This window comes from Cupressus sempervirens, chromosome 3 (assembly GCF_028749045.1).
Source record: "Cupressus sempervirens isolate cs-2001-9-10 chromosome 3, ASM2874904v1, whole genome shotgun sequence".
NCBI classification, from domain to species: domain Eukaryota; kingdom Viridiplantae; phylum Streptophyta; class Pinopsida; order Cupressales; family Cupressaceae; genus Cupressus; species Cupressus sempervirens.
The window spans coordinates 853,850,071-853,994,249 of record NC_143120.1 but is presented as its reverse complement, the minus strand read 5'-3'; positions in this window follow the sequence as shown (position 1 = coordinate 853,994,249).

Genomic DNA, 144,179 nt, shown 5'->3' with positions numbered 1-144,179 from the left:
AGTAAGCACCTTGTTAGAGGATTTCAATATAGCCTGTTAGGACTACTCTATTAAGAGATTTAATTGATTCACCTATTAGAATGTCATAGCATTGATCTTGTGGTTAGCACTTTGTTGCTTGATGACATATCACCTCTAAACTTATGTATTCTTGATCCTTCTTGATCATATGTCTCTTTGCTATTCAACATTTCCTTCCTCTGTACTCCCTTAACTAATTCTGTAATGCAATTTCAATTCACAATACCTTAGTCACCATGAATACTCTGTTTGTGCATACAAACTTTTCTCTTTGCTCCTTCCACACATGCGAAGTTTAGGGTTTGTCTTCTTTAAGAAGACCTAGGTGACTTAGGGTTAGGTATGAATCAATGGCTATGATTTATCCATTTTGCCTCTTAAACCTTCCTTTTACCTAATTAGATGCATGTAATGCATAGGGATTTCAACTTGAGATTCATCCTTATCACCAAAATATCATAATTCAATCTATAAGTTGGCTCAGAAATGGTTTACATAGTAGTTTATGCCAATAAAAACAACTATGACAAAATTGTGTTACTCGGCATCTAAAGTCTTTGATTCTTGACATATACTAGTTTCTATACTATGACTTGGCATTTGAATGACTTGACATGCAATACTTACTCGACTCCTGAATCACTCGACATACACTGTCTGCTCGGCATTTGAGTGACTTGGCACATGAGTGACTTGATACTTACTATGGATTGGATATGCTCTATCTTATACATGTTGTGGTTGACATATGCTACTTGTTCAACATGAATTAATTGACTTAAGTGTATAGATACTCACTCATCAAAATGAATCTGAGATCAACATTATGTTCCTGAGGCCATAGTTGGAACTTTGACATTGATCTTCATTTAGTTTCTTGGTATTGAGTACATTGATCATAAGCTAGATACTTCATGATATTGCTATGTTGCATTTGGAGTTGGCATGGATTGATTGGTTACAGGTGCTCATGGATACTTAGAGATAGTGGTGATGCTAATTTTTCTTGGATTAGAGATATATTTATTGGGACGATTGATGGTTTCAGCAAAAAATTTGAAGGACTTGAGAGGAGATTGTTCTTAGTTGAGTCTTGGTTGGAGACTTGTATATCTTGATGAGCATTCTCATTCCCCAGTCTTGGTCTATTTGAGGATTTTCTACTTGAGAAGTACAAGCCATTGTTTCTCTTATGTGCATTATGTTTATGCTTGTCTTTCATGGATAGAGGGTTCATTTGAGAGATGGTTTAGCATTGGTTATCTCCATTTGTATACATTGTTATGCTGGTTGAGCTTGGGAGATGGTTTTATATTGGGCATATTCATTGGATTAAGAATTGCTTATGATTTTGATATTCTTGTGAGAGGCTTACATCTATGATTAGTTATATGCTATGTTTTGGGTGTTGTTGAGGCTTCTTGGTTGGAGTTTCATGGAGAAGATCATACTTGCATAGTTTACATCTAGAGATGTGTGTAGAAGGACATGATATAGGTAATGATTTTCATGGTTTCTCTTTGGTCTTGGTTATCTTTCTAGATGTTCAATTTTTCTTACATTGGATTTGAGATTGGTTAGAGATTGTGATCACTGGATTGTGCTCATGTATGTCATGTGAGAGATGACATGGTTATTCATTTATCTCTTTCCTTGTTGGTTGTTGAGAACTTGGGAGATTGTTGGAGATTTGGTATGAGAGTTATTCTTGCAAGATATTGGTTTGTGATGTGGATGTCCTTGATACTACATGGATTCACTTTTTTGAGATGTTGTGAGTGGATTGGTTATAGATTTGACATTATCTTTTGTAGTGAGAGCTTCTTGGTATATATGTGGTAGGTATTTCTCTTGAGGCTTGTGATTGTAGGTTACAAATTGGATATGTTGATGATGTGAGATTCACTTGGTATACCTTTGGAGGAATGGATAGTTGGATAGGTTTGGCACTTGAGATGAGTGTTATGTCAGCTGTAGATATTTTTAAAAAACTATAGATACATGTGATTGTCTTTGGATCAGGTTTTTGTGCTTGGAATTTTAGTTGGTACAAGATTTTATGATCATCTAATGTGATAGGTTGGGTGGCTTTCTCTTTGGATTACTTCTATGGATGTCTAGTGGTAGTGGCATAATAGAAGGTGGCTTCACTCATGTTTGAGATGTTGGATACTTTGGTTTTGTTGTGGGTACCAAGATGGAGCATTCGATATACTTTGATCCATGATGGTGGATGTGATAGGAGGGATTGTTCCCTTATTCATTTATGTGGCTACAGATTGACCCTATGCAATGTATACACCAGGTGGGAGATTATTGAGATAATGGGTGTTTCACACATTGCATAATATTGTTATATTGTATTATTTTATTTTATTATGTAATATTGCACTTAGGAGCACCTACATGGATATGTAACATGGAAACATTCCCATGAGATATACTTGATGAGTTGTATTCTAACATTGTGATAATATTTGATGGAGTTATTTAATATTGGGGAAAAGAATTAAATATCTTATATTAAATGTGGGGTCAATGGGTTAGGTAGCACATGGTTTATGTAATACCACTTGGTGGTTTTATGGGACTTGCTACTATATAAGTCACCACAAGGGTAGTTGTTTGTGTGAAGAAGAAGGCAAAAAGGGAAAGAGTCGAGCGAGACAAGGCTTGATAGGTTAGCCGAGGGAGAATTTGTGAGGGTTAGAAGCATGGCATGGGATGTGTGGATTCATGCTTGTTCACTTGGATTTCTTGGTTGTGGTTATGGCTTTGAAGGCTTCCATGGTTGTATTGCAATGATATTTTTGCTAAATAATACATGGTGATGGATAATTTTTGAGGCTGGGTTTTTTCCCTCAATGAGGGTTTCCCAGGGTATATCTTGTTTCAAATTTTTGTGGGTATGTTGTCTATTCTCTTGCATTTGGATTTTAAGTACATATTTATTTCAAATCTATTATGGTTTATGCTGAAATGGTTATATTATTTGTTGTAAGTTTCCTTACACCTTGATTTTAGTGGCTATGGCTTTAAAGGCTTCCATGGTTGTATTGCAATGGTATTTTTGCTAAATAATACATGGTGATGGATACTTTTTGAGGCTGGGTTTTTTCCCTCAATGAGGGTTTCCCAGGGTATATCTTGTTTCACATTTTTGTGGGTATGTTGTCTATTCTCTTGCATTTGGATTTTAAGTACATATTTATTTCAAATCTATTATGGGTTATGCTGAAATGGTTATATTCCTTGTTGTAAGTTTCCTTACACCTTGATTTTAGTAGACTTCAAAACATGGTCAGTAACCTTGTTACACCTCACCATGTATCCTTTTTTGCTCAAGACGACATGTCAGTCATTCATCCCCAAAACTCCCCGTTGTACATTGAAGTGTTTATTCACATAAATAGAGTTAAAAGAGCCTTGGTTGATGGTAGATCAGGCCTCAACATTTGCACACTAAATTTGGTAAAAGCTCTAGGGTATATAAAGGATGTTGTTGACCCCAAAAAGAAAATCACCATTAAGGCTTATGATGAGGAGGAGAGATCCTCCAAGGTCATGATTATTCTACCAATCAGGATAGGTCCAGTTGTAAAAGAAATTGTTTGTCAAGTCTTGGACTTAAAAGTAACTTACAATATCCTATTAGGAAGACCATGGATTCATGACATGCAATATATTCCTTCCACTTACCATCAATGTCTCAAATTCCCATACATGGGTCAGGAGGCGACCATACCTAGGGATCAAAATCTTGCCCAATATTGTAACTCCCTTGTACCTCATAACAGGGAGGAAAACGATACCCCAATAGATGATATCAACCGATCCACATCAACAGACACTTCATGTTCTACCAGTTGAGATGATAAGTTGGTTTTTCAAGTCCTTCCCTTCCTTCACCATCATCATCAAAAGACTCCAAACAGTCACATTATGAAGAAATGGATAGGCTAATGAAAGAGTTTGATAGGAAGTACTAACTATAGCGCAAAGGTGTAGGTGAATACTTAGTCTCATTATTTGATCCCATACTTTCTCCAAGATCTCATGACAAAGCATCATCCACCATTAGGCCTTACCATGCACATTTTTTCAAAGCAAGTGGTATACCTTCAAGCTCCATAGAAGAAATCGATGAACAAAATATTGACATTTCCCCTCACCTATATGGAAGATGTTTTGACTTAATGAAAAAGATGTGATATATGGGCAATGGCCCTTTAGGGAAAGGGAAAGACATCATTGAACCCCTAGTAGCACATTTTAGGTATAACATATCCAAAATAGGGGTGGGGTACAATGAACAGATCTTTCCTGATTACCATGCACATTTTGTCAAAGCAAGTGGTATACCTTCAAGCTCCATAGAAGAAATCGATGAACAAAATATTGACATTTCCCCTCACCCATATGGAAGATGTTTTGACTTAATGAAAAAGATGGGATATATAGGTGATGGCCCTTTAGGGAAAGGGAAAGACATCATTAAACCCCTAATAGCACATTTTAGGTATAACATATCCAAAATAGGGGTGGGGTACAATGAACAGATCTTTCCCGAGTCTCATCCCAAATATAATTATTCTTCCTCTTCCACCTTGGTGTGGGTGCCTAAAGAAAGAGATGGTTGTAACTAGAAAGTGGTTGACACTAAAAATATGGACTTATCCTTCCCATATTCACATCACACAAAATAACCACCCATTGAAACCTCTAGTAACAAAGAGGATGATGATTCCACTAAGTGGGAATTCAAATCATTATCCAAAGAGTCCATTCATGACAAATAATGTGATGTTGTTCACATTACCACATCTAATAGTTTCATTTCACAAGGATCAACCTCTTGTCTAGACTTCACCAAGAGCTAACACACGTCAAAGCAACTTAGAGGCTGATATAGAATAGACACATCACATCACATCATATAAGGATGATGAACCTATTGAAGGGTTTTAGTTTTAAACTCTATTTCCTGACTTCTTTCTAGTAGAAGTGGAAGATGATTACTATGAGCCACTTGCCAACTCTACTTTTCCTGACACTTTAGAGAAAGCACATGTTATATACCTAATTGATACAATGTATGAACCTTCAAACAAGATCATGTCTTTAAACCCTATCGAATCCTATCCATATGAAAAAATAGTCCCCTTAGTCCATCTCAAGCTCATTAGCTAGGATACAACCAACCTTCACCATATTCCCAATTTTGACACTAACCACGATATTTTCATCTACCTTAACGTGGTTGAACAATCTCATTCAAAAAGAATAGGAACGCATGCTAATGGGTTCAATATCAATCATCTCAGTTATACCTAAATAGGACAAGCACATCAAAGCATTAATAACCACCACTAGGTAGTAGCTAATCTTGAGAAAAAAATAGAAATGATGCATCCAAAAGTGAAAACCCAACTATGGTACCCATGGATGAGATGATTGATACTTTACTTGAGCACTTAGAGGAAAGATCATCTATCCTAATTGAACCTAAAGAAAAAATGCAACATTGGAACATAATAGGAACCGAGGATCATCCATTTCGCACAGTCTTTAAACACAAAAGAAAGAAGCACATTCATTTGCTTCTTCAGAGAGAGGTAAATAAACTTTGCATGGTTTTACGAAGACATGCGAGGGTTAGACCCAAATCTAATCCTTTGTCACCTCAAAATTTCTCCAGAGGTTAAGCTAATTAGGCAAAAGTTAAGGAAAATGCATCCCCACATAGCCCTACTAGTCAAAAAAGAACTAGAAAAATTTCTTAGCACCAACTTAATCTGACCCTTAGCATATGCATCATGGATATCAAACATTGTGCCTATATCAAAGAAAGATGGTAGCATACACATCTGTATTGAATTTTAGGATGTAAACAAAGCATGTCCTAAAGACAATTTTCCCTTCCTAGCATCAACACAATTGTAGATCTGATAGTGGATCATTCCATGTTCTCACTCATGGATGGATTTTTAGGGTACAAATAGATTAGGATAGTGCTATAGGATCAAGATAAAATAGCTTTTACCTATGCCTATGACACATTTTGCTAGAACATCATGTCTTTTGTCCTTAAGAATGTCAGGCCACCTATCAGCGGGCCATGACCACTATCTTTCATGACATGATGCACATGTTTATGGAAGACTATGTTGATGATATCCTTTCCAAATCTCATACCCAAGAAGATCATCTCCCCATCTTAGACAAGATATTTACCTACCTCAAAAAATTCAAAGTTAGGTTAAACCCTAAAAAATATGCTTTTGGCATAAAATCTAGCAAACTCCTAGGGTACATAGTTTCAGCCAAAGGGATTGAGGTTGATCCCAAAAAGGTGCAAGCTATAATCAACATGCAACCTCCAAAGAACTTGAGTTACCTACATTCTCTTCAAGGAAGACTTCAATTAGTCGGTTGCTTCATTTCTCAGTTAGCAAAAAAGTGTGTGCCTTTTACCCACCTCCTCCACAAGGACATAATTTTCAAATGGGATGATCAGTGTCAGCTGGCCTTTGATTTACTCAAAAAGTACTTAATGAATCCACCTATGTTAGTACCTCTAGTATCTCATAAACCATTGTTGCTATATATTTCCCTAATAGATAAATCAATTGGAGCCCTCTTGGCACAAGAAAATAACTAGGGAAAAGAAATGGCCATTTATTACATCAGTCGCACCCTTGTCAACTACGAGCTTAATTACACCTTTATTAAAAAAGCTTGTTTAGCTATAGTTTTTACTTCCCAAAAGCTATGCCATTATCTTTTGACACATAAGGTTAAGCTCATCTCCAAGATTGATCCCTTCACGCATCTTCTCAACAAGAAAATGTTAACAGGCAGATTGGCCAAGTGGGTAATGATCCTAAGCAAGTGTGATATTGAGTATGTTAACAAGAAAGCAATAAAAGAACAAGCTTTACCAATCAATTAGCAGATGTGTTCATAGAGAGCTCAAACCTATCTTAGCTAATTTTTTGGATATGCACATTCTTCAAACAAAGCTTGTCACTTGGAAGTTATATTTTGATGGTTCTTATACACGCCATGGTTCAGGTGCTAGTATTTTGTTCATTATGCCTCTGGACATTACCATCCCCAAGTCCTACAAGCTACTTTTCCCCTGTAAAAACAACATGATAGATATCAAGCCTTGGTCTTAGGCCTCACTAGCCTTAGAATGGAAATTAACAGTGCTAGAAGTTTATGGAGATTCCTAGCTAATTATCAATCAAGTCACCAACACTTATAAGACCAAGGATGAAAATTTATTGCCTTAAAAACATACGGTTGATGCACTTAAGGCATGTTTTGTCCACATTACTTTTGAACAAATTCCTAGAGATAAGAACAGAGTAGTAGACACCATGATCACCTTGTCCTCCTTGCTTCAGTTACCAGAGCAACACGAGTAGTATGAGTTCTTAGTAGAAGAGGTGATTCAATCTGTGTTTACTCAACCTGATTCCATCATTATTTTCCATTTACACACCCCCAATTCCCTTTGGTATAACTCCATCATTTCCTACCTCCATGATAATACCACTCCCTCTGACCTCTCACAAAACCAAAGATGTAATTTTATTCGATAGACCTCACGCTACACTTTGGTGGCTGATACATTGTATAGGAAGGGTCTTGAATATACTTTGTTTAGATGTTTTGAAAAGAATGAGTCAAGAGTTACTTTGCAAGAATTCCATTCAGGCATTTGTGGGTCACACTTCAGTGGGTTTACGCTAGCAAAGAAAATTCTTAAAATGGGCCATTTTTGGCCAACCACGGAAAATAATTCTATCGACTATGTTAAAACTTGCAAAAAGTGTCAAATCCATGGTAACCTTATTCATGTGCTATCCTAAAAGCTTAACCTTTTGGCCACACCATGGCCTTTTTATCAGTGGGGCTTTGATTTTATTGGATCCATCCACCCACCTTCCTCTGATGGACATAAATAGATTATCACCACAACAAAATATTTCACCAAGTGGGTTGAAGTGGTGCCACTTGTTGACTCTATAGGAAAACATATCTTGTCCTTCATTCTAAACCATATCATTTTTCAGTTTGACATACCTCATGCCATTCTCATAGACAATGCCTTATACTTAAAAATCAGATAATTAACAAATCATGCAAGAAATTTCACATTATACACCACTCCTTGTCAATCTATTATCCCCAAGGCAATGGCCAAGAAGAGGCCACAAACAAGACCATTACCAACATTCTTAAAAGAATTGTCAATGATATTGGTAGAGATTATCATTTAAAACTAAACCCTACCCTCTAGGCCTATAGGATGAGTGTTAGGACACCTATAGGCACCACACCTTTCTCCTTGGTTTATGGTTGTAAAGCCATTCTTTCTTTAGAGGTTGAGATCCCATCCTTGAGAGTTACTGTTTGTGACATCCTATCAGATCAAGACTATAGGGTGGCCCATCTAGAGTAGCTAGAACTATTAGAAGAACATCAACGTGCAATGCATGAGTACCTCAAAGTGTATTATAATAGGCTATCAAGACATTACAACAAAAAGGTCAAACCCAGTGTTTTTCAGATTGGTGACCTAGTCCTTTGAGAAAACCCTAAGAATCAAGCTACTAGGGAAAAGAAAGGAAAATGAGAGGCCAATTGGATTGGTCCTTACATTATCATAGAATCTTTCAAGACTAGTACTTATAGACTTTTAGTTTGTGATGGAGAAGACCTAGCAAAGCCCATCAACAACATCCATCTGAAAAGCTTTTATGTCTAAAGCTTTGAGGAAACACCTCATCACTGAAAATACCAAAAAATAAAATAAAATAAAAAACACCCAAAAAAATTTAAAAAAATTGGTACAAAAGAGGTGAGAAATACCACCTCCAGTTTAAATGGAGTGAGAGATAGCACCCTTGGACTTCCCTAAACAACACAAGTCCTTCAATGCTGAAAAAAAACAAGGCATGACTCAAGCAACTCTCTCCGTGACAAATTTTTCTTGTTCGTAGCTTTCTCATAGTTGAGTTAATTTTACACATACCCAATTGAGAAACACTTGTGGGTTACAGTTCAATGATTTCTAGGCATTAAAAATAATTAAAAACAATAGAGATAGTCAACAAAAAAACACCAATAGGATAGCAGGCAACTCAGAGGAAACATGGAATCCGATTATGTTCTAATATATCACAGACATGAATTGGAGGAAAATTAGTGCACATCTTAGATATTTGTCACAACCAATACTTTCCAATATCCATTTTAGCCTTCATACAATCCATTTGAAGTCCTAAAAATACTTATTTGTCTCCATTATCTCACATATAGCTCTTAGAGCCCACTTTTAGCCTTTTGGCCCACTTTTGGTCTTCTTCACCCTTTATGTGCTCCAACAAGGCTCCGATTATCTCCCCATTCCAAAAATCTCACTCACATTCTCCTTTTTCCAACGACTAGTCAAAAAATTGTCAAAAACATTCAAAAATTGAAAAAAATTATTAAAAACATTCAAAATTGGTCAAAAATTACCAAAAATATTCATAACTGGGTAATAATTGCCAAAAATAGTTGAAAAATCCAAAAAATCAACAACAACCCAAAATTCCAGTCACACATGACCCACCTCAACTTAAATAGGCTATTTAATTATGCATAAATTATTGTTGTATTTTTCAAATCGATGATCCATTGATTTCATGTTGAGCTGATGTCTGTCTATAATTGCTGCTCCTTCGGGATAGGTTTGCATACCTTAATCAATTTTATATGAAATCAATGGTGAGGCCCACTATATTGAAAAATATTTAAATATTTTATGACATATTTTATGGCTTTCTTACCCCTATAAAAACAATTAAAAGTGCCTCCAATGCATTAAGAAGTAGTGTAGTTATGTCTTGAAACATCTCGTAGGCTTTAGAAAATCTGGCACAATGCCAATAGTGAAAGAGTCTCTAGTAGAGTCCATTTTCTTTCCTTTGGCCAAGAACAACAATTCTTGATGAATTATTAGTATTATTTATGTTGTAGAGCCCATGATTAACCAATAACCTTTCAACAAATATATCAATGCTATCCCAAAAGGCCTAAATATTTGTTGGACTCTTTCATCATCACCTAATAGGGGCACATAATTGTTGATATATGATTGAAAAGATCATTTGAGTAGAAAGATTGTTATTGTTGAAGAAGTGTTTTCAATCAATGTTTTGTCACTGATGTCAAACCTGCCCCATGCTAGTAAGACAATTGCTTATATGTTTTAAGCACTATCACTTAGTTGATTGATGAAGAGGATTTGATCAACAAGATGTAAAAAAAGTACCTAGAGGAAAGGTTGAGTTATGATTATGTATTGAAGTGCAAGAATCAGTTAAGACAATGATAACATAATGTATTGATAATCTACTTGTGGTTACAAAATGATTGGCTACAATTATAAAGTTTAGAAGAAAAAGGTTGGACAAAGTTAGTGCAAGCTGAGAAAAAAGTCAGTTGAAGCTAAGTGAAAGCAATTTCTAATGGATGTCGAGCAAGTTAGTAGGTGTTGAGCAACGATGCCGAGAAAGTTAGTAGATGCTGAGTGATTTTCAATAGATGCCGAGCACTAGTAAAATCCAATTGATGTCGAGTGATTTTACAGTAGATGCCGAGTAACATAGTATGTGCCGAGCATCAGTAAATTGATAATGTTGAGCTGTTGCATTATGAAAAAGATCGAAGAATCACCAAATAAAATTTGACAAGTTAGTTTTCTTGGAACTTGTAAATTAGGAGGAAGATAAGATTGATGAGTTGGAGGCATATAATCTTATGTAAACCATTTTGGAGGCAAATTCTACTGGATTTTAGGAGAAGTTTTTAGAGAAGACAAGATATGGGGTAGATACATTGTATCCTACCTAATCCATCAAAAAACCTAATTTTTGAGATGGATAATGAGCGGGAAAAAGAGTTCTAATTCCCTATATGTAAGGATGTATGGTCATGAAGAAAAGTTGGTTGGAGGTCAAAGAATTTTTGGATGCAAAAATCTGACAAGGAGAAGGAAGAGGATTTGCTTCATCAAGTGACCTAAGTGAAGAAGTCTACTATGGAAAACTAAGCAAGAAGGCTAGAGAGGGATGAATGCTTGAAGGGTGAAAAAGCTACCATAACTACAAAGATTGGAAGCCAAGTAGAGATGCGGACTGCATAGTTATCTATAATTTGCAAGTAAGGTTGTAAGTTGTATCAGATCAAAACTCTACTATTACTTCTAACAACTATATCAGATTAGGGTAAATCCTTTGGAGAAAGGTTGACTTAATAGTCATTGGAAAATCCTTTAATAGGGTGGAATTCCAAGTGAATGACCTAAAGTCCTTTAATTAGGCTCACTTTTAACAAGGTGATTGAAATCCCTTAATTTGGTCACATTTAACAGTGTGTGTTGTAACCTTTAGCAGGGTTGGCCTTTAACAGGGCATCACTTTAGAAGAGTGAAAAAGGAGTAGCATGTTACTGGTGGTTTTTCCCAAATTGAGTTTTCATTTTAAATCATTGTGCCAAGTATGCTGATGGATATGTTGTGTCTTATGCGTTACATTTCTGCATGTTAGTTTAATAGTAACATATCAGTTTTGGTTAACACACAATGAATGCATGCATGGTCAAGAAAGTTTGAAGGATTCACTGAATTGTGAAAAGTTTTATTTGGACATCTGAACCTTGAATAACTGATTCACCCCCCCTCTTAGTTATTCTAAAAGAATTCTAACAATTGGTATCAGAGCACAGTTGCTTAAGAGGATTAGTTTTGAGGTACTAAAAGCACAAAGATCAAGATGTCAAAAAGAGAGGTACCCAAGCTCAACAGAGATAACTTTTATGCATGGAAAATTTTGACCAAGCTACACCTTGGAGGACTTGGAGATTATGCACAAACTTGCATTACAATAGAACATGTTGATCTAGCAGGAGCCCTAACTACTGAAGGCTTGAAGAAAAAGAAAGAACATAATCAAGCAATGTTGGAGATTGCCTCTACCCTAAGCTATGCTGAGTTTGATGACATCAAAGAACTTAAAAGTGCAAAGCAGATGTGTGATGCCCTAACCACTATCTATGGAGGAGACAAAAATGTACAAAGAGCCAAGTTAGAGAGCCTAAGAGGTAAGTTTGATGACACGAGAATGGAAGAATGTGAAAACATTGCTCAATATGTTGCTAGAATAAAAGAAGTTGTTAGTGCAATAAAAGGTGCAATTGGTAAAATAGATGATGATACTATGCTAAGTAAAGTTTTGAGAACATTGTTGCCTGTGTATGCCATTAGAGTGTCTGCAATCCAAGAGTTAAGATGTATGCTAGGAAATGATCTAACGCTTGAAGGTTTGGTAGGAAGACTCACTGCTTTTGAGTTATCTAATTTTGACAACTACAGACCATAAAGTATTTAATCAGATTTCAAATCAAAATTGTTAATGAAGGATTCTAAGGAGGTTAAGCCAAAGAAGAAGAAAAGAAAGATAAAGTATGCATCCAATGACATCAGTACATATGAGGAAGACATTGAACAATTGGAAGCATTGCTGGCCAGAAGATTCCACAAAGGAAAAGGTAAATTTAAAGGTAAGTTGCCTATCATTTATTTTAATTGCAATGAAGTTGGCCATATTGCAACAAGATGTACACAGAAGAAAAACTTTAGAGAAGGGAACGAGTACAAAAATAGAAGAGAAGATGACGAAAGAGACTACAAAGATTAAGGCAATAAGTCATGCTACATTGCTGATAAAAATAACTCTAATGAAAATGATGATGAAGTGGTATATGTTGCAATGAAGGATGAATCAGATGAGGATGAGGCTACTACACTTATGACTTGTGTGAAAAAGAGTGACAAATGGATCATTGACAGTGGATGCTCACATAACATGATTAGAGACAAAAGTAAGTTCATTAACTTAACTTGTTATGATGGAAATAGTGTAAGATTTGGTAATGATGCACCATGTTAAATAAAAGGAAAAGGGTCTATTAAGCTTACATACAAGATCTTATGTGACAATGCTTACGATGTTGAAGGATTGAACTATAATATGTTAAGTGTGTCACAATTGAACAATTTGGGATGCAAAGTTGAGTTTGAAAACAAATCAGCCAAGATATATGATATAAATGGAAATTTGACTGGAAAAGGTGATCAAACTAGGAGTAATCTATTCTATTTGGATATAGAAGATGCTACTTGTCTTATTGCAAAATTTTATGATGTATGGCTTTGGCACAAGAGATTATGTCATGTTAACTTTGATAATCTGATTAGTATCATTAATATGAAAAGAGTTAGAAGTTTTCCTAAGTTGAAGAAACTAGAAAATATAAATGTCAGCTAGGAAAGATGACAAAGTCAAGCTTTATAAGCAAAACTTACACCTTTAAGGAAATACTTGAAATTGTTCATACTAATTTGTGTGGACCCATTGAAGTGCAAAGCTACAAAGGAGATAACTATATTATGCTACTTGTTGATGATTACTCTAGGATGATGACTATTATGTTTCTAAAAAATAAATCAAATGCTTTTCAAATCTTTAAATGGTACTTGGCAAGAGTTGAGAAAGAAATATGTAAGAGCTTGAAATGCTTGAGATCAGACAGAGAAGGTGAATTCACTTCACATGAATTTGATATGTTCTGCAGTGAAAGAGGAATCAAGAGACAAACATCAACACCTAGGACCCCTCCACAAAATGGAATTGCTGAAAGAAGAAATAGATCTGTAATGGACTATGCTAGAACACTAATGATGGAGAAAAATGTTGCTTTGAAATACTGGAGAGAAGCTGTAAGCACTACAATATACACTTTGAACCATGTGCAAGTAAAGAAAGGTACTCACTCAACACCTTTTGAACTATGGTATGGTCATCCACCTAATGTGAAATATTTTAAGGTATTTGGAAGCAAATGCTATATTCTTAAAGATGTTAGGAGTGGAAAGTTTGATGCAAAGAGTGAAGAAGGTATATTCCTTGGTTACTCTACAAGAAGTAAAGCTTACAAGTGTTTAATTACAAACACTAACAAAATTGTGGAAAATGCAAATGTGAATTTTGATGAGTCTATAGAAGTATACGAGGCAAAAAATACAAAGGAACCAAAGGACTACAAGACATTTTCATACTACTATGAAGGAATGCCTACTGAATAAGATGTTACAAATCATGTAACAAATCAACAACAAGTTTCAAGAACTACTGAGTAACATCTTGTGAATGACAAGTTGTATTTAGATGTTGAGTTGCAAAATGAGGAGAATGCACAATCTGACTCTGAGATTAGCATACATGAAATAGATGCTGAGATAGTTGACAAAGATGCACATAGTGATACTGAAGCTAAAAGACATAATGTAGCCACAAGAACTGAACCTAGACTATCAAAATATGTCAAAAAACTCCATCTTGCAGATCAAATCATTGGAGACACAGATGCAAGGCTAATGACAAGAAATAGGTTGAGAGAAGAAGCATGTTTGTTAAACATGAAGGAACCTAACATAGTGAAATATGCATTGGAAGATGATGATTGATACAAGGCTATAGAAGAAGAAATTCAGCAGATAGAAAAGAGCAAGACTTGGAGCCTAGTTCCTAGACTAGAGGACAAAAATGTGATTGGCACAAAATGTTTATTTAGGAACAAGCTAGATGAAAATGGTGAAGTAACAAGAAACAAAGCATGACTAGTTTGCAAAGGTTATGAACAAGAAGAAGGAATTGGCTATAGTGAACCATTTTCCCCTGTTGCAAGAATGGAAGGAGTAAGAATTCTACTTGCTTATGCTGCATACAAAGGTTTCAAAGTTTATTAGATGGATGCTAAGTCTGCATTTCTAAATGGAATATTAGAAGAAGAGGTCTACATAGAAAAACCAAAAGTATTTGTGGACAAAAACAATAAAAACATGGTATGTAAACTGCACAAAGCATTGTATGAATTGAAGCAAGCACCAAGAGCATGGTATGACAAACTTTACACTTATCTTGTTAATATTGGATTTGAAAGGATAGATGATAACAACAATTTGTACATGAAGACAGATAAAGAAAAAGGGATATTGTTATTTGAAATCTTTGTTGATGACATAATATTTGGAGGACAAGATTCTCTGTGTAAAGATTTTTCAAATCAAATGAAGCAAGAATTTGAAATGTCAATGTTTGGTGAGATCAAATTCTTTGTGGGATTACAAGTATATCAAATGAAGTATGGCATATATATCACTCAGTCAAAATATGTCAAGGAGATATTGAAGACATTTAGAATTGAAGATTCAAAACCAGGAAGTACACCTACGGTAACAACACTCAAGCTATCAAAAAATGATGAATCAGCTAAGGTCAATCAAACATTATACAGATCCATGACTAGCAAATTGTAGTATGTAGTACACAATCTAGACTTGATATTGCATTAGTTATGGGGATAGTTGCTAGGTCCTCTACTAATCCTGGAGAAAATCACTTGATGGTAGTGAGAAAGATAATGAGATACTTGAAAGAAACAAAAGAGTATGGTTTATACTATAAGAAGAATGAAAAGTTTGAGCTAAAAGCCTACACTGATGCTGATTGGGCTGGAAATATTGATGACAGAAAGAGCACCAGTGGAGGAACATTCTTTTTAGGCAAAAGACTTGTTACATGGACAAGCAAGAAGCAAACTTGTACTTCTCAATCTATTGCTAAAGCAGAGTATGTTACTGCTGCTATCAATTACACAAACATAGTATGGATCAAACAACTACTTAAGGGAATGAAGGAAGAGATCACTGAACTAGTGACACTTTATTGTGATAATACAAGTGCTATAAATATATCAAAGAATCCTGTCATGCACATAAAAACAAAGCATATTGCAATAAAGTATCATTATGTAAGGGAGTTGGTTCAAGACAAAGAGGTGAAGATGGAATATACCAACACAAAGGAGAAAATTTCTGATATCTTCACCAAAGCATTACCTAAGGATGCTTATGAGTCTCTGAGAGCTAAATTAGGGGTGACCCCCTATCAAAGGCTATGTAAAACATAGAGGGAGTACCCTGCATCAAACAAGCTGATATTCATTTCATACACATTGATGCAGTGGATCTTACTTTAGGAAGTTGCCTAAAGTAGTTACAAAATAGAAACTCCAAATCAGTCACAAGCAAGGTGAGAGAGAGAGAAACATGAGGAAGTCTAAAAAAGCCTATGTTTGCATATATCAAGATGCCAAGTGTTGAGTACATGTCTTTGGCATTTTTGTCAAAGAGGGAGAATGTTCAATAAACTGATCAAGCTCATAGATGATCAAGGGAGAAAGTATAGTGCAAAAGAGGAATAATGGAGTAAAGGTACATCATCAGAAGATCAAAATATTGAAAGCAAATAAAGAGGGAGAAAGAAGAAGGAAAAGAGGGAGATATTATGATATTCTACTAATCCATGATAGAAGTGAATCAAATAAGAGGTATTTTGTAACCTGAGAAGGAATTGTTGATAGAGGAAGAAGTGTTATTCACAAGATTTCTTTTTGGTATTACCTTACTATTTTAACCTAGTTAGTTCATCATTTGTTTGATTGGTTGATTAGTTTGGTTTTCCATCAATGCCAAAGGGGGAGATTGTTGATATATGATTGAAAAGATCATTTGAGTAGAAAGATTGTTATTGTTGAAGAAGTATTTTCAATCATTGTTTTGTCATTGATATCGAACCTGCCCCATGCTGGTAAGACAATTGCTTATATGTTTCAAGCATTATCACTTAGTTGATTAATGAAGAGGATTTGATCAACAAGATGTAACAAAAGTACCTAGAGGAAAGGTTGAGTTATGATTATGTATTGAAGTACAAGAATTAGTTAAGACAATAATAACATAATGTATTGATAATCTACTTGTGGTTACAAAATGATTAGCTACACTTAGAAAGTTTTGAAGAAAAATGTTGGACAAAGTTAGTGCAAGCCGAGCAAAAAATTAGTTGAAGTCGAGTGAAAGCAATTTCTAATGGATGCCAAGCAAGTTAGTAGGTCCTGAGCAAGGTAGTAGATGCTCATTGATTTTCAATAGATGTCGAGCACCAGTAAAATCTAGCTGATGCCGAGTGATTTTATAGTAGATGCCAAGTAACATAGTATATGCCGAGCATTAGTAAATTGATAATGCTGAGCAGATGTATTATGAAAAAGATCAAAGAATCACCAAATAAAAGCTGACAAGTTTATTTTCTTTGAACTTGTAAATCAAAAGGAAGATGAGATTGATGAGCTAGAGGCACATAATCTTATGTAAACCATTTTGGAGGCAAATTCAAATGGATTTTAGGAGAATTGTTTAGAAAAGATAAGATATGGGGTAGATACATTGAATCCTACCTAGTCCATTGAAAATCATAATTTTTGAGATGGATGATGAGCGAGAAAAAGAGTTCTAATTCCCTATATGTAGGGATGTCTAGTCATGAAGCAAAGTTGGTTGGGGGTCAGAGAGTTTTTGGATGCAAAAATCTGATAAGGAGAAGGAAGAGAGTTTTCTTCATCAAGTGACCTAAGCGAAGAAGTCTGCTATTGAAAACTAAGGAAGAAGGCTAGAGAAGGATGAATGGTTGAAGGGTGAACAAGCTGGTAGAACTGCAAAGATTGGAAGCCAAGCAAAGATGAGGATTGCATAGTGATCTGTAATCTACAATTAAGGTTGTAAGTTGTATTAGATCAAAACTCCACTGTTACTCTCTAACAATTGTATCAAATTAGGGTAAATCCTTTGGAGAAAGGTTGACTTAATAATCATTGGAAAATCCTTTAACAGGGTGGCATTCTAAGTGAATGACCTAAAGTCCTCTAACCAGGCTCACTTTTAATAGGGCGATTAAAATCCCTTATCTAGGTCACATTTAACAGTGTGTGTTGTAACCTTTAGTAGGGTTGGCCTTTAACAGGACATCACTTTAGAAGAGTGAAAAAGGAGTAGCATGTTACTAGTGGTTTTTCCCAAATTGGGTTTCCACAAATCATTGTGTCAAGTATAATAATGGATATGTTGTGTCTTATGCTTTACATTTCTGCATGTTAGTTTAATAGTAACATATCAGTTTTGGTTAACACACAATGAATGCATGCATGGTTAAGAAAGTTTGAAGGGTTCACCGAGTTGCAACAAATTTTATTTGGACATCTGGACCTTGAATAACTAATTCATCCCCCTGCCCCTGAGTTATTCTAAAACAATTCTAACAAGAATAAGTAAGCATAACTTTAAGAGATTACAGTGATCTCCTTGCCTTTTTCGGTCCTCGAAGCTCCTTTTTGGGCCCCCAAATGCCTTTTTAGGCACCCAAATGCCTTTTCAAGGCCCTATTTTGCCTTTCTGAGCCCCATCAAGTGCCTTTTTAGGCCCTTGAAGCACCTTTTTCGGCCCAAACAACTTTTTCAAGGCCCTATTTTTCCCTTATAGGCCCCTAAAGGGACTTCTTAGGCCCTTAAGCAATTTTTTAGGCCCTAGATGCCTTTTTCAATGACCAAAGTCCTTCTCAGACCCCTAAGCACCTTTTTCAAGGCCCTTTTTTGGCCATCAATGCCTCCCATAGGCCCAAATTCCTTTTCATAGACCTCATGAGCATCCGTCTTAGAACACACCTAGAGAAAAATCCCAACTTTGGTCTTAAGCTTGTTTGTAAAGGCTATCAATATATATAGAATTGTGCCTTACAATTCATGGTTTAGCACTTCCTACTTTTTCCACCTTAAACACCATGGCTCTCCAAATGTTACATAAGTTTTTACTCATCTTTCATTGAGAGCCCCCACTGCTATTCAATTACTCCACATAAGTGAAGGTCAATCTTCCTATGCCTACTTTGTTGCTCCCACTTTCATGGAAATTGCCAAGCTTCCAAATATTTGCAAAAATTCCAAAAATATTCAAATATTTATGAACACATTAAAAAACAACCAAATATTTATCAAAAATTCCAAAAACATCCATATATACTCCTAAAAATTCAAAAACATCCAAATACATTCATAAAATATCAAAAATAGAAACAAAAATGTTTGTCTAACACATTAACATCAACACTAGTCACCCTTTTGCTTGCCACAAAAACAAACACACTTTTATTCTATTACAATGACAATGATAACATTACATTCAAATAACATTTGGCAGATCATTTATTCTGGCCTCCCTTGAGGAGGTTGTAGGATAGGGTGTCTGATTAGGCACATTTCTATAAAACCAGTCCTAGAGGATGAGGCCCCTAGCATCATTCTTCCCTACACCCACACCGCATTCATGGGAATTGGAAATCTCCCTTTGCACAATTGCACATTTAATAGTAGTGTGAATTCCCTATCTACAAGTTGAGTCTCTCATTGTTTCTCCTCGGGGAGTGACTGATGATAAAGCCCCATATAATAGGTGGCTTCTTGGTGCACTTTCATAGTCTATTGCATATCCACAAACATATTCTCTACCAGCTTGTTTATCCCTAGTACAATGATCACTCATTGGGCCACATCCTACTCTTGTTGCATTTGGTCAGTCACCATTCTTTAGTGCTCTACATCTACTTTCACTTTACTCAATCACTGCTATAACTACCTCACCTTTGACTCACTCAATGGTACTTGCTATAACAACTACAATGATAGGGTGTTCAATTTTATGGTTGCCTCCCTAAATGACTTAGAGTGTGCTTGCAATAACATTGGTTCATTTTGCACACTTTCCAAACCAACATGTGCCATACTTAGTGACTCATGTAGTCTTTGCACTTATGATCACTCTAATCATAGGCCCACATCATTCCTCTCTGCTCATGATTGTTGCATATGTAGTTTTACTTCCAATGACTGCACTTGAGCCCATTCTAAATTCACCACTACCTAAAGCTGCTTTGCTTCTATTTATGGTCCATCCTTGTGATCCTTCTTTATTCATTCCAACAAAAATGCAACTTCTTGCTCCGCATTATCCACCCAGAGTCTCTCCATAGCCAACATTTTCTGTAAGTCCCCCACCTTAGTTATTAGTTTCGCTCCACTCTCTACCTTTAGTCATGGTTCCACCATGCCCAATCCACCCACCTCCTCTTTCGCTAGCTTTTTCCTTGGAATGCCAAGGCTAATAAACTGACCCACTACACTCGTAACCTCCCCAATGTTGACATCTTCTTCTGCTCTCTAAGCTTCTCCTATAGTCTTCTCCAATGACTCTACCCCTACCTCTATCACACTCTTTATTACCCCAAGCAGATTGTTCTCTGCCTACATCATCAGTTCCTCATCTAATACCACCTACAACACTTGCTATGTTGCACTCCTTGATAACATCATTAATGCTGACTATGGCATTTATTCCACCCTAACTCCCAAGACCTCATGTTATGCTAGCCCCATTCCCACATAACTTGATTCACTTCACTTATGAACTAATACGTGAAGTTTAAACTGATACATCAATTCCCCAAAGGTCCACCAACTACATTTTTCCCTCCATCCTTGCTTCACCCATCCTCCCTGGTTAGCATCCTCCTCCTATTGTGATTGATTTGGTGAGCTCAACATGCTTTCACTTACACACTTCCTCAGACTTCTCAATAAATCCAACAATTGTGTTCTACCCTTTACCATGCTTCATTTTGTCTGCATACTATCCACCTATTTATGGTCATCACTCACCATGCCTCACACTTCCCTACCCTTTCCACACATCCTCTCTTTGCATCCCACTGCACTAGTACTAGGTGCACTTGCTACTCAACTTTGACATTTAGAGACCTTGATCCATGTTGACACATGTCCCCTGCCAAATCTCGTTACTAAATCATCACTGGCACATCCGATGCTTATTACCAAACTACTACAATAGTTGCATCTAGAAATAATTGGACAAACTTGACACTATTACACACAATTGTCAGCACTACTAGTCTACAAATAATGATTTTTCTACTGTTATAAACTTCTAGTACTTTGATGATGTACTTGACTAGAAGTACCATGATGAAATCATGATATTTTATTTGCCTTTGGCTTTTCACTAATTTTCTCCAGTGACCCTTTGATTTCTTGCATTACTGGTGTCCACTTGTAAGTGCCTCCTCTCATCTGGAAGGCCATGTGTACCTCGATCAATTTTGTAAGATATCTTAGGTGATGCTCTTTATTTGACATGTAACTATTCATGTGCCTATTTTTATTTACTATGACTATCATTTTTGTTCATAATGTTTGTCTTATACATTTCTTTTGTTTGGTTGTACTACCCAACATGATACAGTATTCATATCACCATAGCTAAGCTAGTACTTTAGACTAAAAACACTCTATGAGGACAGTTAATTTGTATCTCTTTACTAATAGTGATAGTTAGTTGCATTTTCATCTTGGGTTCCTTGAAAACAAACTATTGGAAAAACATTTATTTAATCTTAACAAACACCATTCAACAAAATTTTTAAACAATTTGGTAAAGGCTATCAAAACAAGATACTCATGCATGGCTAACCCTCAACTATTATGGACTTTGTCTCATCACAACACTACCACCTTGCATCACACTTCATATTACACCACATCATCTATTACATTGTGTGACCTTTGAATCTTAAACAATTTTGTTTACTATTCATTACACCATTCATCATATTTTATGCATTCACTATCTCACCTATTCTCACTTGGATCTCAATTTTCATTTGTGACTTTCAAATCTCAAATGTTGAGTCCCATCCCTTCATGTCCCTTCATCTCTAGCACAATCATTTGCTTTTGACATTTATCTCCATCAATCATTTCATTTCATCACGTTTCATTACATCACATCACCTCTCATTTCATTTCAGTTATTCATCACATTTTATTTACATTACATTTCATTTCATTCATGCATCTTGTACCTAAAATTTCATTCACACATCTCATTAGCACATTTTGCTCATGAATGTCATTCAACTACTCCATTTACTATTCACATATCATGATATTCTCTATACTACATTAATCATCCAAAAAACATCAACATCTACAACTATCATATCAATCAAATAACAACATCACAAGCATACAAGTGTCCATGATACAACAAGTGCAATGTTAGAATATCTCAATGATCAGATTATCATATATCAAAATAATCAAATCGTCAACATCAAAAGGTCATCAACATCAATATCAAAATGTCCTCAACATCAACATAAAAGGGTCCTCATCATAAATGACATACATGATAATCCAATAAAATGAACACAAAAGCTCCACAAATCAACCATGTGTTGCACCACTTACATCATTTGTTTGTGTCTGATCTGAAGGTCCCTGCTCATTGGGGGCACTCATCCCATTATGAACAATTAAACATCAAAAAATGACATCAATTTTTCATCGTAAGTGATCATCCTACATCAATCAAATCTCAACATCTAGCCATTCAACTAATGGTTCTATCTTGAACCTGTTATTCGTTCTACTCTATATCCGCTGGACACATTAGTTTTCCCTACTCTATATCCTAAGAGGGGCACTATTTTCTACCTATCCAACATCACTTTATTTCTTTTACACATCACTTTGTTGAAACACATTGTTGAACCTATTATTTATTTCACTCTAAATTTGGAGATGGATATTTTCACTTTCCTTACTTTGTATCCTAAGAGGGGGCACTTTTTCTATCTATCCAATATCATCTGATTGAATCTACATATTACTTTGTGACTACCCATTCTTCTCATCAATATTTTTAGAAATATATTTGGAATATCCCTATTTTGCACATCTATTTTTTCGATTTCATTTTTGAGGGAGCAATATACCGAGATATAAAAAATTTTCAAATATAAAAAATGTACTACCGTAGCCAAAATTTTAATACCAAATCAAACTGGGGCATCCAACCAAGTCATCCTAAATAAATAATTTTAAAACATCAAAATTGAATCAAACACTAGAATTAGACATCAAACCACCAACGATCAGATGACAAATTATTAGTAAATAGACATCATATCAACCTTGAGTTAAAAAAAAATCATTAATCAGACACTAAGTTATCAAAATTTGACCTAAAGATATAAAATCAGAAAGTCTTTGCACTAATACACTTCACATATTAGCTCAAAGAGGGGCATTTGTAGACACCCAAAAATTGGCAAAGACATAGACAACACAATTTTGATCAAAGGATGCGAATTAAGGATTAAATCAGAGGGACACAATACACTTTCAAATCAATCATTATATCAAGTCATTAATCAATCAATCAACCAAATATCAAATAAAAAAGGACCTAAATTATTTTAAAAAGAGGAAAAGCAATTCATAAGTCATAAAATAAAATTAAAATGGAAAAAGGAAAAGACAAATAGTTGGAATTAAATGGAACAATAAATAAATCAATAAAATCCATTTATCCTCTCAAAAGTAAAAATCATCCTTTTTACATTTAAAAGAATTGAAAAATCCCCTTTTATCCTCACAAAATTAGTCTGTTAGACTTTTCCTCTTGGTGCCTTATGAGATATTTTTAGTTTCACCTCCATCCTCCAGTCAGAGGTAAAATTCTGATTCTTACCCCAACCCCTTCTAAAATCCTATAAATAGGAGGGAGATTCAAGAGCAAAGGGACCCAAATTTTAGGCATCTACACTATAGACACATTTAGAGTTATCATCTTTTAGCATTTGTTATAATAATTTCATGTCATTTTGATAGCATTTTAGTATTATTTTCATATTATTTAGTATCATTTAGTATATGTCTAATCTACTTCATGCTCATCTCATATCATTCTAGGGTTACCATGATCTTGTATACATCTTTGTAGATTTGCATTCATGGCATACTCCTATTCTAGAGCTGTCACTGAGATGCTAGTTTGAGAGCAATCTTAGCAGTTGTAGTTAGGGAAACATGGGATGTCTGTAGTGTCTTTGTTTGACAATGTTTTCTTGGGTTTAGATTAGTTTGTTGTCATTCTATTTGCACTCTGCTGTAAGGTCTCATGAAGACATGAATTTATTCGTGTACAGGTAATATGATGGTTTTTATATTGATAAAAGAGATAAATTACAATATTGCCATTTTAAAGCTTGGCTAAATACCTTACTATTATATATCTATCCAACCCCAAGGTATATTTTTAATTTACAAAAATTACATAGTAATAACACCCTACCAAAAGCACTGTCCACCCAAACCTACTTAAACACCAAAGGAAAAAACAAAATGGTGTACATTGGCTATTGCCAATGACCTCCACCATCTTCCTATGGCTATTCCATGAACCAATGAGCCTCCTCCTCATGTATAAATGTTGGCATGGAATGATTTTCTAACATAGACCTCGGCCTTGGAATCCCCTACAGTACTCGATGATGCTTGCTGTGGTTTTCTCCCTCCTCTTCAAGCAATGAAACATCCACCCACATGCCCTTTGTCGAAGATTCTCCCCCTCTTTCTAATTTTTCTTCAAGAGCTAATGATGTAGGGGTTGGCATGGAGTGAGCACACTCTTATGCAGTATTTCCTTCATGAAGCCACACTTACTCTCCACCGACACCCAAATCCTCCCTTCCAGAAACTCCACGATCTTCCTCTAGCCTTGCTTTGCCTTTGGGACATGCACTCCTTTTGGACTTGCAGAGGACCATACTACCAGGGGTTAAACAAATGACTCTATGCCACCAATCAATCTCCATGGTTCCTCTCCCATCTCTATGCCCTCTCCCATAACTGCATGTTCCACTATCTCTTCCAACCCCAACAATCACTATGGGTCGACACAAGCTACTATGACCTGACATAATTCCTCCTTCGTTTCACCCACCATTAATGCTAATGCCAAAAATAGAGTTTTTGCATCCAAGTTTGAATGTCACTTCTAGTAAACATCTAGGTAATCTAGCCCATACATTTGCTGAGTGCCTTCCAAGAAATCTAGATCATCAAACATGAATACGTTCTTCAAATGCCAGATTGTAATTTTTCCATCATAAGTTTGTGTCTACTTCTCTGAGCCAAACAAATTTTTTTCCTCCATTTCCATTGCCTTTGTTTTGAAACTCTGTGTTTTGCCTTGTCTTCCTAAATTTAACTTGCTTCGAACCCTCTGGAAACAAGCATACACCAAGGTGCCAAGAAATGATATCACAATCTGACAAACACTGAAGATTATTATCTCTAAATACTGTAATATGTTAAATGCTAATGGGAGATGGAATCATGAGTGCATTCCCCAAGTGATCAGAAAGGATGTAATGATTTTTATTTTTAACTTTGGTCAATTCATAATATTTTCTCTCTTTATTCTAAAACAAGAAGTCTAAGGTCCTCAAATATTTCATTCTACATACCCATTGCTGCATTTGTGCCCATGTTAGCCAACATGTCCACCACCCTATTTGCTTCTCAATAGGTATGGGAAACCTTGAAATCATCAAAGTCCATTAACAATTCTTTGATCCATTGAATGTATTTATCAAGTTGCCAAGCTTCCATCTTCCCTTTCTTGATTCTATTAATGATTATCTCTAATTCCTCTTCTAGATAGACTCTTTGAATGCCCAATTTAGCTCCTAGAATTAGAGTCTCTTTTGCTACACAACATTCTACAACATTATTTGTGCAAGCATTTATTTTTTTAGCTATGAAGGCAAGAGTTTTTCCCTTATAATCTCTCACTACACAACCACACCCTGAGACCCAAGGGTTTCCCCTAGTAGCCCTGTCAAAGTTTATTTTAACCCATCCTTCCTTGAGTGGTGTCCTAATATACCTTTTCCCTTTTTGGAATATGATTAACCCTACCAAGCCCAAGTGTTAAATAAAGTATTAGTATATTATTTTTATGATAATTTAATTTGGATTAGATTTTAATTACTATTTAAATTTTAGGCAATTAAATATAGTTAATTTTTAAATATAATTAAATTAAAAAATTAAATAGTATTTAAATGGGTGCTCTGCATATTTTACTTTTCTTGGTTTAAGGGATGCTTTCTAACTAGAAATTTGGAATCCTCATTCAACTAGGACACTTTCAAAAATGAAAACTTGAACCTACTTGCAAATTGAATTATAAAATTTCAATTGTTTAAATATTGGATAAGAGGTATGCTTTATGTATGGGTTAAACCTAGTTTTGAAAAATTTAGGTATGCATACCAGAGGCTTGGGAGGTTTTGATCTATGATGATTTTATGTATATATTAGTCACAATCTTTTATTCCCAACCATTATGATGCATTCACATATTTCTATGATGAGTTTTGTTCAGTTGTGTGTTTAGGACAAAGGTGAATGGTGTGATTTTCCTGGTGTAACCTTTGAGTTTTAATCAATTATCCTTTGGTGCTTTCCAATTGCTTGTATAGGATTGAGGTGATTATTGTGATTTTCTTGCTGTAACCCTTGAGTTTCGATCAATAACCTTTTGTTGCTTTCCAGTTGCTTGTAAAGGAATAAGATGAATATTGTGATTTTATGAGTTGTTCTTTTTATGAGATTAGGGTATGTTATCTATGTGTATGTTGGTAAGTGGGTTGCAATGGGGGTCAAAGCCCTAAAGAGGCTACCTGGGTAACCCATTGTAGGTTGTATTAATACTTGATAATATTTCATTAAATGTGTTTAAAATGAATTCATATGAGTTAGTGTTTTTCCTCACCCATGCTTTAAGTGCTAGTATAGGTTATGATGGGAGTAGAGAGGATGATTGGTTGCGACCTTGCCTCATTGGTATGCCTTTTCTATATGAAAGGATACTAATGTCACATAGAGACACTAGGGGGTTGGAGTCCAAAGATGCTACTAGGGTAACCTTAGAGTTTTCTTATGCGATGAAACTTGCCCACTTACATAGTAGATTTACTACATGTCTTTGTTATCCCTAAGATTAGATGTTTCTTGTGTCTTGGTACCTTTGAGATAGATTGCTATAAGGATTTCCTTGACCTAGATGGTAGTTATGAATTTTTGGATTGATATCTATATAGAAGATTATCTCCTCAGCATGGTGGGAGTAGGCCATTTAGGTTCCATGAGGTTGGGTGGTAGTTTTTCTTAGACCATTGAGATCTGACAACTAGATGCCATTACTGGATGTACTTGTGCAATTTTTCTTTTCATTTGGATCTTATATTTATGTTTGGTGGTTAGTTTTTGATGTACTGTACTTGATTATCTAGAGATCTTATGAGATGATATGTTTATCCACGATGTGTATTCTTTGAGCTTTTCATACCTTATGACTTGTACAATAGATGATTATGCATTCTGGTTATACCATGAGGCATCTTATGTAATTGTATATTATTTCATTGGGTTCCTACTTATGATTATTCTATGATTGCATTTTTTAATGTATCAAATTTAATCATAATTATACTTATGTATGTGGTTCAACATCATGGAACCCTTAAGAACTGTAATCTATTTATGGTTTGTTTGTATGTATGTGAGTTATTGCTTCCACTATGTTATCTCTTTATGTTTTATTCTTTAAAAAAATGTTTGGAAAACTTAGTGACATATTAGGTTAATTTATTTTGGGTTCCCTAGTAGGGTGTTATAGTTCTCTTGGATCCATGTTGTTTAAGGATGAGAAGTTGTGTATGCCTTCTCTTGGAAGCATCTATTGGATGAGGGAGTTGTGTTTGATAATTGCAAGTGTATTCATGGGTAACTTTCTTTGAATATAGTGAAACTTCATAAGTTAGATAATGCATGTATCCTTTAGTGAAATTTTCTAAGTTCCATCATATAAAAATTTCTTGGCCTAACCCTTGTTTGTTTATTCCTTTCCTCTTGTAATGGAGTATGTCGAACTTCAAGTTGTTTCTCTTCTAATGCTAAAACTATTTGTTCTGTGCCTATGTGCTCAACACTTTGTGTTTCTACTTTTTTAAAGGGATTTAAAGTTATATCCAATCTTTTAGCATGTCTTCAAGAAACTATTTGATCTTTATGATGGGCATAGTATTCTTGATCTACCTTTCTTGTTTGCTCTTTTTGTTCATAAAGTACAATTTCTAGAAGGTGGGTACATTGTCTTGTAGTGCAGCTTATTGGTCCTATAATGGATAAAACTTTGACTATTCAAGGTCTTCTTTTGTGCATGTTTTTTATAGTACTCTCTTTTTCTTATCTATTTAGAGCTAGTTGAAACTCTTTGTAATCTTTTATCTTATCTATGGGTAGCTATCACATCTTTGTTACGTGCATAATATTCTCTATTTATTTTTCTATTTTCATGTATTTTTTGTTTAGAAGGTGGAGTTCTTGGGATAGGTTTTCTTTTTTAATATTCCATTTCTTCGAATCTATAAGTAGGATATATTTTTGGTTAGGTAATTCACGAGAAGAAGGTAGACATGCATTAAAGAAAGAATGTAGTTAAATGTGAGAAAAGGATAAACATGTGTAGAATAAAAAATGTTAATGATAAACATGTTTAGATATAAATTATGATAAAAAAGTAATGATTCTAGGAAAAAATAGTACAAGGCCTCTATTATAGAGAAATTATGCAAATATCGAAACATGCTCTAGGCATCAAATTTCCCATGAATTGTACCTACTTGGGGTAGAAAATCACACTAGCCATACTAATACTAAATTAAAAAATACCTATAGAATTTTCACCATCCAATTGGGTAGGTGGACATAATTTATTGCCAACCTTGATTGCATTTCATTATTTTTAAGATCTCCATCAAATTGCATTTATATGCATTTGTGATATGAAATGACATCCTGATGTAGGAGAACCTTAAGAAAAATGAAAAAAAGGAGGATAAGATATATTATATGAGACATCTAAATTCATTTGAGTCATTTGAATCCATTTTGATCAAGATTGAAAGGTTAGAAAACTCGTTTGTAATAAGTTGTCAAAAATTGTGCAAGGAGGTCTTAAAGTGGTCCAAAAGGTAAGAATATGAAATAATGCCTTATATAGGATAAACTTTATGAAAAGTGTGTATTTAAGTCCATTTTAGGGTGATTCAAGTGTCCGTGCAAAGATTTTTTTGATTTTTGAGTTAAACTTGCAAAAGTTGTAATGCAAAATAGAATAAAATGCATAACTTGTTGTCAAGAAAATGCATCATGATTAAAAGAATGTAAGGAGTTGGTTAAAAAGGTAGTTGAGAAGTTTTAAAATACCAAATATTCTATAAAAAATTATGTATGGTTGAACCAAATCATAATGGATGGAAAGAGTTACATTTGAAACAAATTTCGAGTAATTCTAAGTTGTTTTGATTGGCCTTTCAATTTTTGTGTTGGTTCCAAGTCTTTTATAGCCATTTAATTCCTAGAAACCATGTATAATCTATAAATTTTTATATTAGGATGAATAACCTTTCTTTTGGCTTTGGTTTGAGTTTATTTCATTGAGAAATGAATAAGTTATGACAATTTTGGTAAAAGTTGTTGTTTGCAGTTTTGAGGATTCCCAACTATAGTCAAATTGAAATACTTAATGAGGACACATGTGGATGAATAAGGAACTATCATTGTATTCAATAATTTTTTATGTGAAATATCTTTTATCTTCAATTTTTTTGATTCATTTTCATTTAGATTTGTGCAGGTTATATGTATTGGAGTGAATACTAGTTTTTAAGATTCTCCATTGAAGTGACAAATTTTTTTTTAAGTTTTTCTAATTATCTATGCATTGGGAAAATTTATGGCTTATATATTAATTAAATATAATCATGTATTATTAATTTGAAATTGGTTTTGTGTCATTTTGAATTGTTTTGATAAAGATATTGGATGCCTTAGGCAAGGTTACAAGTTTTGTTACTGGTTTATGATAGTAAAATTGGGTCTCGATACAGAGACCATAACTTGTAATTTATTATTGGATTAGACAAATATTTTTATATGTTTTAATATTCCTAGTTTTTAAAAATTCCTCCAAAGGGGTTTGCAAGAAAATATCGTAAACAAAAGTTATGAATGATATTCTATGGAATAGAAATTAGACTATGTGAATGGTGAAGTATTGATTGACTTGGGTTGAAATATTTAGTTTTACCTCATGAGATGCCTCTAATTATGGAATTTATTTAATGGATGTTGAAGGGATCAACATGTAACCCATTTATTTGTTAGTCTGTAAGATGCTCTGCATCACATCCCTACTCCTTGGGCCAATATTTGGTTGAAAACTCATTTAGATAAGTATCAAACATCAATCAAAACAATCCAAAAACCTTATTTTTAGCCAATCCAAATTGCACTGATTTCACTTTCATGTTAATCGGGAACTTGGAAGTTATAAAATGCATTATCTTTGAGAAACCTTTCCTTTTTCATTATGCCATGGCGACAAAAAAAATGGCATTGATTTTTTTGATGTTGTAATTTATTCACTTGTGATATTTGTCTCGAATGATGATACTTATTAATCGTAAACTATTATGAATGAATATCATTAGAAAAGAAGAAGTTCAAAGGGCTGAAACATAAAGTGTAGAAATAAATAATTAGGTGTTTCTGTGGACATAAATTTCTCTTGCAGCTAACTAATCTCTCAACAAGCATGAATAAAGGTTATAAATTCCACTGCAAATTAAAATTAAGAATCTAAGATGGGGATTGATCAATAGCAGATGGATTCTAAAAAATAAGAGAATATGCGATTTAAGAAGCCTAGAAACTATAAAACCATGAAACTTGTTTAATCTTTGAAAACTATACTTCTATTATCTCCATCCCTCTTTAATGCATCCCAAACATATTTGCAAATCTATATCGATATATTAGCCAGAGTTCCTTTGCTCTTATTTCAAACTAGGTTTAAATAATCACTATTGGACAATGAAAAGACTTTCCAACATCAAGTAAGATAATAATTTCTATGCCAGTTAATAATTAAAAAATATACCAATGACCTTTCATTTCTTACCACTTGATTTGTAATGAACAATCAAATATTAATGATGTATTTTGGCACTATCATAAGCTATGTTCTGGCACTACGAGCCAGAGGGATTCCGACTCTAGCTACCAGCTTCCAAAGGATTTCTTTGACAATAAATTTGGACTTTTTTTTGAGAAATCTTGTGCTATATGGAGGTCGTTAGCATCTATGAGACCACATGTATTTGAGTCATTTTTCCAAATAGTTTATGAACATTCAGTATACATGTCTACAAGGATAGCAATCTTCAGATAAGAAAATTGATTAATAAATTTGTTTCTAGAAAATGTGTTCAAGGGTACATATGTGCAGTCCATGCTCCTCTAATGAAATTTCCTAGAAATTATGATTCACTCTGGTCCATTGTAGAGTTCAATAAAAGTCTACCCAAAACCACATTAACATAATCCAATATGCGGTTCAAAAATATCTCCATGCCTTATTTCTATCATCGACAACAACCATCCAAGTCACTTTGTGTCGTGCTCTGCACTGCAACAACCTTAGTCACTCCAAGCATTTTAGTGTCCATTTACCTAGCTGTATGCAAAACTCTTTTTTTGGGTGTCTGCAAAATCCTGATGGCCATAAATGATAGGAATTGAACAATATAAGACAAATTCGTAACATCAGACAAATTTTCGTCAGTGACTAATGCCCATAGTGAAAAGTCTATCTACTTAAATATATTTATGTGGTGAAACTATATATAGTCATGCAAATATTTCGCTTGTAACTTTTAGTAGTCTCTGCCTTATTTCTAACGAAAGGAACTTATGTTCTCAGTTGCTTATGTGCATTAATTTTTTTTGTACTTAAAAAACCCAAAGCCATAAAATTAGGGATCATTTTATGTAAAAATATTTTCTTTGCATAAATTTTAATTTTTTGATTGATGATTAACAATTTTTCTGGGTCAAACTGTTTGAAAAAATAGAATAAAAATGAAAAATAAACAAGAAGCATCGACAAAAGGATTCTGGAAGGCTCTAGAACAAATTGACTCATTCTTTCTAGAAGACTCCAAACTCTACTATGTTCTTTTGATTTGTATGATATTTTGCAATTTGTGCTCTATTTTGTTGAGCCTCACAGTCATAGCAGCCCAAAACTAGGTATGAAATGGAAAAGAAAGAGCCACAATGAATGGAGAATGACCCTCTTTAGCCATGAAGAAAAAAAAGATACACCTATTTTCATTCTTAACAAGCTAAAAAAAAAACCTAGAGATAGAGACAAAGGGAAGGTTGCCATTTGGAAGGGCATGTGCATTTATAAGACAATAATCTAGATAGTCTTGTGTACACAAAATCCAGTGTGCATAAAAAAAAAGGTCACCAACCCACTATCTTGTTCCAAGATTTTTATTTGTTTCTCAAAAGCATTAGATTTGTAGGCATTGTATTTGTGGTAGCGATGACAAAAAAGGTATCCAAGATTTTATATTTGGCATCAATATTTTTGTTGGATTATTTTTTGCTTTCAATAATTGTACATGTTTTGTTCAAAGTATTTTGCTTCATAGAAGTCCTAAAAGATTGTACAATAATCATCATTCTTGGTAATAAATTTGTTGAAGAGCTTCTACATATCAATAAAATTACTGGTATTAGAAACCCTCATTTTCCTAATTAAACTTTCACATCTAATATAATTTCAAAATAATCATCAAATATATACCAACCATGCAAAAATAAAAATGAAAGTTTGAGAAAGTGAAAGAGAAAATTGGGTATGGTGGAGGGCTTGGACTCCTTACTTCATTTGAATTTGTGTACTATTTCTTTAAAACTCTATTTGTACTCCTTACTTCTATTGCCTCCAAAATCTGTTTCAATGTTTTGTACTCTTGGGGTCCATCCTATAAAATAAGTACTGTACTTGTGCTCATTTTGGAACCATTTTTGGTGTACTTTAGTGTGTTTCATAAGATAGGACCTCATATTGCTTTTAATTTCATACTTAATTCAAATATAAGTCCTCCTCCTCCTTCAATATTATTTTAACTTGAGGTTGGCTCTCACTTCTAGGCATGATTTCCCATTTCCATCTAGTCCCATAATTCATTTACTCACATACAACCTCTTTATTTATTTTTGGATTTCAAGATTTATCTCAACCACATAGTAATTTGAATTTTCTTTGCCCTCTCCTTTTTGTAAAACCTTTCCTCTTGTGAACTAAATGAAACCCCTAACTTTATAATGTGTTCCTTGTTAGAGAACTAGATAGATTAAGTATGTAAGATCTGATGGTTCATTCAAAATACTAGTGATGACCTTCTTTAAGAATATTGTGGGTAGCACATATCGTTTCCCCATGGGAAAGATTACTGTAATTGCATTATGTTTAGGGACACCATTAAGAGGTCTTCTAAGATTTCTTAGGTTTCATTCCCATTCATCGAATGATACATTGTGGGAACCTACTTGAGTTTGATGTATCTTTTTATTTAATATTCCATTTTTAGTTCTCCTATTTGGATTGTCTTAGATATATATGTTTAGACTTTGTATGATAGGGACTTTATACTATTGTTATCTTAATTCCTACACTTATGATGATGATGTTATAATACATTATTTTCTACATTGTAATTTGTTATTTCATGTGATTTCTATGATAATGCATTAGGAGTATTGGGTTCTTTGTTAAATTGTAAATTATGTTATGAAGGATTTTATTTAACTAAAATAGATTCCTCTATACACTTATCTGTATAGGTAATTCATGTTGAAGTTGACTATGAAATTGTAATTTGGTGATGAGGTAGGAATGGTTGTGAGTATATTTAATCCAAATTCTATATGCTAAAATAATACCCTCCTCCTACATTTATGTATGTATTTTGAATAGCTAGCTTAAGTGATTTATCTTTATGTAAATTTTTTGGGAAATGAGAAAACCCTATTATGATGAGAAGTGACCATGATGCAAATTAGGTTTTAGGTGCATAAAAATCTTGTATGTGTACATGTAAGTTCATGTGGGAGTTGCCTTGGAAAATTGTTAATTTATTCCATTATGTGAGTTATGGAATGATAATATCAAGATGGTAATCAAATGCTAAATTTGTCTAAATGATTACCGTCACACATGTTTTTAAATGCATAAGGTTTCTTAGGCATCAGAGAATCATTAGAAAAATTGTAGATGGAAATAATATCAGGTCAAGAAGTATTTTCTCAGTCAAAATTATTTGAAATGTTTAATTTGAATTATTATCTTAGGATATTCGTTGTTGTTGTTAAACAATTATGTTTTCTATTTATGAAATCAAATAACTTGATAGAGACTAACCACAAACGGTGATTGACTATTAAATTTAGGTTGACCTTACTATGCATGCATCTTGAATAGTTGACTTACTTGATGTTATGATCTCTTGAAGAGTATCTCGTGCAAATAATTCAGTGTTTAATTGATTTCATTTTGGTTAGTTGATTTGAAGAGACATTACATTGCAATGAATATGTTTTCATAAGAGAAATTTGAAAATGGAAGTTTACTTAAAGTAATTGTTGATAAGACTTTGTTGCACGTATTGCCAACAAAGTAACAATTATCACCGGACTGGAATGTTCGACCAATGTTACCCAAAAGAGTGGAAAGAAAAAAATCTCTACTCCCAAGCTCCATGTAGGTTGGGTCTTGATCATACAAAAATAGGTAAATTTGGATGAGGAGGTGACTGAACTTATAATAAGGTGGTAATAGACTTCATCGGTCCTCTATGCATCTTGGTTGGACAATAGATCACTTGAACTGGGTTGGGAAAATATCTTAGGATGGAACCAAGGGGTATAAGGAAAGCAAATAACAGAAATAAAAGATCCTACATGGCTACAAATTTATTCTACTTATAGTCTACTTTTGCTTTATTATTATTAGCAATACATGCTTGAATGGTAGGATAATTTATATACATGCTCAATCAATTAATCTAACATAAAAAAGTGTTGTAAATGAAATGGTACCAAGGTAAACAAGATCATATACTTTTATCCAAGACAAGGAAGATAATAACAAAAAAAGAGAAAATATCTCACTGCTTTCAAAGATAAATGAATCCCATAGAAAACACTCCAGGATCCTCAGCTCAAAACATCACTTACAAATACCAGCAAGCACTTGGTGAAACAACATGTATTGCAAAAAAGATAATATTACTTTCATTCATAAAAATGGTGTTACAATGGTATGGAAAATAAAATAATCAAATTTACTGACCATAGAAAAGTCAACATTCTTCTTATTTGTAGGTGAATATCTACAAATTGGGCATAAAACCAACTTTTTTCCCTAACTAGCTCACCTACCATCTTTATTGACAAAATCTACTACTATCTTCATGCTGAAAGAACTATACAAAAGGGAAATTACACATGAAAATCCATGAAAAGGGGGATGAAAATAAGTGAGGAATGGAAGAGGGGATTTCCCAAGGAAAATATGATCCATAAATGTTGATCTTTACATGCTTTTTTTGTGAAATCTCTACAAGTCATCTCATGAGGGTTCCAATAGATTGATAAGAGAACTCCACCTCTTTGACAATCTTAAATGCATCGAGTATACAAGGAAATACATAGTTGACAAAAAAATAATTCTTTATCTACCACCATTAACTATCTATCATGTTATTAATAAGTATTACAACTAGCAACAATGATATATGACTGCATTAAGAAGGAATCCCAACACACCCACCAACACATTGGAAAGACTTGAGTTCCTAGTCTCCAAAGTGCAGAACATTGAATATCAACTACCATGTAATGAAAGATCACCCAACCAAGTAATAGGAAAAAAGGTATCTTGGACTTGGATATGTACTTTGTAGATTTGTGGTGCTTCTGAAAGCAAGTGAAGCACCTTCTAAGTAGGTACTAAATCACACCAAAATGATCCCTTGATACTAAAAATATTTCTTGTAGGAGGGTCCTCATTATGCACCCTCACATGTCATGGTACCAAGAGGGTTGGATGTCAAAGGGGAAGTCTCATTGATCCCAGAAGATAAACATTTTGAACCCCCTGTCACAAAGTGCCGATCATGAAAGAACCCTTCCATTTTCTAACTTGTTGCTTCCAAAAATTCCATTTTTGTGAAGCCTCATCTCTTGTGTTGGAAACTATTCCTTCCATTGTTTGGATATTGGGACCCAACTAGCCTAGAACCCTTGGGAAATCATCTTCCCATCTTTTCTTGGAGGTGTCAATTTTATAAGCCAACAACCATATGTTGTAATTTATAGTGGTCCTTGTCCCACTATGATACCTAAATAATTTTGTTGGTCCTCCAAAGCTAGTACCCATTAGCACATATAGAGATTAGTCATACATTAATATCATGATCCCTTTTCAAAAATACTTTATTTCTTTATAGATTCAAGATTTTAGGATTTTCGGGATCTTATGATCTCATGTCCTTTTGAAGGACAAATATGCCAAATGGGGAAGGAACATAAGACCCAAAAGCCTAAACAAGTAAACTAACCTCTAATAAAAGAATGTTATTTGGAAGCCATACCATAGAAGCATGAAAACTACCTCTCACCAGTGGTAGGGGACGAAATCCCTGAATTTTGAGAACCTGTAATTTCAAATCTTGTGAGTGCAAAATAAATAGTTTCAAACTTAATAATATATTAATTGTTTTCTCTTCTTCAGAAACTAAAAGTACATTGCTCGAACAAACTTCCAATAACATGGCTTGTAACACTTAGTTTTCCTTACATGATTAACAAGACCACTATTCAACATTCACTTATGTGACATGTGGGATCAATAAATGTTGAGAACTTTTAGATGTGATCCATTTAAATTCAAAATACTAGCCAAATTGTTGCTAATGAGGCAAGGCATAAAACTTGAGGAGGGATATTGCATCCTTGCTAGATGATCAAATCCAAAAAACCACCACTAAAAATCAGCCAAAGATACAATGGAACTACCAATGCAACACTAACAAGCCACAACTTACCCTATTGGGATTAAGGCTACACATGTGCATTTGAAAGTAAAAACATATCTCATAGTTTTAATCTTTCAAAGCCATAACCACCAACCAACACCTATAAAATCATGCCTACAACTTTTTGGCCTAGTCAAATAGAGTAACTTGATTGGTGAGATCGTACCTCACACAAAACTAGGACAAAATAGGGTTCCCTAATGGTAAAAACCACACCTCCAATAGGGTAAAAACCCAAGAAAACTAGAAAGAAGTGAAACTGCACCACCAAGCCAAACAATCCAAAAGAAAATAATAGAATCAGACTTAAATTCCTCATGGTAGAATGTACTTTGTACCATGAGTTTTGAATGACCAATTGGTGGCCAAAACCAAGACTACCAAGTCCATTTCATAATAAAAAATGCTAGCCTATTCTACACACAGAGGGTAGAGTTGAAGTAGCTTCGCCCTATGATAAACAACTAAAAGAAAAAAAAAAACACAAACTTGACCAAAGAAAGAGTAGAGTGACCTCCAAATCTACACCAAAAAATGGAAGTGGAAACAAAATGACCCAAAATGAAAGAAAAAAGAAAGGACAAACCATACAAAAACTAAAGGAGATACACACTACAAACAAAAAGAAGAAGCAAAGGGTAAACACCAACCTAGGACACTAGACTACAAAAATGTTGTAGTTTCAGGACCTATTATCATCTGAACAAGAACTAGAACTAGCCTAACCCAAGAAAACACTTACAAAAGTGTAAAATCATCAGTTGTATGTGGGGTGGTGACCCAAATGAAAAATCTTGCTTGTAGAGCACAATTATGATTATTGAACAAAGCGACAATTAATCCATTTAGGTATTTTAAATAACCTATTGATCATGGTAATTAAAAGGGTGAATTAATTTTACTTTTCCTTTATTAATAAACTTTAACAGACATCCAACTTAAGACAACATAAACCTTTTCATGTTGTCAAAGAAAAGTGAGAACAATATCCTACCTGATCCAAAAGTTGCTTTCTCAAAGACTATGGATGCTTGTCGTGAGTCTGGGGATCCTTACTTCCTTCTCCCACACAAGAGGGTCTCATATCTTGGATAGGGATGTGAGGACCCAAACAGTAAAATAAAGAAAAGGGGCTTACCTCAAATGAGGTAAGGAAAAAGGAAAAAGGAAAAAAGAGGGGACACAACTTTTGCTCACAAAAAGTAGGGACAAGTATGCAGGGTATAACAAATGGTGACTCAATTGGGAAAATTCCTTGCATTTGAGGACTCCAGAACTCAACCTTTGAAATCATTATTGCCTTATTATTGTAAAGAAAATCCCTTTAAATATGAACTTTGGACTCAAACATCCTAACTCACCATAACCCATGAACTTTATTGATGGCTAACAATGAAGTGTGTACTTTGAAAGGGGGTATATCAGTTAATTCCCAAAAAGGATAGAGAAACCAAGCTCTCTCAAGACTTCCTTTCTTTTTCTTTTGGTTAGATATTATGCATTGTTTAGGAATCGTGGATCTTCTTCCTCCATCATTCTTTATTATTTTTCCAAGGCATGGGAGGTGATAGTTCTTTCCCTGGATAGAAAATTTAATTTTTTCATGTGGGGGTACTTCTTTCACCATCCCATCCTCATATGATTTCTTATTTTAAAAGGAAAAAGATACCTAGTTCCCGAGATACAACTCAATGTTAAATTTTATCAAATTTGAGCAAGGTCAATCTATTCATTCTATTCTTATCATGATTCTTCTCTTCTCTTTTTCTAGCCAACTTGGTTTGTCATTTAATTAGCTTGAGATAGGAGCAGAATTATCCAAATTTGATGAAGATTGGTCATTTCTTGAGTTCATACTTAGAATTTTCAATTTACAACAATAGGATAAATGGAGATTTGCAAGATGGGTAGAGGAATACTTGAATACCACGAGACAAATTCCATTAAGTTACACAATGTCATACAAAGAATACCCACCTACTTGGAGGAATGAGAAAAAAAACCTCTAAAAAGGAAAAAAGACCCAGAAAATCAAAACCAAAATGAGAAAGGACTTGAGCAAACTATTTACAAGGTTCAACAAAACAAAAAAAATATAGAAACAAAAAGAAAAGAATTTATATGGTGAACTTGAAGGTGCACCAGAGCAATATTTACAAGCATCTGTACATATGGTACAACAAAAGGGGAATGAACATCCTTATCCCATCTACTTACTCAAACTAATGATTGAGAAACTATTAATTGATAGACACCAAAATAGGTTCTCTAATTAGCAAACTGAGATGGTAGGTATTAGCCCCATAGATCTCTGTGATCTGACAAGGCAACCTATGCTCTTGTAGGAAAATTGTAGGTCAAAACTTGAAGGCTAGGACCATTTTCTCATAAGCTTCAAAATAGACTCTTTAGATTTGGTAGATGAGGGTGACATCAAAGGGTGTATCATACGTATGGAGCTAAGTTGACATAGAGTTGGATGCCAATAAATTCACTGCTACCTTGAAAGGGCAACGATTGATTAGAGTCCCAGGTTTTAGAACCAAAAAGGTGGTTGAGTTAGTGAACATGAACCTCCCTATGCTAGTTTTTACACTATACAAGATTGAACGACACCAAGACTTGCTACTAAGCATTGAAAAACTAACTGAAGGTTTCAACCCTCCTTCTAGCACCATCTATCTATTAATGGGACTTTATTTTGTGTATTACCAAAAAATAACAATTATCACCAAACTGGAATGTTCAACCAATATCACCTAAAAGAGAGGCAAACAAAAATTCTCTACTCCCAAGATCCTTGTAGACTGGGTCTTGATCATGTAGGACTATGTAAAGTTGGATTAGGGGGAGATTGAATTTATAATAAGGTGGGCAGAGACTTCATTAGTCCTCTATGCATCTTAGTTTGGGAAATGAATCACTTGAACTAGGTTTTCCAGGAATGAAGCAAGGGGGTACAAGGAAAAAAAATAACAAAAATAAAATAGCTTACATGGTTAGAAATTTAATCTATCTAGTCTACTTTTGTGTTATTATTTTTTGGAAATAGTATATGGGAAAGCTTTTGACTTCAAATCCATTCCATAAACTCACATCTATTTTATCTCATATAACATATCTATCATTAAAATCATAATTCTAAAACATAAATGAAGTACATCACATCCATACAAATTTCAACACATAACATGATGATTTGGTTACCTAGAAACACTACAAGAGGAAGGTAAAACTAGGGTGGGGATGAAACCCACAAATCTTCACTGTTGCAACAATAAAGTTAACCTATTAGGGTTACAATGTTTGAACATAAGATATGATCTACCCTATGAGGGGTCTGCCCTGTTAAAAGATTAAGAGACTATTAGGTCTCACCTAGTTAAAGGATTTTACATTCATAATGAAGTAAGGACTCTGTTAGGAGGTTTACATAGGCTTGTTAGCACCACTCTATTAATTGATTTACCCTACCTCAATTAACAATAACTGATTTAGTACCTGACTGTTGGTATACTCTTGCAAGCTAATCTTGGGTCTCCTCTTTGCTATGTCTCTAATTTGATCTTCTAATCTGATAACTTTGTTTAGTCCTTCACTACTATGATTCCTCTTTATATCTATTCTTCTCTCAAAAAAATTCATTACTCCTTTACATGCGTATACGTTCATACACATAAGGATACTCCTTCTTCTCTTTGTATATTGATTCTAGGGCTAGAATCATCCTTAAATAGATGTTCTATAAAGGTTCTAGATTTCAATCAAAGGCTTAAACTTCATCATCTTTTTCCATTTCTATTCCATTTTCTGATTGGTTGGATTCCACGCCTTGGAATCATTACCTTCTGCGATGACGCATTATCAACATCTTAGTTGGCTCTACAAATGTTAAATGTTATGTAAAATTTGGCCAAAAATAGTTTAAATATGTGTGTTGGAATACTTTTAGAATAACTAAGAGGGCGGGTGGTGAATCAGTTATCCAAGGTCCAGAGGTATAATAAAACTTTTCATAGCTTTAAAATTTTTATCTTCATGCATGCATCCATAAGATTATGCAATTACTTAAAACTTGTAGGTTACTGTCAAATCAACTTGCAAAAATGTAAACATGAAACATAATAGATTTATCAACACGCTTGACACAATAATTTATGTGGAACCCAATTTGGAAAAAACCACAAATAACATGCTAATCTTTTTCATTCTTTTGATGTGATGCCCTGTGAAAGGCTAACCCTATGAAAGGTTACAACACACATTGTTAAATGTGACCCTGTTAAAGGATTTCTATCACCCTATTAGGAGTGAGCCTTGTTAGAGGACTTTAGACCATTCACTTGGAATGTCACCCAGTTAAAGGATTTACAAATGATTGTTAGGTCAACCTCAATCCAAAGGATTTACCCTAGATTGATACAATTATTAGAGAGTAACAGTAAGGTTTGATTTGATAACAACTTACAACTTCATTTACAAATTATAGATCAATGTTTTAGTCCTCCATTCTTCTTAGCCTTCATACATTTCAGCTCTAATGGCTTGTTCACCCTTCAAGAATTCATACCCTTAAGCCTTCTTTCTTAACATGCCAATGTAGACTCTTCTCATAGGTCACTTGATGAAGAAAAACCCTAAACTCCTTGTCTTCCTTAGGTTCTCGCACATGAAACCATTTTCTTCTGACCAACCATTTCTATAAATAGGAAATTAAGATCTTTTTCCGCTCATTTTCCATCATCCAATTTAGGGTTATGACAGATTAGGTAGGATACAATGAATCTACCCCATATTCCATATCTCTTCTAGAGACTTCTCCTTGAATTATCTTTGAATTCACCTAAAAATAGTTTGCCTTGAATTCTGTTCCACAAGATCATCAACCTTATATTCCATCTATTTTACACATTCCAAGAAAACAAACTTGTCGGTTAAGATCCATCAAATTCATGATCTTTCAAATAATGCAACCACTCGACATTATCTAGCTTTTGATGCTTGGTGCATACTACATTTCTCAACATCCTCTATGAAATTACTTGGCATAAACTAAAGTTTAGTAGTACTTGAAATCAACTAAACTTTACTCAGCATCCACTGTTTTGCTCGATATAAACTAGAGTAAACTTTTACTTAGCTCCAGCGAATTCTCTTCTTGGATTGCACTGAATTTTCTTAGCACGTCCTATCCACTTGGTCAAGCTTGACAGACAAACTTTGTATAACTCATTCTTCTAAACTTTCTTAGTGTAACCATGCTTTGTAACCTTAAGTAGATTATCAATGCATTATGTTATCACTGTCTTAACTAATTCTCATACTCCTTTACAAAATCATAACTCAACCTGTCCTCTAGGTGCTATTATTACATCTTTTGATCAAATCGTCTTCATCAATCAAATAAGTGATAGTACTTAAATCATATAAGCAATTTTTTTACCAACAAATAGCAGGTTTGACATTAGTGATAAAACAATGATTGAAGCATATTGATTATACTTGTATGAATCTATTCTCAACAATCTCCCTCTTTAATAGTCTTCTTTAATCTATTTTCAATAATCTCCCTCTTTGGCATTGATGGAAAACTAAATTGATCAACCAAACTGACTAGGTTAAAATAGTAAGACAATACCAAAAAGAAAATAATTCCTTCTATTGAAATCTCTCCCTCTATCAACAACTCCAATCTTCTGAGTAGGTTACATAATTCTTCCTTATAACTCCCTCTGAATTTCTTCTTGTCATATCTCCCTCTTACTATATCTCCCTCTTACTAGGTAGATGTTAGGATTTCTCCTTCTTTTTTCTCTTGATCAATAACTATCTCCTTCAAGAATTACTTCCTTAATCATTCCCTTGATTAGTAACTATCTCCCTCTTTCTTGCATTTTCCTTGATCAGTAACTATCTCCCTCTTTGACAATAATGCCAAAGACTCGTCATCTTAACATGCAGATATGAAGTTCTTCAGTTTCTCCCTCTGTCACCTTACTTGTGACTAATTTGAAGTTTCAACTCTTTGGTTACTTTAGGTAGCTTCTTAAGTAAGATCCTTTGCATTAGTTTGTAGTACTAAAAAGCAACTTGTTTGATGCAAGGCACTCCTTTCGTTACTTAGATAGCCTTTGACAGGGGTATCACCCCTAGTTTACCTCTTAGATACTCATGAGCATCCTAAGGTAATACCTTTGTGAAGATATCAATAATTTGTTCCTTTATGTTTACATATTCCATCTTCACCTCTTTATCTTGAACTAATTCTCTCAAGTAATGATATTTGATTGCAATGTGCTTAATATTTGTGTGTATCACAAGATTCTTTGATATATTGCTAGCACTTGTATTAACACAATAAAATGTTACTAGTTCTGTGACCTCTTCCTTCATTCCTTTGAGTAATTGTTTGATCCATATAATGTTTGTACAATTTATAGAAACAACAACATATTCGACTTCAAAAGTAGATTGTGAACTATAGTTTTATTTCTTGCTAGTCCATATAACCAACCTTTTGCCTAAGAAAAATGCTCCTCCACTAGTGTTCGTTCTGTCATCAATGTTTTCAGCCTAATCAACATCAGTCTTAATTCAAAATTTTCATTTTTCTTATAGTATAGACTATACTTCTCTATTCCTTTCATATATCTCATTATTCTCTTTACAACCATCAAATGGTTCTCCCTAGGATTAGCTGAGAATCTTTCAACTATCCCTATAGATAATGCATTCTCAAGTCTGCTATGTACTACATATTGTAATTTACCAATCATAGACTTCTACAATGTTTGATTCACCTTGGCTGAATTATCATTCTTTGACAACTTGTGTCCTGTCACCATAGGTGTACTTACTAGTTTGGAATCCTCCAATCAAAAAAATTTCAGTATTTTTTTGACATACTTTGATTGAGTGATGTATATACCATATTTCATTTAATATACTTGCAAACCTACAAAGAATTTTATTTCTCCAAACATAGACATTTCAAATTCTTGCTTCATTTCATTTGCAAAAGCTTTACATTAAGCATCTTGTCCTCCAAATATGATATCATCAACAAAAATTTCAAATAACAAAATACCTTTCCCTTTCTCTATCTTTATGTATAGATTGCTATCATCATTAGTCCTTTCAAATCCAATCTTCACGAGATACTTATGAAGTCTCTCATACCATGCTCTTGGTGCTTGTTTCAAATCATATAGAGCTTTGCATAATCTACATACCATGTTCTTATTGTTAACATCAACAAAACCTTCTGGTTGTTCTATATAAACTTCTTCCTCTAATATGCCATTCAGAAATGTAGATTTAACATCCATTTGATAAAATTTGAAACCTTTGTATGCATAAAAAGTAAGTAATGTTCTTACTCCTTCCAATCTAGCAATAGGGAAAAATGTCTCTCCATAGTCAATTCCTTCTTCTTATGCATATCCTTTGCATACTAATCTTGCCTTGTTCCTTGTGACTTCACCATTTTCATCTAGCTTGTTTCCAAATACCCATTTGGTGCCAATCAGATTTTTGTCTTCTGGTCTAGGAACTAGAGTCCATGTTTTATTTTTCTTGATTTGTTCAATCTCTTCTTCCATGAATTTACTCCAATCTACATCTTCCAATGCATCTCTCAATGATTTAGGTTCTTTCATGCTCAAAAAACATGGATCACTTCTAATCTATTTCTTGTCATTGGTCTTGCATCTTTATCTCCAATAATTTGTGTAGCAGGATGATGTCTCTTGACATATTTTGACAGTCTTGGTTCAACTCTAGTTTCTTCAATTTGTCTCTCAGCTTTAGAATCATTATGTACATCTCTATTTGGTAACTCAACATTTCCACTAACCTCAAAATCTAAATGTGCTTCAACTTCATTCTATAACTTGGCATCTGAATGTAACCCAATTTCTGAATGCAACTCGACATTCATAGTGTGTGATTCGAAAGTCACTGAAACTTGCTATCGGTTTGAAGCTTGATTTGTATCATCTTCTTTAGCAGACATACCTTCATAAGAATATAAAAATGATTTATATTCTTCTGGTTCTTTCATAGGTTTAGCCTCATGTACTTCTGTATATTCATCAAAGTTCACATTTGAACTTTCCACAACTTTGTTAGTGTTAGTAGTCAAACACTTATAAGCTTTACTTCTTGTGGAATATCCTAGGAATATACCTTCTTCACTTTTTGCATCTAGTTTACCATTCTTGAAGTCTTTAAGAATGTAACACTTGCTTCCAAATACCTTAAAGTATTTTACATTGTGTGAGTATCCATACCATAGTTCAAAAGGTGTTGAATGAGTACCTTTCTTGACTTGTACACGATTCAAGGTATAGCCAACTATACTTACAACTTCTCTCTTGTATTTCAAAGCAACATTTTTCTCCATCATGAGTGTTCTAGCATAGTCCTTTATAGATCTATTCCTTCTTTCAAAAATTCCATTTTGTGGAGGGGTTCTAGGGGTAGATGTCTATCTTTTGATTCTTTTGTCATTACAAAATATCTCAAACTCATTTGATATGAATTATCTTCCTCTGTCATATCTTAAGCACTTCAAAATTTTACATGTTTCCTTCTCAACTCTTTCTAAGTACTACTCAAACATTTGGAAAGCATCAGATTTCTGTTTCAGAAACATAACTATCATCATTCTAGAATAATCATCAACAAACAATATCATATACTTATCTCATTTGTAGCTTTTCACTTCAATTGGTCCAGACAAGTTAGTGTGAACAATCTCTAATATTTCTTTAGAGGTATGAGTTTTACACTTAAAACTTGACTTTATCATTTTTCCTAACTGACATTGTTTGCACATTATATTAGCAGACTTCTTTAACTTAGGCAAACCTCTGACTTTTCTCATGTTACTGATACTGACCAGGTTATCAAAATTGACATGACATAACCTTTTGTGCTAGAATCACATATCATCAATTTTATAACTGGACAAGTAGCATCCTCTATATCAAGATAGAATAGATTAATCCTAGTTTTACCACCCTTTCCAATTAGTCTTCCATTTGTGTCATATATCTTAGCAACCTTGTTTTCAAATTCAACCTTACATCCCAAATTATTTAGTTGTGGCACACTAAAGAGATTATAGTTAAGTCCTTAAACTTAATAAACATTATCACATGAAATCTTATCTATGAGTTTGATTGATCCTTTTCCTTTTATCAATCATGGTGCATCATTATCGAATCTTACACTATTTCCATCATAACAATTCAAGGTAATGAACTTACTTTTATCTCCAGTCATGTGATGTGAACACCCACTGTTAATGATCCATCTATCATTCTTGTTCACACAAGTCACAAGTGCAGTTGCCTCATCTTCATTAGATTCATCCTTCATTGTAATGTACACCACTTCATCATCATGTTCATCAGATTCATCTTTTGTTTCCTCTTTAGCAATGTAGCATGACTTTTTGCCTTTGTCTTTGTAGTCCTTGTTGTCTTCATCTCTCCTATTTCTATACTTGTCACCACCTCTATAGTTCTTCTTTTCTGGACATCTAGCAGCAATATGATCAACCTCATTGAAATTTAAATAAATGATAGGTAATTTATCTTTGAACTTAGCTTTACCTTTGTGGAATCTTCTTTCTAGTAGTGCTTCAAGCTGTTCTATATCCTCCTCATCTGTATCACTATCATTAGACACATACTTTATATTTTCTTCTTCTTCTCATCATGTTTCTTCAGTGACACCTTAGCTTTGAAAGTAGATTCAATATTCTCAAGTTTGTAATTATCAAAGTTAGATAGCTCAAAAGCAGTGAGTCTATCTACCAGACCTTCAAGTGATAGATTATTTCTTGGTATGCATCTTAGTTCTTGAATTGTAGAAAATCTAATAACATATATAAGAAACATTGTTCTTAAGAATTTGCTTAGCACAATATCATCATTTATTTTACCATTAGCTCTTCTTATTGCATTAAAACTTCTTTTATCCTTGCAACATATTGAGTAATATTTTCAGCTTCTTCCATTCTCATATCATCAAACTTACCTCTAAGACTTTCAGCTTTGGCTCTAAGAACATTGGTGTCTCCTCCATAGATGATAGCTAAGGCATCCCACATTTTCTTTGCACTGTCAAGACCTTTGATATCATCAAATTCAGCATAACTTAGGGCAGAGGAAATCTCTAGCACTGCTTAGTTATGTGCTTTCTTCTTTTTCATATCCTCACTTGTTAGTACTCTAGCAAGATCAACATATTCATAGGTAATGGTAGATTGTGCATAATCTCCAAGTCCTCCAAAGTGTAGCTTCATCAAACTTTTCCATGCAAGAAAGTTATCTTTGTTGAGCTTGGGTACTTCTCTTTTTGACATCTTGATCTTTGTGCTTCTAGTACCTTCAAACTAGTCCTCTTAAGTAGATGGCTCTAATACTGATTTTTGGAATACTTTAGAATAAATGGGGGGGGGGGGGGGGGGGGGTGTGAATAAGTTATCCAAGGTACATAATGTATAAATAAAACTTTTCATAGCTTAGTGAACTCATAATTTTTTTTATCTTTATGCATGCATCTATAAGATTATGCAATCACTTAAAAACTTGTAGGTTACTACTAAATCAAATTAAATCAATGTAAACATGAAACATAATTGATTCATCAACACACTTGACACAATGATTTATGTGAAAATCCAATTTGGAAAAAACCACCAGTAACATGCTACTTTTTTTCACTCTTCTAAAGTGATGCCCTATGAAAGGCCAACCCTATTAAAGGTTACAATACAAATTGTTAAATGTGACTCTATTAAAGGATTTCAATCACCTTGTTAAGAGTGAGCCTTGTTAGAGGACTTTAGACCATTCACTTGGAATGTCACCTAGTTAAAGGATTTACAAATGACTATTAGGTCAACCTTAATCCAAATGATTTACCCTAGACTGATACAATTATTAGAGAGTAATAGTAAGGCATGATCTGATAACAACTTACAACTTCATTTGTAGATTACAGATCACTATTTCAGTCCTCCATTCTACTTGGCCTTCATACATTTCAGCTCTAATACCTTGTTCACCCTTCAAGTATTCATACCCTTAAGCCTTCTTTCTTAACATGCCAATGCAGACTCTTCTCTTACATCACTTGATAAAGAAAAACCCTTGACTCCTTGTCTTCCTTAGGTTCTCACTCATGACACCATTTGCTTCTAATCAACCATTCTTATAAATAGAAAATTAAGATCTTTTGCTGCTCATTTTCCATTGTCCAATCTAGGGTTAGCATGGATTAGGTAGGATACAATGAATCTACCCCATAGTCCATATCTCTTCTAGAGAATTCTCCTTGAATTCTCTTTGAATTTGCCTAAAAATAGTTTACCTTAAATTCTGTGCCACCAACTCTTCAACCTTATCTTCCATCTAGTTCACAGATTCCAAGAAAACAAACTTATCAGCTCAGATCCATCGAATTCACGATCTTTCAAATAATGCAGCCACTCAGTATTATCTAGCTTCCAATACTCAGCACATACTGCATTGCTCAACATCCTCTGTAAAATTACTTAGCAAAAAATAAAGTTTACTGGTGCCTGGCATCAACTAAACTTTACTCAACATCCATTATATTGCTCGACATACACTAGAGTAAACTTTTACTTAGCTCCAACTGATTTTCTACTTAGATTGCACTGACTTTGCTCGACACCTACTATCCACTTGGTCAAGCTTGGCAGACAAACTTTGTATAACTTTTTCTTCTAAACTTTCCTAGCATAACCAATTTTTGTAACCTTAAGTAGATTAACGATGCATCATGTTATCACTGTCTTAACTAATTCCCATACTCCTTTACAAAATCATAACTCAACCTTTCCTCTAGGTGCTATTGTTACATCTTTTGATAAATCCTCTTCATCAATCAAATAAGTGATAGTACTTAAATCATATAAGCAATTGTCTTACCAAAAAATAGTAGGTTTGACATCAATGACAAAACAATGATTGAAGCATATTGATTATATTTGTATGAATCTATTCTCAACAATCTCCCTCTTTAATAGTCTTCTTGAATCTATTTTCAACAATGTGTTTGTGGCATTACAAACTTATATGTCAAAACTGAACTACTTAACATGTAAATGTTCTGATGCTCGGTCATGTATACTTCTTCATGGTGTGACTTGACCTCTATATTCTAGTTTGATTAACTCTTAATAACTTGCTAACATACTCGATCTTAACTATATTGCTTGACTCTAACTATATTACTTGGTGCATACATCTGCTAGGTCACTACTGAGTACCCAACAATCACTATCTTGCTTGATATAAACTTTTTATTCTCGACCTTTACTGGATAACTCGATCGTAGTGATGATCTTGTAACCTTTCCTAGTAAATGACTAAGTGTTTAGACACTAGTTGACAACATAGACTAGAGATAAAAAAATCTTCCCCTTTGACATTAGTGCCAAAAACACTTTGTCATGAATAAAATAATCATTTTTGTAAAAAAAATTGAGTACTCCCCCTGAGACCATAGTGTGATCCTATAAAATCTAACACATGTTCTTTGACCTGCACATATATCTGACCTTGTCTTATTCCTTATACCCCTTTTATTTCATAATCTCCCTTAACTATTTCATATCCCCCTTATTTTTTTTAGTGATGGAACTTGGAGCTTATGGAGCTAATTGATACTTATCTAAGAATTGTTGATGACTTGCCACAATATTAGCATAGCCTTTATTCCATCTTGGTCAAACTTGCTCCAAAACCTGCAATTGAATCTCTAGCTCAGCAACTAGATCAATAAATCCTTCAATATTTGAAAATTGTGCCTCTTTCTTCAAAATATCTTTGGCAACAAAGATCACCTTCTATATAATCTCTATATGTGGCAATAACTATAGTTGGATTAGTGTCAACTTTTTCTTGATCTTTGTTTCTTTAGCCATGAGCTCAGCTAACCTCTTGTGACTGAATGTCAAGTCATTATAACTAGATGAACTTCACACTACTACATTTGGGCCTAAATTGTGATGACTAGCCATCATAATTATGACAGTTAACCATCGCCCAATTGACATCAATCAAAATTGGCTCTTGTTAGACAAGCATCAGACTTTTGCTACTGCAAGTTGTGATAAAAAGGGTTACCATCATAATTATGACAGATAGAGGTGTCATAAATTGGGATGTCATTCTAGTAAATTGTTCATTTTAACCATAAGCATTGTAACAAAAATTTGTTGAAGACACCATTACAATTACAATGTCTACATGACAAAAATACTATGGGTTTGATGGAAAGCCGTCAAAAAATTCCATTGCAACGAGGATAGGCATGTGGCTGGAATATTGTGGGATCAACGACCAACTATTGCAATTGTGATATCATGTTGTATTAAAAAAAATTGGCAGCAAACATTGAACAAGAATCGTAGGTTAATATTGAGCTTTGCTTGGTTTCAAGAATAGTTTAATATTCTAGACTAATTAGGACCAATCACATGAAGGTTGCAGCTCATTCCCCCCCTCCCAACATCCACATTCTTTGTTAGGATATAAAATATTTAAGAAATGATCAATGTTTATGTTGGAAATACTTAGGATATGACAACTTACTAAGAGGGGAGGGGTGAATTAGTAACCTTAATTTTTTAAATTAATTTACGATACATCCATCTATGCTACTGCATGCATTAGTTTTGAAACATAAAACAATCATTACACAGGTGAACACAATGTTTTGGTGACTCAAAAACCTTCCAAATAGAAAGTAAAATTGGGGTGGGGATGATACCCACAAAACTTCAATACTGCAGTATAAAGTTGTCCTGTTAAGGCTTACATTGACCACTTCTTGTGATCTGCCCTATTAGGAGCACAAAGGACTACTAGGTCCACCTTGTTAGAGGATTTGCAAACATACACTGAAGTATGCACTCTGTTAGGAGATTTGTACAAAGACTGTTAAGTCTACCTTGTTAGAGGATTTGAAAATCTGATTCACCTGTTAGGATGAAGCAGTGGATCTTCTTGCAACTGATTGCTAATAAGATCCTTTATGTACTGATCACCTCATGTGATGGATATAACTTTTTCAATCTTTGAATTGACCTTATTGTGTACCTTGAACTGCTGTTGATGATATTTTGCATATACTTCACATTACTTCGCAATTCCTTCTCATTCCATGCATCATACATTCATTCATACATACATCTTTGATATCTTACAATACATCTTATATATATACCTTTCAAACTTACAAAATTACAAGGTTGGCCAAAATACAAGTAAACAAATACATTATAGAGTCAGACCAATAGTAAATAACTCAGGTTCACTGAACTAACTCGGTGACCTTCTGATACTCGACATCCACTGCATTACTCGGCATCATCATGCACTTGGTAGAAGTGAAGGCTTAGTCCATAATAATCACTCGATGTAGTTTTGAACTTAGTAACCACTGGTGACTTGGTAGATGTAGTGTCACTTGGTAGATACTATATACTGAGTTTACCTTGCTTCACTCAGTAAACACTGAATCTTTCATCACTCAGTTTGCACTGAATCTTCATGACACAAACTATCTGCTCGGTAGACACTGTGAAGCACGGTAGATAATAAGAAGCTCGATAGACACTGCTAGACTTCACATTGTCTATATTTGCTCTGTAGCCACTGTCTACTCAGTTTAAACTATTGAACTGCTAAGCTTTACAAGGTAACCACTTGATTCTTAGTAAGCATATAGAATTGAGTAAGTGTTGTCACTAATGAAAAAAAATCATAATGCCAACAATCTCCCCCTTTGGCATTAGTGACAAAAACACTTATGAACCAAAATTGACATTCTGATTTACTCTGCTATATACATATCTTACATATCTCACATATCTCCCCCATACATATGGCATGCATAGCTTTTATCTGTACAATGTCTTTCTTACTCCTTTTGCTTCCTTTTCTTGTACAACTCATACTCAATCTTATCTCCCCCTACCAACAATCTTATCTCCCCCTTTTTAACAATAATGCCAAAGAACATATACAATAAATTTAAATTGAGACACTAAAATGTGAGAGAAATTTGGAGTGTACCTTTAGAATAAGAGAAAATTTCTTATCCCGATTATCTTGCAAAATTTTGCAGGTGGAGAGGGCCACTTGAACTTCTGCAGAAAGTTCAATCATATGATCTACTATTGAAAAATTGCTGTCATGAATCAATGTTTTTGAATAGGCAATGTGTTTCTGCATTGATCCATGACTAGAAGAATCATATTCTGGATGTCAATTAGTATAGACCTTATTTTGGCTTCTTCTCTAAGTAACTCTACTTGCATTTTAGACAAAAATTTCACCTTCATGTGGTGTGATGAGCTTGAACTATGGTGAAGCTGCAACTTTTGAGTGCTAGCCTTCATTTCCACATCTAACTTATTTAATTTTTCTTTGATCTCCTTAGTGTACTTGGTAACATCATAGAGCTTGCCAAAAAGTGATGTTACATTTGTGAAAGCTTGCTCAAGGTTGCTCAAAATTGAAGATAATTCAACTTGCTTTATTGCATTGTGCTGAGCAATGTGCTCAAGCACCTTATTGTCAAATTTCTTTTCTGCCTTTTCAATGAGTTTCTCTTGCCCAGAGGTGTTCTCATTGAACTTATTTACAACCTCTTCTTATTGTAAAAAAATGTGTTGAGATGAATCAACATCAACACCAATGGCTTTAGTAATTATGTTTTTAGCATTTTCAATTATGGTGTATTCTCTGTCTCTTTCTTCTATGAGTTGTTTCTATCTTGCCTTCTATTCTAGAAGCTAACTAATCATTCTTATTTCTTTGGCTAAGGCATTGTCCAAGTCTATCTTAGGAATCAAAAATTCTATATCCAAATCTATGTCTTCATCAATTTGTTTTCCATTAAGCAGAAGTTTTAGAGGAGTTTTCAGTTTTACTTCTGTGCTTACTTCCTTAGATTTAGAATTAGAAATGATAGTTGACATAGATGGACGAGCAGAGAAAACTTGAATAGATGCAACTGGAGGAAAACTGAGAGAAGTACCGACTGTGCCCAAAATTGGTATGCTTCCCAAAAATGATGTACAAACTAGTAGTGTACAGACTGGAATATTCACAATTGGAGTTGTAGACAAAATTGTAGAAAGAACTATAGAACTTACTGTACATTGATAAGAGGATGTTGACACAATTGATGCTACAGTGACTAATTGCTCGGGTGCTTATGAAGAAGGCTGTAGCTTGGTAGATGAAGTAATTATTACTTTCATAGAGGATGCTTGGACCTGTGGGGAAGCAGCAGTAGATGATGTGGTCAATCCTACTGAAGCTGTCTCCAACCTTGATGATGTTGCAATCTTAGGTGGAGAGTGAGGAAGGGAGGCAATGGCTTGTGCTACAATATTCATTGGATCATCTTCTTCATCCTCTTCCTCCTTGTCTTCCTCTTCAGCTTCTTCCCCTTTTTCTTCATCATCAGACCTTAGTGCTTGATCATCACTAGTACTTGGAGCATTGTCATCTCCTTCATCACTAATGGTACCACCATCATCCTCGATCACAACTGGATCATTATTGGGCTTTTGCAGATGATAGATGTTCTTCCACATGTTTGTTGCATCTCTTATAACATGCTCAATATCCTTAATAGAATCAAACATGTGTGAAATCTAATCATCATTTTACCTTCATTGTTCTTCATGGCTGCCTTTATTTCTACCTCAGTAAGACTTGGTAAAAGATTCTTCAAGGATTACTCATATATGTCCTTGGCTGTTTGGGTGACTGACTCCCACCTTGGTTTCAATCTTACCAACAAAACTTTGGAGATTTGAGGGGCAAGCTGGTCTGGGGAGTATTTCCATTTTCCCATCTTATTAAGTACTAGTTCCTCAATCTGCATCTTTTCTGCATCAGTCCTTGTTTCAAATTTTAGAGCTTTAAAATTTGTGATGCTAGCTCCCTCTTCCATCTGTTTCAATCTTTCTTGGAAGGTGAGTTGGGGCTTGCTGAATACTACTACATCCTTATTCTTACCTTTACCTCTTTTTGTGAAAACAACTGTGGAGGCCTTTGGGGGTTTTGTGATGATAACCCTTCCTTTCTTCTTTGTAGGCTCTGCCTCCTTCTCTGATTCTTCCTCTTCCTTTTTTGTTTCTTGCTTCTCTTCTTTTTCCTCACCTTTTCCCTTGGTAATCATTAAAGGCTCGATAGCAGTTTTCAACTTAGCAACCTTCCTTTTACCTTTGTTGATTGCTTCGAGAAGTTTGATCTCCAATTCTATTCTGGCTTTTGCCTCATCATAAGTTCCAAAAATTGGTTTCTTGGGATCTACTGGCTCATTTACCAATGCTTCAATAATATCTCTGGTTTCATCAATGTTTACCTCATAAGGTAGAGGTTTTACCCATGTAACTTAGGGCCTAATTACCTGAATATATACTCTATCGCAGTCAATCATAAAACAAACATCATCTTTGTAATCTTGAACAAGTTTAGGGGGGATTCTGAACCTGTTGTTCATTCTCTCCTTGAAGTCTTCAAAATAGTTATCCATTATACTGTCAAAATTTACACCCATTTCTACTATAAACTCATTAATCTGATATAGAATGGGGACATCCTTCCTCCATACAATGGAACCTTTCGAGGGAAATAATTTTTGTACATAGAAGAATAAACATGTCAACAAAGAACCAAATTTATAGGGGTTATTCTTGGATGATCTGATGCTATCCATGTTCTTGTTTATTTGGCTTAGCATTAGGTCAACCGAGTCATACTCCAAATTCTTCTTCACAACCCTAAATGCCAGGTCTATGGCCTCACACAACACATTGTTCAATTGGCTTGAACTATAGATCTTGTGAGCTATCACATGAATTCCATATCTAAGTTCAACGTCGGTAACTGTGCTAACCTTTAAGCCTCTGCCATCCCATTCGGCTAGGGTTTTCTTCTGTAGTTCATCCTGACCTAGGATTTTTGTAGATTTGGCTTTGCTGAGTATCAGAAGGCCAACAATCTTGTGAATAATCTTCTTAGTGATCAATACAGGTTGTTCCAACCATAGCTAACCATTGTGAACATGGTTGAGAATATATCTAATCCATTTTATTTGGAAGCTTCTTAGCATATGAGATATGTGGGTCAACCCTTTAGTCTCCAGATGTTTATGTTTGGGTTTCAAAGAGCCATCAACACACATTTCTTCTAACACACTATCCATTTCTAGGGTTCCTATTTCTTGAATTGAAAATATGAAATAAGTTTGGATATCGTTGATCAGAAGCACCTTTGGTGGAATTTGTGACTATGTGCCATTAGGGTCAAGTGCCTCTGCCACTGCGGGAACCAACTTGAAGTTTGGTGCTTTCCATTCTACACCCTTGACCAACATTTTTGATCCATGTTTCACCTTGTTGGTGCTTGTTTTTGTGGAAGCCATTGTTGCTAGGTACCATGTTGTCATAGTGCATGATAGACTATCATCCACTAACCTAACTCAGCAAGAGTATCTACTCGGTAGACGAACAAAATTTTCTTTTACTCTTGAGCTTGCTTGGTAAGGTCTTTAACCAATTTACTCAGTAGAGTCTAATGTAGCTCGGTGAAAGATAACTTTTCTATGATCCTGGTGTATCTACAATACTAATTGGATCATTTACATTCCTCACATTTCTTGGAACTACTTATGATTTCCTTGCTGAGTGTAGCTCCAATGCATTCTTAGGAATTTAGTTTGAGGGGGTAGAGTCACCCACTTCTTGAGTGACTACACTTCCATGATTTGAGCTTGTATCTTTAGTGGATTTAGGAATCCATTGCTGCTTCATTTGTTTCCTTATGTTGTCAGCCCTTGCTTTCTTTTCATCTTCAGTTCTACTTATATTCATGCAATTTTTAGCTATATTACCAAGTTCAGTGCATGTATAGCACCTTATAGTAGTGTCCTTCTTCCTTAGGTGATACCTTGTACAGTTCATACCGATGTGTCCATATTCTCCACAGTAGTGACATCTGCACCAGGTATTGTAGTCCCATCCAAATATTACCTTTACAAGTTGTTCAGTTGGATTGAAAGTTTTAGATCTGCATTGAGATGCTTTGTGACCATGCTTTTTGCATTTGTGACAATTACCTTCAAATTTTGGTTTCTGCTTGCATTCATTAGCTTTATGACCATGCTGATTATAGTTATAGCACTTCCCATTGAATTTTCCTTTTCCATTGCTCCAACATTTGTTTGATGTATAACCAATTTTTCCACAATGATTGCATGAGGATTTTAGATTCCTTTTTACACCTTTCTTGGAAGATGCACCTTGTTCTTCATTGTATCCAAGTCCTACTTTATCTTTTTGCTTATGAAGATTCTGCTCATTTTGCTAAATTAGTTGAGACATGTCTTCTTGTGACTTCATCATTCTTTCATTGATTTGTTTTTTAGTATTTAGGTCACTCTTTAATATTTCAACAATTTTCTTTTCACATCTTAGTTCTCTCAATATTCTTTCATTAATTTCCCTTTCACTATTTAGATCACTTCTTATTCTTTCGTTCTATGCTTTGAGAATCTTGATTTCTTCATTTGCTCCAGAGATTTGATCAATGAGGTCTTCATGCTAATTGGATTGATTACTTCTTGCCTCCAAGTCTTCATTTTCCTTGTTTCTTTGTTCCAAAACTTCACATAGCTTAATTGATTGGATTTCTTGTTCTCTTTTAAGTTTTCTTACTTCTTCTTGTAGAGAGCCATTCTTTGCTAGGAGTTCCTTGATTTCCTCATTAGCTTCATCTGAGCTACTTGATGGTAAAAGGTCTTCGATATTTTCTTCAACACAATGATGGTCATTCATTTGTCTTACAAGTTCCTTCCTTCTTTTCAGGGATTGGGAAAGATGCTCCTTTGCTTTTTTGAGTTGAGCCATGGCCATTTCTAGATCTAGCTTTTCATTTTCAATTGCCTTGTCAAGTTTAAGTATCTCCATCTGTCCTTAGATCTTTGCTCAAGCTGCTAAACTTTTATCTTGAGAAACATTAATGCTCTGATACTAATTGTTAGAAATACTCAAGATATGACAAGTTACTGAGAGGGGAGGGGTGAACCAGTAACCTTACAAATTTTTATTAATTTACCATACATCCATCTATGCTACTGCATGCATTAGTTCTGAAACATAAAACAATCATTACACAAGTGAACACAATGTTTTGGTGACCCAGAAGCTTTCCAAATAGAAAGTAAAACTGGGGTGGGTATGATATCCACAAAACTTCAATATTGCAATATAAAGTTGGCCTGTTAAGGCTTACATTGACCAGTTCTGGTGATCTTCCCTATTAGGAGCACAAAGGACTACTAGGTCCACCTTGTTAGAGGATTTGCAAACATACAATGAAGTATGCACTTTTTTAGGAGATTTTTACAAAGACTGTTAAGTCTACCTTGTTAGAGGATTTGAAAATCTGATTCACCTATTAGGATGAAGTAGTGGATCTACTTGCAACTGATTGCTGATAAGATCCTTTATGCACTGATCACCTCATGTGATGGATATAAATTTTTTAGTCTTTGAATTGACCTTTCTATGTACCTTGAACTACTGTTGATGATCTTTTTCATCTACATCACTTTACTTCCCAATTCCTTCTCATTCCATGCATCATACATTCATTCATACATACATCTTTGATATCTTACAATACATCTTATATATATACCTTTCAAACTTAAAAAATTACAAGGTTAGCCAAAATACTTGTAAAAAAATACATTACAGAGTCAGCCCAATAGTAAATAATTCGGGTTCATTGAACTGACTTGGTGACCTTTTGATACTCGACATCATCATGCACTCAGTAGAAGTGAAGGCTTAGTCCATACTAATCACTCGATGTAGTTTTGAACTCGGTAACCACTGGTGACTTGGTAGATGTAGTGTCACTCGGTAAATACTGTATACTAAGTTTACCTTGCTTCACTTGGTAAACATTGAATCTTTCATCGCTCGGTTTGCACTGAATCTTCATGACACAAACTATTTGCTCGGTAGACACTATGAAGCACGGTAGATACTGAGAAGCTCGGTAGACACTGTTGGACTTCACATTGTCTATATTTGCTCAGTAGCCACTGTCTGCTTAGTGTAAACTACTGAACTGCTAAGCTTTACAAGGTAACCACTTGATGCTTAGTAACCATGCAAAATTGAGTAAGTGTTGTCACTAATGAAAAAATAATCATAATGCCAACAATTTAAAGTATAAAAAATGGTTCTAGACCTACAAAAGTGACATCACTTTCCCATCTTTTGGTGCATGCCATTTTTTTGTCACATCCAAAATAAGATTTTGCCACACTGAATTGAGAATGCACGTGCAACTACATTCTTTAGGCATGGACAATAGGCAGAGCTAAAAGAATGCAACACAATTTTTTAATAGGTCTATTAAGTTTTTAAAATTATAGACCATCATCATGAACAATTCTCATGATGGTTTATAACTTAAAATACCTAATTAAAGACCTCTAACAAAAATGAAAACCTGTTGCATTTTTTTTAGCTCCATCTGATGTCATATGCATATGAATTAACATTGCATCTTCAACTATGGCATCCTTCTGCATTCTGAAACTAGGAGATTCACAAAATTAGTTGTCATACAATCATAGGTTATTGTTGGGATTCACTTGGTTTCAAGAATAGTTTAATATTCTCTACTAATCAGGGCCAACCATGTGAAGGTGGAAGCTCATTTGTCCCCCCTCCTAACATCTAAATTCCCTATTAGCATCTAAAATATTTAAGAAAGGATCAATCTTTAAAGTACTTGGAATGTCCTCATCACCTCATGCTGTGTGAGAGAGAGAAAGAGGAATCTACTTACCATAGGCATTGCAATCACATCTGTGGCCATGCTACCTGAGTGAGTTTTTTTTTTTTTTTTTTTTTGTGCCAAGATCTCTCTGTTTATATACATACATACATACATATACACATATACATACATACATACATACATACATACATATACAAAGATCACAAAGGCATGCCAATGAGATGTAGAGATCACAAGGGCACAACAACCTATTGAGTGAGTTTTATTGTTTTTTATGTTGTGCTAAGATCTCTCTATTTAGCAAATACAAATGGGGAATGATTAATTTCATGTTTTATTTTCTATTTTGTTTATAATCCACAATCCACAATCCACAATCCACAAGATCTCTATAATGATGCAAAAATTAACTTTAATACTCGGCTAATCAGCAAGTAGACTAATTTAATTGGGCTATGGGTTGGGCATGTGCTATTCCCATTTATCATATGGTTGCAATGTTAAAAGCAACATTTTTCAAAACTGGCAGTAGGTATTATATCATTGGCCTAATTTTAATGAAGTAACAAAGTGGTTTTTAGGGTGGAAAGAACTATTTCACTTCAAGCTTCTTGCTAATGAGAGGATAAGAAGTCAACTAAATATATCCCTTGAAATGATAAATCAAGCTCTAGAGAGAATGAATGTGGAACAATATGGAGCTAGAGAGAATGTAAGCTATCTTAGGGTGATGGAGCAATGCCAATTTGAGGCACTTCAGCAACAAAAAGAAACAACAAGATATGATCAACAATAAGCCTTATCTTCCATGGTCAGTGGGATTCACCTGAATAATTTCATGGGTGCACCTCAGTTGAGTTTGAAGGAAGTTATTGTAATATATGCACAAGAACCTGACTTCCAATTTTTTCCTACTGTGGGACACACACATGATGGTCTTTAGGTTTACGGCTTTGGAACTCTTAGTATGTATCTAGATTTTATAAATCAACAAGTGCTTGCATGGTCTAGAGATAGATGGGTGATTACATCATTGGAGTAGCTAGTTGAGATGCACTATAATCAAACTGGAGGAAACCATTGATAGACCAAACATATAATGAAGAGGGAACTCAAAAACTTAAACGCTGAAATGAAAGCTATCGAGGATCAAACACCTATTCCAAAGTTACAATACAGTGTGAAGTTGATTTTAGATATAAAAAAGAAAAAAGAAAACATGACATAGATTATTCCCAATTTTTATGTTCACACATCAAATGCTCTCCCATGGCCTGAGCTAAACCCCTCATTATTGCATCCAAAATTAAGTGATAAAATATGATTATGTCCCCAACAAATAATTGAAATGTAATTTTTTGGGATTCCACTTAGCACTGTGTCGATAAATTCAAGAAATTCTACAACCATGCAAATTAGCTTACATTGATCCCAAAGCTTAGGCCTTAACAACAGTCGAAAGGTAAATTATTGTCAAAGAATGTACTAAAAAAATGCAAGAGTACATATTGATAATGAACATAGATATTGGCAACAAAGAAGAAATATATAATCCTCTTATATATAATCGAAATGATGTTAGAGATGAACTCAAGAAATTGAGCAATATAGGAGGTGCTCAGCTAGATATTCTAGCCATCTTGGGTGATTTGGTGAGAGGTTTCTACAAGGGAATGAGCCTTGTGAGTTAACATGTAATGTCTTAAAATAGTTAAGTGATACCTAACTATGTTCAAGGCATCTGCACATTGGAGGCATACTCTACCTACTAGGTTGCCTACATACCCGTATCTACAGGATCAAGATCCTTGAGCTACTCACTCTAACAAATATGTAGTTCCAGTTTCTAATTATTTTGACTTAGTTGTATTCCTATAACCACTAGTATTCCTATAACCACTAGTGAGCTTTTCTCACCTACTACAAATTTTTTCCATCATACACCCACTTAGGCAAATCAGACAATTTCTATAATTATAATACTATAACACCTTGGTGCAACCTTTGTGTTGTGGTCCATAGTTAATGTAAGGTTAACCTATTTATGTCCTAACTCACTCCTTATATAATTCAAGTGAAATAAACACATGAAAAATGAGAGAGAAAAAGAGAAATCTACTTACCAATAGGTGTTGTCATTGCATTTGTGGCCATGCTACCTATTGAGTAAGTTCTATTATTTTTATATTATTCCAAGATCTCTTTGTTTATGTACATACATACATACATACATATACAAAGATCGCAAGGGCACAACAACAAGATGCAAAGATCACAAGGGCTCAACAACAAAATGCAGTGATCACAAGGGCACATACATACATACATATACATACATACATACATACATACACACATACATACATACATACATACATACATACATACAAAGAGATATTTTTAAAGGTTCTAAGTGACTTACCTCAAGATCCTCCACAAAAATAATGTAGACCAGGAAAAATAGGTAGAGTTTGTAAGAAATTTTACAAAAACATATCATAGCATATATTTTTAGAAATAAATAAGCCATAACCTAGTTAAATGGATCTAGTTGTTGATTAGCTGGGTTGATAAATACATATATTTAACTAGGTTATGGCTTCGACAAGGGAATGAGCCTCATGATTATGGTTTTTTTTACACAAAAGTAGAACTTGATTCTTCAACTCCTTACACTCAACTCTTTGCTGAAGTTATTCTTCCAACAGTGAGAATAGCTGCTACAAATCCCTGGGAGCCAAGGAAACTTGAACCTATGCTACATTTTATCGAGACATGGGAGAAGTTACTACAGGCTTCAGTACTTCATAACATTCTAGATGCACAATGATGCCCAAATTAACAGTAGCAGTAGATACTTGGGATGTAGAGATCAAACAAAAAAATCCCAGATGTCCACATGATACATACATACATACATACATACCTACATACATACCTACATACATACATACATACATATATACATACACACACACACACACATACATACATATATATACATGGATATATGTATATAGAGATATCTTTTTTGAGATGCTTATTACATATTAGCTACACAATAGAAAAATTGATCCAGTTGCACACATATTTCAAAATCCAAATAATAAAATAATGAAACTCACTCAACCCATGTTAAGTGACTTAGGTCAAGATCCTGCACAAAAATAATGCTGATTATTCCTTTTATTATACCTAATATGATGACAATTCTACAAGAATTTGTAATCAACCCAACTAATCAACAACTAGACCAAATTAACAACAACAATATGTGTGTGTGTGTGTGTGTGTGTGTGTGTGTGTGTGTGTGTGTCTGTGTGTGTATGTGTGTGTGTATGTATATATGTATATGTATATATATTATATATATGTATATACATACATATATATAATATATATGTATATATAAATATATATATATATATATATATATATATGCATATATACATATATATATATATATATATATATATATATATGCATATATACATATATATATATATATATGCATATATACATATATATGTATATATGCATATATACATATATATATATATGCATATATACATATATATGTATATATACATATATATATGTATATATGCATACATATATATATGTATATATGTATATATACATATATAAATATATATACATATGCATATATGTACACATGTATGTATACATATGTACATGTACATGTATATATACATGTATAGATGTATATGTACACATGTATATATATACATGTACACATGTATACATACATGTGTACATATACATGTATACATGTATACATACATGTGTACATATACATGTATACATGTATACATACATGTGTACATATACATGTATACATGTATATATACATATGAACATATACATGTATACATGTATACATGTATATATACATATGTACATATATACATGTATATATGTACATGTATATATGTATATGTACATGTATATATGTACATATGTATATATACATGTATACATGTGCATGCACATATGTACATGTATACATGTACACATGTACATATACATATACATGTACATGTACATGTAGATATATGTACATGTATACATGTACATATGTACATGTATACATGTACATATGTACATGCACATGTATACATGTGCATGTATACATGTATACATATGTCCATATGTACATGCACATGTATACATGTGCATGTATACATGTATACATATGTCCATATGTACATGTACATGTATACATGTGCATGTACATATGTATATGTATATACATATGTATACATATACACATATATATACATATACATATGTATATGTATATATATGTGTATATGTATATGGATATATGTATATATATATATACATATATCCATATGCATACATACATACATAAATACATACATATAGAGATATATTTTTTGAGGTGCTTATTACATATTAGCTACACAATAGGAAAATTGATCCAGCTGCACACATATTCCAAAATTCAAATAATAAAACAATGAAACTCACTCAACCCATGCTAAGTGACTTAGCTCAAGATCCTGCACAAAAATAATGTTGATTGTTCCTTTAATTATACCTAATATGATGACAGTTCTACAAGAATTTGTAATCAACCCAGCTAATCAACAACTAGACCAAATTAATAGCAATAGTAGATACTTAGGATCCTTGTAGGTAGAGCATGTCAATATAATTCAAAACAAACAAAAATTTAAATCAAGTTATTTTTCTGCAATTTTTTTAAATCTTTAATAAGATAGGCATAAAATACCAAGTCTGCTAGATCTAGAAATTCTAGTTAAATATATTGCCAAACATAGAACAAATAATAATATAGTCCACTAAAATAGGACAAATAATAACATAGTCCACTAAGTTTCCCAACATGTTCCTACATTGTTAATATCATGTCTTAGCTAATTTTCCTAAATCTAATTGAAGTCAAATTGGAATTTCAAAAACTTGCATTTCTTGAGCACATAGAAAACATAGTTATAATTAAGAGGCACAAACAATTAAACATATTTCAAACCCCTTTGAAAAAGAAAGAAATTATTAAATATAGATACTCTTTAAAAAGCTGAACAAATTTGCCCTTAACAAAATTAGATATATTCTCGATTCTATACAATATTTCAGTTCTATTTTCTTGTTAGCAATCATGGCATTAGGAAAAAAACATAGATTTGAAATAATAGTTTGTATTAGCCAAAACCAAATAAAAATAAACTCAATTAGATATATTCTAAGATTTCTATTAAATAAAGAAATAGGTTTTATCACCTACCTAACTAGTTTGGAATTTTATTCTCACCAAAAATCATAAAATTTAAGAACAATTGCGCCAAAAAAAACATAAAAAGATGATAATCATGCACAATCATTTTTAAAGCTTTTTTGGCACAATCATTCTTACAATTTTTTGGCTCAATCTCCAATTGGTCAGTATGTGTTTTGAAAAATTATTCTTGTATCGTGAGCCAAGAAAAAGAGAAATATCAAACTTGAAAAAGATGTACATAAATGTAATTAATTTTTAAAATTCAATTTTATAAACTTACAAAGAGAACTATAGAATTATAAAAAACTATTGTGGTTTGTATTATTTGAAAATTATAGCTACAAATGATAAAGTTATATGCCTTTGATTCAGAGAGCGCAAATAATGGAAATGAGGTATTGCCAAAGGTGCAAGCTCAACTGCACCCCACCCCCCTCCCCCCCCCCCCCCAACATGTGGATGCCATTGCTAAGTAGAGAATAGTTACATACATACATGGTTAAGTGCTACCTAACTATGTCCAAGACATCTGCAAATTGGAGATATACTCCACCTACCAAGTTGCCTACATACCCATATCCATGACATCCAGACCCTTGATCTACTCACCGTAACATATATGTAGTTATGGTTTCTAATTGTTTTGATGTAGCTATATTCCTATAACCACTGGTGAGCTTTACTCACCTAATACAACTCTTCACAACAATATACCCACTCAGGAAAATCAAGCTATTTTTTATAATTAAACTACTATAATACCCTAGTGCAACCTTTGTGTTGTAGTTTACAATTAATGTAAGGTTAACCTATATACATCCTAAATCACTCCTTATATAATTATATTTAAAATATTATGACAATACCCATGGCCATGCCACCTATTGAGTGACTTATTTTTTTCCGTTGTGCCAAAATCTGTCTGTTTATATACATACATACATATACATATACACACACACACACACACACACACATATATATATATATACATATATACATATACACACATATATATGTATATATATGTATATATATATAAATATATACATATACACACATATATATGTATATATATGTATATATATACATATATATGTATATATATGTACACACACATACATATATATATATATATACATATGTATATATATACATATGTATATGTGTATATATATACATATGTATATGTATATATATATATACATATGTATATGTATATGTATAAATATGTATATGTGTATATATATGTATATATATGTACACACACACATACATATACAGAGATCACAAGGGCACAAAAACAAGATGCAAAAATCATAAGGGCATAACAACAAAATGCAGCGATCACAAGGGCACAACAACAAAATCATAGATCTCCATTGATCTCCACAATCCACAAGATCTATCTATATATTCATACATACATATATATATATACATATACATTCATACATATATACATACATACACATATATACACATACATACATACATACATCTACATATGTAATTTTATCACCTTGGAAAACTATATTTGATTCTACTAGTTGGGAACAACTGATTATTCTTTTTATTGTACCTAATCTAATGGTAGTTCTACAAGAATTTTTTATCAACCCAACTAATCAACAACTAGACCACTTTAACTTGGTTATGGCTTGTTTTTTTCTAAAAATATCAACTATGATAAGTTTTTCCATAATTTCTTGCCCATTTTTCCTGGTCTGCATTATTTTTGTGTAGGTTCTTGAGCTAAGTCAGTTAGCATGGGTTAAGCAAGTTTTATTGATGGGCTTTGTTTTATCATTGGATTTGTTTAAGTCCTAATTTTAATGAAATAACAAAGTGGTTTTTAGGGTGGAAAGGACTATATAATGAAGAGAAAACTTGAAAACTTGAATGTTGAAATGCTAAAATGAGATCTATCGAGGATCCAACACCTATGGTAGAGTTACAACACAATGTGAAGTTGATTTTATATATAAAGAAAAAAAAAAGAAAACATGACATAAATCATTTCCCATTTTTTTTGATTATGGAGAGCTATGTGTGAAAGAGGGTGGAGAGCTCCAAACGAGGGTGGAGAGCTCTGAACGTTGCTGGAGATTTCATTGTCCCGTCCTTGTGATTACTGCATTTCATTTTTTTTTCCTTATGATCTTTGAATTTCATTTTCATGACCTTGGTGAAGATCAATAGAGATCTAGGATTTTGTTGTTGTGCTCTTATGATCTCTAAATTTCGTTGTCCTGACCTTGGTGAAGATCAGTGGAGATCTAGGATTTCATTGTCGTGCCCTTGTGATCTCTGTGCCCTTGCTCCATGATTTTGTTGTCGTGTCATGCCATTATGATATCTATGCCCTTTGTATCTCACTACAAAATTTGGGGTCAAATTGCGACGACAACTTGTGAGAGTGGTGTAAATTATGGTGTTTGGGTCCAAATGTAGTAGTGCTTGCTCTGTGATTTTCTTCAAGGGGAGAAGAGGTACCTATGTAAATGTTCTTTTATTTTCCTTTTAAACATATATCTCTTAATATTTCCCCCAATAGGTGATTAGAGAAGCTTCTCTTTATGTATATGTATGTGTATATATACATACGTACAAACATACATATACAAAAATCACAAAGGCACAACAACAAGATGCAGAGATACATACATATACACATACATACATACATACATACATCTGCATATGCAATTTTATCACCTTTGAGAACTGTATTTGATCTTTACTCAATCACCAAGAGATAATATAATTTGTAAGCACAAATTTCTGCACACCTAGTTTGGTATGAATAGTTTTGATTGAATTCATCTAAGGAGAGTGAGTCTACTCGTGATGATAATGATTCCATGTATTTGGCCTTTAGAGGTGAGAGACTAAAAAAAAAAAAGATGTTGTTTATGGATATGGGATGATTCATTTGTGTGAATGGCTGATTGGGAAAGTTTGAGAAAATCAGGGTGTCAATTGCAAGTAGTTTCATTAATTAGATAAGGAAATCAACTTTGAAAGTGAGATGATCAAAATTGGCATGTCCATCCTTATGATAGATGTCTCTATCTCATAATAGAAAATTACCTCAAATGACAAGAAACACATTATTAAATTATGGAAAATCAGAAGAAAATTCACCTATAATATTTTTGAAGGACAAATATATAATAAAAATATGATTTGGTGGAAAAAGCAATGAGCTATGTGGCTCCATATTGTGGCTATTCCACTGTCCAGTAGTGAAAACTCTTCATGTTAAATAATAAGATCTTGAAATTAAAAAAGATAACTATCATAGATCTATATTTTCATTTTAGTGATAACAAATATATAGTCTAATTTTAAGAAAAATAATAGTCTTAAATGTATATGATTAAATAAAATAAACAAGAGTACTAGTTGTAGATGTACAATTCTAGTATTATTGATTATGTTAAAAAATGTTCAATAAAAACCAAGTATGAAGTAACATAAATGGATCATCTTCTTGATCCTATTATGACTTAATGTGAATGCATCCAATAATTACATGGATGATATTATGCATAAGGTCTTTATCCAATCACCAAGAGATTATATAATCTATAAGTACATATTTCTGCATACTTAGTTTAGTATGAATAAATTCAATTGAATGCAAGAACAATTGCTTGTGTAAATCCAAGACATGATTGATTAATTTAATTTAGCACAAGTACTATGTAATTGTGTATGTATGCATGCATGTAAAGTAGTTCACATAGTGAACTAATTTACATATATACATGCACATATGCATACAATCATCACAATCAATTATCCTTGAATCTGACCAAAGCTATTATATATTAACAAGAGATACATGTTTAGAAAGAAAAGAAAAAAAACATTAACATAGGTACCTCTTCTCCCCTTGAAGAAAATCAAAGAGCAAGGGCACAAAGATCACTAAGGGTATGACAACAAAATCTTAGATCTCCACTGATCTCTACCAATGTTCAGAACTCTCCACCTTTGTTTAGAGCTTTCCACCCTCTTTCACATGTATCTCTCCACAATCAATCAAAACAAATGGGGAATGATTAATGTCATTTTTTCTTTTCATTTTTGTTTATAATCCATAATCCACAATCTACAAGATCTCTGTACATACATACATACACACACACACATACATACATATAGACATACATATACATACATATACATACATACATACATACCTACATAAATATATACATACATACATACATACATACATATATACATACATACATACATACATACATACATACATACATACACACACACATACATGAAAATAACAATGCACTTTTTAAGAGTTTACATTTGTTCAAAATAATTAATGTTTTATAAGAAAATGCATCTGAAGAACTTTTAGCTCAAAAACAAGAACTTGTGTTGAAATAGTACAAAAAGTGCTTGACATGAGAGGTCCACAAGTGAGGGTATTGACCAGTCTTGAAAACTTGAATGCTGAAATGAAAGCTATCAATGATCAAACACCTATGCCAAAGTTACAATATGTACATTGTGAAGTTGATTTTAGATAAGGTAGAGGCAGATATTCAAAAGTTTGACAATCAAAATTTAAGGCACAAGATTGAAGGAGAAGGAGCGACTTTAGAAAAAGAATGAGAAGGAGCAGCTTTAGAAAGAGACTGCATGATAGAAACAATAGCTAGACAACATAGAGGATATTATGGGAGCCACCGGATAGAATCTAGGAAAGTGTTGTGGTAGGTACTATGATATTGGAATCACTTGCAAGAGTCTTTGAGAATTTATAATCCAAATATCAAATGCTTATATGAGTGTTTGAAGTATTGACACAATCTCTTTGATCCTAAGTATTAAATGCTTATAAGAGTGTTTCAAGGTTGGGAACCACTTCAACATCCTTTACAAAGTTTAGAGGTAATGTCATTGTGGAAGAGGCTTCTACAAGGGAATGAGCCTCATAATTATGGATAGTTTCTTTCTCAAAATATCTACTATGATATGTTTTTGTAAAATTTCTTGTGAACTCTACCCATTTTTCTTGGTCTACATTATTTTTGTGGAGGATCTTAATGTAAGTCACTTATTATGGGTTGAGTGAGTTCTATTTAATTATTATTTAGATTTTGAAATATGTATGCAGTTGGATCAATTTTTTTGTTGTGTAGCTAATATGTAATAAGCACCTTAAAATAGATCTCTAGATATACATGTTCAAAAGGAGACATAAAGAGACACCTATTTAGAAGGAAAAGAAAGCAACATTTACATACCCTTGAAGAAAATCATAGAGCTAGGGCATGAAAAAAAAATTTTAGAGCAAGGGCACAACACTGAAATCGCAAAGTAAGGGTATGACAATGAAACATAGAGATCACAAGGGCATGAAAACCAAATCGTAGAGCAAGGGTACAACAATGAAATGTCAAGATATATCACAAGAGAAAAATGTTCCAAACACATATGCATAATCACGAGGCTCATTCCCTTGTAGATTCCATAACCTAGTTAAATATACATATATATCAACCCAACTAATCAACAACTAGACCCATTTAACTAGTTATGGCTTGTTTCTTTCTAAAAATATTTGCTATGATATGTTTTTGTCAAATTTTTTGTGAACTTGACCCATTTTTTGTGCTCTGCATTATTTTTGTATAGGATCTTAAGGTAAGTCACTTAGCATGGGTTGAGTGAGTTTTACTATTTTATTATTTGGATTCTGGAATATGCATGCAACTGGATCATATATGTAATAAGCACCTTGAAAAATATCTCTTTAAATATATAAAGAGATACATATTTAATTAGAAGGAAATATAAAGACATACATGTTTACAAGGAAAAGAAAAAACATTTACATTCATACCCTTTCTCTCCCTTGAAGAAAATCACAGAGCTAGGTCACATAGATCACAAGGGCATGGCACGACAATAAAATCACAGAGCAAGGGCACAACAAAAAAATAAAATCACAAAGTAAGATAATGACACAAATATGAAATTGCAGAGCAAGGGCATGACAATAAAATGTAGAGATCATGAGGGCATAACAACCAAATGCACTGATCACAAGGGCACTACGACAATATTCATACCTCTCCACCTCTTTCGCACACAACCTCTCCAAAATTAAAACAAATGAAAAATGATTGTCATTTTTCTTTTTGTTTAATTTTATGCTCGTGAGGGTGTCTCAATTATGATGCAAATGTCAATATTGCAATCTCATCTGGGAAAATTGCAAAAAAGAAACATGAAAATAACCACAAATTACATCGCCGTCACAAATTTCCATCGCAATTTGACCCCAAATGTTGTAGTGTCAACTTGCATTCTTGCCCAATATAATCAAATTTTCTCTAATGTCTATATGTAATAACTCTAATGAGCATGTAGTATCTGCTATAAAGAAATCAATATCATAAAATTTAAAATATAAAGAATTGATAGTTTTCAAAATTATTTTCGACTATGTGACTGATGTAGAAAGTTGGGCTTGTCTTTGTACAAGTTCCTAGGATACTTTCTATAATACCTTATGCTCCATTCTCATTTCACAACACTGTAATAATTTTTTCATTGGTGCCTATGTCTTCTATCTGAAATTTATCAACTAAATAGACTAGTTGATCCAAAATTTTGTGCTCAATATTCACATCTTGATTCAAAATGCATCTACAAAAATATCTTTGATAGTATGCAGTACTTGTCTTCTCTTCTACCCTCTCCTTAGTTGTTCCTACTTTTCCTTATGACTCAACAAGGTCTATAGCTCTTGCATATTCTCTAATGCAAGATTATTCAAATCATACATTGGAAATGTAATTACCTCATCAAGGTTCCCTAACTAATCATCTTCCTCACTTCAATGAGTCTCATCTTGAGATCATGTGGGTGTATCACTGGGTAGTGATAATTGTAATTATTTCCCCTTTTCACTTGATCTCTATCATGGTTGCTGCACTTGTGTAAAAATCACCTATTGTAAAGGTGTCACATTTGTTTCTTCTACATCCTTGGCACTCAAGAATTGAATAAGAGCTTGAGTATCCTCTTGCTCTTTCTGTTTCTCTTCTACTTCTACCAATCTTGTGCATGAATATTTATCAAAATTTTCCTCCCTTTGCAAAATAGGCATACAAGTTAGTGGTGTATATACAATTAAAGCCTTACCAAGTTGCTCAACAATTGTATCCTGTGTATCTAATGTCACATTTACATCATTAGTCTTCTTAGTTTCATGCTTTGGATATTCAACTATCTATAACAAAATTAGGTTAGTACAAAGTGTGCTTGAATGTTTCATTAAACCTTGAATTTCCTCTTCTATTAGTATATTTGGATTAGGTGGAGAGGTGTCATTGTCATCTTCTATTTTGATAGACTCTTTCTATTCACACTCACTAACTAGCTATTGTATTTCCTTGGTCAGCTTGGCCACTTCTTGTTTATATTCATCATCAAATTCTATTGCTTCTCAGCTTTCCCTCATATCCATAGATGGAGTGAGAAATAAAATTGCTGCCTTCCATATCCAAATATTGTGTTGCTCAACTTCATGAGCTTTATTTTTCAAAATCTTATATACCCTATCCCTTGGCATAAAATTCTTTACAAAATATTTTAGAGCTATCGACATGTGTGTCTTCCCTAAATCTGGTGAAGCTTGTACTAGTGTTGTCTCTCTTATTTTCTTTTTTGTGGATAGTTCCCATTGCCACTTAACATCTATTGTATTACACAATCCCACTGTAAATGTAGTTCCCAATTCTAGGGGTGTATGTCTAAACTTGATCATCATATTAATCATGGCAATTTTATTTAAAGAATCATATTGAATATCTTTGAAACCCATTATGCTTTTATATTCTATGAATTTTGCACATACATGATCCATAGTCATTAAAGGGAGTCTCTTTACTATTTGAAGTTTGTTGGTCTTATCAGACTTCGTATTTTCTTCATCTTCCTCCTCATCTTGTCCAATGACTAGTTTCCTCTTTGGCTTTCCTTGAGTTCGAACTGGTTTCCTTTTCTTGGATGGACTTCCTGTTAACTTCTTAGTAGGAGGGTTGTGTTGTTCTCTTCTTGGTGATGATCACCTTTCCCTTTGGCCTCTAAGGTGTCACTATTTCTTGCATGTCTTTCTTAAGGTCAGCCTTAACCTTAGGCTCTATCACAATAATCTTTTTTTGTTCAGTGGCCTTTGGCTTCACAATAGCAAGTTCTTTTCCTTTTCCTTCCTCGACAACTATGGGTTTTCCTAACCCTTCTCCTTGTTCCTTAGTTCTAGCCTCAAAAACCTTTATTTTTCTTTGCTTTACTTCTTTGGGTGTTCCAGATTCAACAATTAGCTCGACAATTACAATTTCATATGTGCCAAATTGCTTGGCACTATTGTTTATACCTTCTTCCAAAAGTGCAGTAATTGCTATAGTTTCCTTATCTACATTTACCTCATAGGGCATTGGCTTTAGCCATGCTACTCTTGGAAATACTTCTTGTGCATACAAAAAATCTATATCAATAATAAAACATATTTCATCATAATATTTGTCTACAACTAACTTAGGAATTCTCATCCTATTCCTCATCTTTATCTTGAATTCTTCAAAATAGTTGTCCATGATTGCTCCAAAATTTTCTCCCAATCTATTGATTAGGTCACTAATTTGTTCCATAGTTGTTCTATTTCTATCCTATGCAATTGTTGCAATAGTGGGAAAGGAGTTTTGTGCATAGAAAAATATACAAACTAATAAGGATCCAAACTTATAAGAGGTGTTCTTTGCTTTCGTCACTGCTGGTAAGTTATCTATAAGTTGGTGAAGTTGCAACTCAGCTAGATCATATGAATGATCCTTTTTCATGATTTTGTAGCCCAAATCTACTACTACAAAAGTACACTATTTAATTTTCTCAATTTCTCGATATCATTCTTCATTCCACTTCTGATGCTCTTTGGTCAACCCAAAGTAGGGTACCCAGTTACCTTGTAAATGATAGCCTTGTTAATCTTGATTGACCTGCCTTCTAACTATCTTCATATCATGAATGCGACTGAGCACAATCTTTATCCATTCGACTTTGAAAACCTTTGGAAATCCTAGGGCACGAGTAATTTGTTTCTCAATAATGATCTTATATTCATTCTTTAGGACTCCATCCAACTCAAATCTTTTCATAAGTTGCCCTAATCTTGAAATCTTTGATTTCTTCAATTTTGTATGAATAACATGAGTTCAAATCTTGAACAGTCAAAACTCTGGGTGGAATTGATAATAAAGCTCCAGTATCATAAATAGTATTTTTGATGTTCATTGAATTTTTGAAATTCGGTGGAGGACTTTGATAATTTCTTATGATTTAAGTGGTGCTATCCTTCATCATTTCACTTCCAAATGCCATTGTAAACTAGGATTTGAAATAAATTATTTTGCAAATATCTTCACTTAATATTTAACTCAACACTAAGAGTACTACTAGTTGGAAATATAAGAGGAGTAATTGAGAGGGGAGAGGTGAATCAATTACCACCAAAAAAATTCCTAGATACCTTAGATGTCAATATAAATCAAACTCTATGAAAACTCAACTCTAGTGAAACTTGACAAATACACAGACAAAATGTTGTAACTCGGTAAACACTGAAATAGCTCGGCAAACGCTTAACATGAAAAAATTAAGATATTATGTATAATTAATATTAATTTAACTTAGTTGTGAACACATAAGAAAAATAACATGAACACACTTGACACCAAGATTTAACATTGAAACCCAATTTAGGAAAAACCACCAATTGCAACTAGTTATTGATTTCACTCTTCTGAAGTGAGCCCTATTAGGAGCCAACCATGTTAAAGGTTACATAAGACACTGTTAGGTGTGACCCTGTTAGAGGATTTAATCACCCTATTAGGAGTGGTCTTGTTAGAGGTCTTTTGACAATTCAATAGAAATGCCACCTTGTTAGAGGGTTTTAAAATAGCTATTAAGCCAACTCTGTTAAGAGATTTAGATCACTACTACAATAGTTAGAGACTAATAATGAGATGACCTGATTTATGATGCAACTAAATTGCTGATTATAGATCTGAATTCTAGCTTGTATACTTGATCCTTCATGATCAAATGTATCTTTACATCTCAACAAGGATATTCTTCTTATCCTTCTAATTCACTTCCTCTTGGCATCATCAAATCTTCAATTATGTTCCACACATTCAATCCTCAACTTGACCTTATAGTTATATCTTACATATTATCAATCCAGCTTGAATAAAAATTATAATAATTAATATTCATCTTCTTAGTCGACTAGAACCAATAGACAATTCAATTGAGCTCAATATGCCAAAATAAGAAAATCCTTTGTTAGCCGACCCTACTCGGTTGATACTAACTCAAAGAAATTTTCTTGTGTTAACCAAGTGAACTTGATTAACAGTACATATTCACAAAGTTCCTTTGGTAACTAAGTGATCTTGATTAACACTATTTCCATCCAACATTTCCTTCATTAACTGAGTGAGCTTAGTTAACACTCAACTTCTGCAAACTTTCCTTTGTCGTCTGAGTGAACTCGATAGGCACTGTCTTCTAAACTTGGAAAACTCTAGAATGCTAAGTAGACACAGAAAATTGTCTTCAATTATCAAGTGAGCTTAGCATACACTTATTGGCAATGATATAACATATGGTGTAACATCAAAGGCAATACACAATTAATCAATTGTTTCCAACACTACTTACATTGCTTCACAAATTTCATTAATAATCTATTGTGATTCTTTTTCTCTAGTCATTAGAATCACTTTGATCACCTTAAAATATTCTTGCAAGTTCTTTGATTTCTTGGTAAATGAAAATGAATGTCCAATTTCAATAAATAACTTCAGAGTTTGCATTTTAGGTCCACAATTAATGTATTCATACTTGGTTGTTGCATGACAACTAGCTCGGTCTCCATTTCAGCTTGGTTAAGGTTACTCACTCGGTCATAACTAATTCATTTGATCAATATGTTATCTTCCTTGCCTAATCTATCTATACTGCAAAGCTTAGTCAATATAGATTGTACCACTAATGCTTGAAACTTTATGATTTTCTATTTTGAATAGTTCTTAATATATCTTAACTTGTGCAGATATGAACTCTTCACACTTCTATGCTAGGAACTAATGTAAAATATAACATTGAATATACATTTCCTAGATATATTATTTCTTTAATGAAATATGGTGTGATCACCTAATCCATTAGATTGGGTGATCATAGTTTCGTTTGCTCTACAACTTCCAACTCTTACTATCTCTACCCAAGTTTTCTTTCCTTTAGGTTTCTCACTTCCATTGGTTAGTGTTGGTGTTGGTGTTCTGGTTTTACAGTTTCTACTGATGTGTCCAACTTTGAGACAACTGAAACATATCATTTCTTAGTTTAGCCATCTCTTCTAGTTCCCTCTAAAATGTTTGTTTGATGCAATTCTCTAAAATGTGTCCATATTCTCCACAATACTGAAAAATGTTGTAGTGCCTTCCTTTTTTGCATTCTCTACCTTGTTATACTTTGATTTTGAGAGATACTTTGACACTCATGTTAGATGACATTCAAGATGACCTGATCATCAGATACTATATTTTGATTACTAGTATCATAGATGCTAGATGTTGTATTGTTCAGTTTGATCATATCTGCATGATGATGTGTATTGATGTGACATGATGCTTAATGATGATATCTGATTATTTGTATTCAAACATATACTTTGTTTATGTTTATATGATGGAATTATTGGATTCTAGATACTTGGATTTGATGCTATGTCTATTTACTTCATTTTTTCTTTGTGATGCTTTATGCGAAAGTGAGTGATGTGAATGGGTTATTTCAGTATAATTAAATAAATGGTTAAATTAGGTGATTTAGTGCATTTATTTATTTGGCTATATTATTATATACAAGTTCAATTGATTATGTAGTTTAGTGTGCAAGATTTTTTTCCTTGGTAGTGGCACATGGAGTTAGTGATTCAACTGTTCATATTTAACCAATGTTGTCCCTGTATGGTTGACGTATTCTATTTAATTGTTTAAATTAAACCCATCAGTGATTTAATAAATCTAGACTCATTTTCATTATGTGATTAGACTTGTGAGCATGTTTGTGCATTTAGAGGTTTACATTTTTCATAACAGTTATTAAGGAATTCTGTGATTAAGGTTTAAGGAAATTTTGGGCTTTATCTTGTTTAATTCAATTCTTGACATCTTTGCTATAGTTCAATTCCAATTACTTGGCATAGCCTATTTTTGTTTGAGTTGATTTAGGGTTTAACTAGGTGACCTGCTTAATTAACCTAATCCTTTATATTCACTCAAAAAGTGAATAAATATCCAAAAAGGAATTGTATTCCTCAGTTCTCACTTTTGGAAATAGAAATTTGAGAGCGAATTTCCAAATCCTCTTTTGTAGGATTGATTTTTAAAATGTTGATTTTCTGGAATAGATTTCTGGAATAGATTGTTGTAGGAGTTACATGTGTGGGATTGTCATGAGATTGGTCTTATTACTTTGGATTGCCATGATTTTCAATAGCTTCTATGGGATTTTTATTTTACTGTTCAGATTCCCATTTTTTCCCTTTTGGCTATCAGGTACGGCTCTCCTATATTTCTATTTCAGCTCTATTTCTTCTTACATTTTTGGTAGTTGTTTGTTAAGAGGTTGAGAACTAGTGTTCCCCTCTATTTCTGATTGCTAGTTCCACCTGGTTGGGTGGGTATGAGCATTTCCCTATATTTTGGGATGGGGATTTGGGGTTTTGTATAGTTATGCTAGCCATTTTGCATACAATGTTCAAACCCATTTTTTTTTGGATTTTTGTGGCTCATTCAGTCAAGAGTAGAATGGGTTTTATTTTCATTGATTTTCATCAATGTTGGGTTTTTCCAATTTTTGCCTTGAGTTGTGTGCCACCCATTTTTCTTGGGTTTTCTTGGCATGCTGTTGGTTGTGGAATTGGATTATCTATAGGATATCAATTTGATCACTTTTGCATTTTTATGTTTACATTGTGATTCATGCCACATCCATACTCCTGACCTTGTATTTAGTTGAGAGTTATTTTACTTGTGTTTTCATCTAACCCTTGTTTGTGTTATGGGTGTGTCCATACACAAACACATGTGCATGCATTTATTAGGTGATTACGAGGCTCGATCTCCCAGTTGTAATCAATGGAGTTATGTTCATTAGGGTTGGGTTGGGAAACTGCATTACCTATAGGAACTCGTCATGCAATGAGCATGGGTATGTAGGGAAAATGTGTAGAAGGGCTCTCTCATTATCCCGATTACCTTCTGACAAGATAGTGTGAAAAAGTTTGTAAATAAGAGATAACTAAATAAATTACTAGGTAATAAATCTAAGATAATTAAAAATGTAAGCACAGGGAGTTGATCCGAGGACATGGTGTGATGACCTCCCTGGGGAGTTGATTCTGTATGATATTTAGCTTGAGGTTGTGTGATGCCAAGAAACTTACTCTCCACCAGAGTCCCTACATAGTTGACACATATAGTGTTTGACTAGGACTTGTTGTACTTGCGTTCTCTCATGATCTTAGCTTCAGTCCTCTTTACTGTCTAACATGAGTATTAGCCATGGATGTTTTATTTATGTGTGTTTATGGTTGGATCATTATCTCCATCAGCATGATGAGAGTGGGTCTATGGCTTCCACATAGTTGGGAGGTGTAGCTACCTATACCACTACTGGGGACCAATGTATAGAGACATTCTATTTCCAATTGAGACTAATGCTTGATGTTTCACTTGGTATTTTGGAGTATGTTCCTTGTGATTTATGCTTTAATTGAAATGCTTGGATATTATGTTTGGATGATGTATTTTTCATTTGATGTGTTCCTTTATTATGATATCATAACATATTGTTAGATGTTGTGATTCAATACTACTTGGAGTATCCATGCTTTGATGGATTAGCATGTTAGATCTTTTGTTCTTATGATGTTACTTACATTGTAGTAGTAACACCCTCATAAGATAACTCAGACTATCTAGTTGGCAATTTTAGATGTTACACTTGAGGATTTCTAGGATGCATGCAGTCTCATGATGCCATTATGGTTGGGAGGAACTAAGTGCAAGTTTTAGAAGTTTTGGATTATGAACCATGTATCTACATTGTGATGTTGTTTTCTACATGTTCTTTCATATGTTGTTATAGATTATATGGATAGATGTTTTCTCCTTCCTATTACATAGTGTCTTGTATCTCTTGCATTTAATTATCAAGCCTTGATTATTGTGGATCTGGTACTCCCTGGTGTGGAGGTTCTAACTCTTCTCCCTTTTGATTGTTCATTGGGTTGTTTCTTTGTATTCCTGGGCAATAGTGTTTTAGTAGTGGGCCATACTGGAAAAGTATCATAAACCTTAAGGAGAAATATCATACGATACAGGAAGGTATCACACGATAGTGTTTTGGGTACCCTCTTGAGATGTGCCCCTTCCTAGGTTCGGACAAGCTAGAGATCTTTGGTTTCTCGCTTGCGAAAACTCTCATAGTTGTTTTTGGAAGTGTTAGCAAGTAGTGACACTTGGAGATTCATTGGTTGCTTGGATTGGTTGGTTAAGTCTTCTATTACAATATTTTGATCAATTTCATGTTGATGTTGTTTAATTCCATGCTTATTTGAAAAAATTATATTGGCTTTTTTTATCCTTGTTCCAAGGTCTCCTGGTGGGGCATTACATCTGGTATTAGAGTAAGGTTGCAACATTGGGATCTTTGTGTTATGCTCCCATTATGATATTATTTAATTATGTACATTGGTATCTTATTTTAGCTTATGCTTGTGACTCTTATGATTGTTACGTATGAATTTGATCCTTATCTTGTTACTTCCTTAGTGATGCCTCTTGCATGTAGACCTGGTGGTCGGGGTAATAATTGATGAAATAAAAATGAGGAAGAACACCATGAGGAGGAACATTAGGATAGGAGGGAAGAACATGGTAATAATGGTCATGGTGGAATTGGGGCATTGATGCCTTTGCTACAAGAGATTATAGCTCAATTGGGACCTCGTGTAGAGGAAAACCAACATGACTATGGCCAAGAGGAGGGATCTCACCATAGAGATTACCATATGTTAGATCATAGAAAGGAAGAGGAACATGAGCATGAACATTCTCATACATCACTTGGCAGCAGAGGGCACCATCAAAGAGGTCAAGACCAAAATGGCGAGGATTCCATCTACATGAACATGATGAAATCCCTTCAACAATCTAAACTTCCATACTATGACGGTAAGGGAAGTGGTCTTAGGGATGAGACTTGGTTACTTGATATGGAACATTTCCTTTCCATGTATTTATATGCAACCAACTTGAGAGCCCATTGTGCTATCATGAAGTTGAGAGACCACGCATATATTTGGTGGAAAATTTAGGGATAGAAGCTCCATATCAGTATAGTAGATCTCACCTAGGAAATATTTGAGGAGAGATTTAGAGGTTCCTATCCCCTTAGTTCAGGGAGGTTTGAGCTAATGAGTTCTATGAGATTAAACAAGGGAACATGTCAGTGGATTAGTACGAGATGAGATTCTTTGAGCTCAAGAAATTCTCATGCTATAACCATGATGAGGCACTCCTTACTCAACATTTGGTCTGAGGTCTTAAGGACTCCATCATTGGAGACATTTAGATGCATCAACCTAGGACACTTGCCTTTGTTGCCAAAAAGGAAAGGATTGTGAAGAGAAATATAGCTAAGGAGTTTAGTGTAAAATTCTTAGAGCCATAATGCATGAACTTCAGGATAGGATGCATAGTTCCCTCAGTTGTAGTCCTCTAAAAAGGGCCAAACCCTATCAATGCCCTCACAGGGCGGTTGTGGTCACTAGAAGTGCTAGAATCATAAACAGTGGTATAAGGGTGGACAAAGCTTAGGTTCCATGTGAGAAAAGGGGTGTAACCAGAGTAGAGGTCAACAATCCCAGTAGAATCACCCATCTCAGAGTAGTCAACTAAAATATGGCAAGGGAAGTGTACCTTATTCTAGTGCTTCTTAGGGTGGACATGGACAAGGCTCTGGTATTTGAGGAGTGTGTTTCTCATGTGGGAAGCTTGGCCATAGATTAGTGGAATGTCTTTCAAATACTTCTTCACAAACTAGCGGAGGCATAGCTAGGTTAGAGTCTATTGTGGGAGATGCAGGTAGAACTCGTTGAGTTTTTGTGACAGTTGATAACCATCAAGTTGAGAACCAAGGTACCATAATTATGGCTACAAATACATTGCATGGTATTTCATCTTTAGTATTATTTGACTCAAGTTCTTTAGATTCTTTTATTTCACCATCTCTTGTTCAGTGATGTGGGCTAGTGATAGAAGTCTAGGTCAATAGGCAGCAAGTTGAGTTAGCCACAAGATCCAAAGTGGTTGTGGACTCCTTGGCTAGTGGTTGTGAATTTGACTTGGGTACCTTCACCACCACAGTGGATCTTCACATCCTACCTCTAGGATTGTATGATATTGTGTTGGGCATGGATTCGTTAGCCACCCATTAGGAAAACATAGATTGCCGACATAAGTTAGTGCTTTGTGTTGATGATATAGGTAGGTAGGTGGAGCTTGTAAGGGTCTAGAGATCAGTCTCACTTCTAATGATCTTAGCTAATCAGCTGAAATAGCGTGTGTAGAAGGGATATTAGATGTTTTTAGTCTCTATTAGTGACCTTGAGGAGGCTAAGAGTTGTACAGTGACACTCGATGATCACCCACTCCTTTGTGAGTATGCAAACATGTTTCCTGATGAGATAATAGGTGTGCTACCATAATGTAACATAAATTTCTACATGGATCTCATACTAAGAGCGAAGCCAATTTCATGTGCTCCTTAATACATGACTACTAAGGAGTTGAGTGAGCTCAAATTTTAGCTAGAGGAATTGTTGGCGAAGGGCCATTTTCATCCCAGTGTATCCCCATGGGGTGCACCAATCATTTTTGTGAAGAAGAAAGATGGATCATTGCATTTATGCATTGACTACCGATAGTTGAATAAGGTGATGGCGTAGAATTGGTATCCTTTTCCGAGGATAGATGACTTGTTTGATCAGATGAAGCAAGTGAGAGAGTTCTTAAAGATTGATCTTAAGTCAAAAAACCATTAGCTTCATATCCATGAGGCTGACATCCATTGGACAAATTTTTATACACGTTATGGGCATTATGAGTTCATGATTGTACCCTATGGATTAACCAATGCACCATCAAGGTTAATGAGTCTAATGAATTGAGTATTTCACACATACCTCGATCAATGTGTCATTGTATTCTTGGATGACATATTGATCTATTCTAAGACTATAAAAGAACATGAGGTCCATTTATACCAAGTTTTGTAGTGCTTATGAGATCATCAATTATATGACAACTTGGGTAAATGTGGATTCTTCCAGTCTAAGGTGAAGTATTTGGGGCCTATCATCATAGGTGATGGTATTACAGTGGATCTAGAGAAAATCTAAGCTATCATGGATTGGTTAGTGCCCATTAATATTTTTGAGGTTCATAGTTTCATAGGTTTAGTGGGTTACTATCATCAATTCATGAAGGATTTCTCACGTGTGACCCATTCCATCACTTCTCTTTAGTGGAAGGGGAAGAAGTATGTTTGGTCAGACCAGTGTGAGGCAACATTTAATGTTGTTAAGGAGTATTTTAATTGTGCACTAATCCTTTTAGTGCCTAATCTTGTAGGTGATTTTATGATTTACATGGATGATTCATTGGAAGGTGTGGGTGAAGTATTGATGCAAGATGGTCATGTGATTACATACGAGTCTAGAAAACTCAAGGATCACTACCCTACTCATGATTTGGAACTTGCAGCCTTGATGCATGTGCTTGTCTACTAGATACATTTCCTTTTGGGATATAGGTTTGAGTTGCATAGCAATCATTGTATCTTGTAGTATATCTTTACTTAGCCAAACTTGAATGTATGACAATATTGTTGGATGGAGTTCCTATGTAAATATTATTTTGATGTTCATTATATCAAAGAGAAAGAAAATGTCATTGTAGATGCCTTAAGTAGGAGGCCATATGAGACATTAGTTTTTTTGTTGGGGCTAAATTTGCAAGGCCATATATTGGAGGGTTTTCCTAGTGACATGTGGTATCAGGAGGTGAGGGCAGAGATTGAGTCTGGATGTATCCTTGTAATGCTGCGCCTAGAGATCCTTGGGACAAGGATGAAACATAGCCAAGGTAAATTTTTTTTGAACAAGTAAAAGTGCACATTAGGAAATCATACATGGATCACATAGATCACAATAGAAGTCTTACCACCATCTTGACAACCAACAAATCTCGAAATACCACTACCTGAATTGACACACATGCAACAAGAAATGGAAACCCAAAATGATAACAACACAAAGAAACAAATATTTTTTAAAGAATGGAAAATTAAGTAAAACCAAAGGGTACTATAATTACCAAAAAACAATCCTTGGAAACTAGTGGAGATGCCCCTTATTTTGCATGTGAGGACCATAGACTAACAAATTCTCGCATGAAGATGTACAACATGCCACAGGAGGAAGTACCTTCCATGCAAGGATGTGCACCAAATGACATGAGAATATACTTGGCCAACTAGCCAAGAAACCCAAAACTGGTGTTGGGTTTCACATGACAAAGTTCCAAAGGCCACATGAGGAAACCCAACATGCCATATGAGATCTTGCATTCTCGTTCGAGAAAGTACAATTTCACACAAGATCCCAAGATAGGAAGCTAGAAAACAAAAAGGTAAAAAGCTAAGGAATAAAGTTCCCCCACGCTAGGGAGTACTAGATCCACATCTCGAGGCAAGGACATTCAAAAAATAACTAAAAGATGGAAAGTTAGAATCTGAATCTAAACATCTAATCAAGTAGTTAAGGGAAATTATAGAAGGAAACATCATAGTATATTGAAACAACATCATAATAAACTAAAATGACATCACAATGAATAGTACAACCAAACTAAGTACGCGATTCCTCCAACCATAATAACATCATAAGATCATCATGGTTCCTAGCCATCCCCTATGCATAACATCCCAAGCTATCTATCAGATCATTGGTATTATCATATAAGGACATCACTACTAAAATGTACTACAACATAAGCATAAGGAAATCTAACATGCTAGAAGTAAAGCATAAGATAATCCTACAAATAAAAATAACATTATATATCATTGTAATAAGGAAATGTGTCAATAACTAACATCATCTAAACATGATATACAAGCATCCCAATAAAAGCATAAATCAAAAGAAAGCATACTCTATAACCCAAAGTACCAAGTGAAAACATTTGACAATGGTCACACTGGGATAGTAGACTGTCTTTGTACACTAGTCTCTAGCAATGGTATAGATAGCTATGCCTCCAAACCATGTGGAACTCATAGGTCCACTTCTATCATGCTGATGGAGATAATGATCCAACCACAAACACACATAAAACAAACGTCCATGACTAACACTCATGCTAGATAGTATGATGACCAAAACCAAGAATCATAGACAATGCATAAACTATAGGTCCTAGTTAGACACTCAATAGGATACTAAGTAGGGGATGACATCATGGGGAGTCACTTGGCATCAACAAGCCCAAGTTAGTTTCACAGTTGTACTCCCCAATGAAAGGTATACAATCTAGGTGGTAACTCTTCCCAATATAAGGTACACTTCCCAATATTTTAATTATCTTATACTTATTACCACCCAGTATGTTAATTTAGTTATCACTTATATAAAAATTCTTTTGCCAACCAATGGGAAATAGTCACTAGGTTGTAGGATAAAAGCCCCTCCATGTGATACCCTACCCTACCCATGCTCATCCAATGATGAGTGCCCATAGGCATGCATACTCCCAACCCAACCCCAACAATCATAACTTCCATAAGTACCACAAAAGATTGGGACTCGCAAGTCACTTGACAAATGTACGTGCACATACACCTATGTGGTGCACCACCATCACAAAGATCATAACACAAGGACTAGATAAGAACACAAGAAACAAGTCACTCAACCAAAAATAGACTTGGGAGAATGGATAGGACATATATCCTAATGAAACATAAAAGTGCAACAATGGTCTGACTAACATCCAAATAGATCATCCAAGTCCATGACCAACATCATGCCAAGAAAATCCAAGAAAATAGGGTGGCACACAAAATGAGGTAAAAACCAAAAAAAGTAGAAAATTTTGAAATTAAAACCCATTTGATATTTAGACACAAAACCCAAACTCCCATCCCAAAAATAGGGAAAATGTTCATACCTAACCAACTAGGCAAAACCAACAAATAAAAACAGAGGGGGACACTATTTCTTAGGCTCTAGACAAATAACTACCAAAAATAAAACTTGAAATAGAACTAAAATAAGAAAATAGGAAAGCCCTACCTGAAAGCAAAAGGGGTTGAAACTGAAAACAACACAATGAAATAAATTCCCCTCTCAAATTGCTAGAAATCATGAAAAAACAAGGTCTACCTAAGCCAGATCCAACAAGACTGACCTCATAAACATTCCACACTCATAGCTCCCACAATGAATAGAAACATGATCCTCTAGAAGAGGATTCTCAAAAAAGCTCTCAAATTTGTATTTTCAAAAGGTGAGAAAACAAATCCCATTTTCAATACTTATTCACTTTTCGAGTGAATAGTCAATTAGTTCAAATAGCCATTTAGACTAGCTAGACTCCAAATTGACCCAAATGAAAATAGGTTATTCCTCATAATAGGAATTCACCTAAGGAAAAGCTGCAACAAATTATATTCAATAATATTTAAAGCCCGAAAACCCAAAATCACAGAAAAATCACTTAACAAATTTTGCAACAATACAAACCTCTAAATGTGTGGACACACTTACTAGTCTAATCATATAATGAAAATGAGTTTGGATTTAATAATCACAAAAAGGTTTAATTTAAACACTTAAAATAAGGATAAATCAACCATGCAGGGACAACATTGGTAAAATATGAATAGCTAAATCACTAACTTCATGTGCCACCACTAGGGATATAAATCCTGCACACCAAAACACACGATCAAGTGCAATTGCATAATAATAATACAATTGAAGCAATAAATGCATTAAATAACTAATTTAACCATTTATTTAATTATACTTAAAAATCCATTTAAGCATAAAGAGACAAGAATGAAGTAAATCACCATAGAATAAAATCCATCACATAAGATAATTAGAAAATATGTCCAAATACCAGATAGTTAGATATCGTCATAGACCTACTATCATCTCTAAATGGCATCAACATGTAAAAATGATAAACTAAACAACATAGCAGTATAGCATCTATGGCATTGAAATCAAAGTATAACATTCAACCCTTAGGTCATCTCAAAGTACATATAATAAGACTATCAAGTATCTCTCAAATAAAAATTAGACAAGGTACAAACTACAAGCATGAGAGGCACTACAACCCTTAAGGGGAGGTTTTTAAGTTATTTGCTAGAGTCTAATGGATTATTGTGACACTTGGGGCATATTTATGTACTAGTGTCTAGTGATATTTGAATCTTGACTTTGTCAAAAGCACATTGTGCACCATATTTTGCACATTTAGATGTCAAGAAGATGCATGTCAATCTTAGATAGTTGTACTTTTGGGCAGGGATGAGGCACAATGTTTTTTATTTTGTTGCTTGATGTCTTAAGTACTAGAGAGTGAATGCAGAGCATCAACATCTGACAAGTCCTTTACAGCTGCATACCATTTTAGAGTGGAAGTGGGACACTATATCTATTGATTTTATCATAGGGTCTCCTATGTCATCATGATGAAATGATTGTATCATGGTGGCAATGGACAAGTTATCCAAGGTAGCACATTTTTTTACCCATGAGAACATCCTACACAACTTCTTCCGTAGCACATGTTTTCTTGGAAGACATTGTTTGATTGCATTGAATCCATCATTGGATTGTATAAGATAGAGATCTAGTGTTTACGTCAACACTCTGGACATCTCTCCAACATACTTTAGGCTCACAACTCAATTTTAGTTTGACTTACCACCTAGAGATCGATGGTCAAACAGAGAGAGTGAACTAGGTTCTGGAAGACATGCTTCATATGTATATGATGGACATGTAGGTGAAGTGGGAGTACTATTTGTACCTTTTTGAGTTTGTATATAACAATGAGTATCATAGTTCTCTTGGCATGTCACCTTTTGAGGCCTTATACTATAGACTATGTCATACCCCTTTGAGTTGGGATCACTTGGAGGAATGAGTACTTTTGGGTCTAGAGATGCTCTAAGATATGGAGCCAAAAGTTGTTCATATTAGAAAGCATTTGGTTATTGCTCAGGATAGACAAAAGAAGTATGCAGATGCCCATAGGTTGGATCATCACTTTTCAGTTGGCTATAGGGTATTTTTTAGAGTTCGCTCGAGGAAGAGCCCTATCCATTATGGAAAAGGCTCTAAGTTGGTGCTACATTTTGTCAGGCCATTTGAGATACTGGAGAGGATCAGTCTTATTTCTTATCAACTAGCATTACATCTAGCCTATCACATATTCATGATGTTTTCCATGCTTTTTTTTTGAGGCAATATATTCCTGATGTGACTCATGTTCTTGATTGGGATGCTTTGCAGGTAGAGGACAAACAACTTTCTTTGGAGAACATTCGTATCCTTCAACATTGGAGGCTGAACCTCAGAGGTCAGGACATAGAGCAGGTAAGAATCTAGTGGGACCCAAGTGATGAGATTTCTACAACTTGGGAAGATGCTACATGATTGAGAGATTTGTGGCCTTATCTTTTTGCATGCTTCCAAGAGTAAGCCTATACCTAGTGGGGAAGGATGTAGTGCCTCCTGCATCTACATTTTGTACCTTGTTATATTTTGATTTTGAGAATACTTTGACATTCATGTCAAATGACATTCAAGATGACTTGATGATCAGATACTATAGTTTGATAGCCAGTATCATAGATGATAGATACTATGTTATTTAGTTTGATCATATTTGCATGATGATGTGTATTGATCTGACATGATGCTTTGTGATGATATGTGGTTATTGTATTCAAACATATACTCTATTTATGTTTATATGATGGACTTATTGGATTCTGGATACTTGGATTTGATGTTATGGTTATTTACTTCATTCTTGCATTGTGATTCTTTATACAAAAGTGAGTGATGTAAATGGATTATTTTAGTATAATTACATTGGTTACAATATTAAATGCAATTTCACTTGATCATGTGGTTTAATGTGCAGGATTTATGTCTCTAGCAGTGGGACATGGAGTTGGTGATTCAGTTGTTCATATTTAACCAATATCATCCCTATATGGTTGACGTATCCTATTTAATTGTTTAAATTAAACCCTCCAGTGATTTAATAAATCTAGACTCATTTTCATTATGTGATTAGACCCATGAGCATGTTTGTGCATTTAGAGGTTAGCATTTATCGCAAAGTTATTAAAGAATTCCATGATTTTGGTTTAAGGGAATTTTGGGCTTTATCTTATTTTATTTAATTCCTGACAACTTTGTCATAGTTTAATTATAATTACTTGGAATAGCTTATTTTTGTTTGGGTTGATTTAGGGTTTAACTAGGTGACTAATTACCCTAACCCTTTATTCACTCAAAAAGTGAATAAATATTCAAAAAGGAACTTCATTCCTCACTTCTCACTTTTGGAAATAGAAATTTGAGAACAAATTTCTAAATCCTCTTCTATAGAATTGTGTTTCTTTTCACTATAGGAGCTATGAGCATGGGATCATCACAAGATTTATGTCATTGGATCTAGCTTGGGGAGACCTTGGATTGTCATGATTTTTAGCAGCTTCTATGAGATTTTTATTTTATTGGTTAGATTCTTGTTTATTCCCTTTTGTCTATCAGTAGAACTCTCCTATTTTTCTATTTCAGCTCCGTTTCTACTTCCATTTTTGGTAGATGTTTGTTAGGAGGTTGAGAATTAGTGTTCCCCTCTATTTTTGATTGATAGCTCCACACAGTTGGGTGGGTATGAGCATTTCCCTATTTTTCAGGATGTGGGTTTGGGATTTTCTACCACTATGCTAGCTGTTTTTGCATATGGTGTTCAAAAAAAAAATTTATTGGTTTTTTGTGGCTTATTTACCCAAGGGTAGAATGGGTTTTATTTTCGTTGATTTTCATCAACATTGGGTTTTTGAGGTTTTTGCCTTCAGTTCTATGCCACCCAATTTTCTTGAGTTTTATTGGCATGGTGTTGGTCATGGATTTGGATTATCTGTGGGATGTCAATTTGACCACTTTTTCATTTTAATGTTTATGTGTGCCACATCTGTACTCCCAACCTTGCATTTGATTGATATTTTTTTGCTTGTGTTCTCATCCAGCCCTTGTTTGTAAGATCTTCATGTTGTTGGAATGTGCACGCACAAGCATGTACATGTGCATTTGTTGAGTGCTTACGAGGCCCGATCTCCCATTTTCCATTGATGGATTTATGCTCATTGGGGTTGGGTTGGGAAAGTGCATTGCCTACGGGCACTCATGATGTGATGAGCATGGGTATGTAGGGTAAATGTGTAGAGGGGCTTCTCTCATTAACCTGATTAACTTCTAACAAGATAGCATGAAGAATTTTATAAATAAGTGATAACTAAATAAATTATTGGGTAATAAGTCTAAGATAATTAAAAATGTGAGCACCTGGAGTTGATTCGATGACATAGTGTGATGGCCTCCCTAGGGAGTTGATTATGCATAATATTTAGCTTGGGGCTTCATGATGCCAAGTAACTTACTCTCCACCTAAGTCCCTACATTGTTACCCATAGAGTGTCTAACCAAGACCTATTGTATGTGTATTATGTCATGATCTTGGCTTCAATCCTCTTTACTATCTAGCATGAGTATTAGCTATGGATGTTTGTTTTATGTGTCTTTATGGTTGGATCACTATCTCCATCAACATAGTGGGAGTGGGCCTATGGGTTCCATGTGGTTGGTAGGTGTAGCTACCTATACCATTGCTAGGGACCAATGTACATAGATGATCTATTTCTAGTTGAGAGAAATCCTTGATATTTCACTTGGTATTTTAGGTAATCCGTAGTATGTTCCTTGTGATTTATGCTTTAATTGGAATGCTTGGATATCATGTTTAGATGTTGTTATTTTTCATTTGATGCATTTCTTTATTATGATGTTATAGCATATTGTTAGATGTTGTGATTCACTACTAGTTGAAGTATCTATTCTTTGATGGATTAACATGTTAGATTTTTGTTCTTATGATGTTTCTTACATTATTGTAGTAATGACCTCATAAGACAACTCTGACTATCTAGTTGTTAGTTTGAGATGTTATGCTCAGGGGATGGCTAGGATGCATGCAATCTCATGATGCCATTACAATTAGGAGGAACCACATGTAAATTTTAGATGTTTTGGATTATGAACCATGTGTGTACATTGTGATTTTTTTTTCCACATGTTCTTTCATATGCTGTTATGTATTAGATGGATAGATGTTTTCTCCTTCCTATTAGATGGTGTCTTTTATCTTTTGTATTTGAGTGTCCAAGCCTCGATTATTATGGATCTGACACTCCCTAGTGTGAAGGTTCTAACTCTTTTCCCCTTCTAATCATTTGTTGGTCTATTTTTTTGTATTCTTGGGTGACTGTGTTTTAGCATTGGGTGATAATGGAAAAGTATCACACACTTTAAGGATAAATATCATAGATACTGGAAAGTATCACACAACAATTATAAGTTTTATTGTGAAACACCTGTAAAGTATCACACAGTAATAGTAAACTCTATCACATGGTCCCTAAAAGTATCACTTGATAGTTATGAGAAATATCATACGCTATTGGAAAAGTATCACCTGTTAGTACTCTTAAATGTCATAAGATACTAAAAAAGTATCACCTAACATCTTTGCAAAAATCTTCAAGGAAAATAGTAGGTATCTCTAGACTTGTTGGTTGTGATTCGAAGGGTGTTTTGGGTACCCTCTTTGGATGCACCCCTTCCTAAGTCCTGAAAAGGCATAGATCTTGGTTTCTAGTTTGTAGAAACTCTCATAGTTGGTTTTGGATGCGTTAACAAGTATTGACTCTTGGAGATTCATTGGTTGGTTAAGTCTTCCACTATGATTTTATGATCAATTTTATGTTGATATTATTTAATTCCATGCTTGTTAAAAAAAATTTATATTAGCTTTTATTTATGCTTGTTCTAAGGATCACTGGGTGGGACATTACAAATGTACCATGTATTGTAATCCCAATTGTAGGAATTTCCTTTCCTTGTTGTTTGAGTTTGTTTTTTAGGTGACCATTTTGACCTTTTTCTAAATCTACACTCATGAGCTCTTTGTCCATACTTTTGACAATTGTAGCAATGACATTGAAATTTAGATACCTTACTGGTTGAGTCATTGTTCCTTGATCTACATTCATGTGCTTGATGTCCCAATTTCTTGGAATTAAAATAATTACCACTTGGTTTAGGTTTATGAATTTTCTTACCATTTTTGTTCCTGAAAATGTTGGTTGTGTGACCAATTTTCCCATAGTGATGACATGTAGGTATGCCTTTGATTTTTGCATTCTTTTGTTATCCACTCTTGGATCATTCTCCTTCATTAGTAGATGAAGAGTGCTTATTGTATCCAAGTCCATAGGTGTCTTTTGTTCTAGGTGACTTCAACATTTCTTTAAAGTGTTTGATTGCTTTATTTGGTTTATTCAATCTCTCAATTAGTTCCTTTTCATACCTTAACTCATTTTTCAAGAGCTCATTCTGCAGCATTAGATTTGCAATCTCCAAATCTTTTCTATTTGCTTCTTGATTTGCAATTACTAGTTGATTTATCATGTCCAATTGATTGTTGGTAAGATTTTGTACTCCAAATGATCTCTCTTAAAGTCATATAGAAATATGTCTTTTGTCTTCTTCATCCATGAGCTTCTCTTCTACTTCTTTCTTCTTTTGTTTAATTGTTTTACATAGTGTAACTAATTGATTTTCTTATTTTGTCTTGAGATTTTTTGCTTCTTTCACTAGGGCACTATTCTGACCTACCAATTTTGTTAGTGCTTCATCATTTTTACCAAACTTTCTACTATTAATAAATCCATCTATGTCAACTTCTTTGTATTGGGTATCATTTAGTTGAATAGCTAACTCTTATCTTCTTTTTAGGGTTTTCCTTAACTCCTTTTTTGCTACTTCTAATTGTGATGTAAATAGAATCAATGGAGTAAACCAAATGTTGGGATATATGAGTATCCCTTAAAAATACATGAAATAAGTTTCATTCTTAGAGATCTCATGAGGCAAAATAAAGCATTTTCCAACACAAAATCATCAACCCTTCTTGAATTGCATATCCAAACTTCTATACATGTGTACGTTATTCATAACTTTCAACTCTAAAATTTTCTCTCAAAAAAATTTGGAGAATTTTTTCTAAATTAGGAATAATAAAACATATCTAAATATGAGCCAAAAATAATCAATCCATTACACATTATAGTCTCTACATGTAGACCCATTTTCTCTATCATAAATCAGAAGTAAAACCAGTAACCCTTCCTTGGGCATCTAATAACTTTCTCAAAAATATTCCAAATGAAACCAAAAAAAAATTCAATAAACCCTATATGATTATAGTTTGTTAATATATAAGTCATTAAATTTTCCAATTCATAAATTTTTCTACAAGCACAAATGATTTCCTGTGACTTCAAAACAAATCCTTAAAAACTAGTCTTCACTAAAATGAACATAACTGACACATATCTAAATGAAAACAACTCAAACCAATTGAAAATAAAAGCTGGTTCATATATATTTCCAATGAATACAACTATAATTTTTATTTCATCCAAATATTCCCATACCAAACATATAAATCCAACTATAGTTGGGCATCCTCAAATCTGCAAATGACCACTTTTACCAAAACTAGCATAACTTCTTCAAAAGTTAACAAAATTGTTCTAAACCAAAAAGAGAAAGAATATTATTCATCCTAATCTTCAAATGTATAGAAAATACAAGGGTTCTCAGCTTTAAATGGCCGTACAAGACCTGGAACCAGCACTAAAATAGTTAAAACCAATCAAAACGACTTTTTCTTCTTCTCATTCACCCATCTCTCTATTTGGAATGACCAATAAAAATATTTTAAAGTGGTTGTGGTGGTTTAAAACTTCCCAACCACCTTTTTAACCAACCCAACACATTCTTTTAACCCTTGTACATTTTTTAATGCTTTTTTAAGCACTCCCATTACAATGCAAATGTATTTTTTTCCTAATTTTTAATACATCACAATGCAAAGTTAAGCATTTTAACCATTTCTTCAATATGGTTATAGGAAATTATAAATGACTTAAATATTACAATATTATGAAATTCATCATAATATATGAAGGGTCAAGATGCTTCTGAATCAATGGAGTAAACCACATGTTGGGATACATGAGTATCCCTTAAAAATCCATGAAATAAGTTTCATGCTTATACATCTCATGAGGCAAAATAAACCATTTTCCAACACAAAATCATCAACCCTTCTTGAATTGCATATCCATACTTCTATATCCGTGTACATTATTCATAACTTTCAACTCTGAAATTTTATTTCAAAACCCTTTGGAAAATTTGTTATAAATTAGGAATACTAAAAAAATCCAAATATGAGCCAAAAATAATTAATACATTACACGTTATAGTCTGTGCATGTAGACCCATTTTCTCTATCATAAATTAGGAGTAAAACCAGTAACTCTTCCTTAGGCATCTAATAACTTTCTCAAAAAGACTCCAAATGAAACCAAACTAATTTTAAATCAACCCTATATGAGTCTAGTTTTTGAATATATAAGCCATTATATTTTCCAATTCATAAATTGTTCTACAAGCACAAATAATTTCCTGTAACTTTGAAACAAATCCTTAAAAATCAATCTTCATTAAAATGAACATAACTGACACATATCTAAATTAAAACAACTCAAACAAATTGGAAATAAAATTTGGTTCATATATATTTCCAATGAATACAACTAGAGTTTCTATTTCATCCAAATATTCCCATACCAAACATATAAATCCGACTATAGCTGGGCATCCTCAAATCTGCAAATGACCACTTTTACCAAAACTAGCATAACTTCTTCAAAACTTAACAAAAATTTTCCAAACAAAAAAGAGAAAGAATATTATTCATCCTAATATTGAAATGTATAGAAAATACAAGGGTTCCAAGTTTTATATGGCCATACAAGACCTGGAACCAACACTTGAATAGTTAAAACCAATCAAAATGACAAGTTCTTGAAAACCAATTGCTTCAAAATGACTTTTTCTTCTTCTCATTTACCCCTCTCTCTATTTGGAATGACCAATAAAAATATTTTAAAGTGTTTGTGGTGGTTTACAACTTCCCAACCACCTTTTTAACCAACCCAACACATTCTTTTAACCCTTGTACATTTTTCAATGCTTTTCGAAGCACTCCCATTACAGTGCAAATGTATTTTTTTCCTAGTTTTTAATACATCACAATGCAAAGTTAAGCATTTTAACCATTGTTTCAATATGGTTATAGGATATTATAAATGACTTAAATATCACAATATTATGAAATTTATCATAATGTATGAGGGGTCAAGATGCTCCCGCATCATACTCCCAGGCTTAAAAGATTTTCATGTCCCATGGAAATGTGTAGTGGAGAGTTATGCAAACAAATATTTCACTTCCTTTTCTTTATCACTAGGTCCATGCTTCTACTACATACTATATCTTTTTCAAAGAACTCCCATCAATTGAGTAAAGACTGGCTGCTAGCCATCATGCTTCATGTTGCTTCTTCGTACCACCTTATTGTCATCTTACCCAACAGTAGACTCGGTCTGATGATGTAGTTCCCACTCTCTCTTAGTGGTTACTATAAAAATCCTACTCTAGATGTATCTTTTATGGATACAATACCAAGATTCCAGCTTTATATCTTCACATACGCAATTGTAAATACATCCTTCTTGCAGTTATGATGGATCCACATACCACCAATTATCTCTACCCACAAAAACACCAGATCTTTTGCTGGGCTTTGATACCAATCTGATGTAAATAGAATCAATGGAGTAAACCAAATGTTGGGATATATGAGTATACCTTAAAAATCCATGAAATAAGTTTCATGCTTAGACATCTCATGAGACAAAATAAAGCATTTTCCAACACAAAATCATCAACCCTTCTTGAATTGCATATCCAAACTTCTATACCCGTGTACATTATTCATAACTTTCAACTCTAAAATTTTCTATCAAAAAAATTTGGAGAACTTGTTTAAAATTAGGAGTAATAAAACATATCCAAAGATGAGAAAAAAATAATCAATCTATTACATGTTATAGTCTCTGCATGTAGACCCATTTTCTCTGTCATAAATCAGAAGTAAAACCAGTAACCCTTCCTCGGGCATCTAATAATTTTCTCAAAAAGAATCCAAATGAAACCAAAATAATTTTTTATCAAATCTATATGAGTCTAGTTTCTGAATATATAAGCCATTAAATTTTCAAATTCATAAATTTTTCTACAATCAAAACAAATCCTTAAAAACCAGTCTTCATTAAAATGAACATAACTGACACATATCTTAATGAAAACAACTCAAACAAATTGGAAATCAAAGCTGGGTTGTATATATTTTCAATGAATACAACTAGAGTTTCAATTTCATCCAAATATTCTCATACCAAACATATAAACTTGACTGTAGCTGGGCATCCTCAAATCTACAAATGACCACTTTTACCAAAACTAGCATAACTTCTTCAAAACTTAACAAAATTGTTCTAAACCAAAATGAGAAAGAATATTATTCATCCTAATCTTCAAATGTACATAAAATACAAGGGTTCCAGGTTGTACATGGCCATACAATACCTAGAACCAGCACTAAAATAGTTAAAACCAATCAAAATGACAAGTTCTTGAAAACCAATTGCTTCAAAATGACTTTTTCTTCTTCTCATTCACCCATCTCTCTATTTGGAATGAACAATATTTTTTTTTAAAGTGGTTGTGGTGGTTTACAACTTCTCAACCACCTTTTTAACCAACCCAACACATTCTTTTAACCCTTGTACATTTTTCAATGCTTTTTTAAGCACTCCCATTACAATGCAAATGTATTTTTTTCCTAGTTTTTAATACATCACAATGCAAAGTTAAGCATTTTAACCATTTCTTCAATATGGTTATGAGAAATTATAAATCACTTAAATATTACAATATTATGAAATTCATCATAATGTATGAAGGGTCAAGATGCTCCTGCATCAAATTGTTGCAATATGATCTAGATTTCAATAATCTAATTCTTAATATTTTTTCCCATCTTATACACTTCCAGCTCCATGATTTTATCCTCTCAAGTTGTTAGGCTTTCTAATAGAGAACTAAGCTCTAATACCAATTATTGGAAATAGTATATGAGAAACAAGATATTGAGGAGGGGGTGAGGTGAATGAGGATCTTAAACTTTTGACTTCAAATCCATTTCATAAATTTACACCTATTTTATCTCATTTAATAGATCTATCATTGAAACTATAATGCTAAAACATAAATGAAATACATCCCATCTATAAACATTTCAATACATAATGCAATGATTTCTTTACCCAAAAACACTTCAAGATGAAGGTAAAACTGGGGTGGGGATGAAACCACAAATCTTCACCATTGCAACAATAAAGTTAACTTGTTAAGGTTACAATGTTTGACCATAAGATATGATCTACCTTATAAGGAACTATTAAAATCTTAAGAGATAGTTAGGTCTCACCTTGTTAAAGGATTTTACACCCACAATGAAGTAAGGAATCTGTTAGGAGGTTTACATAAGCCTGTTAGGACCACTCTATTAAGAGATTTACCTTGTCTCAATTAAAATAATTGATTTAGTACTTGATCCTTGGTATGCTCTTGCAAGCTAATCTTGGATCTTCTATTTGTTGTGTCTTCGATATGATATCCTAATCTAATAACTTTGTTTAGTCCTTCATTGCTCTAATTTCTCTCTATCTTTGTTATGCTCTCAAAAAAATTCTTTAGTCCTTCACATGCACATACATTCATATGCATAAGGATACTCCTCCTCTCTGTATATTAATTCTAAGGCTAGAATCCTCCTTAAATAGATGTTATGTGAAAGTTCTAGATCTTGATCAATGACATAAACTTCATTATCTTTTGAAGTTTCTATTCCATTTTTTGATTAGTTGGATTGCATGCCTTGGGATCATTACCTTTTGAAATTATGCATGATCAACATCTTAGCTGGCTCTAGAAATGTTAAATGTTATGTAAAATTTGTCCAAAAATGGTTTACATGTGTGTTTTTGTACCATTACAAACTTATATGTCAAAATTGAACTACTCAACACTTGAATGTTCTGATGCTCAGTCATGTATACTTCTTCATGCTATGACTTGGCCTCTATATTCCTGTTTGCTCAGCTCTTAATAACTTGTCAGCATACTCTATCTTAACTATATTTCCCTACTCCAACTATATTACTTGGTGTGTACATCTTCTCAGTATCTACTTGTAATACCCCAAAATCAACACATTTCCATATTAACCAATGTTGGTTTATTCAATCATTCCTATGTCCTATTTTACTAGGAAATTCTAATTTTTATAATCACTTCTTGACCTAGGTGTCAAATTTAGAAAACCCTAATCTACATTAATCTCACTACTTATTTTAATTCCTAAATATCGTCTCAAATTAGCTATAATAAACCTATTGATTTAATTTAATTATAAGTGTTCATACTTTAATTAAATTAAAATTACCTCTTTAGCTAATGTACAAATGAATTAAATACATTTGATTTAATAAGATATCTCATCTTTTTAATTATTGAATTTAATTATTTAATTAATTAAAGTTTATCAATTTATGAGGTCATATTCTATTTTATTAAATTAAATATTCTCTCCAAAATCTTCTCTTCAATTCAGAAAAGGAAACTTTGGGTGAACTAAAATCAAAAAAGGAATTAAATCAGTTAACTCCTTTTATCCCTCAAAGGCAACCAGTTAACTCCCTTTTCATGATTAAGTTTCCATTATGACTGAGTCTCCTCTTCAATCTTGATTGTCCACCCCAATTAATCTCAACTGTTGATCACCTCATGGATTCCATTTAAGAATCTCTCCATTCCTCATTACAGAGGCTGAAAATTGAAATTTGCATTGAACTTATGCTGAAATATCTACTCATTTGCTATTGCATTCTTAGATTAATATTTTCATATATCAATCTCATATAGTTTAACAATGCATCCATTTAAATCAATTGTTCTTTCTTATTATTAGAATTTCTTGTATACATTTAGATTAATATAAAATCCTTCATTCTAGAGGTCTGGTTGTTTGCTTCTCATTCAGAGAGAAAAGGTAAAATCCTTCTAGTTAGAAGGCAATAGGTCACACTATTGGATCTACTTGGGTGAATAATCTCATATTTATTCTGGGACAATATTTTGAATAATGACCTTGTTGAAGTGTATGTGAGGATTTGAGGCTTGCATTTCATGTATACACTACTAAGTACTTGACAATTACTATCTTGCTCAGTATAAACTTTGTATGCTTGGCCTTTACTAGATAACTCAGTCACAGTGATGACCTTGTGATCTTGCCTTGTAAATGACTAAGTTTTTAGACACTAATTGACAAAATAGGCATAGAGATTAATAATAATTATCAACAATATGTTCTTGAATGGTAGGATAACTTAGATATATGCTCAATCAATCAATCTAACGTAAACAAGTGTTGCAAATGGAATGGTATTAAAGTAAACAAGATCATTTAGTTTTATCCAAGCCAAGGAAAATAATATTACAAAAATAGGAAAGATCTCACTGCTTTCGAATATAAATGAATCCCATAACAAGCACTCTGGGATTCCTCTAGTCAAAACATAACTTATAAATACCAGCATGTACTGGGTGAAACAAAGAGAATGCTTCTAGGAAGCTAAATTATATTAATTCTCTCAAATGATAATACAATGTGTATGGCTATCAAAGAAATGCAATAATAGATACTTGAAGGAAAAATCAACAATTTGACTCACCCCTTTAGAGCCTTCAAACTATATATTTGTACATAGATATTTACACTTCAGAAAATATCTATGAAGATTTAATACAAAATATCTACTACTATTTCTCAGAAGAAAACACCTTATCTATCTATCCTATTTAATTTCTCAATGTGTAGGTATTACCTATGGTGTTTACATCATTACAAAGACAAAAAGGGGGGGGAGGGGGAAGGAAAGATGGTACAAGGGAAAGAAGAAGAAACATAATTAGATGTTTCTTTCATCTTTGAGGCGGTGACAAATTTATGTTGACCTATTGAATTCTTCTTGTTAGAATAAAGGATTAATTTAATGTAATTTATTAAATTACCTTTTCTCCTTTCTTAAGATTTCACTTTATGCACATGTATTTCCATTTAAGAATTAAATATTAGTTATTAAATATCATTTACCTCTTATGGTTTCCTTTATAGGTTTTACAATCTCCTTCTATAAGGATTGATCAATTGTAAATTTAATTCATTCCTTTAGTCTGATAGTATAATTTTTCATATTTTTAGAGCCAAAACCTTGCCTTCTCTTTGTCTTCTCTTCTTTGTGATAGGTTCTTGCATGTAGGTGTTCTTTGAGTTTTGTGGAATTGTATTGCTCAAATCCTTCATGGTAGTAGAGCCAAATATGTTGTAGCTTGTTCAATTTTTGAAGAAAGTGAGAATGAGGGTTTGTTGGATTAGATTTAACAATTTTTTTGATATTTTTTGTGCAAATAGGGGGTTCTCTAAAAATCAGAGCTCTTTGAGTCCAAACAGACATCACAATTGGATTTAGAGGATGTCAAAATCCCTATTTTCATCTAAATTTTTTCATTTTTGGACATTGGACAAAATTGAGGCTTTTTTTTTTGTCTAAAAGGGCCATACGAACCTCGACACACATTTTGATGATTTTTTTCAAAAAAGAAATTAAAAAACCAAATTATTAAAAACACATACAATGTAAAAAAATACTGCACCATCCATCCACCACCGCTATGGGTAGAGAAACCACCACAGTGCTGCTTGCACTTCACCGCGTGACCTTCACACCACTAAAGCTCGACAATCTAGAGTTTCATCTTGATGGGTGCAATACCCCTCTAGCTATGTGGACCAAGCTTGACAACTTGTTTGGTATGATGAATGAGTTCAAAGAACTTTAGATTGAGGCAAAGCTTACATCTCTTATACCAGATTCTTTTCCTTCCATGGAGGACTTCTTGATGAAGTTCAAACAATAGAGATCTTTATTATAGGGTTGTGGGAAAACCAAGACTGACACTAAGTGTATTTACCTGATTCTTTCTAAGCTTCATGGAAACTTTCAAATTTTTGCTTCTACCTTCCATTCAACCAAGGATGCTTTTGGTACTAAATTTACCATGCCATCCTTTGAGATTTTTTTTTATCATTTGACTCGATAGAAAGCCAAGATCTCTCAGTTGGATTCTCTCATAGGCTCATAGACTTATGCATTAGTAGTTCAAACATCTTTTGGAAAGAAGAAGAAGAAACAAAAGTCACATCCTACAAAGTCTCACATTGATTCTAGCCCTCACATCTCATTAGGCACACCTTCTCTTAAGGGGGATAAATCAAAGCCAAATAGACCGAAGTGTGCTTATTGTAATATTCTCAATCATGATGAGTCGCATTGCTATGAGAAGAAGCTAGATGGCTATGCCAAATAGGTTTTAGATTTGATAGCTCTCCTTCAGAAGAGCAACATGGATATTCCTTCTACTTCTCATAGATCTTTGTCAGATGGTAAAGGCATAAGAAAGGGCCATGCACTATGTGCAACTACTACTCCATATTCTTCTAGATGGTTACTGGATTCAGGTCCTTCACAACATATGAAATATTTTCAAGATTTATTTTCTTCTTTTAAGGATTCTCCTACTCCACATATTTTGATGTGGAACAACACTATTATGATTATATGTGGAAAGGTTATATTGACATTGATGATGGTAAATTTCATGATGTACTATGTGTTCCATCTTTGTCCTCTGACCTTCACTCTATTTAATAGATTACACATGGTGGGACATGGAAGACAATTGAGTTTGCACAAGATTTAGTGCACATTAGAGATAATGAGATAAGTAATATTGTTACTATAGGGACTGTTGATCATTCTTCCTACATATCCACCATATCCACTATCAAAGACTCACTCTCCTTCATGAGAGACTACTAAGGTGAAGTTAGGTCACTTGAACTTATGTGTTGTTCCTGAGATCAGTGTTGTGACTTTTACACCTCCACCTCCTATTTAGATTATACCTATTGTATAGGGTTACTCTTCACCATTGCCTAACATTATAGCTCTTGTTGTCAACCCACTTAGTGCATTTGTTGAGGATTTATCAGAGGACATACATCTCCTCTCATATGAAAGATTCAACACACATGTAATTCCACCTCCATTGGAGATTCCATTTCAGGATTCTCATGCATTCTCCTTTGAGCATCAACTAATACTTTTAGCTTCACCTTACATTTAGGGTTTCATTCTCCTTGTCTAGTGCCTTTGTTTCTTTCAAATTGGATCCACTTGGTGTATTCATTGACACAAGAGTTCTACCCTTCTAGGGGGGCTATGGAGTCTCAAGCCTCTATCATGTGGGGATGGTTTTTAGAGAGTCTCTTGAGTCATATAATTTATACTTTTTATATCTTTTTGGCATAAGGTTTTTCGCATGTGGTTTTCCCTATTTCTCTATTTCATAGAGATTTGGTTGTGATTGGGTACCTCATTAGGCCTTGTTGCTAAGACCCAAGTTTGCTTTTAGCATTGTAGTTTCCTTTCTTTTTCATTCATTGTTGTAGCTACATTATTGCTCATCTTAAAGGGGTTTTTCAAGTAAAGGATTAATTTAATTTAATTTAATTTATTAAATACCTGTTGAAAAGAGATTGTTTTGAAGTGAAGAACCTATAATGGAACAATCATTATTTTGTCAATGATGTCAAACCTTCTACCTGCTAGTGAGACGATTGATTTTTGGTTTGAATGCTATCATGTGATTGATTGATAAAGAGGATTTGAAAAAAAAGATAACAAGAGCACCTAGAGCTTTAAAGGTTGAGTTATTTGGTGTATAAAAGGATCACTAAGACCAAGTGAGACATTGATATTATAATGTATTGTTTATCTACTTAAAGTCTAAAATGAAAGATTACTCAAGCAAAGAATGGAAGAAGATCAAGCAAGAAAAGTGTTTGCCAAGCCTTGCCGAGTAGTTAGTGCAAGCCAGGTAGAAATCAGTAGAAGCCGAGTGAAAATCAAGAGGTGTCGAGCAAAGATGACAAACAATGTAAGCTGAGTGAATGTTAGTATATGTTGAGTAAAGTTTAGTTGGTGTTGAGCATCAACAAACTTTAATGTTTGCTGAGTGAACTAGTGTTGGTTGAGTGACTGAACAATATAGATGTCAAGTGACAAAAAATAGTGTTAAATCAAAAAGTTGACAAATCTAAGCCAGCTAATTTGATTTCTTGAATTATGTGAAGCATGTGGAAGATAACTGCAATGAGCTAGTTGCACAAAATTCAAGTTTTGATGTGAATTAAAGGAATATTATAGAGGAAGTTTCTAGATGAACCAAAATGCAAAAGTGGGTAGATTAGTTGAATCCTACCTAACCCTAAAATGGATGATTGTGGTTAAGCAAAAAAAGATCTAAATTCTCTATTTATAGAGATTTTTGCTTAGAAGAAAAGGTTTTCATGTGTGAGAACCTAAGCAAGACAAGGAGTCTAGGGTATTGTGTCATCTAAGTGAACAAATATAAGAGACCATAGTTGGCACACAAAGCAAGAAGGCTTAAGGGGATGAATGCTCGAAGGGTGAACAAGCTATTAGAACTAAAGAGGATGAATGCTAAGTAGAATGGAGGATTGAAACAAAGATCTCTTATCTACAAGTTAGTTGGAACTTTTTCTTAGATCAAGTTCATTGTTACTTTCTAATAACTGTACCAGTATGGATAAAATCCTCTAGTTTGTAAATCTTTTAACGAGGTGACATTCTAATGGAATGGGCTAAAGTCAAACAAGGTTCATTCCTACCAAGGTGATTGAAATCCTTTAACCATGTCAAATTTAATAGTGTGTATTGTAACCTTTAATAGGGTTGGCCTTTCATAGGGAATCACTTTAGAAGAGTGAGAATTGGTAGCATGTTACTGGTAGTTTTTCCCAAATCGGGTTTCCACTTAAAATCCATGAATGTTCTTATGGTATTTCATGTTTACATTTCTACAAAGTTATTTTGACCTAGAACAATAATATACTAAGTTAAGGTATTGTTTGATCCTATGGATGCATGCATCTTAAGGTTTTATGGATATGGATATGATTAGCATTGAAAAGTTTTATTTGTACATCTAGACCTTGGATAACTGATTCACCTCCCTCTCAGTCATTCTAAAGAATTCCAACATTACCTTTACTCCCTTCTTAAGATTTCACTTTATGCACATGCATTTTCATTTAATAACTAAATATTAATTATTAAATGGCATTTACCTCTTAGGGTTTCCCTTTTAGGTTGTATAGTATCCTTCTATAAGGATTGATCAATTGTAAATTCCATTAATTCCTTTAGTCTGATAATATAATTTTGCATATTTTTAGAGCCAAACCCTTTCCTTCTCTTTGTATTTTCTTCTATGTGATAGGTTATTGCATGCAGGTGTTCTTTGGGTTTTGTGGATTTGTACTGCTTGAAAATTTTTTTTTGTACATCTGGACCTTGGATAACTAATTCGCCCACCCTCTCAGTCATTCTAAAAAAATTTAACATTACCTTTACTCCCTTCTTAAGATTTCATTTTATGCACATGAATTTCCATTTAATAATTAAATATTAATTATTAAATGTCATTTACCACTTAGGGTTTCCCTTTTAGGTTTTACAATATCCTTCTATAAGGATTGATCAATTGTAAATTCTATTACAGTTTGATAATATAATTTTCAATATTTTTATAGCCAAACCCTTACATTCTCTATGCATTTTCTTCTATGTGATAGGTTATTACATGCAGGTGTTCTTCAGGTTTTGTGGATTTATACTGCTTAAATCCTTCACTTCTAAACCTACTTTTAACCCACTTAGCAATTACTCCTAGCATATCTTGCCCCCTCAGGAATTGAAAACATTAACTTCTATGAGGTTGCTACAAAAGGGAAAACCCAAGAACTCTTTATCATAAATTGTCATTAATTTCAAGTAGCTAGTTGTAATTTTGACAATTCCAAGTGGTGACAAAAATTATTAACCATAAAATTTCTCCACATGTCTTTATTGACAATAAAAGAAACAACAAAAAGAGAGATCACTTTACACTTTGGGTTGGAGTTATAGATTTACCAATTACCTAGGGGTCTTGTTTCCACATTTAATATGATGGGAGAGGATTTCCCATCACCTGGCCCTTTCCTAGGCCCTCTAGAATGCCTCAATAAATTTGAGGACTAAGACCCAATTGGGGTCCTTTAAATAATGGAGCCAACTTTTAAACTCTTCCACTTGGAACTTTACATCCTTGATGGCCACCTCTAGACATTTCACCTCTTCTTGGGCATCACAGTAGTGGAGTACAATCTCAATTAAAAATTTCATGGATTTGGTACTGAAACTCTCATACCTCAAAATTATTTCTTCTACATGTTCATTGAACCTGGTGAGCATGGAATCCATAGGGGTCCATTCCTAATCATCCCACAGATCAAGTCCTATTATTATTTTTACATATTTTCAACAACTCTCTAGCTGGTTTTAGAGCTTTGCATTCTTGGTTCTCAATGTAGCAAGTTGAGGCTTTATGGTCTTGATTTGGTACCCGATCAATTGGCAGCAAAAATGGAAAAAGGAAAGAGCTTACCTACACAGTATATCTAAGTCTTTTATGATCTCATCCCTTACTATTAACACACCCTTAAGGGTCTCCCTTTTCCAAACTAATTCATGTTCTTCTCCTCCCTAGTTGACAAGGTATCACCTACTTGTGAACCCAAACTTACCCCTTTGTTAAACATGGGCAAGGAGGAATCTAGAGCTTCCCTTATTTTATTCATTTCCATGGAGATCCAACCATATATTGCCAAAGCCTTCTCCTTTATCATCCATAATCCTACAAGCTCCTTAGGTGGTGTTTGAGTGTCCATGTGTGAAGAAGAGGAGGTTGGAGGCTTGACTATAATCGACAAGGCCAACTCAGCTAGCAAGACCTTGTAACTTTTGATCTCCATCTTTAGCTCTCCTATTCTTTGGCCAAATGTTTTGTATCTATCCTAGATGTTGACCCTAGCATGATGAAAATTAGATAACTCAGTAGTCAAGGATTGATATCCTAAGGGCACACTTGTGAGGGATCACTTCATTCTTAGGCCTAGATTTATGGATTTATTGGTTATCTAAGGGTCCTTTTTCTACATTTGGGATGATGGGAGAGGAATTCCCATCACCCAACCCTTTCTTGGGCCCTCTATAATGCTTCAATAAATTTGGAGAGTGAGGCCTGATTAAGGTCCTTTATATAACAAAGTTGGCTTTCAGACTCCTCTAGCTAGAAATTTACATCCTTGACGACCACCTCTAGATGTGTCACCTCTTCTTAGGCATCACATGAGTGTAGTACAATCTTGGTTAAAGCTATCATAGATTCGGTACAAAAATTCTTAGACCCAAAAATTATTTCTTCCACACCTGGAATCCATAAAGGCCCATCCCCCCTAATCCCACAGATCAAATCCTTTTTTTTTTTTACAAATTTGAGTAAATCTCCAAATAGTTTTGGAGCGTTGCATTCTTGGGCCTTAATGTGGCCATCTAAGGCTATATGGTTTTGATATGGTACCTGATCAATTGATAGAAAAAATGGAAAAAGGAAATCTCTTACCTGTGTAGTATACCAAGTCCTCTATGACCTTGTCCCCTACTTTTTAACTCATACCTGTCTCCCTCAACTGAAATAATTCTTATTCTTCTCCTATCTAGTTGACTAGGGTATCACCTAGTTTTGAACCCAAACTAACCTCTTGGCCAAGCAGGAAGTCATAGCTTCTCTTTTTTCATTCATTTGTATAGAGATTCAACCATTTACTTCCAAAGCCTTCTTCTTCATCATCCTTAATAATGCAAGCTCCTTAGGTAGTATTGGAGTGTCTATGTGTGAAGAAGAGGAGTTAGGAGGCACAACTGCAATCATCAAGGCCAACTTGGTCAACAAGGCCTTATAAATTTCAATATTGATCTCCAAATTTTCTATTCTTTGGCCAAAATAATTGTACCCATCCTAGATATTTACCCTAATACTATCAAGTTTAGATAACTCAGTACCTTGGGTTTGACATCTCAAGGATACACTTGTTATTATATATTCTTCAGGTAAGATGTCATCTTCATTATGACCCTTTGGTGGGATGAACTACATAACTAACACCTCTCCAGGCTCATATTTCATTTGGTAAAAAGTCTAGAATTTCTTCTTTGGTATACTAGATTAGAGGTACATTGCATCTACCATATCTTCATATAATGAATAGTGGACCTACTCGCTTCTTACTTGTTCCTTCATCAACCAATCTAGAGGTTCTATTTTGGTAATTCTTAGTGCACTGACCATCTATTTTTCAACACTTAATGCTCCCAGGACTATAGGCACCTCTTTAAAAATCTCCCCTGCACTCATTACTACTTTTGGTGTGGCCATATTTACAATGGTTGCCCTTTTTTTTAGGTTGATTACTTCCCACCATAATTACCTTCTAGGGATCATATTCTTCATTATTTGAGCATTCTTGGACTTTGAACACCTCTTCAGCCTTTGTTTCACTTGCCTCCATGATAGGTAGACTCGTCTCTTCCATAGCTTTCAATCAGGCCTCACAAGAATCTTCTTTTTCTTGCCTAACATGTTCCTCCATGTGATCATGTTCTCTTTCTAGGTGTAGCCAAAAATCTTCCTTTGCCCACCTCTTTTGCCTTTGGAATCATAACTCAACCTCCTTCCTTTCTTATTATTTTATTCTTTCTTCTTCTCTTCTTTCTTCTTCTTGGAGGCATGGGTTAACCTCCCTTTTCTTTTATGCTTCTAGTTTAGCTTGTGTTCTCACACCCCTTGATCCATTTCATTAATCCCCTAATTAGGGTCAGACTCTTTGAGCCTGTTGGGTGTCTTATCCACAAGTATTTCTTGGATGTCTATCTATTACAAGTCCTCAAAGTTTATGACATCAGGGTGTTCTCTAGTAGGAAAATCCACTTCAATCTCCACTAGCTGCTCAAAACTATCCTCCACTAAAAGAGTGGTAATGTTGTGCTTCAGGCTGTTACTTTTTTGTTTCTTTCTCTTGGTGACCAAGAAAGGTCCCTCATCTTCTATCACCACCTCCTCAAGATCAAACTAAATGGGATTCATCCCTAGGGTCTCATGGGCAAGTCCAGGAGTATTATTAAGAGGAATAATAATTCTTGCTATCCCCATTTGTATAGCCACTCCCTATCTTTGGGATTCCACAAGCCTCTTCTTTACTTGTTTGATGAACTTCGTGACAAACATGTCATGCACCTCTGGTTGAACCCAAGGTTCATCAAACTTTTTTTTCCCTTTGTCCCAACCTTGTGGCTGGCAAGATGAGCACTAAAATTTATTTTGCTCTTCAAAAAGAACTACACTTTTAGGACACACCACCTCAAAATTCCTATGGATCTCATCAATTACTTCCAACATTATATCTTCCAATGATATAGGCTCATCTACATCCTAGTCCATGAGAGGGGAGGAAAGAAGACCCACTTCCAACTATTTGTATACCTCTAATGGATCCTCAAGGTCTTTGAAATTCCTTGAAAATACATAAAGCTTTTAATCTTCCATTTACTTGGTCATCATCTGATTGCATTTTCTTCTCCACACATCAAAATCAGTTGGGAGTTTTACCTAGTAGTCCTCTAGATGTGCCATATGGAAATTGTTACCCATATTTGAATGCCTTGTCTAACCAAAAAAGTTAAACTCCTATCTTTGCAAGAAAAACTTTCTAAAACCATAGGCCATTAACTCCTTCTTGACCTCTTTGGCCTAGGCTAAGGTGCAAGAATACTCACCACACTAAATGAGAAAATAGATACCCATTACTTTCTTTAATGCACATATTCTATAGAACTCTAGCATGTGTGTACAAAATTAATCAACTAGTACAAACCCATGGAAGCATGAATGGTTTCACATTGAACTATGCCACCTAGATGTAAGTGAATTTCTAGTTTTGAGTAAAATAGGCACCCCATTCCTCTACTAATCCTTTGGCAATACTTGAGATGCAACACTAATGTCCTCTAACAACATAAGAGTCATGTCAATGATGAAGCAATCATTTACTTGTGCATAATACTAATTAAAGGATTCCTCAAATGACAACTAAGAGTAATACCCTCATGGGGGCCGACTATCTGCACTTAGAGTTAATGTCATCATTCCATTCTTAATCAAGGTCAAAATCCATAGTGTCTATCAAGAAGTTAGGCACACCAAGTAATAGGTCATCACGAACATATTCTCCACCTTCTTCTGATCTTTTGCCTGAGCCAAATGTCCCTATAATACCTTAAGCCAACCCCTAATGTTGCATGAAATGAGTTCATCCCTATAAAAATGAATGGCTTATGTGGTAATGCTTGTAATGAAATAATACATCTAGGAGGAAAACATATGGCATGAGGTTCCTCAAATTTTTTAGATAAGTAGCAGATGCAAATATGTATTGGTTCAATAAAATAAACCCAGGGAAAAGAGAGGGAAATCTTCCTACTTTCCTTCCTAGGCTTCTTTAGCTAGCTTGCATTGATAAGTTCCTTGACCTTTCCCTCAAGAGTTATTAATTACTTTATTGGTTCATAAAAATCTAGGGTCTAGGTTTTGGGTAGATCCACACATTAAAAGCACTGAGTTACTAATGCCTAACCAAAAACTAGAAAAGAATTACCTGAAACCTTGGTAACCATCTACCTCACTTGATCATATTGATATGTGTATACTATCATCATCTTAGGGCATTGGACCACATAAGAGAGGAATTCAACCAATATAATACCACCGGAAATAATCATTATGGCCATTGAGTCTCCTTTTCTCCCTTTCTCCTATAGGTCACAATGGAGTGTCTGAAAACCTTTCAACTCCCTAACATCTATGTCTATGATATACTTCAAAGAGGTTTCCACCTTGGAAGGATGCAAGCTTGTGTCATCTTGATATTTGAGAACCAATGGGAACCTTTTAGATTCTTTTTCCACCTTAGTCCTCTTGGATGAGGAAGAACCCACATCTTGCATGCTAACAAACTCAACAGAGAATGGATACATTATTTTCCATATGAGTACTAAACATACATTAGTAATTCATAACCTTGTAATCACAAAAACTAACTAACTAGATTAAATGTAGTCTTCCTTTCTCTGGGTTCCAAGGTAAACCCTATTTTTTCTTCATCAATGATGATTGGGAAGACCTTCAAACCTTAGACTTGAAATAATGAATTATATCTTAGTTAGAAATAGGATCTGAAAAGATCATACCTTGTAGGATAATTACTTCTAACAAATGGGAAAAATAAGTAGTTTGCACAAATTTGAGGACCTATAATATTGTATCCAATTATTAGAAGGTGAATCCTACCTCATTAAGACCAATTCATATTTTTGGAATCCAAACCACACATTGCCAATAAAATAAACTTGATGGTACAAATCATAATGCCAATTTGTATAGTCAACATGAAAAGATAAGCATTTAATGCTTGCATGTGTGACATGTAAGACCATGAAATGATGTTTGTGGGCCACTCAAAAGGATGTGATGTGATAACCATTTAAAATTGAATGAACAACATATTCAAAGTGGTGTCCCAAGATGCTTCATTTGGGGTAGAGTAGTTGCGAGGTCTAGTAGAATGAAACAGGAAACCCCACCCATTACCAATACCACAAAGCCCCTTGAGGGTGCCACTGATGCGATGCCACTAGACCACCACTCTTCTACTAGAGTAAAGGCCCACATAGATGAATTTCAAAACATTTCCCCAATTTTGACTGAATTGAACCCTTAAAGTAGTGAAACCATTACCAAAAAATTATATAGAGGCCATGTTGGTAGTTTCAAACATTATATTAGGGGGAAAAACAACCTAATTTCTCAAACTTTACCCATGTAAAGTTCAACAATGCAAAAGGATCAATAGGGGTGTACAAAAACACATTTGTATCAAAATAAAAACAAAGCAAAACCGAAAACCAGTGCGCTGCCAAGCCAAGAAGGAAACAACCCACCAAGCAAGAAAAATTATCGTCTTTTAGACATATAACTAAGTACATGCTTTAGGCTCTAAGAAGCCATGAAGTAGCACCTAATTAATGTCTAAAATTGGGTAATTGCATTCACCTTCCTACAAAATGAAAGCAATGCAAAAAGGGAGTTGATCTTCGATAGGACAACCAATAGACAACACCCATAAGACATGACATGAAAAAGAAACCCAACAACACAACTACTGATGTAGTAAGAATACAAGGATACCCTTGCTGGAGGTAATCTAGATCCTTGAAAGTAACCACGCAATGGAAACACAACAAAAATGCAAGATCTGATACCAAATGCAACTCTTATTTCATAAAATATAATTGTTTACATGGAATGTGCCCAGTTGTAAGGCCTTCTAGGTTAGAGCCAAATACAATAGCAATTACAAAAACATTTTTGCAACATCTTTCAAGATCCAACTCAACACTAGCTAGTCCAAATCCACACTCTGGTAGAAAACACCAAGGAAATATCAACTTGGCAAATCCCACCAAGAAATCTCTTGGTTTTCCAAGCTTCAACTACTAGCCCTTCTCAAAATTCACTCCTCCACTCCATACTCTTCTGTAAGCTAGATGATTCCTCCTTTAAAACTCCACAAAACCCCTACTTATACTCAACTAAGCCACAAGTCATCCTAGCCCATTGGAAATTAAAATTAACCCTTATATTAAATATTTGCATAAGCTACAATAAAGTTGCAACACTTATTAAATACCCACAACCCAAATTAAATGCCAAAAGCTAGCTCACAAACAGCTCGAGCACCATAAAGATCATAACCAAACTAAGTGTCAGAAACCACCACCGAGCATCAACATTCTACCAAGAATAACTGAGCTCCTTCATTGATTGAGCTAACTCAGGAAACACTATTATTGAGTTCTAGTGCAAACCAAGCCATGATATATGTCAAGTTCATCCTTTAGGGATTGAGTCCCTTCACTGACCGAGCAACTCAAGAAACACTACTATCGAGCTCCTAGTGTAAATTGAGCTTATAGTATCTATCAAGTATCCCAAGCTTCATTGAACACCTACATTATAAAAGTCACTTGATTAATACAACAACCATGAACAACTCAGTATTGACCAAGTACCACCTCTTCACTAACCGAGTCCTCCAACTCCAAATTCAAAATACCGCAACATGCAATATTGCCAGCCAATGAAGGATGCTCCTGCATTAGACACCTTGGGTATAAAAAGATGTTCTAAATAGCTAGAAGAACATCTTTTAGGATTCAACACATAAATCCCAAATTGGTTCTTCACATACATATCCTCCAAGTCCTCAACTTGTATACTCTTTCCCTTTATCTTCTTCTACTTCTTCACATCCATCCTTTGTGTTCCACAGGATTTCTTTCCACACTGATCTCTAACCCTCTCAAAATCTTCCAACTAAACTTGGCTACCAATACTCAGGTTCCTTCTATTGAACTCTTCATTCTATAAAGGAGTCAGTTAATTCTTCTTGCCACCTTTCACAATTTGTAAATACATTCTTGACATAATCATGCAGTGCCCTGCTATTATACTGCCAAGGTCTACCAAGAAACACATGATAATTGTTCATGTCCATAATATCATACAACACTTGATCCTTATACTACCTAATTTTGAAATCAATAAGGCATTGCTCCTTCACATCCAAAGCATGTTCACCTTGCAACCAACGAATCCTATAAGGACAAGGATTTCAAATTATCTTCAAATGAAGTTTTTGAACCATCTCCTCAGCAACAAGGTTATCAATACTACCACCATCCACAATCAAATTGAAGACTTTACCACCAAAATTACAATTAGTCCTAACTAAGTTAGTCCTTTGACAAGATTCCAGTGTCCTGTAATCAACCAATACTCACTAAGCCAGTAAACTCTCTGCTTGCTCAAGTTGTCTATCATGGTCTTCAACCTCATTCACAATACTAGATCTTCTGTCACCAACCTTAGGACATTCATAAACTCTACATATTACTTCTCCACATCTATAGCAAGTACCCTTAAACTCACCTCTACCTTTCCTTCTCTTCTGATCAACAAGTTTTGGTTCATCTTTTGCACTCAGTCTAGCTTTTACCGAGCTATCCTACTTCTCCTTCCCTCTAGAATTACCTTGACTTTTCCTCTTCAGTTTCTCTTTCACCTCTAGGGCATATTGATAAGCATCCTCAACTGAATGTATCTTCAACATGCCAACCTAATCTTGGATATTGAATCTCAAAAAATTAATGTACCGAGCTTCCTTCTCCTTTGAAAATTCTCTATGTCTAGACCAAATAGTCAACTTGAAGAATTTATTTGTATAATCTTTCATAGTCACATCTTTGTGATTCAAGTTTTGAAACCTTTTAAATAACTCAAGTTCATAATCAATAGGAATGAACTTAGCCTTCAACTTTGTTACCATCAACCTCCATCTAGTGATCTTTATTTCATCTTCTTCTTCTTTGTCTCTTTGTGGTTCTTTCCACCAAAGAGTAACATGTCATTTCAACTTAGTTTGTGCCAACCTTACTGTAAGTGGATCTTCAATATCCTCAAGCTCAAAGTGGTCTTCTAATTCAACAATCCAATCAATCAAGTCTTCAAGATTCAAAGTACCTGAGAAATTAGAAACCTCCATATTATGCTTCAACTTCAACTGAGATCTAGGTCTAGGAAACTAACAAATCTTATTTCCCATAAGTCTCTCTACACAATTAGTTTTGTCCTCACCACTTGATCTAGTAGTTTCAAAGTCTTCAACAACCTCTTGATAATCATCTTTAGTACCCACATGTTGAGGCACACCACCTATATTACTCACAATTTCAGCAATCATATCATTCTTCATTAGTGCCATCTTCTCTTAGAGCCTTGCTTCCACAACATCACAGAGCTCATTAATCTCCTTGGGGTCCAATATTCTTGGAAGAATCTTCCAAGATCCTTTGCAAACCCAAAGTAATAAATCCACAAATCTAGAAGATCAGTTAGCTCCACAAGATCAACCTTCTCTTCCAGTCTTCACCCAACTTCTAGTGCTAACTACCTCAACTTTAGTGCTCAATCTACACACTCAGGAACAACTAATCTCTGATACCACTTGATGATATGAGAATCCAAGGATACCCCTATTGGAGGTATTCTGGATCCCCGAAAGTAACCATGTAGTGGAAACACAACAACAATGAAAGATATGATACCAAATGTAACTCTTATTTCATAAAATATAATTATCGACATGCAATGTGCTCGACTTTAAGGCCTTTTAGGTTAGTGCCATATTAGAAATAGATAATACTAAGAGGGGGGGCTGAATTAGCATTTCCAATCTTTTAACCCACAACTAAATATTATTAATCACTCTATGATGTGCATAATAAAATAAACCAATAGTGTTGAGCAATGTAAACAACCATACACAAACAGAGATCATAACACCATATTTTGTTAACTAGGGAAACCCTAGCCAAGGGAAAACCCCAGTGGGGATGGAACCCACTAGATGATTCACTATATATAAGTATTTGATTAGGGATATTGACCCTGTTAGGAGTCTATGAAGCATATATAGTGTCTTGAGTCTCTGTTGTTAGAAGCCTCAACCCTGTTAGGAGTTGGTGGATCATATACAAATGTGTGCAAGAAGAGCCCACTGCCCTAACATGCAACTATACAATAAGTTCTTCAAGAAATAAGTATACATACAATATTGACTTGTTTTTTGTACTTCAAAAACATTCTGATTGATGATTCTTCACACATATCCGTCTGCATCAGATCTTTGCATCACATATCAAGGTGTCGTATCCACTTGTTACTCTCATTTCACAAGATCATATCAACTTTGCATCATTGAAACGTTCATTTTTCACTTTCACAACTCACTTAGCAAATAAAATACTTTACTTATATGGAACATCTTATTGAATTCTTCTTTAGTCAGCTCATATAACATCATTAGAGTCAGCTCAACAATAAAATATAACTTAAAACAATAAACCAAATCATTAACCATATTCTACTGATATGCTCTGTTCTATATTGTGTCAGTACTACATCACTATTTTCATCATAACTTGAGTTTGGTTGATTGTACAGACATGGACACTAGTATAGGTCATCCTTATGTTGTCATGCATCTCTAGTCAACTACACAAGAGAATATTCCATGGGAATATTTTGTTATCATCAAAATTGTCTTGTTGTTGTAACATTGTTTGATACTTAGACAATTTTCTTCTGCAACTGAATGAGGTTAATCTGCAAAAAAAATATGTTGCCATAAATGACAACCATAAATTCCCTTAATATATTGATTGCACGTATTTCCAAAAATCTCCCCCTTTGGCATTGATGGCAACATTTTGGAAAATTGGCTAAGTTCCAAACATGGTGTCATGCCAATCAAAACAAATAATCATAACATAAAACATTAAAGAAATTTGTATTCATGTTTATGAAAGATTACATTTCTTATCACTTCATATTACAACTTATTGCTCCCCCTTACATACATATTACAATTCATTTACAATGCAATTTTCCATATATTCTCCCCGTTTAACATTAGTGACAAAGGTGTCAAAAACTATCAAAATCTAGTTGTTGCATGTCAAAATTTGGAAAGACAATCACTGAATTTTTTCTTTAACTGGTCAAATTATTTCGTCTAGTTGTCCTTCAGTGCATCAGATACACTAATAAGTGAACATAGAGCATATGCTACCAATTCTACTACATTCAAGTCTGTAGCCACAAACTTGTCATATGAAGATTTTGCATATAAACACTCTTTCAATTAGTTTTCCAGTAATATTATCTAAGGGAATAAATGTGCTCTCAAAAGAGTGAACCTTTTTAGGATTTTCTCCTTCTCCTCTTGTATTTCCCTTATATTATCATGAAGTAACTATACTATAGGCTTAATGGTGTCTATTTGTTGATCCAACTTCAAAAATTTGTCAGTGATTGTCTGAAGCTTAGTCACTTTAAATCCTTGATTTGGTCATCATATTGTTTTAGATGAAAGTGTGCTAAGTTACACTTAGCATATGCCTATTTTCCTTCCTCTATACACTACCTCAATGCCTAAATACATATGTATAGGGTTTCTATGTCATTTCTCATATTGATGCACATGGCATTTAGGAGTTTACCATCATGCTCAGTTTGTGCTTGTATGGTAACCACATTCATAAGTGTTCAGAACTCATCATCAAAGGCCTTGCACAAAATTGTTGTGTGCTATTGGATGTCTGTTGGGGTGTCAAAAGGGCTCACTACCTACTCTATTTTGTCCAAAACTATGGTCAAATTCTTCTCAAGTGACGTGACCTACTTCTTCTTTTCAAGAAGTTTTCTCAAAGATGTTATAAGATTCTCTGCCTCTTCTTCTTCAAATTGAGCTAAAACTATTACTATTGCTGCTATCTGAGTAGGAGGAGTGGAAGTTCCCACTACTACTGCCTTTGCTAAAGGCACACTTGAGGTACCTACTTCAGTACTTGTTTCCATCTTCTATGTAATCTCTTCAGTAGTCTTTTGATCCTCTTCATTGTTAGAGCTACTGTAATCTACAATATTGCCAACAATGTTGGCACCATGATTCTTAAATGGGTCCTCTGATTTGTCAATAGTCAATTTGGTATTATCTACTTGCATAGAGTCACTATCAATAGTGATGTGAGTAGGAGAGCTTGGTGTAGTTGTAGGTTCAATACTATGAGGAGGGCTATAAGCTATTGGACTATCATCCTTTGGTTGCGCACTCTCCTTGGCTTCTAGTGACTACGCACTAACTTTAGGCATATGTGCACTTCCTCTAGGCATTTGGCTTGCCTCTACTGACTGGGCACTATCATCAGTCATTTGCACACTTACTCTAGGCATCTGGCTTGCCTCCACTAACTATGCACTATCCTTAGGCATAGTAGACATGAAAGAAACTATGGCTTCTAGAGTTTCTTTGTTGATTTCCTCATAATTACCTCCCATAATTAGGATGGATCTTCTCTTATGCCTCAGTATTGGTGCTATGCTATACCTTTCAAAATTTCTTTTATGTCTTCTTCACTACTTACAATTCATAACTTTCTTATCATGTTTACTCTTATTTGTTTGTTCTCTTCTATAACTCTATTTTTCCTATTCAACAGTCTATTGTACAAGTATTCGGGTATTTGCCCCTTTATAGTAAAAAATCTTTTATCTTTCAAAATCATATTTTTGACTACAATATTTTCTAGCTGTCTCCTATTCATGTTATTATACAAGTCATACTATTTATTCAATTGTACAAAATTATTATCATTAATGATTAGCATTTTAAGGTTCTCTATCTTTGGCTTCCATGCTCTATTTCCTATTGATGTTTTGACTTCCTGATCACCTGCTTCAACTGGTCTATCACCAATTTCTTCCTCAGACATAGGTGAGCTAATCTGTAGATTTTTCCTCCTTTTTCTTGGGGCACTGATTATCAGCTTTGTTCTCCTTGTAGACTTTCTTGTTGCAGATGTTTCCTCTATCTTCACTAGTTTCCTTGGCGGTCGCTATTGTGCAACTGCTACATAGGGCATAGAAGGAGTCTATGCACTTGTTTAGGCAACTGTGACCTCTTCTATAGGTCTTGCTAATGCAATGGGTGTAGGGGTTAGGATCTTAGTTTGGCCACTGGCTTTCATCTCCATAGCTATTCCCTTTACCTCATCAAATTCTTTCCTTGAAATTCTAGATTCCTTCAGGATGGAATCAATAACTTTCTCTACCTTCTTTTTGGAGTCCTTCATGACTTGAATAGTTTTCACTTCCCTCATTTTCTCTGTATATGTTTCCCATCTGGGACAATTAGAATCAACTTTAGAGTGAAGGATTATCTATGAATACCCTTCAATTAGATCTTCACTCATTTCATAACCCATAGATTCAATGAATTTCACTCAAGGAACTATTGTCTCCAAGCATGTAAAGTTTGTTTCAACCATAAAACATAATTCATCCTTGTACTTTTTTACAAGTGTTGGAGGTATTCTATACCTCTTCTTCATTTCCATCTAAAAAGACTTCAAAATTTTGTCCAATTCACTATCTCTAATTGCTTCAAGTCCAAATCTATAGGCTTGAGTGATCTACTACATTACACACTCATTCTCATTCCAAATTGTAATACTAAGAAACTTCTTGATAGCATAGAAGAATATATGTGTTAGAAGGGATTCAAATTTGAATACTGCACTTTTTGACTTCTTGATTCTTGAGATATTGTTGAACAATTGATTCTGACAATATCACACATGTTTACTTCTTCACCTCTTACAGCTAAGTAAGCTGCATGTAGAAATCTTGCAGGGATTGAATCAATTCTTGATCCATGGTTATACTTGTGACCCAAAACTTTGCAAATAAGTCTTATTCCATCATATTGGATTGATTTGACCTTCATATTCCTTCTATCGAAATATGTGTTGAGATTTGCCTCAATAAGCTTGCGCACATTCTTGATATTTACTAGATTGATACCTCGATTGCTTAATCCTGTGACCTTGTGAATTAGGTCATTATCAATGCTAATGATAGAGTCTCCAAACCATATAAGATCATCATAAACTTTGCTAAGAATGATTCTTGTCTAGTTGTTACTATCGAAGTTCGTATACAACATATGCATGACTAGGTTAAGACGTTCCAGAAACTTATGTTCAGATTTCAATGACAAATCATTTTTGCACATCCTTTCCAATTCCATGTGAATCTTAGAGTCACCTATACTTTCAATCCTACAATGAATGTGACCTCTAATATCTTCCAAATGAAGAACATTTTTCAAAATTTGTGAAAATTCTCCAATGGGGTCATCAAGCAAAGTTAAAAATGGATGCTTCTTAAAATTATACCTAAGTCTGTTGCTTACATTATAAACTTCTTACCTTTCCATTCTTGAAGGATTATGCTCAACAATTCAAAAAAATACCTCAATTATGTGCACTAGGGTTTCTAGCAACTTCGCATCTTGCAGTGTTCTTTAATTCTTCAAATTTTGCTTCAATCTTACTCACAAAATTTGCACAAACAAATGACGTGTGCAAGTTAGTTCATGTCCTTTAAATTTTCTACAATCTATACTATGCAATAAATGTGTATCTGCCACTAGTTCAATATATTGTCTTTGTGTAACAGAGAGTTTGATCCTTTCATATCTCCTCATCCTAATCATATCAGGCAATGCACACTTTATTGTAGACTTCTATCAATTTCTACTACCTTTTGTCAACTGTGCAACTTTTAATACCAACTTTTAGTACCTTCTCTAGCATCAGTTATCAATAACTAATACTCTATTCCACTAGGAATGCTTAATTCTAGTGAGAAGAGTCATTGACAATAAGTGATTTCATTGTCCTATCAAGTACATCTTCTAAAATTGTATAATCACTTTTTGATTCCTTTAATTCATTTGTCTACTCTTTTACTTCATTTCTTCTATTGTTTCTTTTGTAAATTTGATTCCTATTTAGATCTCTTTTGTCCATTCTGCAAAACCTTATTGTGTGTCCAAAGTTATTACATAACTAACATATAGGTACATCCTTTTTGTGTTCATTCAACTTGTCATAAAGTGTTTTGCAATTCCTTACAATGTGTTCAAGATTGTTGCATCTGTAGGAAACAATCTATCTTCTTTCTCCACTCTCATTACTGTGAGATCTTCTCTTGTTTCCTGCATGGTTAGTGTTCCTATGCATCCTAGTATTTGCATTATCACTATCAAATTTAGGTTTATTACAATCTACTGCATAATGACCATATCCATGACAATTATGATAGTAAAATTTTTAAATATGTTTGAAAGACTTATCTTCACAATTTTCTTCAGTGTCTTTTGGTTCATCACACCAGGCAAAAGATTTATTTCTAAAGATATCTTGATCAGATTCTTTGTCCTTCTCTGAGTGAGCAACATTCACTTTGTCCTTAGATGTATCATCTATCTTACTTAGGTCCTTATTGACTTTAGGAGTAATAGGTCCTTTTGTTTCAACAGGTTTCTTGGTGGATTGACCAAGAAAGAATCCAAGTCCAGTCTTATCATAACTGGGTCTTTGTACACATATTTGCTCTTCAATTTTATCATTGCTAGTATACAATTTCTCAAGTTGCTGCTTGGTTTGTACCAACTCACCTTTCACAATAGTGTTGCATTTTTCTAATTCTGCATGTTCTATCTTAATAGATTCTAGTTCTGATGTTACCTTACTTAACTAGGATTTCAGATCTGCATTCTTTTCTTTTCGTTCAGAATCAATCTTACCTCCATTTTTCTTAAGACTCAGCTTAAGTTCAACTATCTTTAACTCATGTTTTAGGATATCATTTTATTTCTTCAAATCTTCAATGTCATCATCACTAGATTGATTAGTAGGACCTTTCTATTTTAGGTCATCTTCTTGTCCTTTAATTCACCAATGTAGGCTTTTGCATCCTTGTATTTGTCTTTGAGACCATGTCTTTCATAAGTAAGAAGATCAATCTGTTCAAGTGCTTCTTCAAGATTTTTCTTTAGTTGTTCCATATCCATAGGAATCTTATTCAAGTTGTTAAGCCTTTTCTAAATAACTAGGATTTGATACCAATTTTTAGAAATAGATAATACTAAGGGGGGGGGCGGGGGGGAATGAATCAGTATTTTCAATCTTTTAACCTGAAACTGAATATTATTAATCACTTTATGATGTGCATAATAAAATAAACCAATAGTTCTAAGCAATGTAAAGAATCATACACAAAGAGAGATCATAACATCATATTTTGTTAACCAGGGAAACCCTGGCCAAGGGAAAACCCTGGTGGGGATGGAACCTACTAGATGATTCACTATATATAAGAATTTGGTTAAGGATATTGAACCTGTTAGGAGTCTATGAAGCATGTATAGTGTCTTGAGTCTCTATTAGGAGACTAGGCCTTTTTAGAAGCCCTAACCCAATTAGGAATTGCTTCAACCCTATTAGGAGTTGGTGGATCATATACAAATGTGTGCAAGAAGAGCCCACTACCCTAACATGCAACTATACAATAAGTTCTTCAAGAAATAAGTATACATACAATATTTACTTGTTTGTTGTACTTTGAAAACCTTCTAATTGATGATTCTTCACACAATGGTGACTATGCACATATCAGTCTACATCATATCTTTGCATCAGATATCAAGATGTCACATTCATTTGTTACTCTCATTTCAAAAGATCATATCGACTTCACATCACTGAAACATTCATTTTTCACTTTCACGACTCGCTTAGAAAATAAAATACTTTACTTATATGGAACATCTTAGTGTGAATTTTTCTTTAGTTAGCTCATATAACATCATCAGGGTCAACTCAACAATAAAATATAACTTAAAACAATAAATCAAATCGTTAACCATATTCTTCTGATATGCTTTGTTCTGCACTATGTCAGTACTACATCACTATTTTCATCATAACTCGAGTTTGGTTGACTATATGAACATGCACACTAGTATATGTCATCCTTATGTCATCATGCATCTTTGGTCAATTGTGCAAGAGAATATTCCAAGGGAATATTATGTTATCATCAAAATTGTCTTGCTATTGTAACACTGTTTGATACTTAGACAATTTTCTTCTACAACTGAATGAGGTTAATTTGCAAAACAAATATGTTGCCATAAATGATAACCATAATTTCCCTTAATAGATTCATTGGACATATTTCCAACATGCCAAATACAATAGCAATTACAAAAATAGTTTTGCAAGATCTCTCAAGATCCAACTCATCACTAGCTAGTCTAGATCCACACTCTGGTAGAAAACCCCAAGGAAATCTCAACTTGTGCTCGCAAGCCCACCAAGCAATCTCCTAGTTTTCAAAGTCTCAACTACTAGCCCTTCTCACAATTTTCTACTCCACTTTATCTTCTTCTCCAAGCTAGATGGTTCCCTCCCTTAAAACTCGACAAAAACCCCCTACTTATACCTAACTAAGCCGCAAGTCGGCCTATCCATTACAAATTAAAATAAGCCCTTACATTAAATATTTTCATAAGGCACAAGTTGGATACAACACTTATTAACTATCCACAACCCAAATTAAATGCCAAAAGTTGACTCATAGACAACTTAGGCACCATAGAGACCAAGACCAAACTGAGTGTCAGAAACTACCACTGAGCATCAAGATTCCACCAATTATAACTGAGACCCATTATTGATCACCAAATCAGGCAACACTACTACTGAGTCCCAATGCAAAGAAAGAAAAAATATATGCTAAGTTCCTCCTTCACAAACTGAGTCCCTCCACTGACTAAGGAACTTGGAAAACACTACTATTGAGCTTCTAGTGTAAACCAAGCTTACAGTATCTGCCAAGTGCCCCAAGCTTCACCGAACACCTAATTTAACCGAGTCACTTGGTTAACACAAAAACCATGAATAACTTAGTATCAATTGAGTACCACCTCTTCACTGACTGAGTTCTCCAACTTGAAAGCCAAAATACCCCAACATGTAGGATTTCCAACCAACCAAAGATTCTCCTACATCAACTACACCAAACAAAGAGACAAAAACTAGAGAATAAAAAGGGCCAATGAAAAATGGAAAAATGCGCTAACCTAAAAGAAAGAAACACCAAAGTCGAGCACACTATGCAAATGCTCACACCACCCATAGAGATTTCTTCACCAAAGTAAACAAACTAGATGAACAAGACAATTACAGTGTCTTGAGAACACAAAATTCACCGAGAGTCGCTTGCAAACCATAAATTTAATTATAAGGTACATGTAAAAAATATGTTATTTTTCCATCTTAAAAGCCCTATAGTTACTACATTTAGGGCATATTAATTACCCTTTACCTTTTTGGTGAGGATTTTCCCTTGCCCTCTTAAGGAACTCTATAGATTTCACACATCATGTTGAGAAACACAAGGAGAGTGATACTCATAGATCCCGTAGTCTGACCTTTTTTTATCTTTTTATTTATCCTTCACAAGGGCAAGTGACAAAGAATTCTCAGCTAGCCACAATACAAGAGGGTCCCACTTCCTAGACGAGGAAAGAGGAAACCTAAGAACCAAAACCTGAAGGCCAACGAAAGGGGACTTAAGAGAGGTAGCCTAAAAGAAAAAAAAGGGGACCCATTTTTTTTCTCATAAAAGGTAGGGATGGGTATGTAGGGCATAATAGTAATGTAGTTATGGTTCTGAGGTGAATTATTTAGATTATTTTTAATACATTGAGGAATGGTAATTTGAATCAAAAGGATATAATATCGGGTTGAAAGTTTCTTATATGAGATTCTTCTAAAAATGGGGAATTAAGTTAATGTGATGTGATTATGGTTTTATTTTAAATCGATTATGTTTTATATTGGATATTGGAAATATAGTCAATTGAGTCGAATTGGTTGAATATTGAATCGAATCATGATATTATTTTGATTTTTGCACTTTTTTTATATAATACATGTTACATCTTGGACTATTGATATTTGAATTGAACTATGCAACAAAGTCCATGGAATTGAATTTAGAGAACTAGAACCAAAATTTTGTAAAATAGTTAGCCAAGTTGGGTCTATTAGAGAGACACAACCTCATATGAAAATGTCTTTTATTCATAAAATGTAATTGCTTGCATGTGTTTAATTGTTATTGTTAATTGTAAATGTATAATGTCTAGGTGGACATGCCTTGTGTGTTGTGATGTGTTAATGTGGTGTCACTTAACACAAGTGATGCATTTATATGTGTAAATGACATGTCCACTTATAAAAATCTGAATCCTAGCTTGACCTTATTATCCTAGTATATCCCTCATGTGACCCACTTGGTTAGAGAGCCTTAGGATGGATTAAATCCCTTGGGACCATTTTGAGGGGTCATGCGAGCACCTAGGTTGAGTTAGGCCTCTTTTAGAAATCCCACTTGGTATACCAATGAGTAAGGGTCAATTTTAACTATAGAACAACCCTTTGTTGACTTGGGAGGCCTTCAAAAAGTTGGTTTTCCAATATGGAAAATAATCAACTTTTGGAAGCATGACCTTGGTTAGGAAACCTTCTATTTTTGTGCAAAAAGAGCTTATTCTTTTCTAAATCCACCTTTTTAGTTGCTAAATATAGAGCTTGTAAGTTTTGGAAAGAGTGACCAATAAGAGTCCACACTTTCACCAAGAGGATAATGGGAAATGTGTAGAGCCCTTTTAGTGGCTTTCCACATGTTGAGTAAGCTATTGCCCAATCTCCAACTTTGGAGAAAATTTTAGGAGTTAGAGAAGTTTGGAGGATTGGAAAGAGAGCTCTTCATCAAATATATTTCCATAGCTGGACTAAGGTTGGTCTCTTTATTATATCATTTATTTCATGTTCTTTCTATAAAAATGGTATTGTAAATGTTGTTTCTTTGCATACAGTGGGTATTTTGGAAGGCATTTGTTTCTTACTATTTTCCTTGTATGTTGTTATGGGTGTTCAAGGCATCACTCACTCTTAAGAGGGAAGTAGTGACCTTGTGGATGAACGGGTTAGTTGGCCATCCCTTGAGTGTAGAGTCTCTTCCCTTGGAGGGAGAGTGCAAAAATCATTGAGTATGGGCTCCATGTGCCAAATCTCATTTTTACACTTGGGGGTGATAAGGGGAGAATTTGTGCAAATAATGATATGTGCATCTTGAATCCTTGTAAAGGCATGGTATTATTTATGTGTATCTTGAAGCCTTGTAAAGCATTATACTTGGTTATTTGTATCGCTTTTCCTCTTAGGTTTGACACACCTTGAGTCTCTTTAATGGGCCCTTAGGTGGCCTATTGTGCTAGCTTGGGAAAAGGTTGTTACTTGTTGTAAGAAATATGGTTTTGTGGATGATCTATAATGATGCAGGAGCATCTAGAGGTATAAGGGCAATCTTGTGTCACCCAAAAAAAATGTACTTAGACTTAGTTTCTATTTCATGTGTTTTCATTTTTGGATACCCATTTGGGTCAAATAATGGTTCCAACTCTCACAGTTCCACTATCAATGTTCTAGGTTAGAGTATTTGAGCACCTTGGGATACGTGTAAAAAATAGGACTATGTAATTGAGCCATAATTATGGTGGATTAGAAGGTGTAAATTGGAGGGAGGATTAAAATTGTAATTTAGAATATTATAGAAAAAGAATCAGGTCAAAAGGCTGCACAGTTTGAAAGTTATCGCAATTTTTTGATTTTTGGAGACCTCCTAAGAATGCTTCAAAGTCAGGTTCAGGGCATTAAATGACCTTGTACAGGTCCAAAAAAATGGGGGATGAGTGAAGCTATCCATAGGGCTATAGAGTGCTTAGAGAGCTTTTTGAAAATGTAAACAATTTGTCAATCAGAGCTATGGTTCAAAAGTTATGCCTCCTGAAAGTTCGATTACCATTTCTAGATTCTTCTAATTTTGCGCCGACTTCTAACGTGACTTCTGGAGCCTTCTATTTGGTCGGTGGATGCCAACTAGCACTTTCTAGAATGTATTCCTAATCCTTAACCCTTTGGGGTCTATTTAAGGACATTTCAGGCATTGTAAAAGGTAGTTCGGAGTGGAGTTTGAGAGAAGGTACTGGGAGAAGAAATTATCTCCAAATTTATGCTATTGTAAGCCCATAGGGCATGTTTTTGAGTCTTTTTCTCTTCACTAAGTGTACTAGCATATTTTCATAGTTAATAAAATTTTCCCTTTCCTATTATGTCCATTCTTTGCTTGGGTTGTGTCCCCATCATATAAGTTTACATGCATGAATGTGTACTTGGTTCAGTATCTAGTTATCCTAGCTTAGGGGTGTCTTGAAAAGGCCTAGGTTAGGAGGTGACCTTTCTATGGCTTATATATTTTATTGCAGGATCAAAACATAGAGGATTCTTAAAGTTTGGGAGAGATAGACATGACGTTGATAGCATTTCTCTTTTTCATATAAGATATTTCTCATAAAATGTGTATGAGAATCTCCCACCTAGCTGCATTTTCTATTTTATGTCATTAGAAGTTAGTTGTCAAAATTAAAGCTAAATATGTAAATGAATTAAAAGCATGGATGATGTATTAAAATTTCTATCTTGTAAATGCAAGCTTTAAAAACAAACTGTGTCTGTAGAAAAGAAAAGCCTTATGTGTTTATAATGAAAACTTCTCATTACGTTCAGTTTTAGTAATAATGAAAAAGTCCAAATGTACAAATAAAACTTTTCACAATTTAGTGAACCCATATCCATAACACATTTTCATCATGCATGCATCCATTAGATCATACAATCACTTAAACTTGAAGGTTACTATCAAATCAACTTTGCAAAAATGTAAGCATGAAACATAACAGATTCAATAACACATTTGACACAATGATTTAATGTGGAAACCTAATTTGGGAAAAACCACCAAAAACATGCTACTCATTCTCACTCTTCTAAAGTGATTCCTTGTGAAAGGCTAGCCCTATTAAAGGTTAAAATTTACACTGTTAAATGTGACCTGGTTAAAGGATTTCAATCACCCTATTAGGAGTGATCATTGTTAGAGGACATTATAGATCATTCACTTGGAATATCACCTAGTTAAAGGATTTACAAATGACTGTTAGGTCAACCTTAATCCAAAGGATTTACCTTAGACTAGTACAGTAATTAGAAAGTAACAGTAAGGCTTGATCTAATAACAACTTACAACACACTTGTAGATTACAGATCTCTATTTTAGTCCTCCATTCTACTTGGCTTTCACACACTTTAGGTCTGGTAGCTTCACCCTTCAAGCATCCATACTCTTAAGCCTTCTTGCTTTTATTTTCAATGCAGTCTCTTCTCTTAGGTCTGAATGAAGCAATACCCTAGACTCCTTGTCTTCCTTAGGTTCTCGCACATTACAACCTTTTCTTTTAACTAGCTATCTCTATAAATAGAGAATTAAAATATTTTTTCGTTCAACCTCCATCGTCTATTTTAGGGTTAGGCTAGATTAGATAGGATTCAATGAATCTACCCATCATTTCATTTCATTGCATTCTCTTCTAGAAACTTCTCATTCAATCCTCTTTGAATTTTCCTCAAAATGGTTCATCTTGAATTATGTACCACTAGCTCATCAAGCTTATCTTGCACATGGTTCACACAATCCAAGAAATCAAACTTATCAGCTCAAATTCATTGAATTCATGATCTTTCTTATAATGTTGACACTCGACATTAACTTGCTTCTAATGCTTGACATCCACTATTAAAACACTCAACACAAACTAAAGTTTACTAGTGCTCGACATCAACTAAACTTTACTCGGTTGGCACTATATCACTCAGATTACACTGAAATTTGACTTTGCTAGGCTCTAACTGATAAATTATGCTTGGCTTACACTAACTTTTCTTGACACCTACTATGCAGATTGTTAAGCTTGACAGACACAGTTCTTTTAACTTGTTCTTATGAACTTAATCAGTATATCCATCCTTTACAACCTTTAGTAAATTATCAATGCATTATAATATCACTGTCTTAATTGATCCTTGTACTCCTTTTCCATATCATAACTCAACCTTTCCTCTAGGTGCTATTGTTACCTCATTTGATCAAATCCTCTTCATCAATCAAACAAATGATAGTACTCAAATCATCTAAGCAATTGTCTTACCAACAAGTAGTGGGCTTCACATCAGTAACAAAGTAATGATTGACACACATATTCATACTTGTATTCATCTATTTTCAACATTCTTTAGGTGCATTATCTTGTAAAACATTAATTTTGTTGAACAATTGTAAACTCTTAGAAAGTGCATTATTATTTTCATGTATGTATGTATTTATATATGTATGTATGTATAGATATGTATGTATATATGTATGTATGTATGTATATATGCATGTATATATGTATGTATGTATGTATGTATGTATATAGATCTCTCTCTCTCTCTCTCTCTCTCTCTCTCTCTCTCTCTACACACACACACACACACACACACATGTATGTGAAATGTAGCATATTCAAGTTAATAAGATACACTTCTATGTAGTAGCATATTGGTTTATTTATTTTCTACTTAATTTTTTTGGTCTCTACTTTATATATAGGTGAGGATGGCTAGAGTGCCCTCCAAATATTTGTATCAACATATCAAATGGAACAAACAAGTTGTAGCCACGAGAGCTCAAACCCAATAATAAATGCAGGACTTCTTTCTTTTGTTGTATAACAAGATCAATTATTCTAATAATTCTTGATTTTCATACAATGGTAAATAATTCCTCTTGAAAAAATAGTGAATTAGTTTGAAAGAGTTTGAATAGAGTTGAAATGGTGAAGAATGAACTCACATTACATGTACATATGAAGTCCAAGTAACTTTGAAGTATGATCATGCAACAATACCGTTGGACCTACAATGACCGGCTGAAGCTATAGGTCATCGTTATTGCAATGTTATATTGTTGAGCATTTAATGACGTGAAGAGGAAATATTTACCTTTCATTTTTCTAAATTGCAACTGCTTTGTTCATCACAATTGTGATGAAAGCTCATGTTGTCACAATTTGCGACAACAAAAGTTTGACACTCATCCAACGAGGGCCAATTCCAATTACTATCACTCATCCTATGGGTGACCCATCACAATTGTGACAACTTGCCATTGCGATTGGAGCTCAAATGTAGTAGTGTTAGCACTATCCCCTGACTAATTAACTATAGCCCAATTAATAAATTAACAAACAACCAATAGTCTAATTTATCTCTTTCTCTATTAAATTAAACAAACACAAAACCCATTTAATTTAATCTCCAAAACCCCTCTCTATTTAATTAATTTACTTAATTAAATCCCTCCACTCACAAAGTTATCTTCTAAACCAATAGTTACCCAAAATCAACTCATTGACCAATAATTCCTCTTTTAATTAAATAATTCATTTATTTAATTAAATCTCATGCACAAATAATTATTCTTTTAATTAAATAATTTATTTATTAAATTAAATATCATGCACCAACAATTTCCCTTTTAATTAAAAATATTATTTATTTAATTAAGCTCACCCACCAACCTTTTTTCCTAACAAATCCATCCATCTCCCACATCATCCAGTCAACTAAGCCACGTCACCCACCTTAACTAAAATACATCACCTCCCCTTGCATGTCTAAAATCCCTCTCCAAGTGACTTGCACAAATTAATGCATGATTTATTTCTTCTGACTCAAATCCAAGTCTACTCTCATGTCACATCTCCCTCATCCACCTCTAAAAACATAAGTCCATCTCCTCCACCTATCTCAGCCAACTCAAGCCTATCTCACACCTCACTCAATTAACTATCCATCAATAGTTTTTATCTCCTCCTCACCCAATTGCCTATAAATTGAACCCTTTTCTCCTAACAAATAATCCACCTTTTGAGTAGAATTATTATACCATTTTGAGACTTAATTACTATTCAAATTTCCATGCATCTATCTATCAAATCCATCAATTGTTGAAGCATTGAGCACACCATTGAGAACACATCCACAATCATAGCCACATCTACACATCAAGGAGGTTGCACTGAGTTATCAAGGTTTGAATTCTATGTTTTTAGTTTCCTGATTGGTTTATCTATTTGTTGCTTTAATATTAGTCTATGAATGCTTAGTTTATTCTTTGTATCCTTAGCATGCTAATTTTACCACATACAATTGACATGATTGATTTGAAACTAGATAATACTTTCTGTTGTCATTAAAGATCAGACTTATAAAAATAAAATAAATAAATAAGTTGCATTCTGATTCATCTAAATTTCAAAAAAAAAGTGTATTTAGGTATAAATTTAATGACATGACATGTGTTATTAGAGTCCAAGGTTGCAATACTTGGGTATTTTGGGTCTTTAATAGTATACCATCTTAAATTGGAAATACTTCAATTTATGATCGTTTAACACCTATCCAATGTAATTTAATGATAAATTTTCATTTAAGATGTGTTACCCTATCCTTAAATGAGATCTAGGTAGGACCTAAGACCTAAGAAGTCCTCCTTAGTATTCCTATTTTAAAATGTAAAACTTGAGAAAGGATCTATTTATCTAGGTCCTCCCCTTTCCTTTCACTTCAATCAACACAACTCCCTTTTGCATTGAAATGAGATTTTCTTGGAATGTGGACATGATTTCTAGATTCTGGGACCAATTTTGGTGTCCTAAGACAATCATGGAGGTTTTAACACCTAATCATTAGGGGCGTAGTCCACCCATGATGGACCAAATAGGGGCACAATGCGCCCTTGATTAAGTCATGTTTTGGGTCACAAAAGTTGCTTACTTCTTGGTGTTTGGTTTGGAGTTAGGTTTTTTTAGCTTGGATGACATGTGGGATGAAATTAATTTGAATCCTATATAATCACCCTTAATTGCTTCATTTGGCCTAAAAGATGTATGTGGACAATAGAGCAAGCAAGCATACTTAAGCTCAAGCTGGATCAAGCAAGCTTTTATCATGTGGACATCCCAATTTGTCTTAGCAAATTTTTAAGGTGGAATTGAGGAGGCTTGGAAACATCCTTTGAAGAAAGATAGTTCTTCATCTTTCTATTCACATTCTACTATCCAAACATTCAAGATTCAATCATGGTGTAGAAGTTACATATCATGAGTATGGCTTAGAGTAATTTAGCCTTGGGGGCCTATTATGCTTTCTTGGTTATCCTCAAATTTATGCATTGCAATTTTATCCACATTCAAGCAAAAAAATCCATGCTAGGTTTTTGGATCTAATGATTTGGATCCTTGCATTTCACATTCAAAGCTCATACATGAGCATCACACACATTACATTTTATAAAATGGCTATCTGTAGAGGTGAAAATCAACAAAATGGGGATTGACTAAGGAAAATCCCTACATAGCTACCCAACATCACTCAATTCACATATCAATAGATCTCAGAGGGAAAATCCAATCACAGATCAAAGTACCCTTTTTGTTGTTTAGCAAAACTGCAAAATCAAAATCAACATCATACACCTTTCATAAGGGGTACAATGTACCCTTGATGATCCATTTCACCCCTAATTGGTCCAAATTTCCCTGGTAAATTACCAAAATATTTATGGGTCTTGTATATCTCATAGTTTCAAGCCTAGAATTATATTTTTTCATTTTCAACATCACAACACACAAAAATCAAGGTTCCAATCTTCAAGATAAGTATCTTTATCTCTCTTTGTCAATTCAACTTTTCACTTAAGCATTTGTTTTACTTTACATTGTATATCTCGCATAGATCTAAAAATAAATAATTTAGATCTTGAGGGAAAATGGCATTCTTTTCCACACATTCATAATCATTATATTTTGGTTTGTGTTGATGCTCATTTATCCCTTGGATTGCATTAAACTACTAATATTTGAAAACTTTGAGGGTTGGTTTAAAAGAATCTCTTTCCTTAGACTCAATCCTTTTGAGGTGTGTTGTTATGTGATGAACTTAGGGTTATCTTCTTTGATTTACATTTCCCCCTACATATTTTTGGTGAACCCAAACTATAATATTTCCATTGGACACAGTCTTCATTCAAGATGTTTGATTTCTTTTATGAATACTTTGATGATAGTCTTAGGAATGATACTTTAGATAAGGATAGTCTTTGTAAGGATGGTTTTTTGGATGTGGCATTGCATGATCTACTTTTTGTAATCACCCAAAAATGGTCTAGTAAACTATGAGGCTCCTTTTTGCATTTTTTAATTTCCAAATGCTAGACTAAAATCTCTTTTATCTATCATCTTTGATCAAATCTTGATTTAATTTGAAATAATTTATATTTGACCACCTTATCCTAAGTCTTTTATTTAATTGAAAGAAATTGCCCCTTTTTAACTAACTAAAAGTCCCTCTTATCCTAAGTGTGCACATGAAAAGGATTATTTACTATTTTTAAAATAAAAGAAATGTATTTTTGTCTACACATACAAGGGCACACTTTTCAAGGTGGGTGGAATTTCCTTTCTCCTCCACACATCTTTTCCCTCTTAAACGCTACCATTGACTTTGCCTCTTGGATATTTGTGTGCACAAAGTCAACTTGAGACTCATTTCCCATTGCATATTTTTCCTCTTATTCCCTATTATTCATTTCTCTTTAAAATGAGGTTCTCCCCTCACTCTCTCATACTTTTTCTTGCACTCTATTATTATGTCATTGTTTTTCTTGCTCACTATTAAACACATTTGAACTCACTTTGTTTACTTTCATCACTTACTTTCATTCTTACCTTATGTCTTGCATTTCATTTAGTTCATACTTGCATTGCATACTTGATTCTTGGGTATTGCCACTCTTTCCTCTATTCCTTTGGATCTTTTGTTCTATGGTGCACCTTGCAAGGGTTCCCTAACTAGGCTCATTGGAGAGCCACCACACTATCATTACACTCTATTTGAATCCTTGCATGTCCTAGATAGGAAGCTATAGGCTACCTCTTGGAATGTTCTTCATCATGGGTTCTCTCAAGAGTAATGGTCTATAGAAGTATTTTCACATTTTGACATACATTTTTGGCATCCACTGTGGGGCTAAACCTTGCATTTTAGCTCCATTTTATTTTCTTTCATAAAATTTTGTACTTACAACTTTTGGCTTCTATTTTATAGCTAGAGATATCATACAACACTTTCTATATTGCAATACGATACTCTTCCAGTTCTCCCTATTTTACTAATTCTCTGCACTTTATCGTATTGCCTTATGTAGAGTTTCATATTGGTTTGATGCCCTTTGTTGTACTAGACTAAAATATCATTCTAGTTTAGTAGGGTATATTGAACGATTCTATCAGCTAGTGAAGTATTGCCTAGTTTGGTATGCTTTCACAATTCAAGTCTAGGGTTTTAAATTGCATTTCCAAGATTTTATTTTCATTTTTTTGGTTTTCTAACAGTCTATAATAGTGTTTTTATAGGGTTTCCTTTTATTTTGCATTCTTGTTTGATGCCCTAACCTTATTTTTTTTGTAGGGGCTTACTTGATTGTTTTCTTTTCTAAAGGAGCAATTGCAAAAAAGGGAAACTAGCACTTGTTTGCAAGGCTGCCCAAAAACAAAAAACAAAATATTTTTATCGTGTCTCCATTTCACTTCATTGTGGTTACATATATTGGTTTTTATTTCATTTCATAGGCACATAAAACTCGCAAGTAAGGTTCCTTTATTCATATGAGAGAATGCTCTTTGCCCTTGAAGAAAATCAAATATCTTGACTCTTTATTGGATCAAGAAAGTGGGTGGTATGCTCAACTCTTTAGTGGACTGAATAAACTTGCTTGGTGTGTTTGGGAGAAGCGTTGAGGAGTAGGAGAGTATGCTCTTTTCCCTTGTGGAAAATAATTTTTTTTGACCTCCTTGGTGTGGATCCACTTTGTTCAATCCTAGTGAGATGTGCTCCTTTAGAGTGTCTTCTATTGGGTGGAAATATACCAATAGGAATGACCCAAGTGGGAACAAGAAAAACCCAAATATTTGATCCACTACAATCACAAGGTCCTTGACAAAGGTAAAATCCTTGGGGGACATAACACTTGAATTCATTTAGTGAGAGTACTTATCGGAATGTGACCATGAGAAAATCATTAGGTGGGCATGCTTAAGTTACTTTTGTGGTTATGAGACCTCTGTTGCATATTAGGTGCATGAGGGGTGTTATGAATGAAACCCTTACTAAGAACCATAGTTTATAAGATGCCTTATTTTTCTTCCTAATATCTTAGAGAAAGGATCAATCCTAGTGGACTACTTCGATCACCCCAAGATTTACACTCACCATATGTGTTCCTTTAGATTTGGTAACCCATCTATGACAAAGCCAATATCTATTGTGGGCAGCCACTTTGTGTGAGACAAGAGAGCATCAAGTTGTGGGCCAAGATATTTATTATTGAGTTGTGACCTCAGGTAGATTTTGCTTCATGTGTGAGACCCATAGTACTCTTATTAAACATACACAATTAGTAGTTTCATAGGGATTTACTTTTCAAGACCTCACAAGTGCTTATGTTAGCAAAGTTTCTTTGTCCCTTGTCCAATTATTTGAAGATGTGTGTTTGCATCACCAATGCTTATCAAACTTACTATTTCAACTATCAAAATTGGAATCAAATATTGTCATAATAGTCATTCAAGAACATCTAGTTGGAAAATCAGTCAACTTAGGTCTTTTGACCATGAAAAACTCATAAATTATCTTTTATTAGCAAACTGTTGTATTGCTTTAGTAAGAAATATCATATGATAATCTTAGTATTTGTCAAGTATTATATAATTGTTGTGAAGTTTTTCATACTATTGTTCCACTCTCTATCATAGTGCTACTTTCCAGACTATTGTACTACTGTAGACTTTTATTCTTCTTCCTACAAAGTATCGTACGATCCAATTTGTTATCCTACTATCACCTATCTTACTATACTATTTTGCCCAATTTTTGAACTTATTTGGCTTAGCTTCATGCTTGTTCATTCTAGCTCTTTAGTCTAAAATATGTATCTTTGGGGTTCTTTAGGTTGAGAAAGATCACCTTAAATTCTTAATTACTTGATTTGGAGAATCATTCACTTGGCATTCCACTTATCTGTCTACTTAGCTACCCACTTATCTCTTGACTCAAGTTGCTAGTGTCATAAATTAACTGGAAACTTTTCTTGACAAGTCACTTTGATATTACACCACTCTCTATCTTTGACAAGTGAACACTTTACTTTTCTAAGTTGAGACTCCAAGTTGTCTTGCATCATCTCATTACCTGAATACTATCTCTTTCATGCCGATTACAACTAGGTATCATAGTGGTCAAGGAATTCATCCTCTTATTAGCTTTGAATAACTACCTTCCCCTATTAGGCATCTACATTAACAAAACTTGAATATTGAACCCATATTCTACAAAGAAAAAAAGGAGAAATTAGCAACTTGGTTTGATCTGCTTAGCCACTTTGGTAGTACTTTAGACACATCATAGATCATCAGTCTTAATTGAGCCTATGCGGCCTATTAATTTGGGTACAAAAGAGTCTCCTAAGATTATACATCTAGCTCAATCATTGTCAGCCGAAGATAAGGCACAATTCACTCAGTTCTTCCAAGAAAAGAATCATTTTTTCTTGGACATATGTCAATATGCCTAGTCTTGATATAGATCTCATTATGCATTATCTTTATATAGATCCTAGTGTCAAAACTGTCAAATAGAAACTAAGGAAAATGCATCCACATGTTTCCCTACTAGTGAAAGCAAAACTTGAAAAAATCATAAGTGCAAAATTCATCAGAGCTATAGACTACAATGAATGGATATCCAACATTATCCTAGTTCCAAAGCATGACAAGTCCATTCGATTCTGCACGACTTCCAACATTTAAACAAAGCTTTCCTTAAGGATGTCTTTCCACTTCTAAACATTGACATGATAGTGGATATGACTATGGCTTATGAAATGTATTCCTTAATGTGATGTAGGAGCATCCTGGCTATCACATTATCCGGCTATTTTTGTCAATTGCTGTTGAGTTACAACAATTATTGAGTGCCAGCAATTTTGTAGTTTTAGTCGAGTTCAGGTTATCTCACATTGTGTTAACATTCAGGTTAGCGTGTTATCCCATCTCACTCTACAGTGTGTACCAAGTTCTATAGTGTGTGGCAAGTGACTCTTCATGTGCCAAGTTTTCCTGTTGACGTCGAGTGTCAGCATTTTGGATGTGTTTTTTGTATTTTTGGTGCAAGCCGACTTGTAGGCTTTATTTCAATTGCAATTTTTATGATAAGATCTTTCCTTGGGATGTGTCCAGACTGTTGTTGGGTCAGCCTTCCTATTTTTTAATGTTCTAATTTGTTATGTAAGCCATTTTGGCAAGTATAAATAGGGTGTTTTGGCTTAGAGTTTGGCAAGCTTTGGAGAAGTGATTTGAGAGGAGCAATTTTGGGAATAGCTAAAGGGTGATTTTTCCTGAGTCTACGGACAAAGCGCCAAATGTGAGGCAATTTATAGTAGAATTATGATGGAGTTGTGAGTGTGTAGACAAAGCACTAAATGTGAGGCAGTTTACACTTGGATCTTGGATAAAGTTTTAAGAAGAGCTAGTGGTTGTGGTTTAGAAAAAAAGAGGTTGCTTGGTGGCTTGCAAGCACAAGTTGAGATCTTGAAGGTTTATACCAAATTTCTATTATGTTATAGGTCTAGGCTAGCTAGGATTGAGTTGGATCTAGAGGGATCTCACATAACTATTATTGTAATTGTTGTTGTATCTGGCCGTAACCCGGATGGCCTTACAGCTGGGCATATTGCATGTAAATAGTTATTTTATAAATAAAGAGTTGTGTTTTAATATCAGATCTTGCATTATTGCTTCTTATTGTTGTGTTTCCACTGTGTGGTTATTTTTTGGGCGCTGGGACATCTCCTTTGGGGATTCTCCTACCTTATGTTGTGTCATAATGGATGGGTTCTTGAGATATAATTAGATAAAATAGCTTCGAAAGACCAAGAAAATACAACTTTCACTTGTACTTGGGGTACCTTTTGTTGGAATTTTATGCCTTTTGGTCTTAAGAATGTGGGTGTTACCTATCAAAGGGCTATGAAAACTATCTTTAATGATATGATGCATAAAAATATAGAAGACTATGTTGATGAAACCCTAGCTAAGTCAAAAGAAAGAAGCACTCACATAGATGACTTGAGTTTGATATTGGACTACATGGAACAATTTCAACATAGGCTGAATTGTAAGAAGTGCATTTTTGGTGTCACTTCTAACAAATTACTAGCCTACATCATATCCTTCAAGGGCGTTGAAGTTGACCTAGAGAAAGTACAAGCTATAATGGAAATGCCATCTCCTAAAAACAAAAGTCAATTGAGAAGTCTTCAAGGACGTTTGCAATCTATAAGGAGGTTTATCTCTCAGATAGTTAATAGTTCTCAACCATTCAACAAGAATCTACATAAGGGATCTATATGTGTGTGGAATGATTAATGTGAGAAGAACCTTACCCAAATCAAAGCATATTTTTCTAAACCACCTATTCTTGTGCCTCCTATTTTAGGGAAGCCCTTGACACTATACATCTTAGTGAAAAACACTTCCCTAAGGGTCCATTTGGTTCATGGAATATTAGAAATTGAGATTTCTACAAACCTCAATTTAGCCAAATCAAGGTTTTGCAAATCTTCATTCCTATTTTTGGGATTTTACTTACCATCTGTTTCACTCAGAAGATGAGTGTGAAGACATGTTTTTATGCATAATCTTGGAGTTGAAGGAAGACTCCAAAAAGTAGTCCAATCTATTATTTTTACACTCCTCAAAAAACATAACCAGGTTTTGATTTTCAATTCCTATTTTCTAGTAGGAAGTCGGAAAACCTGGTTTTGAGAAAAAATTAGAAGTCTAGTATTCTAATTCCATTTTTCCAATTTTGAAACAAGCGCAAAAAAATTTCAAATCTAGATTTTGAAAAAGCCAATTCATGTCATCTTCCACAAACCAAACGGACCCTAAGGGCATTACTAGCACAACATGATGAGAATAGAAAGGAACATACCATATACTATATCAGAAGAACATTGGTTACTTATGGGATCAGTTATAATAGCATTGAGAAAGCTTGCCTTGCTATCATCCTTTCTTCTCAAAAGCTGTGACATTACATGCTTGCTCATACTACCCATTTAGTGGCAAAAATTGATCCTCTTAAGGACCTTATAAGTAAAGTTGTCCTTACAGGTAGACACACTAAGTGGATGATGATTCTATCTAAATTTGACATTCAATATGTTGAGCATAAAGCTATCAAAGCACAAGCTATTGCATATCAGCTCATTGATTTTCCACTCTAGGATAATGTCCCTATGCAAATAGAATTTTTCAGATTCATCAATAATGTATGTCACATACAGAACTTGGAAAATGTTCTTTGATGGATTTCACACTCAAAATGGTGTTGGTGCAGATATTCTATTCATTACACATCATGGCTACACAATTCCTAAGTCATATAAGTTGTTGTTTCCATGCACAAATAATATAATGGAATATAAGGGTCTTACCAATGGTATCAAATTGCCTATTGAATGGAGGATAACTAAGTTACACATCTTTGGAGACTTGCAACTTGTCATAAACCATATCAACAATGACTATCAAACCAAGGATGACAAGTTGGTTCTGTATAAGAAATTGGTTGATGCTCTAAGGAACCACTTTACCTTTGTCACATTTCAACAAATTCCTAGGGCTAAAAACAAGGCTATAGATGCTATGGTACTTTAGCATCTATACTACAGTTACAAGAACATGAATCTCAGTTTGGATTCCTAGTGGAAGAGCTATGATTCCCTGCTTATGATTCCCCTAATAATCAAGTCATTTGTACTGTCATTGGTCATGGTATGCTACCATTTACCATTACCTTCATGACCAAGTTATCCTTGATATTCTTACTTGTAATGAAAAATGCCAACTCATCCCTAATGCTTCCCATTATACCCTTGTCTCTAGTGACTTGTCTAGGAAGGGTCTAGATGGAATGTTCCTTAGGTTCTTAGAGACATATGAGTCTGGACGGGCATTAGTCGAAGTCCATGATGAGATTCGTGGATCAAACTCTAATGGCCTTGCGCTTTCTCAAAAATTTCTTAGGGCTAGTTACCATTGGCCTACTATGTAGGCATATGTCATACACTATGCTAAATCCTATAAAAAAAGCCAACTACATAGTAATCTAATTCATTCTCTTGGACAAGAATTGATTCCATCTATCACATATTGGCCTTTCCAACAATGGGCTTTTGACCTAGTCGAAAAAATAAATCCTAGCTCATCAAGTGGACATAAATTTATCATCACTGCTACCAAGTACTTCACTATGTGGGTTGAGGTTATTCCAATTTCTCATGCTACAAGAAAATATGTTGTCTTATTTATTTTGAATCACATAATTTGTCTCTATGGTATTCCCTCTTCAATAGTCACTGATAATGGAAGGAAGTTCAAGAATAAGGACCTTATGCAACTTTGTAAAATGTTCAAGTTCAAGTAGTACTCATCCTCTATCTATTATTCCCAAGGGAATGGTCAAGGTGAGGCCTTGAATAAGACATTGCTAAAAATCTTTCATAGAATTATACGTAAGTTTGAGAGAGATTGGCATCTATAGATTAATCTTGCACTTTGGGCATATTGAATTAGCATACACACTCCCACTAGGGCTACTCCTTCTACTCTAGTCTATGGATCTAAGATTGTTTTACCACTTGAGGTTGAGATTCCATCCTTATGAGTCCCCTTAAAAGGGCTAATCACTGATGAAGATTATAGGTTTATGAAAATACATGAGCTTGAGGTCCTAGATGAACGTCGTGAGGCTTCTTTTGATCATATGAAAGCCTACCAAAAACACATGTCTACTAGTTATAATAAGAAAATTCATCCTAGGGAGTTTCAAATTGGAGATCTTGTCCTTAAAGAAAATTTGGAAATTCAACAAAGCAGAGAACAAAAGGGAAAGTCCAAACCTAATTGGTTGGGTCCCTACATTGTTACTATTACATTTGGATCTGGTGCATATCAGCTCTCTACAACTAAGGGAGAATAGTTCCTGATCCCATCAACATATTACACCTCAAGAAGTTCTATGCTTAGTGATTTTTTTCTCAACACTTGTACATAACTTATGATCCTAAAAAACACACAAAATTTACAAAAAGTCCTTAAAAAAAATCCTTGCCAAGTGGTGAAAACATGGAAACAGGCACTACTTGAGACACTTGCACCTATGTCTATCATATTTCGTTATACGCTCATGAACTATTCACTTCACATTGCCTTGTCTTGCTTATCTTTGAACTCACTCTCATCTAGGTCTAGGGGGAACTAATTGTGTAACTTATTAGGGTCTCCTTGTTGCATTGGTGTTTCTTTGGTGGCTCATTAATCAATGTTTTTCAATGCTCCCCTTGACATTGAGTATTTTCAACACTTATCATATAATTTACCTACAATCTAGGATGTTGTGATACTTCTCATGGGTAGACTTGAGTCTCAAACACATGCATTTAAACACTAAACGTTGACTGAGATATGTTGGCTTTATTTTATTTTGTGTGTTGTCTATGATGATTTTTTTGTTGAATGTTTTCTCTCTAATAGTATCTCAAGGATGTCATGGACTAGAAGAATGGGGGCATGGGGCATGTTTTATTTTTCTTTCTACTTGTGGGTATACCTTATCAATCTTAGGTGTCTCAAGCTTTTTGCTTGTCCCACTTGACACTTAAGACTTACAACATATCATCCTTTTTTTTTTTTTCAAGTGCATGCTTATGGCCACCTCGACATTTTGTGTCTCGATGCAAGCATAGTCTTGCTACACTAAACCTAGGGAATCTAACTACACTAGTCATCTTGATGTTGGGTTCTCACATCCCTATCTAATATAGATCATATTCATATCCTTATAGTTTATACTAGTGATGATTGTATGACCATATGATCATCTGATGTCCCTACCTAATATAGATCATATTCATATCCTCATAGTTTATACTAGTGATGATTGTATGATCATCTGATGTCCCTAATGAGGCTTGATGATAAAAACTAGGACCTAATTATATAACCCTTACAATTGCACTAGTTATTATTTTAGGGTTCATTACAACTTAGCCTTGTATTTAGATATTGAGTGAGTTCTCTTCATCTTTCATGGACATGTCGGCTAACTGTGTTCATCTTCTCTCACTTTTTCTCAATGATAGCTTGTCATCTCCTTTTGGCTTTTGCTTGTCTCTTTTTTATCCTATCATCACAAGGGGTTAATCTTATCATCACATCTATCTACCCTTTTGGATCCCTTATATAACCTTTTGAACCTATTTTGACCTAATTTTTGAACTCATAAGATTTGTGTGAAAACTGCACCCTTATCTAAATTCGACATCCTAGATCCATTTTTGGGATCAAAATTAAAATCTAAGTTCATCTTGATGGTCAAAATTCTATTTTAAAATTCTTCCTTCTTCTATGCAATTGGCTGACTTTTTGAGGCTTAACCTTTGAATCTTGCTAGAGCAACCATCTTTTCTTCATTTATTCATCATTTATATTCTCTTCCCTCCTCTTGTTCATTCCATTCCATTCCATTTCACTTATTCTTCATGCTTTGGCCTAATGCCCATGCTTCTTGGTCAATTTTGGTCAAAATAGGGCATATCTTTGTCACTTGGTGGCTACTCTTTGATTTTAATCATTTTCATCATGGACTTCACTTATCTTGATTTGATCATATCTAGCTCATTTTTGTATCTCTATTTTATTTTTTGATTTTGATCATGAGAGGCCAGGAATATTCTATCATTGTTGCAATTTTTTTTTCTATTATGGCTATCTATTGGCTCTTTATGCTTACTTTGGCTACTTGATTTGACACATTAGTGCTCATCCTGAGTATTGATGTTTATTATTCTCTCCTAATGCTCAATTCTGCTGCTAACTGATTGTGTATTCAAGATTTTTTATCTCTTTGTGCTTCATTTTTCGGAGTGAGATCTATCTATCTTCTACTTGGTTGCTATCTTCATTCTTTGAGTCCAAGAGGGGCAAATGTAATCACCCAAAAATAGTCATCTAGACTATAAGCCCCCATTTTAGCAATTTTGCATAATTTATCTATTGCTTATGTTTGATCAAGTTAGGTGAGATGCTTGTGCACATGTATTACTCAAGATGCATCCTTCACCCTTGATTAAGCCTCTCTTGGCTCTTAATCTCAACTATCTATTTTTCTTTAAAAGAGAGGGATCTCTCCTCATTCTCCATTACTTATGCTTTGTACTAACATTATGTTGCAGGATTTCTAAGTGATTTGGGAGCTTTGGAGAACTTGGAGCATTCTTGCACTCGGTTAAGAGATTTAGCAAAATACTGTTAAATCCACCTTGTTAAAGGATTTGACTGATGCACCTATTAGGATGAATCGGTGGCTGATCTCTAATTTGCCAAATGAGATTCCTTGTATTACAATGATCACTTGACTATAATAGATAAATTTATGTTGCCCCTTATACTGCTTGTAGCCTTCTTCAATTCACACTCATGCACTTCATAATCTTCTTCAATGACATATTTGGATATGATATAATGCATTACAAACATACCAATCCAAATAACAACTTATTGGAGTCGACTACAACACCAATTTCATCATAATTCACAAAGTTGGCCCAACAGTTGTAACTCAAGTTTTGAAGACAAACTCAATGATGTTCTGATACATGACACACATTGTCAACCCTCGACAAACTTTGGCACTCGGTTGAACTTGAAGTTCGGTCCATACCAATCACTTCCAAGTAGCTCAAACTCGGGCAACACTGAGTGACTCAATGAACACTGAAAAACTCGGTAGCTACTAAATCACTCAATTGACACTACATGACTCAATCAACACTAAATTCACATTGTTAACACTATGAGCTTGATAGATACAATAGAACTTGGTACTTCCATCTAGTGAGTACTTCCATTTGCCCAATTTAGTCACAAGAGTATCCTCAATCTTCCTTTTCTCTTCTTCATTCCTTGTCTCATACTTGAGAAACTTAAAACATATCATGCAAGTTCCTTCTTCCATCCTCTTCAATCTTTCTTGGAGTGTAGGTGCAAATCTTTTGAAGATAATCTGTTCGACTTCATCTTCACCTAACTTCAACTTCATTTTGGATTTGGTTGCCCTTCTTGTAAATACAACATGGGAGGATTTGGCAGGTTTTTTTATAATGACCTTCCCCTTCTTCTTGGGAGACTCTTCCTTCTCAGATTCAGATTCCTTTGCTTCATCCTCTTCATCATCATCTTCTACATCATCTCCTTTTCCTTCTGTTAGCATGAGAGGAGAACTTGCTTGCTTTGTGCTTTTCATTAACTTTTCTATCCTCTTCTTTCCATTGTTCACTGCTTGAAGTAGCTTGATCTCAAGCTCGATTCTTGCATTTGCTTCATCATATGTTCTAAAATAGGAAACTTTGGGATCCACAGGCTCATTTAGTAGAGCTTCAATGATATCCTTAGTTTCATCAATGTTAACCTCATATTCTAGAGGCTTAACCCATGCCACTCTAGGTCTGACTGCCTGAATATATACTTTGACATGGTGAACCATGAAACATATATCTTGCTCATAGTCTTCCACAAGCTTCCTATGTATCCTAAACCTATTTTATATCTTTTCTTTGAATGTTTCAAAATAATTATCCATGATGATGTCAAAATTCTCACCCATTTCTATTATATATTCATTGATTTGATATAAAACTAGAACATCCTTCCTCCATACTACATAACCTTTAGAAGGGAAAAAATTTTGAACAAAGAAGAATAGATATGTCAAAAGGGAACCAAACTTACATGGGTTGTTCTTTGACACTCTAATACTCTCCATGTTCTTGTTGAATTGGTTCAACATCACATTGACAAGGTCGAAGGATAGATTATTCTTTACCACCTTGTATGCAAGATCAACAGCTTCAAACGACATGTTGTTCAACCAACTAGAGTTGTAAATTTTGTGAGCAATCACATGTATGTCAGACTTCAACTTCATGTTTGTCACACCATTAAGCTCCATGCCTCTTCCGTCCCACTTGGCTAGAGTTCTCTTAGCCAATTCAATCAAACCAAGGGTTTTGGTGGTCTTTGCTTTATGCACCAGCTAGGTCGAGCGCCTCTGCAATCATCAAACTCAGCTTGAATGTAGGTGCCTTGTAGTCAACTCCTTAGACTAACATCTCAAAACCTTTCTTGACTTTGCTACTTGATGATGCCATGCTTAGTAGAGTTTCTGAAAACATAAGAAATATTCAGCAACAAATACTCGAATCACTTGGAGGCTCTGAATTCGCTCTTTTCTCTATTCTCTATAAAATTCATGATGATATAATGCAATTGATTTCTTCATTTTAACGAATTTCTTCTTTTTGATCACCATTAATACTTTGTACTTCATACTCGCTCAGTGATAGCCTGTCCTCCACTCAATTTGGCTTATAATGCTCGAGAAACATTCATAGCTCAATAGAGTCATGAACAACTCAGCTTCTGCATCCAGTGTTTAAGTGTATCCCAACCTCGCTTAGTAAGGTCTTGCAACCCGACCTAGCTCGATAAGGTCTTGTATTTACCAGCATCACTCGGTGATCTTTGTGCATCTTGAATGTTTATTGGATCTTTTTGCTTGTTAGCTGGAACTGATGTTAGATGACTTCTTCTGAATCATAGTTCCAGTAATCTCCATAGGGAACTAAGTTGAAATGATTGTGTCACCCAACTCATTGACTTGGGTATCATTTACTTCATGATTTTGGCTTGCATTCTCTAGAGATTTTGGTACCCATTGTTGCCTCATTTGTTTTCTGATATTATCAGCTTTGGCTTTCTTTTCATCTTCAATTCTTCTTGTGTTCATATAGTTCTTGGCAAGATGTCCAAGTTATGTACAAATAAAACATTTTTATGTAGTATATATTTTCCTCATGTGATGTTTCACACCATTTGCTTCAATGTGCCCAAATTCACCACATTAGTGACATCTACACCATGTGTTGTAATCTCATCCAAATATTGCTTTCACAATTTGTTAGGTTCCACTTCTTGGTTTTGCACTCTAAAGATTTGTGTCCTTGTTTCTTGCAATTGTGACACTTGCTCTATGACCATGCTTGTTGCAACTGTAACACTTCACATTGAATTTTGCTTTACCATTGCTCCAACATTTGTTTGATGTATGACCTATCTTAACGCAATGATTACAATTAGGTCATGTGTTCTTTTGAGCTCCTTGCTGAGATGATTCACCTTCTTCTATATATTCTAATCTCACTTTTGTCTTTTTGCTTTTGTCTCTATACTGAGTTTTCTCATTCAATTGATTCATGCTTTCCTAAGATTTCATCATTCTTTCATTGGTTTGTTTTTAAATGTTGATATCATTCTGTAGTCTTTCATTTTTTGTCCTTAGATTGATAAGCTCTTGATTTGTATCATTGAGCTGATCAATAAAGTTTGCTTGTTGAAGGGATGATTGTTGAATTTCATTATCCTTCTCTATCACTTCTTTGGCTATCTTTTTTTCCATGACTTCACATAATCTGACTGATTTGATTTCTTGCTCTCTTTTCAGCTTTCTGACTTCTTCTTGAAGATTAAAATTATTTTCTAATAGATCTTTGATTGCTTC